At 33.8% G+C, this 122,843-nt stretch overlaps 1 protein-coding gene across 2 annotated transcripts; it reads right to left on the minus strand.

Moving 5' to 3' along the window:
- Positions 1-17,710: 17,710 nt before the first annotated feature.
- On the minus strand, positions 17,711-54,190 carry LOC126770314 (ras-related protein Rap-2b). Of its 2 annotated transcripts, XM_050489679.1 has the most exons (4): positions 54,102-54,190; positions 36,557-36,585; positions 28,480-28,892; positions 17,711-18,034 (listed from the first exon to the last, which is right to left on the minus strand). In XM_050489679.1, the coding sequence occupies exons 1-4, from the start codon at positions 54,188-54,190 to the stop codon at positions 17,711-17,713; spliced, it is 855 nt and encodes a 284-aa protein (XP_050345636.1). The 2 variants fall into 2 exon arrangements, with proteins under 2 accessions (XP_050345636.1, XP_050345635.1); XM_050489678.1 differs by lacking the exon at positions 36,557-36,585 and having other exon boundaries at positions 28,480-28,915.
- Positions 54,191-122,843: the final 68,653 nt, after the last annotated feature.

Below are 122,843 nucleotides of genomic sequence, written 5' to 3' on the forward strand. Positions count from 1 at the left end.
ACAAAGGTGTAACGCACAATAGGGAGTTGAGCCTAAGCACCTACCTTCGGCGCCATCAATTACGTAGACTGGGCCCAGTACGTGTCTTCGGGCCTCCTATATATACGTCCTCCGTAGGTTACCAGTTGTCGAAGGAAACAGGGAGTGTCGTTCACACTTATATGTATGATTATAGAACTCACAGACACATAATTCAGTTTTTTATGAGTGCGCGTTAAATATCGACCGGACAGTTCGGTCATCGATATGCTGAGAAGAGAATAGTTCAACGCATGTGGCGCTGTAGTCGCGCGTCTAACCAATAGGAATATTTATACTTCGCTTCTTCTATTATGAATGAAGAAAGTTCAACTCATTCCCAAAAAATGTTAGTGATAAGTCGATGGTGTAACTATTTCCAATAAATAAATAAATAAATAAATAAAAAAAATATACTAGATAAATCTCATTTCTAAAGATACGGTTGACTTATAAATTGAAAAAAATAATAATAATTAAATTTGTAATATAAATTCTGAAAAAAAATTATTTATTAATTATAATTTGGAGTTTATTCCGGTTCAGAACATTAGGTACTGTTGTTATATTTATATTTTGTATACTTTATAAGCTTAATATTGCGACAAATATTTTATTTATACGGAATAGACGAAAGTTGGATGAGAATATCAACCATATATCCACATAGAGGCTTGTAATTTAGAAAAGACCATTTCTTCATGATGTAAAGACGCAATTTTTAAGAATTTCGGAATCGATTTTGAAGGTCTGTTCAACTGATACCAGTTCAAAGTTTTATTATTTACAGCTAAATAAGATAAATAAATACATATATACATTTTTGGGATTCGACAAATCGATTGATTGATTACAGTTTATGATAAAAGGAGGAAAATTAAATTTCTATCATTTGAAAGGTATTCACCGAAACTTATTTCAATTGGTAGTTATTAAAAACTAAAGACTCAGAAGCTCATATTATAAAAAAATACATTTATATATGTCTGTTTAAATGGTACAAAGTATTATTTCATTTGAATGAATGAATGAAATGAATTTCCATTTCAAATGAACTAATACTTTATTGTAAAATCCCATGAGTATCCGACTGTTAGGTGAAGACGTGAAGCAGCAATTTTAAGCTTAATTAGTATGCTGTACTGCTCTTCATAGCAAACTAGCAATACGGCTATATTAAAATTTCTTACAAAAAAAACCACGATATTTCTTCAACGTAGATCTCAAGATGAACTATAAATATATTTTTTATATAATACATTTTTTGTCCGTTTTTAAAGTTCTTTGCCGGCTTCACACTGAAGATCTTTTGGTTAACTGAAGTATCAAGACTCATACAAAGTAAAGAAATAAATCTCAAAGTATATACAATCTTGTGTGACTTTTGTTCAAAATATTAAAGGAACACAAAAATAAAAAAATAAATATTTAATGTCACGGTTTTAATTATCTCGCTAAATGATAGAGTACGATTATCGAAAAGTGGGCTCTTTAATCACTGACCATTTCTGTGTAAGCTCCTTGGTAATATCCTTAATAATAAAAATGCGATTAAAGGTTACGTTAACGGGAAATAACACGGTATTAGCGTGTTATTTTTGTTTGTATAATACAAATAATTATAAATATTAATCATATAAGAAAAAACGTTTAACGTAAAATAAAGGAATTTCCATTTCCAGCCAATATAAGGTATATAATTATAACATATAAACAATAAACTCATGTAATAAGCTTAAATATAATGGTGATAATTTTAGGTATGAAAACAAAAGGCTACTTTTCGTAATACAATTTGCTATTTTATTCGGGTTATTTGAAACAGTAACCCTATTAAGTAAGGTCAAATTGATCATTAATTATACCATTCGTAACGTCAAACCAATCTAATACAAAGCGAACCATGTCCATTGGAGTTTGTTTCATTGTTACTAATATTAATGGGAAGGGATAATTATTCTAAACAACGGTAATATCCAAATAGTTTTATGTAAGTTTACGGAATAGCGAGGAAGCAGAATTGTTTTATTTATAACGCGTTTATTAGATGATTTACTTTAAAAACTTACAGAGTAAAGTACATTTATTGCTTATAGTTTTTTCTTTGAAATTTTAATATATTATATTAGCAGAGATCCGCCCGCGGGCGTGGGGGGCGGTTTTTGGAAATGGTGTATAGATTTGTTGATATATCTTTTTCTACAACAAAATAAAACATCAAAAAAAGCAAATAAAAAAGCCATATTTATAATATTGTTTTTTTTTTTTGTTTAATTTGTTTTTTTTTGTTGCCATTAAACAGTCTGCTATTGAATATATGTATAAAGAAATAAATTATAGAACATTATGCGTTACCTAAAAAAAACGTTGACGCTACTATAGAAAAGGTCAAGGGCGAGTTAGACTCGCGTAAAGAGGGCTTCAGTCCAGCCCCTATTACAATAGAAAATAAGACAAGAAAAAAATAATGTGTCTTAATTAAGATTATTACGTGAGAAAAAAGGTAAACAAATATATTTTTCTTGCACTATAGAAGTTTAATTAACAAAAGAATTATAATCTTTTTAGGGTCATGCCTAAATTTCGCTTATTTTCAGAGATATAGAATAGATAACATATATATCTGAGCCAAGTAACGCTATAAATGGTAACTTCATATAAAATTGACCAAAGCTATAACTTTTCAAAGTGAGTGCTGTCAAGAGATATTTCAAATCAACCGTCAGCAGAACCGGATTAAGCTCAATAAAAAGTTGTATGAAAATGAAATAAAGTAAACAGAGAGCTCTAACAATAGCACATAACAATACTGTTCCGTAGTTCAAATCGAGTTTTCATTTCACTGCAAAAAATCTTTATAGGTTTTTTGGTTACTTGCTTCGTACGATTAGTTTTTCTTATAATTGGTGTATTTTAATAAAAACTTCTCAATTAATTAATGAGAATAAAAATCAAATCAAAATATTTTAATTCAAATTCACTTTTAATTTAAAGTTTTAAATTATTGACAGTAGGTTGTCAATAATTTTATGTAGACATTTTGGAGATCTACAATTCTCTCATATAAAGCTTGTTAATCTGTTTTAGGTGTAGCAGCGTCCTGATTAAAAGTGCTTTAGTCCAGACTGACAATTTTTTCTCTGACTACGGCAGCATATAATAATATATCTATCCACAATATTCAACATAATAACATAATATATCTGACCTGAAACTAAAATAAGATGCTTTTAATAGGAATTTTAGTTTATAGCTCCATATAAATCAAATCAAATATTAATATTACTATAGTAGTAGTTTGACAGGGATGTTTAACAGAGTAATATAATTTAAAAAAAATGACGTAAACAAAATTGACACTAAAATGTATTTAGAATTTGAAGTTTGTACTTTTTTAATTTAATATTTTAGAAAAATAAATCTAAGATATACAATAAGCATATTTTTGGCAAAAATGCTTATATTTTATGTTCCTTGACCGGCAACACAGTATCAGTTACATGTTTTTATTTTTTTTTAATTTTTGGGACAGAGTTTTTAGTAAACTTACTTTTTGATTTACTTGTCAAACAAGCATCACATTGGCACCTACTAATAATTTATATATACAGTTAATCTACGTAGGTGAAACGTCACGAATCACGAAAATTCAACTAAAATAAATAAAATTAAAATCCAGAAATTATGAGAAAAAAATATATGTAATTATAATTAATTTTTAAATATACTTTTGTACGACGAATATTAACTACGAAGTTTTTTTTTAAAAAAAAGGTAGTTGTTTGAACAATCATAGATTTAATTACGTTTGTTTTCAACAAAGCCTGTATATTTTGTGACTTTCGTCTTAGGGCCAATTTAATTAAAATTCGAATGAAATAAGCCGTTAAGTGCAAGTCCGACTAGCAAACGCATACGGTTCCGTAAAAAAAAAAAACACATTTAATCACGAGACAAATTTACTTTTGTTATATGCAGCTGTGTATCCTTAATAAACAAATAAGTGATATTAGTAACGAGTATATATTATATGTATATATGTTTCCATACACGATTAATAATAATCCAATTGTATTTAAATACAATGTAATTAAATTTTCGAAAAAGTGTAACTACTGAATTTCTTGCCAGTTCTCGGTAAGCCTTAGTAAGTAAAGCCCGAAAATATCTCACTGTTGAGTGTAGGCTTCGTCTCCTCTTAAAGAAGTTGTTACCAGCTTATTTCACTATGCTACTCTAGTATACGTATCTCTAACCTCATACAGTTCTTCTATATCGTTAAGCTTTAAATAAAAATTAAGAAAAAAAAGGCAAATAAAACACTCCTAATCTCGATGGTACTATCTTGCGTTTGAACCTACGATATACGGTTAAAACACGTGTTGGATCTACTCATGATGATCTACTGAATCATCTCAGTTTTTATCATAATTATATAATTGCTATTAAGTAAAACAAATAATTATAATAAACAAAGAAGGATTTTATTAATAATATTAATATATGCCTACCGATGATTAACCGATGATCGTGGGTTCAAACCCGTTAAAACTCGTTATTTGTGATTATAATTCATATCGTGTTTTTATCGTGAAGGAAAACATCGTGAGGAAACCTGCATGTATCTAATTTCACTGAAATTCTGCCACATGTGTTTTCCACTATCCCGCATTGGAGCAGCGTGGTGGAATAAGATCCAAGCCATCTCCTCAGAAAGGGAGAGGAGACCTTAGCTCAGCACTGGGACATTCACAGGCTGTTACCAATATTAATATAGTAATAACCTGATGCGATTACTTTACGACGGTACTCTAAAACATAAAAAAGTGGTTTATTTACTTCTTTAGTTACTTAATAAAATATTCTGTTCTATTTAGATTGTATTTTAAATTAGGTTTAGCGTTAGGAAATAATATGCTTATCGTTCTCATTAAGCAGTTTGTATATGAGCATTTAATAAACTCAATATTATGTTCGTTAATAAAGATGCAAAACATGTATGTTGCTGCAATTGAATAAAATTTCTGTGGAAGTGGAATTTGCCGCGAAGCTTTGCGGTGTGCATTCCAATGTGCTTTGCTCGTTTAACCAGCATAATTACGATCATATTACATGAGAAAATATGATTAAAAATTCACAAAGATTAATAAATAGAATATAAAGTCCATTACAACTTTTTTATTCATAGAAAAACCTTATCCTTTCTAAAAACAGTTCCAACACCGTGCATAATATATTATATATAAAAATATTTTAATTTATATTATATCTTAAAGATTATTGTGCCACCGGCCTTTTTTAGTTTATGCAGAAATATTTAAATATTTCAAACAAAAACAAGCTTAGACAAAGTAGGCTTGCACAAATCGCTAGTGCAGTTTTAAAAGATGCGTGTAACCCATTTCGATCACGGGGGCCATTCTTAACGGAGTCTAGGCAATTGCACAGGAAATATTATAATATTACACGAACACATGCGTACTTTTTTCTAACTTTCATTATACAAAGAAAACGGTAATACGACACGACCAGAGAGTTTTCAGGCACAGAATCATCGCCTAAGCGTGTTATCCGAGGCACGGGAATGTAAGCACTGCCAACTTCCTAGCTTCTGAACTTCAGGTTGCTACTGAGAATAAAGTGATGGCAAAAATTACAATTTAACATGCTATAGTTGAACATCGAGATTTCAAATCTATCAAAGGTAATATAATTACTTGAAAACTTACATACGTCGTTTCAGCTTAATCAATCTTTATAAAATAATTTCCTACGTTTCAAGAAACACGTCACAGAATACTTTATAAACTCTCGTGGATAACATAATCTAAGTACGTGATATACAGATAATTCTAGTCAACAACAGTAAATCGCTAAGCTAGGTAGGTTGCCAAGGTTTCCAAGTAGATTATACAGGTTGTTTAAATTTATGCGCAAAACTAGCTTTGGGAACCAATTTCAAGTTGTCATTTCCAGGTTCTTTTTCTTATTACGAACAACTTTAAGTTGATCCCCCGAGCTGAAAGTGAATTGTTCAGTATTAACTTCAAACTTTTAGAAAACATTGCTTGAATAATCATTTTCACTCTATTTATTGATTAATTATTTAAATAATTTATTAACGAAATAAAAATTAGAAATTAAGAAACAGATGTAACATACAATTACATAGGATTTGTATTATTTCCTCTGTTATTGTAATATGTTATGAATATATATAAAGTATTATTTACATTAAGGCCTTAAAATATATACAAATAAGAATTAAAAATTGTTACTGAACAAAATATGACATGTGGTTTGTGGTGGTTCATGTGACAAGAAGGCAGTAAGAATGCTAGCAGCATTTCTCCTTTGAATTGATTTCACTGCTCTCCAACTAGTATTCGCATATGGTTGATTTTCGATTTATCCAGGTTTCCTTTATAACCTTTGAACGGTGTTTATTCTGCGAACATAAATAAAGCGCATAAAAATTCAGTTAGGCCATCTATTTAAAGTTGGGTTATAAATATGCCGTTATAACCCAATTTCAAATAGTTTATTATTTAATGACAGTTTTTTATCATCCGCATTAAGGCTGTCTCAACATTTGAAGGTTATAAAATAAATGAAAGGTTCGGTACATTTGATTGATCCCGCCGGACTATTTCATAGTTCGTTAGGTTGAAATATTCTCGGTCGAATAAAGCCTTTCAAACCGTAGAGCGGCGCCTGGAATCTTTTATCAGAGAATTACACACCCCTGTTTCAACGTCGCGATAACTAAATGCCTACAATTTATATATTTAAAAGAGAATATAATATCATTAGTAAACTCGATTCATTTTATTTCAACTTTTAATCTTTTCCCTTTATATTATTTTATCGCTATTTAAATCAACATGAGTTTCTTTTAAGCTAGTTTTCCGTCCCGACTTCTTGTTTCTATGGGTCAGGATCCTTTGCGGTCGTACGTAGAAAAATTCACCAAAGTTTCATCATAATCGGATGAATGGCTTAGCAAAATATAAATGACAACAACAAATAATTTTATATGACTTTCTCTATTCACTCCGAACTCGTCAAATTGAATTAGGAAATGAATATCGTGTTACAGGCAGCCTCTCTGTCCAAATTTATTACGATCGGTTGAGCGGCTTAGTCGTAAGTTAACAAACAAACAGATAAGAGTTACTTTCGAATTTAAGCTAAGTACTTGAAAAACATATAACATATTAAAACACGCAAGTTTATTTTTCAAATATGATTTATAACTTTCATAAAAAGTTTTCATTCAATACGTTGTTCTGTGACGATAATAAAACGTCCCAGCGAATGAAGCCGAGGTCAAAGTATTGTAAAATAGGAAAATATAATATCAATATTATAGTATTTCCCAGATAGAACATATAATATTATTTTGCCCAGAATATTGGTGATTGCTTATTTGAGGGTTATTATTATTGGGCCGCTTAGTAATTAAAACTTTGCATGTTCAATCATGATGCGACTAAAAACAGTGGAATGTCACCCTAAGAATATCCTATTTCTTCTTATGCTTGAGAAGAACTCTTGGATTTTATTCCACCATCCTCTTCATCTAAAGTACTAGTAGTCTAGCTAATAATCCAATTTATGGTATAAGATGGTTAATAATATATTCTGACGTGCATTTCCTTTGCTTAATGAGGTATCAATAAGATAACATCTTATCATCGCTTCTCGACGGCTTCTGGACTAAATAGTGTTTGTAAGAGAGAGGTGACAAGGCAGGTCCTCTCGACGGGTAGGTATCGATCGGCGCGCTGCGCAACAAGTGACGCCGTTATACACACGGCTTTTGGCGATGACGAATCATGGGAGACAGACCTTTAATTATACAGCTGGAGATGGATACTTTAGCGTTCACACTGAAACTAATTTAATCTTATCTTTTAGGACGCATTCAAAGACTACCAATGCGAATTAATTATATCGTAGCGTATTCAATACTTGAGCGTATTATTTTAATGCACGATAATATAATATTTTTCAGAACTTATTATTTTTACATAGTGTATATAGTTATTAATGATTTCATTATTATTATATATTTGTTTGAACATAAAATTGTTTTCCATAAATTAATGAACTTTTCGTAGGATTATTACCAATATTACAAATATATATCTATGACTATGCTCTTCAGCGCGGTTGCACCCGCGATAAATGACCCTGTGGCTTGTAGCGTGGTATTGTAATTATAGTCCTTGACCTTTACAATCGATAGGCTATCAAACGTTACTAGATTTTCATCAAATTAAATTGGACTTGTAGATCCTGAGATTAGTACGTTGGAACAAACGAATTAATTTAGTTGTAAATTAGTTTTCCGTGATAATTTGATAATAACTAAAAGGAGAATGACCAAAAGTGGTCCAAATATCCACCACTAACGAGACCTATGTTGACTTATAGTCCACTAAACAGAGAGTAAATTTTATTATGAGACAAAAAAATTTGCTGTTAGTAAAAAGTTATGAATATATGAAAAATAATAATAGTTTAGCTTTTTTTGCTTAACTATTTATTGAAATTCATTTTAATTGTGCACAGGTAGCTTACTCTTAATGCAGTACTAATGATGTTTCATCGAAACCCCGCGCAAATTGAATATATTTCTATTTTTATCCCTTTCGTACTTAGCAAATAATGCGCTAAAGCATAGATAAAAACAGATTGCGTTAAAAATCAGTTTTTATCTGAGTACCTAGAGTAGTACCGGGTACTGAAACACGCGTTGTTTTCTTTCTTATGAGTCTTTGATCAAAATCTTTTTTAACGAAAACCTAACACGGGACACCAAGCGGCATGTCTTTTTTTTCGAAATGACTTTTTGGTTGTGACAACAGTCCCAACCGACAGCGTAACCTAATGGTTGGCATGACATAACATGCGTATAAGCGTATATATTAACCACATTTTTCTCATAAAAAGATACAAATACATAACTTTTCATTACATTATAACTGGTTTTTTTTATAGAATAGGTAGGCGGAGCATATGGGCTACTTGATGGTAAGTGCTTACATCGCCAATGCGCAACTAACCTTGGGAACTAAGATTTTATGTCCATTGTGCCTGTAATTACACTGGCTGACTCACCCTTCAAACTGGAACACAACAATACCAAGTACTGCTGTTTTGCGGTAGAATATCTGATCTGAGTGGGTGGTACCTACCCAGACGAGCTTGCATGAAGCTCTACTACCAGTAAACCACCAGAACCACTTTTACACAGCATAATTTTTGTTGCGGTTTGGTTATAATGTCTCAATATTTAGTACCCTATTTTATGATATAGCTCTCGTTGGTGGTGGACATTTAATAATAATAATAATATCCTTGGACTTTATTCACACACGGCCATCTGATCCCAAATTAAGCAGAGCTTGTGTCATGGAAACCAGACAACTGATATATTACATATACTACTTTTCTTTTGTAAATACATACTTATATAGATAATTACACCCAGACTCAGGACAAACAGACATGTTCATGCACACAAATGTCTGTCCTGGGTGGGAATCGAACCCACAACCTTCGGCGTGAAAGGCAGGTTAAACCTACCAACCACGCCAAACGGCTCGTCAGATTTGGTAGAAGGTCCATATATTTTTGATCATTCTCCTTTTCTAAAAACACAAATTTTACATAAAATTCTCTAGCAATGGGCTATTTTCAGCTCAACGTGGGAAACATTGCAAAAGGTTTATTTTTTACCTAAAACAATACACAATGGAAAGTTGGGACGTAACCAAACGACCCAATAGCCGCAATGTACGTTCTAAATATGTACTGAATTGGTAGCACGTTCACCATATGTTGACACGACACGCCGCATCTAGTAAACAACACGAACAATTGAAAGCCTGAACGTTCTACCCTAACGAGGTTCTCTGCTATCATTGCGAGAACAATGAAATTTTCGCTAGTAAAACATTAATTACTTAAAGTAATAAAGTAACACAACCAGGAATGTTCTTTCAAGAATATAAAATTCAGTATTAAAAGTTCAAACGTTACAAAGTCAAACTTAATGTAATTCAACAGATCTCAAGGGATACATCTTGTCCGATATGAAAGTTGGTACAAATTACTTCATTGTGCTAAAATAATCTTATATATTTTTTTTGAAATATTAAAAAAAATTCGAATACATCATAAATTAGATTATATTGAAATGTTTTTATTTAGGTTATCAATAGATATCAAAACAAAACATAGAGTTTATTTATATATATGTAATTTACATACGCATATTAGTTTTTATCGAAAAGAACTACAATACATACATCCTCTTCTATTCTCAATTTTCATTAGCTCTGTAAGTCAACATATTTCTTCTTCCTACCACCTGTATGCCGACTATCTCCAAATTTATGCCCATTCCAAAATTACTGACCTACCACATACTATTCAATTAATTAATTCTGACTTAGACAAAATTTTAAAGTGGAGTCTTTCTTTTGGTCTCAGAGTAAATCCTATTAAAAGCCAGGCTATTATAATTGGCAGTTATAAATTATTACCTCGTGTAGACTATTCTTGTTTGCCACCTGTTGTCTTTAACAATACTGTAATCCCATTAAGCAGCAAAGTTCAAATTTAGGAATATATATAGATCAAAATTTCTCATGGATGTCACAAATAAGTGAAGTGAGCAGGAAAATGTTTCACTCAATTGGGTCCATTCGTAGATTACGCAATTTTCTACCTATTCCTACTAAAATTGCGTTAGCTCAAGCCATCCTCCTGCCCATCCTTGATTACGCTGACACCTGCTATCTTGACCTAAAAGAGGAGCAATTAAATAAACTCGAGCGTATTCAAAATCTCTGTATTCGGTTTATATTCGGACTCCGCAAATTTGACCACATTTCTGAATTTCGCAAAAAACTCGAGTGGCCCCCAATCCGTCTTCGCAGGAATACTCATATTCTTTCTCTTCTTTACTGTATACTTTTTCATCCAAATTCTCCACACTATCTTAAACACCGTTTTGAATTCCTTAAGGACTCGCACGGCCACGCTCTACGATCTGACGATGATCTAATTCTTAAAATTCCTTCTCACTCTTCTTCTTTTTATACCAATTCTTTCTCTGTCTAAGCAGTTCGCCTATGGAATTCTTTATCACTCCACTTAAGACAATCTATCTATAACTATTAACAAATTTAAAATCCGACTCAAGGCATATTATTTATCTTTATAATTATCAGCGAGTGTTGTTTTATTATCTGCCGCACTTTATTGCTATTTATTATTATAATTATCATAACATATTTTTTTAATGTTTTGTTTTATATATTATATATGTATGTTTATGTATATATTATTTATTTATATGTATGTATATTTAGCTATAGTACTGTGTATATATATATTAATATTTATTTAAAAAATAAAAATTGAGATGATTAGTACACCTTTTTGCTTATTTATTTATTTCATGTCCTTCACCCAAAGGTTGTCTGGAAAAGATCGCTCTTTTAGCGATAAGACCGCCTTTTGTACAAAATAGTTTTCGTTTCTTTTATGTTTGTGTTTAAAATGGTTCTGTAACTCTTTTAGTGTACAATAAAGCTTATTCTATTCTATTCTATTCTACATATTAATTACATGAACATGAAATTTACGCTTGTCACATCAATAGTTTAAATTTAAGCTGCGAAACTTAAAGTGCATTTACTTATATAATATTATATGCTCGAAAGTGCACTTACTTATATAATAATGTTACATAATAACCTACTCCGAAAGGCGCTGCATCTTTCGGTATTAGTTTAATTTGTCAATTGGTTTAGTACTTTTTCAGTTTACAAAAAAAAAACGTCTCCTCATTTATTAGTACAGTACAGTACAGTAACCACCTGTTAATGTCTCACTGGTAGGCTAAGGCCTCCTGTCCATCTTGAGGAGAAGGTTTAGAGTTTATTCCACCAAGCTGCTCCAATGCGGGTTGGTGGATTACACACGTGGCAGAATTTCAATGAAATTAGACACATGCAGGTTTTCTTACGATTTTTTCCTTCACCGTAAAGCACGAGATGAATTATAATCTTTTAAGCACATGAAAATTCAGTGGCGCTTGCCCGGGTTTGAACCCACGATCATCGGTTAAGATTCACGCCTTCTAACCACTAGGTCATCTCGGCATTTATTAGTATAGATTTACAATTCAATTTACGAATCTTGCGTGCTAATCAATGAACCCCACGTCAATGCATATGATAGGCTATTAGTGGCAGCAGTGTAGAAACTACCTATACAGTAAACATTGCAATGGCTGATGGTTTACGCCCTAGCTCGTTGTCGACAACGCAAACAAAGGATGACAGTGTAATTTATTTTCAATATCTACACAGGCATGTATACGCTTTAGGTTAAATTAAATTTGTTAAAATAAAGCGTGATACTAAGCTTTATGTAAGCGGTGTAGTGTGAAATTTGCGAAGGCTTTGGCGGTAGTCCTAAATTAATATCGCTTTGTAATTTTCTAAGTATTTAATACTTTGTCGAATGTGATTAATTAATTTATAAACGGGATACTTTAGGTAAAGTTAAAACTTATAAATCTTAATCATTTGATTTTAGTCATTATTTTTTAATTAAGTATTTATTACTTATGTTTTATTCTATGATAAAAATATTTTAGTTATATTTAGTTTAATTTCAATATCAATAAAAGATAAGTCAACATAACATTACTTACAGCCAGTGGAAAATAAAAGGCTAGCAAAATATTTACTATCTGTACTGAACATCGGTTGATGTTTTACATCAATTTATTATCTAAGTTGGAGACTACCGTAATTAATCTCCAGCACCACGTCTACGTGTGTGTGTACAGGCGAACAATATGTCAAAACTTTCTACGTCACTTGGAAATTACTTCGATAATATCATAACATTAAGAGTATTTATTAGCAGCGATAAAAAATCGCCGAGTCATCTATTATAGGAAATCGTTATGTGACAAATGCTTGCATATGTCGTGTGTATTGTGTATTTTACACTTCAACAACTATTCCAAATTTATAATTTATGATATTTATTAATTTTTTAACCATGTGGGCCAAACACTAAATTGAGCCATGGTGATCTTTAATAAATAAAGGTTTTACTATTAAGTAAATCGTATGAGTATAGTAACATGAAAGTAACTTGTGAATGTCCCACTGCTGGGCTGAGTTTATTTCACCACGCTTGAACATGCATAAGATAATTATATATCTGGCAGATGTTATCCGAATGCGATGTTATCCGTTATATATCCGAAACCTGATGTATATAAGAGTATTATTATATAATCCGGTTTCACTAAAGTTATTTAACTGACAACTCTATGTAGACGCGGAGTTCATGACGATGTGGATCAAATGAAGTGAACACCATAATGCTCGAAACATAACGAACATTCCTTTATAAATAGCCTCAGTGAAATCATATTATATTATTAATATGATGGTAGAGATTTCTCAAAATGTATACTTTCAAATAATACGCATGCACGTGACAAGACTAAATCTGACATGAATATTACTCTATAATTATATAAATAATAACATAATTTACTTTACCATACGTATCATCGTGATATCATAAAATTGGTAATTGATTTTTAATATAAACTAATAATTATTTAGTGATTCGACTTTGATTTAAGAAATAATTAACAATAATGAGATATACCAAAATATATATCAATTATACCTGAGTTGTTTTTTCTATGGACATCAGCGTTGTAACCAGGCATAGAATACCCCTTGTAAAACCTGATAGTATCTGTGATTCGTCTTCAAACTCGCATTTCCTCACGCGCACACCTCTCAGACGGTTAAATAACAGCTACTCACCAGTTATTCTACCACCAAAGAATTCTATGTATTGCTGTGTGTAAGTGGCATAGTATCAAAGATCCTGTCTCGTATCGTTCCATCCCATAATGGCATCCCATTTATAGTATCTATAGGTAATGGTATTAGGTGGCCTGTTCAATTGCCATCCTAAAATAAATGATAAAATAAAAATTTGCGGCAGAGATTCAATGATATGACATTCCTTCATTTAATTCATGAGATGTGTTTTTTTTACCTATAATTTTATTGTAGAACAACAATGCTAAACATGATTTCTAGTGTTTAAATATCAGGAGTTACCATGAGTTAAGTGTCTACTGCGTATTTGGATTATATTTTCTGAATACCTACCGTTTTTTTTTTTATGATTTTTAGTACATTTATTTTTTTATATTGACTCATGAATGAACATTAAGGTAATAATAATAATAAAAATCAGAAGTAAATATATTTATTTAAAGTTACAATATTTATATTCGGTACAAATATTAAAATTATAATGTGAAACATACATATTGGATATGGCGATAAGAATCTTATGATTGTATTAATATTTCAATACATTATAGAAATTTACATTAAAAGTTTACAAGTAAACTGTCTACGTTTTCAAATCCATCTGTGCTGACTGCTGAACATAGCAGACCAATAGAACTACGACATGATTAAATAAATATCAGTATAGACATATCGATAAACAACACGCCAGATATCCTACAAGAAACACCAATATATGTGAAAAAGTTTCGAACGAATTGATCTACACCATAAACTCAAAATAAGCAAGATATAGGGCATGTATGATGGAATGTTCGCGAAGGCTTGTGAGCAATGCTTTTCCGCCACAATGCGGGTGAGCCGCGCATCTCCAAACATCAACATCCTGAGAATGACAGCAGCCGGAATAGACAATCCTTACATATCTCACTGTTGCATTTCTATTTTTTAAGACTACTTTAGAATGCATTGTTCTAACAAATTTTGCAGAAGATTAATTTTTTTTAAATAGATAATTATTGTTAGTGATTTGAGCATTTATTACTAGTTAAATATTGTTTACAAGAAAATAATATATAAGTAAAATCAAATAATTTATATTAAACATTCAAAGGTCCGTTACTCATGTTTGATATTAAGTGGCTATTAACATGAGACTTTGAAATATCACCAGTTCGTATTTATGCTCATGGTTCCCATTCTATCACGCTCTATAGCTTGCTTATTTATACTACAAAATCTACGATTCTAGTTTTAGAATAAACATTATGACTAACAGCCGAAGTTATTAATCTATAGAATATGACAATATTATTTATTTAATCTTTTGTTAAAATACCATTGTCTTCTATTTCTTAAGTATAAATTAAATATATTCTTGTCGTCGGCTCTTAACCATAACGCTAGATAAAATTGAATTGAATACGATATTAAATTTCTACTTACAAATACATTTTTATATTTTAAACGAACATATCACATATTTTTAAAGAAAAATATAATGTACATGTCTTGTATTGACTTAATGCAACAAACGAGGATCTATCTCTAGTAAATTGTACAACAGTTCTCGTCAGAAACGCAATATTATTTCTCTTTTACACAAATAAATACTTACATTATAAATATAATTTCATTTTTATTTAGAACTAATACACAGCCATTAAACTGAAATGATGCAAATTAAATAAATATATCAGCGATTGTTTCGAATTAACTGAAAATGCAGAGCTAATTGTAAAAAAGGCACGACCATAAAATATAAATATAATAAAAATAGAAACTGTTATAAGTTAAATGTGTAAATATATATCAAAAAAATAATTAACGTTAAGCTACAAAATAAGTAAATTATGTTTTCGCTTTTATCGATTTTCATTTGTAATCGGTTATCTGATGCGTCTTGAAACACCTATTATTATTATAAGGTATAGGTTCGATTGAAACCTTCACTCAATTGTCAACAACAGCTGCACAGACTTTCAATTTAATTAGATAAATAATATAGAAATGCATAAGAGACAAACAAAGAAGAATTAATTTATTTATACAGAAGATAAATATGTTTTTCTTTAATATATATCAGTCCTACTGTTGCAGGCTTAGCTGCATTCGATTCGAATAGAAACTATTTTTGTCTCCTGTCTTTAATAATTCATAGATCACGTAACAAATTATCAGATGCTTATGTCAATTATATGTATTTTGGTCGCAGGCCATCAAGGGGTTTATTTGAAGTTATAGACACAAGTTTCGCGAGAAACTATATAACTGCTTATGAAAAAATGTTTTTGAATTGAATTTTTAAATCAATAATATAATTATCAATACATTGATAAAATAAAGTATTGATTATAGAAAAATTAAATTAGGAAACACCATCGTATATTCGTAAAAACAAAAAAGCTAGTTCAATATCAGCATTATAATGTTTTAACAACATGTACATACACACATACATAAAAGTCACGTGTATGTATATTTATAAACTTGAAAAATAAATAATTCTAATTTTCAAAAATCCTTGCTTAGTGCTATCCTGCTGTTTAAAAGGAACCCGTATGCAAATTTTCATGGCTCTAAGCCCAGAAGTTTATGCCTTGATATGTCAGTCAGACAGTTATTCCTTATTTTTAAAATAAATATCATTATTATATATATATATATATATATAATAAAATAATGATGTTTAATTTTCAACGGCTCATGTTTATTATGTAAAAATAAAATGGATTTAGTTTTTCCTTGCAAACCAACTTTTGCTAGTAAATTGCTGTGAAAAATGTATTTTTCAAATATTATTATTATCGTGTAGTGTATTATAAAATTAACCAATTGACTATATCCCTGCATCAATAATGGCAATATATCTCTGGCTGCGGCCGTCGGACACGCCCATTTTTATATGTATAATATCAAATAATAATATATATATAATCTATAAACTTTAACATAAATTCTATATATTTTGGTTATGATTATTCGACCCTTTTTTAGATCAGAATTGACTGCAATAGTATAATATTATATTTTAATTTACGATTAAAGTTTTATAACCATAATAAAAATCTGATTATTATAGTAATATTGTTGATTTAATTTGAAACAATACAAGAATATTCGGTCCAATAGATTCTGAGTAGCACAGAGGACGGACAAAAGAAGAGTGAAATATAGACTATTCTAATATTTTCTTATGTTATAAGTGAAATCTAGACATTACCTTAAAACGAACCAGTCATGATACCTGTCAACCTACACTTTATCACTCTTTCCAAAAATTTCACTTTCGAAGATATATTTTATAAATTCTAACTTATATAAACTAATTGCCTACGGCGTTGGCGTTATATTTATTCCTTTGAATTAAAAAAAACTCATCTTATTAATCGTAGATTTCATTAATTTTAAATTTAACCGTAGTTGTTAATTAATAGGAAGATAGATGAGTTTATGTATATTACAGGTATTTAAATGTTAGGAATTTATGAAATGTATACATTTAGATGGTTTATCTTCTAAAAAATCGTTTTATATAGTTTTTAAAAACGGTTGCATGCCATGATAAAAATTTACCGTCTCCCTCGTGACAAAAAGATATTTAAATATTAAAAAGGTTATGCCACATTTAAAGTTCAATTTTAAGTAAATTATGTAGACATAATATTTCTTTGAATGTTTGGTGTTATTTCCAATCGATATCAAATTATAGTTTATGACATAAATGTAAGGAAGACAAAATTATGTTACATCCAACTCAATAAAAATTGCTCAATAAAAATGATTATACTTGATAATGGAAAGGTGATTTAGGAGATAGTGCAAGAATTGCGTTTGCTATTAGCGTGTCTTTCCCTAATCTGTTGTAGGTGTGCGAGTTGCGCTGGCGATGGTACGTGAGGTTGATTGGATGGTGAAGGAGTCGGGGCAGAACCAGGGGGTCCTTGAGGACCTGTCGGCAATGATTGACGTCGCCGTCGCCGAAGAGCTGGAGACAGATTATACTTCACTTTCGCTTGCACCAGCAGTTCCTTGAAGATCTGAGACACGTTAATGTTATCTTTCGCTGATGCCTCCACAAATCCGTTCTCCCAGTCGACCGTTACAACTGATTCGGTTGTATGGAACTCCACCTGTAAAATAAGACATTACAATACATATCACCAGAACAACAATAAGGGAACATCACTCACAAACAACTGAGCCCTTACCTACAGCGACAAGTTAGCGCTAATCGTTTGTAAAGCTTTAGTCAAATAAACCAAGCATACCATTGCTTCACGATGTTGCGGTCTTAATCTTAAAATGAATTACGCGTTGGGATATACCGAAGTAGCTGTTCTATATTAAGGAAGGACGTTCATTAATTTATTTAAAAAATATCGATTCCACCAGTAATCTGACAATAATTTGGCCCTGTATTGTTTATTAGATTATTTACCTCGAAGAGCCCTCATTAAGAACGATGTTTCATTTTACACGCGGGATTCATAAATCCGTTTCATTTGAGATGTAACACGTGTTGCTAGGTTAATACCCTTAATAATTCGTCGCCTTAGAGTCTAAATTACGGTGGAAGTGGCGACGTTCTAGGCTTACTTGTTAAAATTACCTGAGTGAATAGTGTTTTTTTATGTTTGGCCTAGAGAAGCAAAAAGGTTTGTGGGTGGACCACCCGCTCGATGATCAGACGATTTAAGAAAAATGGCGGGTGCTCAATGGAAGCGATCAGCACAGGACCGGGAGAATTGGCGCACCTGTGAGGAGGCCAATGTCCAGCTGTGAATTAATGTGGGCTGAATATGATGATAGTGTTTTATAATTATAATAATTTTTAATTTAGGAGAATATGTAAAATTTGCCAGGCCGTGAGCAACATTTAATCAATACAATAATAGACTGGAAAAATTAAGAAGAAAACATTGAAATTGTAAACATGAAAAAATTAATAGCAATCGATGATATGCATTGTAAATTTATTACATAATAAAATGCAAATATAATAGGAAAAGGCATATCCGGAAAAACTGGGTTTAAATCTCTTTTTAAATCAACAAAATGTTATAAGCCTATTATAAAAATCAGCTTGGTGTTTGGCAGCATACACTTCCTAGTTTCGGAACGCAAGTAAATCCGTTGGACCGGAACCCGAACTCTCTTCGGTCGTGTCAGAAGGCCGTCACATGGGAGTATGAGAGTGAGAAAATTGGGTGTACCTGTGTTTATTTATTTTATTTTCATCTATTTACACCGGCGATACCTTATAAACTAAAATCATAAAAGAAAAGAGACTTTATATATTATAAGAAGATGAAACAACATAAATAAATAATAAAATGTAATAACAATAATATCGTTATAATTTCAAATTAAATTAATTACTACGATCTATACATCAATATTTAAGAGCAACATTATATTGTTATTCAAAATTCTCATAATATCCTAGTAATTCATCAGACGAAGTGGTCCATTTGTTATTGAATGGATCCTGGTGACCATTATTGTTCAAGAGCTCATTGAATGACGTCAGTGAATGCGGTATTGGTGACATATACTTATCTACTGTAACATCCAAGTGCAGTCGGCAAGTCTTCATTGAGAATGGACAGCATAGCTGAAGTTGATCAGATGAAACCACTGACATCATCAAGCAATAGCAAATGTAATGAATCAATATAACATAAAGATTTGGTCTTTGAGTGTGGATATGTATTTATTTCCAACAAGACGTGTTGCCATTTCTAATAGAACGTTCCTTTAGTTTGAGACCTAGCTTAATAAAACTTAGTCTCTGCTTAATACCAGTACGTACCGCTTAGTTTATATAGAACTCGAGTTAATTGCCCATTTATTAGACATCTTGGAATTATTGAATATAATTCAATAAAGAGTATTTATGTTACGTATTATTATCTAAAAACAAGCCTAGTTGAAATAGCTCGGTATGTTTAAGACGAAGGCAAAGAGTTACCTTACTTACGCAGGTAATAACTGGTCACGGTTATTTTGAAGACTTCTGTGTAAGATCGGACGCGAGTTGACGGCAATGTGCCAACACTGTGGCGCAAACTGCCAAGCATACGTTGGAGGCGTGACCCGCGTAGAGCGTGGAGAGGCGAGTCGGGGTCCGCGAAGTCGAACATGACCTCTCCCTGCGAGCAATCGTGTCAGCGATGGTTCGCAAGGAATCGGTGTAAAGGGCCGTAGTCTCCTTCTGTGAGACCGTCATAGTCCAGAAAGAGATGGTGGAACGGGAACGGGAAAGGGCCGATCCTGTTCGGCAGAGACAACGTCGGCGTCGTCTCGGCACACCCACAGCTCCGACACCCGGGGCTTAAAAGATAGGACGTAACCCTAGGGCCATTGATACGTGAGGTGGCGTTCTCACGTGTCTTATTTCAGACGGATATGAGGAGGACGGCAGCAGGGATGGCCTCACGCTGCTATACGCACTAGTGAGGAGTGCGGGGGGACGAGATTATCTTCCCCCCTGAGGAGAGCTCCGCCGAGCCACGAGCGGAGCACAGTACCGGAGAGACGTTATATCAACACGATCCCGCAGCCGTGCCAGGACGGCTATCGCAGTGGTTTTAGTGGATAAAAATCACATATAACCCGTTTCCCCCTATAGGAGCCAGGTATCTTTCTGAAGGTTTACACTACGTGAAAAAAAAGTATAATAGAAAATAAATGTAAAATAATTTTCTTTCTATATTTTTTTATTACTGATTTCGATGTAAAAATGTTGATATGGTTTAAAGTCTTAAAATCAATTTCACTAGTAATTTAAACATGAACTGCTGGATCGAAATATTTATTCCATAACAAGCAAACCGATAATTTTACTGAGAAATTAGAAATAGACAAAATTAAAAACATGCTTTCCATATATTGGCTTCCCTTTATAACTTTAAGAGGGTTGATATAGTTGAATATACTGCGCACATACACGTTTAAGTCCTGTTTGCGAAAAAAAGTGTTACAGATCTGTTTAGCTCAACTTCTCGTCCCACACTGATTTATTTAGCGATTACCGCATATCGATTACATCAAAAATAATTGAATAAAAACTTATTTGTCATAAGGCGAAGGCCCTTTAGTATTGTGTTATTTATAATAAAATAATGTGATGAATATATATGATCGAGTTATATATAGGATAGAAAAAATAATAATTAAAATCAGAAGGTACTTTTAAAAATGTCAATTTATAAATTAATAAAAAAAATTTGTATGTTTTTAATGGCAACATTTATATACTTATATAAATAAATTCAACTTAATATAAAATATTAACAATTATAGCTGCATATTTTGAATATTTTAAAAATTGTAATTATCGACGATTAATGTATTTAAATTAATGTTACACCTATACATATAAAGTTTAACTTAATGATAGTATAAGTGAGGTAATTAGGAGATAAATTATTTCATAGATATTACGTATATAGTTTAATTAACTAATAGACTCATGGATAATTAATCGTAATATGAAACTGATTAAAATAGTGTTATCAAAAACAAAATGCGTTTAAAATATATTCGATATACATACTTAAAATTTAAAGCATATACTAATTTATTTTAAAATATTTAAATTTAAAATTAAAATAAAATAAATATAAAAGATTATAAATATACATGTTATAACAGATGTATTCATTTAAAATTCAGATAATTTAACTTTTGAAACTACCACGAACATCTATATTGTAGACATAGAAGATGAAGTAAAGCCTTTAAAGCTTTCAAAGCTTTAGTTTTAATTAAAATTGTAAAATTCACAAGTGCATATAAGAAGATAGAGATTCATCAATTGATTAAACGTAAAAATAAACGGTTTTTAACTTACAAATTCCAGAAAGAAAATACGTACTGTAATGAAATCACTCGCGTATAAATTCAATGCTATTTATATCTACGGAGACAGAACACGTTCAGCGCCATTCGAATGTGATAAGGTAGAAAATGCGACGCGATATTGTAGAAAGCGCAGCAAAGCGGATATTGGCGGGTCGGCGGATGCTGTAGGCTATTATCCAGTCCATTCCGGTCTTGTCACAAGCCCTCTACGTGCTCGTAACTGCGTTAATCTACGGCCGCTACAGCGCTGTGGCGTATTTACAGAGATAAAAGTTTCATATATTTTGCTGGAATGAATATAATTGTATGTTGTATGTTGATACACACATATAAATTTAATAAACGCGTCTACATTGTATGGTTCTGATATATTGATTTATATTTCTGGTAATAATTGTTGAAATACAAGTACAAATATGTGTTCATTTATATGTGTGTAATGTTTAATTATGGGTATAAATTATTTCAAATAAGACAAAAGCCTAAATTATTGCTTCATCCAACAAGCTGTTTAAATATAATGTATATATTAGACACAATTTTACACGACACGATCACGCATCTGTACTCACGATGTTTTACTTTACTGCCGGGCACGAGATGAAACACAAATTCATCTCATTAAAAAAGGTACGGGATTGAACCCATAATATTATGTTAGGATTCATGAATGCAACAAATAATATAAAGCTAAGCCCACCTCTCCCTTTTTGAGGAGAAGGTTTTAAGCTTATTTCACCATGCTGCTCCAATTCGGGTTGGTGAAATAGACATGTGGCAGAATTTCTGTGAAATTAGATACATGCAGGTTTCCTCACGATGTTTTCCTTCACCGTCAATCACGAGATGAATTATATTCACAAATTAAGCACATAAAAATTCAGTGGTGCTTAACCGGGCTTGAACCCACGATCATCGGTTAAGATTCACGCGTTCTTACCACTAGGCCATCTCGGCTCATTATAATACAATTGTATTAAAATAGAAACATAGCTCATGTTAGCAACTCATACAGTAATTAGGTAAGTCAACGTCTCCGGTTGTCACAGCAAACGTGAGGTAATAATCTTAAACGCTAAGTAGGAAAATTATACTAAAATTTAATTAGCAATTACTTAGGCGTCACAGGATTGACTTATCTAAGCTTTAGTAATACGCCACCTTATAAACAAAATTCTCTGTTTATTTATATATATTATTTCTGTATAATTTGTTGTATAGTACCTAAATCCAAACATGCGGAAATTAACTTTACTCTACGGCATGCATTAAGGTTGTTAGACAAGCAACTCGGGAAATGTCAGCGTCCAACGGGCATCCGACATGGGGGCGCCAACGCCGACGGCCAAGCTATATTTTTACTACACGAAGATCCGGAAATACAATTTATTCTCGGAACTAGCTATAATGTATCACCGAAATTTACAACCTTTACTACATGGAACCGAAAATCAGTAATAATAAATCTAAAAGCAATTATGTGGAAAATTCTAAGTAATGTTCCATTATGTTACATTGTCCCAGAAATAAGTATAGATAAGGAAAATTTCAATACGATGATAGAGATGGTGGGGTTTATGGCATTTTTTTCACATTTTATGAAAAACATTGTCAAAGAATATCTATTAGCCTCTGGAATAGGACGTTTCATTATCTCAAAGAAAGCTTTCCGGTGAGCCTCTTAATAAAAGAATTATAAGATCGCGGAAAAGTAGAATTTTTCTATCATTAAAACAACTCTGTTTCATCATGAATATAAGTAAAAATATTATTATTTTAGTGAAAATAAGTACGTCGTATTTCAATAAAGTTTATTAATAAATAATACAATTTTTAATAAGGTTAAATCAACACGTTGATTATTTTACCCGTAAACATTACTATTTAATTAAGTCAATGTTTGCTTTTTTGATGAAAAAAAAATGTTATAAATAAAATAAATTTTATGTAAATATGAGTTATTTGATTGCCGTTTTGTCAACAAATTGAAGTTAACATTAACAATTTTTTATTTTAATCAACATTGCACCCAGTGGTTTCAAGAGGCTTTCGTAGAAAAATCTAGACAAATTACGGCTTTTAATATCGACTTCGATAATTGATTAGGGTTCCGTACCTTTTAAGGAAAAAAGGAACCCTTATAAAATAACTTCATTCGTCTGTGTGTCTGTCTGTTTGTCCGTCAAGACAAGAAGAAACGTGTTTTTCTAAGAAACACGTAGAGGTATAAAGTTTAAATTAATACCAAATACTGAGGGCCTGCGGTCCCTCGGAGCTGCGAAAAGATCAAACCTCTAATCTTCGTAATCAAAAGATATGGCTGTTTGTGTCGTATTTCCCATACATTCGCAAAGGTAATCAATACCTATAGTATAGGAAAAAATTAGAAAACGGTAAAGTTATTTAAAAAAAATTAGGGAAAAATTTCCCTTTTTTTGAACAAATTAAAAAAAAAATCTATGAAAAGTCAAAAAATTTAAAATAACCTGGTAAATTATTCAGTGATCTTGTGTGGTAGTACGGAAACCTCAGTGCGCGAGTCCGACTCGCTATTGCCCGGTTTTTTTTTATTTCTTATTTATTGCTTGTTGCTTGTTGACAATCGTCAACACTATGTAGAATAATATGCCCACAGATCGTTATAAACATTACTTTAAAAAAAAAACAGACTCGTTACAAAATTTATTATCTATTAACAATTCTATGTATATACAAAGAGTTGCACTGTAGCTCTACGCTAAGCCAACATTGCAATGGGAATATTTACTCAACACACCTGTCTCCAGCCAAAACATACAAAATATTGCATTTGTAATGACTGTCACGAACTGTATACATAAAATTTTAGTTTTATATATAGAAAATGTTAAAAACAAACTTTTGATATTACAAGTATGTACAGTAACAGCCTTTGAATGTCCTACAGCTGGACTAAGGCCTCCTCTCCCTGTTGACGAGTAGGTTTGGAGCTTATTCCACCACGCTGCTCCAATGCGGGTTGGTAGAATACACATGTGGCATAATTTCAATGAAATTAGACACATTATGTTTTCCTTCACCGTCAAGCACGAGATGAATTATAAACACAACCCACGATCATCGGTTAAGATTCACGCGGTTTAACCACTAGGCCATCTCGGCTTACAAATATGTGTAATGTGTAAATCAACTTAAAATTTACCCGTGGCTTACAGAAGCTCGTTATGTTTATATTTATTTGTTTTATTTATGTTTCCGTTCTTTTATAAAACTACTTATTATCTATTTGTTATCATCATAAAAAAACTACAGGACCAATTTTAATAAAACTTTTGTTTTCGAAAGTTTAGTATAAGACTTAAAAACTGCTATGTATATTATACCGCTGTGTTGATGAGTCATGATATAATAACAAATTGCATTTTTCACAATGTATCCATATTAAGCTCTATATTTTTATATAGGAAAATCACAGAAGCGGAAGCGGAAACAGCACCTCGGGGGTAAAGAAGTATATCTTAAGGTATGAACTTGAAATAATATTTAATAGCCCTTTAATTTATTAATATATGTCATAAGTGGTCGCTGCTGAATTTCGAATATTATTTTAAATTTCGAATTTGTTTTCAATCCTATTTTATACCAAATCAAGGAATGACATCCCAAATTCCATACTGTATTTTTGTTCTGTTTTCGGTTAAAACACTATCTAACATTTCCAAAACCTTGGCTTGCTTTTGTCGCTTGTTTTGCTGTCTCCATTCATGACGAAAACGTGGTTGGTTTATTTTTCGTCCAGACTACAGTAGCTAATTATTCTGCTAATTATTATTATATAAATAACTGATGTTTACAAATATTAAAGTAAGTATATGACATAACTTTACACAGGGTAAAAAAATAATAATTAAAAAAGAGATCAAATCAAATAAAATCCTTTGAATTTGCTTGAATTGTGTTTATAATTCATGTCATACTCGGTGGTGAAAAAATGTCTAATTGTATCTGGAGAATAGTGGGACATTTACAGGTTCCAACTTTAAGTTATCAATTTAATCAATAAATTAAACATATATATATAGTTAGACCTGAACAAATCAAGCAGTAACTCCGAATACTAGTCAATCACTAGTCTCCCATCGTACCAAGACGTTCTCAACCCAATAGGATTTCATCGTACTTATCCCACGCAAATTTTCTTAAGTACTCTTTTAAGCCTCTTTTTATTTTTTAATCTTATGACATTATTTGACTTTTTTTTTAAGTTCAAAGGTATTTTTTATCTACGAAATATCTTTCAAATTAGTAAGTAATTTTCAAGCCACTATTAACTTATTCCATTTTTAAAATGAGTAAGGAATGAATATGACAAATTTAAAAAATAAAAAAGCCATTAGTGATGTACTTAAAGTAATTAAGATTTACAAAGTGTTTAAGCTTAAAGTGTGTGTTTAAAACGATATTTAAATATAACTGCAATAGTTTTGACTCAAAAAAATCTGTCACCATATCATTCTATACAATATGATAAAAAAGCTTGGAGTTAGTATTTGTTTATTATTGGAAGATCAATTTAATTGTGCATGGCTAATCGTAGTTCGTGGAAGTTTTCTAGCTCTTCTCAGTAAAATCTACCTTTCGCACCGGACCACGTTTAATTAAATAAAAATGAAAAATTTAAAGTTGGTTGCAAGGCCAAATTAAATAAATCATTTTTTTAAACATACTACAACTACAAGTTTTATGGCATATTCGGAAGTAGAAACTACCGTTTCCTTTCCTTGTAACGGTCTTTTTATTTTAAGCTGAGGTGAATGTTTACGGGGAGTCGATATATCATTAAATTTTGAGGTGATTACATTTCATTTAAACACATTATAAAACGTCACAATGCTTATTTATTATATGTGTTTATTTATTCATAAACATTATTGCACAGAATACATCATCATAGCAAAGGATTTACAGCAGATTAGAAGCATGGAAACGCAGCCTTATCGCCAAAGCCAATTGCTCCAAGCGACCTTTATAAAAGTATTACTTCTTAAATTGATGGATTTATACAGATATGATTTTCAAAGCCGTATTAAACTTTGCGAATCAGGAGATCGTAAGTCGACCCGTGGGAAGAAAAGTTCATCGCCCATATTGTCTAACTTATCTTACACTGCTTCAATAGAAAAATGCATTGTCCATAACTTAAGTGAGAGCTCTTAGTACCGATTTAAAACCCAGATATTAATAGCTGACTACGCTATTTAATATTAAGATGGTTAGATTTAAAACGCTTTAAACTTACTCGTATTTTCCATCTTATTTCAAACCATTCATTATTTATGAATGTTTAGTGATACATACATTTCTCTAGATAATTGTCTAGATCGCCTTGTAAGAAACCGTTGATTATTGTGAATTAGGTTTATTTGTTTCGGTTTATTTTATTAGTTTTTAAAAATATGCAATAATTTCACTGACTACTTTAAATAAGAATCATATAGAATTTTGAGTTTACATATATAAATCTAAGATTTGTCAAAATTACTTAGTTTCTTTTCAGTTTAGATTTCATAGCTAATTCGAAAATATAAAAATAATAAATAAAAAAATCCTGGATTATTATTATTATGCTTAGAAAAAACATAAGCCCGCGTCAAACATATTGGTTTCGCATCAGCTTGCGGATTCCAGTTAAAATTATCCCTCTTTTAATCACAACTGCTTATTTGAGGCTTAGAAAGACATTTTACATTTAAAATAAAATGTAAAAACTGTTCGTATCGGTATCAAGGACTACGTCGAATAATATTTGGGACTCGTACAAGTGACGAAAATTTTTAATAATATGTAATATTTCCGTTAAATAAATTATTTGTAAATTTGATGTCAAGTTACATGTGTTAAAAAATCCAACATGTACACATCAAATGGTAAAAAATCACTTCAAAATATTATATAGGGTTTTGGTATCAATATATATATACAAAGTTCCCCGCCGTCTCTGTCTATATATATTTGTCTGTTTGAACGCGATAAACTGAAAAACTATAGTACGGATTTTCATACATGATTTCACAAATGAACGGACTGATTTATAGGGAAGGTTTAAGTATATAATACTTTACGCTTTTGCGTAAATTAGCTGAAATATGACAATGATTATTGAATATGACAAATAAAGTCATGCCAACTCGGGGTTTTACTGGCGTGTGTAGCGTAAACCAAAAGATTTATATTATTAAGACTATTCATGTGAAGCCTTATATAGTGACTAGCTTATTATAAAAGTAAAGGAATAAAACTTATATTACTCAAACAATGTACAGAATTGTGTAAAAAGAACAAATTAATAAGATTATTGTAATTTAGATACTTTAATAACTATTAAAAGTATTTACCATTACTTTAAGTGGATTTAGTTACTTGTTTTCATTATTAACTTAACAAACGTGTTATTTATTGAATTTATAGAGAATAAGCACAAATCCAGCTATTATACTGCGGAATAGAAACTACTAAAATGCCATCCTTAGGTAAAGTGTAAATTATAATTGTGTTTATTGGTTTCCTTTAAAATCAATATTGACCACATCAAAATTGCCATTAAAATATATAACATTTTTTCGGTGATATTTTGACTAAAAAAATTTCAGCCTCAAGAATAGATACAATATTGAAATCATATTTATTTTAATTAAAAGTAAAAATTTTATTCTAATTTAATTTTACAAACCTGCCTCTCTCCAGACTCAGCCAAATCCACTTTGTTGCCGACAACCACTATTGGAACTGCTGTGCTTTCCTTAGTTTCATGAATTTGATCCCTCAGCGCCCGAACTTCAACGAAACTATTTGCATCTGTTATATCGTAAACTAATATAAATGCGTCTGCCGACTGCATGGACAGCGCTCTCATCGCTGGAAATTCGTAAGCGCCTGATGTATCCAAAATATCTAATGTTAATCTCACGCCGGCCACGTTGAAGTCACCATGATGCATTTCTTCGATAGTTCGCTTGTATTTTGGAGAAAATGTATTGTACAGGAACTGTGATATGAGGGATGATTTTCCAACTTTGGCAGCGCCGAGGACGACTATTTTGTGTCGTACTGCATTATTGGTGAGGTTGCCGCTGCTGGATGTAACTGTGTGCTCGGTTCTGTCAGCCCTGTGAACAAAGACATCGTTAATACAACTTAAATTCACATTATCTGGACGAACATATATATTTTATTTTAAATAAAAGTATTTAAAAAAGGTAGATAGACTGGCAAAAGGGCAACCTGATGGTGAGTGGTCACTACTGCACATATATATTGACAATGTAAGAAGTAATATTTATCTCTTATATAATTATAGCCAATGCGCCATCAACCTTAGAAGATAAGATGTTATGTCCTCTGTACCTGTAGTTACACTGGCTAACTCGCCACTCATAATAGTAAACCAACAATACTAAGTATTGCTGTAAGATGGTAATGTAAGTGATAACTGGGTTTTACCTAACGAGAGGGGCTACTATTAAATAAATAGTTAATCTTTAGGAAAACAAATGATCAGATCTATTAATAATACACACATAAACATTGTGACCGTAAAAAATCTAAGCCACTGCTTCACCATTAATGCGTCGTCTACGATATGGTCGAAAATATGTCTAATAGAATTTTATATATTGACCTCTTCAACTGAGTGGTCAAAACAGAAAACTGCAATATATTATTACTGTATAGTGATAGAAATAATAGTGAATAGGTTTTCTAGGCGTGTAATCTTATATTCCTGCAATATATATATGACACATTAACAATTACTGTCAATATTCATAAGAAGATTACCTAACGATAATGATATCAATCACGGTATGAATGTATTCAACCTCTGAAATGGGGACCACGCTCGCTTTTGTACGGAACATATTTCGTGAAGCGAATATAAATCATGTAAATCGTCCGATATACAGAGGAACCTTGCAAAAATACCCAATTAGGATCATTTATACGTACATATAAATGGCAGATACCAAACCTATATGCAAATATATCTTTGTGAATCTATGACTTTTCAGACTAAAATACTACACGAATCACCTATCTAAAACCTATTTAATTAATAATTTTGTACCTATTTCTTTTTTTTATATATACCGGAATAGAAAATGACTCCACTCCACCTAATGGTAAGCGGTAGTGGAGTTGAAACGCGACAACGCCTAGATCAGTCGGGAAAAATGTTCTGCACTAGCCGCACCCGCCTTGTCGCCGGCAAGACACCTCTTCACGCCTCGCGTGAACCCAGATTGTAAAAGGAGGGGAACACGTGTGCTGCTATAGAATTCCATTTTTTTGTGGTGCGACAAAGACTTGTTGTTGTTGTTGTTTAAGACCTTACATTTGAAGTATAATCTTAAAATAAAAACGTATCTAATGTTCAAATAATATACTTAAATAAGATGTTAGGAATACTTCTTAGACTTTGTTATTGTACTATATACATTTATTTGTGCCTAATTTTAATTTATAGAACCTGGGTGGTTGTTAAACACGAATTGTTAGAATCTGTTTACGCTAATCAACCAAGAACTTTCAAGGCTAACTAACAAACATGTTTATAGATAAGTTATATACTAGAATAAGCACTCCTACCCACCATTTTATTCCTACCGTGATATTTATGATTGAGAAAAAAAAAGATTTGAAATGAAAATAGTTTTTCATTTATGTCAATTCTTATCAATTGATGTCAACTATCAAATTATACCAAAATATGCGAAAAGAATTGGAAAATCTAAATTTAACAATCTTACTTTAATATTTCAGCAAATTATATTGTTATATAAAAAGTATAAAAGTCTTAAGCCCATTGTATTATAGCTTATCACTATCATTTATCGTTTGGACTATTATTTATTTCAAATATTCATTAACTAATTTACAAAAAAGCCTCAGACAATTTCAAAGACACAATGAAATATATTTTTCATTCAAAGTCTATTCGGTATAATTTATAGGGATTTTTTTGTTTCACGCCACCCACACCTTTTTAGGTTAATGTGAAACGCGAAAGGTTGTCAGTATAAATTTGCGCCATGTTTTTATTAAAGAATTCTAATTTTAAAAACAATAAGCAGTAAAATAAAAAACGTGGGAGTCACGGGATGCCAAGCAAATTAAATGACGAAATTGATGATTATTAAAATAATTTATAAGTAAAGAAAACTAATTAAAAAATTTGGCTACTCCATAATATATCAAAATATTTTTACTATTTTTATTGTTTTTTTATGATTATAATGATATTTTTTATTAATTATAATAAATACTAACATCATTACATTGCAAATGGACTTAAAAAAATAAAACACATAAATTTTGTACTTATATACTTTTGCCTTAAAGGAAATAAATAAAATAAAAAATATTATAGTATAGTAACAGCCTGTGAATGTCCCACTGCTGGGCTAAGGCCTCCTCTCCCTTTTTGAGGAGAAGGTTAGGAGCTTATTTCACCACGCTGCTCCAATGCGGGTTGGTGGAATAAACCTAAAAATATTAACCATCAATAAAATATTTGAAAAAGCAATTGCTAATATACATAAGCATTCCATTTTCAAAACCTGTTTAGTGAGAAAATAATACTTGTACCGTTTTAACAAAATTGTCCTCTATCAATGTGAGTATGATACCTATCGTTTCTACGTATCAGTTGTCCGCGTCGTGTCATCGCTTATCGGTCGGCAATCACACCGCGGATCAATACATAACTAAACATCACCTAAAACAATCGCATAACATCATGTTATTCTAAAACGTTTACACTGTTCATAAAAAAATTAGACGATTGTCTTAATCAACTGCGTTTTTATCGTAAAAAGACGAATGATAGATATTGTAAGAAATAGATTTAGAGTCTTTGGACATAAGATATTATATCCCTTGTTGTTTTAATTAAATTGTCTTACTCGGGCTTTCAGCTTAAAATATTTTTGGTACATTTAGATTTACAATTTTAAATATCGAACTGTAACAAATATATTCTATATTATATAAGCTACAATCGGACACGGGTTCGGACATATTATATATTTCATAATATAAATTTGACAGGTACGGACATTCCGTTTCCAGAAGCGTCCCAATAAAAATCCCTTTGAGTAACGACGTCGCATGTACATCAGTACATTAAGGATTCGTTAAATATGAGAGCTGAGCTGAGCCGAGAGTGGTGGAGCAGTTTGAATCTTGGGAGCTGAGATAACATTATGTCTTTTGTGCCTGTACTGGCTTACTCTTTATTCAAGCCTGTTGAATATGCAGCTATCCAAACGAACTTTCACGAAGGCCTCGAATGTATGATGCTAGTTTTCCGATGCGTTATTGATATGTTAAAAATGTATTTATGAATATGATTTATTATTAACGAATATAAAAGTAACAGTGTGTCAACAATTTCTTCAAGTTGTGTCAAATCACTGCCGAGAACTAGATAAGTAACCACATATGTATTAAGCACATGAAAAATCAGTTCTTGCCTGGTTTGAATCTACAATCTTGCGGTTTACATGTGCTTCCAGTCACTGGGCCACATTCGCTGACAAGTACACATATAAAAAGCGTATTATCATATTTTATCTGAATCTTAACCCCACTTACTCAAGTATTATACGAGGTCCCTTCTATTTCATGTAATTTAGTACATCATGTTCCTGATTCATAACTTTGAAGTAGCGAAAAAGTGATAAGGGTCTTGTAAATGCTATTATTCCTACCACCGTTATTTTTTAAAGATATATTATTGGAAAAGTATGAGAAGGATAGCGTTATCTTAATACTTAGAAAAAAGTGAAATATAAGAAGAAGGTCTGTCTATGTTTATCGGCTTCGCAGTATTTTTATATTAGGAACAATATCGTATAAGGACACAAATCAGGGATTTTTTACCACGCTTTTTAAGTTATTTATAATATAATTGCTAATACTAATTTTGTAGTAAGTACAGTAATGTAACATAGGCCTATAGATGTCCCACTGCTGGGCTAAGGCCGTCTCTCCTTCTTATGGGGAAGACTTGGAATTTACATTGCACTGGATACACGTGGTAGTTTAACTGCCACATGCAGGTTCCCTCATGATGATTCCTTCACCGTCGAGCACAAGATGAATTATAATTGTAATTGTTATAAATTAAGTACATGAAAATTCAGTGGTGCTGGAACTCGGAATCATTGGTTAAAATTTTGGTCAATTTTTTTGAAAATTATAATCTTTAAAGGAATAATTGCTATGATTAACCTGACTCCAAAAATACAAGCTCGACTATTTTTGGCCTCAGCAGAACCATATGTTTTTATTTATACATTTTTTTGTTAGTTCATGTAGTCCAGATTCCGACGAAATATTCGAAATTTTGCCCGCAAATTTCAAGGTATATACGGTTATGCTAACTCGATCAGTCTATCAATTATGTTCGACCGCTAACTCGGTAAGCACTAGATAACTAGATGTACGGAACCGAGCGTATTTACCATGCCACCGTTATTTAGTGTACTTTGAAATGCTGTCATTTCATTACGGTACATTAAAGGTTAAATACATACTATGTATGACTGCTTAATGTAGACTGGTATTACATTACTTTTATTAAAAATACTCATCTTTTACTTTATAAGGTTATTTCGGATATTTTATAACGAGTTTATATTTTCTTTTTTTTATTGTAAAAAATGATTTAGAATAAATTTTACTAAGACAGAATCCCTTCCATAAACTAAACTAAACAATATCTTAAATCAATAAAGTATTATTAAAAGGAGCTCCTCAATACAATTGTAACGACACAATTTTACTTACCAAAAACTTAAATGTATCTGTTGTGGTATAATTGTTAGTAGGTATTTTAAATAAATTGTAAATTTACTATTTACAGATAATTTTGTGTATATCTGTATATTATATGTATAGATTTTATAAACAGCTTAATTGTAATTTTACTGGACGTATTCAAGGAAGGAGTAAGTTATAAATAGCAAGCGGTTATATTATCGGTAATTACAAGAATTATATCACTTATTGCCACTTTCAGATATTATGGCTGAAGTCAAAATAACTTATCCAGCTCTATACTAAATATCAAATGACCAATATTTGGTTAATGTTAAAGTCAATTTAGTTGCTATCTTTGATAAATTATGTAGGGTTATTTAAAATATCGATGAAGTTACACATCATTGAAAATTGTTTTTCTAATTTATGATATTGAACATATTGACTGCAATTGAACAAATTGACAAAATAACACTGATATAATATGTTTCTAAATACCTGTTTTAATTTTGCATTATTTTTATATATTTACGTTCGCATCCAACAACAGACCATTAAAATTAAATTTAATGTTTAGAAACAAATTATTTTTACAATTAAAACACGAAGAAGAAAATAAATAAATGATAAAACAAAATTAAAATAATTTTATAATGAGCACATTCTCGAATAATTACATCTGAACCGATTTATTGCATTATCTAGATCAATTTAAATAACGAAATATATCAATTTAACTTAGCTTTAAATAATAAATTAACCTTCACATACATTCAAAAGTGATGTTTCCGTACTTACACGAAAAGTAAAATCATACTTTATATGTCCCACTGCTGGACTAAGGCCTCCTCTCCTTTTAAGGAGAATTCTGGAGCTTAGACTACCACGCTGCTTTAATGCGGGTTGGTTGATAAATGTGTTGTAGTTTTTTTCACTATTGTTTCCTACCAACATGCAGGTTTCTTTACGATCTTTTTCTTCACCGCCGAGAATGAGATGAATTATAAACACAAATTAAGCACATGAAAACTCAGTTTGACCACGTGATCTTCGGTTAAGATTTGTCCTAACCACTGTGCCATCTCGGCTTAGGTACACAATTACTTGAAAAAATATATATTTTCCATGGAATAACCCAAAATAATTTAAATTGTTTTGTTTTATCAAATTGGGCCTATAAGTTAATGCTTTGTTATTCTCTTTCTGAAATAGCGACAAAGTTTCGAGTACGTTCGGTTTTGTTCATTAACTGCCTTCATTGTAATTCAGTTGTTTTAAGTTATATTATAGGTAGGCGGACCCATAAACATTGGCAATGTAAGAAATGTTAAGCATCACTTATATCGCCAATGCGTCACCAACCTTGAGAAATAAGATCTTATGTCCTTTCGCTTGTAATGACACTGGCTCACTCACCCTTCTAATCGGAATACAAAAATACCAAGTACTGCTCTTTTGCGGTAGAGTATCTGATGAAATAGAAGTGTATATACGATATATTTTTAAGCTTGATCTTTTAAATACAGTCTGGCATTATAACTGCAACCTTAGAAATAATCTCTGCTATTGAATATTGGGTTTTGCGACCGCCATATTTCGAAGTCGGATAATACGTTCCGTCTGTAGATAATATATTGATTTAATCACTGTGCATTGGTACAACAATAAAATTCTTAGTACTAGTACTTACATATAATATATTAGATTTTCTGATTTTAACCACGGTCATATTTCTGTTATGTTTGAATAATTAGAGCACAGGAAAAATATGTAGTTGGAATATAAAATAAAATGGAGACTGATTTGCTTTTGTGTGAAATAAATTTCCTTACGAAGCAGAAAAATGAGTGTTTGAGCTATCTTTTAACGCGTAGAGAACAAAGAGTACAAAGAAATACTGCAGAAGTCAAAAGTTGGCTTTTTCCCGAAAGATTTAGGAGACGTACTTAAAATTTACATACTGTTGTTTTTTTTTCAAATCTAGAAAAATATATCTATTTCAGTTTCAGTAAATATTTACTGTATTGTATTTAGGTATAGATTATTTAAGAACGATGTTTTTACAAATATCGAAGCGAATTGATACTAAAGATAAAATTAAATGAATCATGAAGTAAGTTAAATTTGACAAGATTCAGACACAACTAATTAAGAAGATTGTTCAAGATAGGAGAGCAACTACTATGATTTAATCTAATTTATTTAGTTTTGACGTATTGAATTATATAGAAAAGATTTAATTTTAGATGCATTATTTTTTTGGTTAACATCACGATACGAATCCCTGTTTACAAATAAATATTTATATAATACAACAATGTAACCTTTGATATAAGCTGAGTATCGAAAAGTCAAACTGGACAGGAAGGTTCAAGGATCTCGTCGTCATTCTAATAGTTAGTATAGACCTATTATTGCCTTAGATACAACTATTTTGATTAAGTATCCGATTGTTCTGTAAATTATAAGGCAATATTAAGCGTTTTGATTACCATATAATATTTATTATACTTTGCGTAATATGTTAGAAATTAAGTTAATCGAAAAAAATAAAATAACACTGTTAATGAAACGGGTAAAAAATATTTTTTTGTAAAAAATTACGTAACACAAAATAATTGCTACAAAAGTAATGCCTATGACAACATGTATTTATTGTAATGAATATTATAGGAGCGACGGTGTCAGTGTGCTATTACTCGAGTGTTACAATCAAGGCAAGGACATTAAACTGACAATATCACGGATTTGCGATTAGAGTGGCTCTAAAACAGCTCAAAACAGCAATGCACTAAGCTATGATGGTACGTAAAATGCATCAAAAGATTTCATTTCGTCGACAATATAGCGATCTTGGTGAAATCACTGAATCAGTGCCAAGTTGAGTATTGAATGTAAGTAATATTTGAATTTGTTCTAAAACAACATTGGAAAACCAGTGCCTCATAACGGGTCGGTCAGGAGTGACACTAGAAATTATTAGCAACTGTTAGAAAGCTTGAAATCATTCCGTAAACTCCGCAGAGCCTGATGAACTACGGTCATCTTCAATAGCCATATCGTTGGCCGAAGACTTTAACGGAATAAATAGAGTGCTTATGTTTGTGTACATACATATTTGTGCACTGTAATATTGTGATATCAGCCATAGCCTATCACAAGAACTTTGTTTATTCTAAGCTCCTACGATTTATTTAAAAAAATATCAAACCATTATACTGATATTCAACAGCTTTTGTATTTATTATTAGCAACATATTCAAACGATTTAATAAAAATAAACTCATAATACCAGGCTAAGTTTATATTGTTTAAAATTTTCCTTTCTTATAATAATATTTTTTATCATTTTCTTATGTCTACTTAGCACACATTATCGTTTTGAAAAGTATTGGAGCATACTAATTCTTAAGTCGTTTTATGACATTAAAGAACTTAACATATTTATAGCATTGGTTTATTAATAAATAAAAGTAAAACTTATGATTTACGAAGAAAAAAATAGGGTATTAGATTATTAGCTTAAAGTACAATTTAGTTATTGCTTGTCACATAGTTTTTAACGTTTCCATTATAATTAACATTACATTTCTTAAATAGTCGCTTTAGTTACTTTTTCTTAATAAACTATCATATTTGCTGTCTTTGTTTTGTTGAAATACTCTGCTTAGTTTTAGGTTTGACAATATTACATGTATTAGATCATAATTAAGCCTTAAATAAAAAAAAAACAGTTGTGCAACAATCGCGTGTATTGAACCTAAATATTATTAACATATATATATATATATATAATATTATACACATTTCTATGATATTACGACGTTTTTGATAATAAAGTGAATTATAATATTCCTTAAGAAATTCGAAAATCTTTTATTATCTTTTCATGAAAGATAGAATAAAATCATGACATATATAGATAGAATAAAAACATAATGACGATTTCATATACAATTCGCATACAAAAGTAAATGCTGATTTCTGTCCGTTCTACTAATGTATTTATTTTATATAATATTCCGAGTCAACTATAAATTTATATGATTTAGATGTCTTATTTTAAACGTGTAATAAACAAATGCACAATTTTGATAGATTACGATAATTTAAGACATTAAGTAAGGTAACAGCCTGTATATGTCCCACTGCTGGGCTAAGGCCTCCACTCTTTTTGAGGAGAAGGTTACTCCACCACGCTGCTCGAATGGTTGTTTTTGAATACATTTAGCTGATTTTCATCTACAACTTGTAGGTTTCATCACGGTGTTTTTCTTAATAACCAAGCTCGAGATTATACGCACAAATCAGGCACATGAAAATTCAATGGTGCTTGCACGGGTTTGACCTTGGAATCATCGGTTAGAATTTAAATTAAAGTTTAATTTTAATTAAAAACGAATAATTAAATAAATCATAAATAAAAAGATTTATCTATCTCAGAATAATAGTAAGCCAAATTATATGTTATCGATATATAACATCAGTCTATATGTGTATTTAATCGACTTGTATCTACAAGTAGCTCAGTGTAACTGGCTCAGTGTTTGCAAGAAACAATTGAACGAGGTGGAATATGCCCCTAACTTTTTCCTCAAACGGAAAAAGTCTGGTTGTGGGAGACTAACTGCCTGCTACTTTGACATTGTAAAGTAGAAAACTCTGGATGGATACATGGACATGGATTTACATATATATAAAAGACTGTTTCTTATATATATGTATAAGTAAGTAAAAAGTAAGTAACGGCCTGTAAATGTCCCACTGCTGGGCTAAGGCTTCCTCTCCCTTTTTTTTGGGGAGGTTGTTTATATATATATATATATATATATATATACATATATATATATATATATATATATATATATATATATATATCAGAGAAAATAAATTTAAGGACGTCATTTATTAGAATAGCAACACCACACAACGTGATGTATGAAAATTTTCAATAGCGATAGATAAATAAAATTGTGGGTTGAAAAAAATTCACAACTGGAAAAAAATGCGTTATTTTAAAATATTTTTTAGGACTAGCATATCAAACATCACAAAGATTACTATTACTGTACAATAGTCAAATCTACTCCTCCTAATTTAAGTTCGTTCTAGTTTTAAAGCTGTCCAGTAATGCTTTTCTAGAGATTTTTTTTAGAAATTCTTCTCTCTTCGTCGTAGTACTATGTGCAATAGTGTGTGTGGAACTTTCTCCTTTTCAAATCAAGTCGTTCACATATTTTTGTTTTTTTAAATACTAAAATACCAATTATAATTTCTCGATTGTCGAATGCTCTACCACTGCTTAATTTCATACGTATTATTCAAATACGACATTATATATTAATATATGTTTTAACGTATCTTTTAGAAAATGTGATTATATAATTAAGTATTGTATCAAGATTTTTATAGTACAGAATAAAGAACGTTGACAAAATATTTATTGTACGTAAAAATTTTGAATACATACAATGAGATAATAGCAATTTAGAATATATGGTTTTTCTTTTACAACCGGAAAATAAAAACATTTAGAATTCACAAAGTGCTGAGTATGAAGCTAATAACAATACCGTAAAAATTTTACGACGAAAATAAATAGCTCTCGAGTGCCTGAAAATATTAACTGTAATGATCACTCTATATAAAATTATAGCCCGTTTACAATAAATCGAAACGAGCTTTATAATACCAATCTCAAGTTTATTGACCCGTATATTTTACGATAGTCGAACCAATCTGCAGTAATGTAAACCATTCAAATATTTTACAGATAATATACATCGTAACGTGATCGTGTTAACGGATTCTTTAACAGATTAATTATTCTTAGAAAAGCCACAAAGGAATACGAGCTAAAATATCTTTGTTATCGGGGAGTTTTATTTATCCGTAGGTGGTAAACAAAATAGCTTTATTGAGTAATCATGAGGCAATCGAAGTTCGTAACGTCATAATCTTTATTATCAATTTGAGAATGCTATAAAATATTTACCGTCTAAGCTGTCATCGAGTTAATCGTATTTTTTTATTATCCTGCTTGTGGTGAGTGATTATATAATAATTTTGATTGTGGTTGCGATAGCGTTTCTTGACAAGTATTACTATCTATTCTAAAAAGATCAAACTAAAAATTTGTAGAGGCCCAGGCTAATTACTTAGATAAACATAAATGTGTGAGTATAACCGGGTCGTGTTATGTATGATGTAAACGACAGGACTAAGCATAATCGATATATAAATAGGCAAATACAAAATAGTTCAGTATCTTTTTCTCCTCTACTTGTTGACCAATTTTCTTTTAAATTTGGTAGCATTTGACGAGTATCAGTTTATTTTAATTATTAAGAAAATAAAATTAAATAAAAGAAGAAACCAGAAACCAGAAGTGAAAATGACTTTTTTTTAAAAAGAATGCATTAATAAGTATTTGACTTAATAATAAGAAATATACAAATAACAAAAAAACAACCATTAATTACTTTAAGTGCTAACAAAACCAACTAAAAATGATAATTCAAGTTATTGTATATTCGAAGCACCCAAACTTCGCGCCAAAATTGATATCATCCTCTATGACGGGCGATGACAAACTTTTCTTTTTTTTAAATATATTCCGGCACGAGGATAGGATAATATATTCATATGTACGTATATATATACTCATGTATAATGCCCATAATTATATGATACGACTCGCGCTTCACTATTGTGCGTTGATGTCAGACACCCAAACTTCACTCACATGCCAAGAACATCTGTATAACGTTCAAATAAGCAAGTTTTTATATTCAATATAATTGGACTTATTATTATTCGATCACGTTAAAATTAAAAAAAAAAAACTAAATTTTATAAATTGTGTTTTTCAATTCCTCACTTAAGTAAGAACTCCAGAACTTAAGTAGCTCATGAAATAATTCAAACGTGTTTTTCTCCATCATCATATAACTTAGATTTACTTCCAATTATACATACTAATATAAGCGTGTTAAGTTTGTTGACCTAAAAATATTTTTTTCCTGAATTTTTAATTGATTTTGGCCTAGGCAGGCTGCAGCTTTTACAGGCTTTCACAGCGTCATCGGCTATTAGACTTCACCTTGTAATTTGAACCAACATAGAGTTGGATGTGTTTCTACTCGTAAGATTATTTATTAATCAAATTTTTAAAAATACCCTTTAATTACAATATATAAATGTACCGTATAAGCCGAGATGGCCCTGTGGTAAGAACGCGTGAATCTTAACCGATGATCGTGGGTTCAAACCCGGGCAAGCACCACTGAATTTTCATGTGCTTAATTTGTGATTATAATTTATCTCGTGCTTTACGGTGAAGGAAAACATCGTGAGGAAACCTGCATGTGTCTAATTTCACTGAAATTCTGCCACATGTGAATTCTACCAACCCGCATTGGAGCAGCGTGGTGGAATAAGCTCCAAACCTTCTCCTCAAAAAGAGGAGAGGAGGCCTTTAGCCCAGCAGTGGGACATTCACAGGCTGTTACGGTTACGGTTAAATGTACCGTAACGTAAAAATCATATTTAAATTCAGTTTTTTTTTTTTACAAATAATATGAAGTTCAAATTCAAAACATTATCTATAAGTAAGAGAATGATCAAGTTGTTGTCAATCTTTCTAAAAAACTAAGCGTTTTGCTCTGAAAATATAATCGACGAAACAATATTTAAGTATAACTTGTCCTTTAATTAATGTTATTCTATTTAATATACAAAACGACTACACATTTGGAAAGGATCCCATAAGTGTGGTCTCGCTGGGATTTTCAAATAACTGAATTGAACTTGAACTGAATTGTAAAGTTAATTTATCCATTTGTAAGTAACAGTAAAACAACAAATATAGTATTTTTTTTAATATGTCACTTAACAAGTAATTTATAATTGAAATGAAGATCGTCGAAATAAAATCTCTCTAGAATGTCAAATGAAAATTTCTCTAGAAACGTGTACCTAACCACAATGAAGCATCAACCGCATAATAGAATCGCCCACAAGGTTGTATAACAAATCAAAACTGTATGAAAGTTGAAACCAAGAAATGAAGATAATATTTTCTTTTACATAATGGCCTGTTTGTGTACGTATACTTATGTATTTGTGTGTACGTCAGGTCGGACCAATAGCAACTATTGATTTTTTCTATTAAGAATAAAGTAGCACTCCTGTATCTAAGCACGTTTGTACTACTATACCAATAAATCTACTGGGCAATTGGCTAAGCTTACATTGGACTGTCGTCATAGAAGTTTTAACACATGTTTATTTTCTTTCTATTTAAATTAAAATATTTAAAAAAAAACATTAGTGGCGGAGATTGACCAGGCTATCAGTAGTAGGATTCCAAGAAGTAACCACGTCAGTAAACGTGCCACCTCAAGTAAGATAACTAATTTATACTAAGAAAACTGCATATAAGGTAGATATTGTGTCGAGAAACGAAAGTACATAGCGTGCGCAGATGAGATCGTATCAGAATCAATTTTTCTTCATGTTGACAACAACACCTGGAAAGAATATTAATAATATCGTAAGTAAGAACAGATGGTATAAATTGTTCATTAGAAGAATCACCTGTAATAAAATTCTAATAACATATGTTTCAACCCCTCATTTTACTGTAAACACTTAAAAATATACGATAATTTTCAATGTTTATTTATTAATATAGAAATATGATATATCATTATATTTATTTCCGCAATTTTTTGATCCATGTGGAGATGCTCATACATGCATTATTATTAGTACATGCATTATTTATTAGACAATGCCTAAATAACAACATTCAACAGAGTTACTGGTGGTATTGTTGTGTTCCGGTTTGAAGGGTGAGTGAGCCAGTGTAATTACAGGCACAAGGGACATAAAATCTTAGTTCCCAAGGTTGGTGGCGCATTGGCTATAAGCGATGGTTGACATTTCTTACAATGTCAATGTCTAAGGGCGTTTGGTGACCACTTACCATCAGGTGGCCCATATACTCGTCCACCTTCCTATTCTATAAAAAAAAAAATTGTTTTTTTTTAAAAACCAGTCTTATCAACTATTTTTTATTTCCGTCAGACTAAGTATTAATCGAGCCTGGAAATTCGTGACATCGAAACCACACCGATGCCACCAGCATTCGTCGCTTATAAGAATTTATTATAAACCTCCCGCTTTAAATGTAATATGTTTACCGAATGTAATACAGACTTTAAAATGACACATTCAAATTTGCTCGGTTATCCCGAGTGAATCAACATTGTATACAAATTTTCATTATATTAGTATTGCAATAGTATTGCGTTTTGAGTGCATTTGAATATTGAATTAAAGATGGCGAATTATATTATACTATAAGACCGCCTTTTGTACATAAATAGTTTTAGTTTTTTTATGTTTGTGTTTAAAATGGTTCTGATTTGTGAGTGAGCCAGTGTAATTACAGGCACAAGGGACATAAAATCTTAGTTCCCAAGGTTGGTGGCGCATTGGCTATAAGCGATGGTTGACATTTCTTACAATGCCAATGTCTAAGGGCGTTTGGTGACCACTTACCATCAGGTGGTAATATACTCGTCCACCTTCCTATTCTATAAAAAAAAAAAGTTGTTATTTCAAAAACCAGTCTTATCAACTATTTTCATGAATATTTCTGTACGATATTTATTATATTTAAACAGTATCATATCCGTATTTATAAATAATTTTACATTGAATAATAATTTATTGAACGTAGAAAGTGCATGCAAAAGAGAACTTAAAATTCGAAATATAAATTAAATATATTATCGCACAAATTAAAATCCAGTCGAGTGCCGTCACTGTTAACAGTTACACTACAAAACATACTTAATTGTTTTTTGTGTTTTCGTTTTATTAGATAAATAAATTATTTTATTGTTGCTATAAACATACCCGCTTACTGAAAAACAAAAAATCAAATCAATACACAAAAACACACATACATGTTAATAAAAAGTCGATCAACCCCGAAGTTAGGTCTGTTTTTTAAATGTATGTATGTAGAATTTATGGAATGTATGAAAGTATGTATTTTGACATGGATATAAGGTGTCGATAGATTCACTAGTGTAAAGGGACATAAGGGGTAATATTTCTTACAGTGTCAATTTTTATGGGCGGCTGTAACCACTTACCATCAAGTGGTCCATTTGCCCGTCCACTAGTTATTTAAAAAAAAAGACCCTTATGTCTCTAACTGCACCTTATATTTCTTAATTAAGAATCTAAAACTTTTCTTCTATTTTCAGTAATAACCGCATTAATGCTGTTACCTACAATCTCGTTGTTGTGGAACAAAAAACGACACCGACGGAGAATGTTGCGAAGCGCGAACGTTAAACCGCGAAACCGTCTACGCTTTCATTCCACGTCTTTTCGCAGGCTTTTGTACAGCGAATGAAGAGCTGGCCAGCGAGTGGTGTCATGTTTGTGCTCACTCCAAAAATACGCCTTAGTGTTTATGACTATTATAGTCTACGTCAAGACACAAAATCACCGGACATCAGATTTGACATCGGACGCAGATTGCCGTAGGTTACATGAAACATTACTTGATTTTACAGTATCGAACATTAAACTTCATGCCCAATCACTGGTTGGACAGCTTATTAGATCACATATAAGATCTTCAAATAAATATGTCGATTCATATTAGGCTTAATTTTTGAAGAGACTACTTCTTTAGGCGCGTTACATGCTAATGTTTACATACATATATCTATTATAAACATATTATAAGCTGCGGCACTAGACTGGCATATGCGTAGCGGTCTATCTATATGCGTACACTAATAGACTGTGTAGTATGAGTATATTTTATGCATATTATTTTTTACAATAGATAAGCGGACGAGCAAATGGGCCGACTGATGATAAGTGTTCACCAACTCCCATAGACATAGCATTGTAAGAAATGTTAACCATCACTTACATCGCCAATGCGCTACCAACCTTCGGAACCTAGATTTTATGTCCCTTGGGCCTGTAATTACACAGGCTCATTCGCCCTTCAAACCGAAACACAACAATACAAGTACTGCTGTTTTGAATATCTGATGATTGGGTGGTACCTACGCAGACGAGCTTGCAAAAAGCCTTACCACCAGTCATTAATTAATTGAATTAAGTTTTATTAATATTATGTACCGTGTTTGCGACATATTGTGTATTTTGATTAATAAAGAGGAATATAATATAGATGTGGAAATTGGACTAATATACTTAACAATTTCAAGTTTTCACTTCTATTGGTAATCCCTATTTATTTAAATTACGTTTTATATAATTATGTTGTATTTTTCTTGTTTTCTTATATATAAAGATTTTAAATAACTATATAAATTATATATAAATTTTTTTACATGTATGATTTTAATAATATGTTGAAAATTAACAAAATTAGAAATAAAAGTTTTTATATCTCTCAATCAATCAATCAACAGCCAATAATTGTCCACTGCTGAACATAGGCCTCTCCCAAGGTACGCCAAAGCTCCCTGTCCTCCGCCTTTCGCATCCAGTTGGTGCCCGCCACCTTTTTAAGGTCATCGGTCCACCTGGCTGGAGGGCGCCCTAAGCTGCGCTTGCCGATTCGCGGTCTCCACTCTAGGACTCGTCTGCTCCAACGGCCATCGGTCCTACGACATACGTGACCAGCCCACTGCCACTTCAGCCTGCTAATTTTGCAAGCTATGTCGGTGACTCCGGTTCTTTTCCGGATAATCTCATTTCTGATCTTATCCTTCAAAGATACTCCGAGCATAGCTCGCTCCATAGCACGCTGAGCGACTTTGAATTTGTGGACTAGTCCTGCAGTTAGTGTCCACGTTTCGGCACCGTAGTACGGCAGACGCATTGGTTGAAGACTTTCGTCTTCAAACATTGCGGTATAGATGACTTGAGGACTTGACGAAGGTTGCCAAATGCTGCCCATCCCAAGCGAATTCTTCGATCGGCTTCCTTCTCGAAGTTGTTCCTACCGACTTGTATTATCTGTCCTAGGTAGGTAGGTCCTAGATATTCACTAACAACTTCGAGAGGTTTCCCCTCGACGTATATCGGTCCCGGCACGACATGCCTATTGAACATGACCTTGGTCTTGTCCAAGTTTATACCGAGACCGACACACCGGGAAGACTCGCCTAGGCTACGCAGCATTTCGGTGAGTTGTTCCAGCAACTCTGATATCGTCGGCAAATCGAAGGTGTGAGATGTACTCGCCGTTTACATAGACTCCATACCCAGTCCAATCCAGCGTCTTGAAAACGTCTTCCAACGCGTTGGTGAACAGTTTCGGGGATATTACATCCCCCTGTCTCACCCCTCTGCGCAGTTGGATCGCCTTCGTCTTACAGTCCTGGATGTGGACAGTCATTGTAGCGGCGTTGTACAGACATCTCAGTACCTCGATATATCTCCAGTCGATATGACATCTCTGCAATGAGTCGAGCACTGCCCAGGTTTCGATGGAGTCGAAGGCTTTCTCGTAGTCCACAAATGCCATACACAGCGGCTGATTGTACTCTTCGGTCTTCTGCACAATCTGCCGAACAGTATGGATGTGGTCCACGGTGCTGTAGCCTGATCGAAAGCCGGCTTGCTCTGGGGTCTGGAACTCGTCAAGTCGTCTGGCGAGACGGTTCGTGACGACTCTTGAGAACAGCTTATACACGTGACTCAGGAGGGAGATTGGTCTGTAGTTTTTCAAGAGGGTTTTATCACCTTTCTTGAAAAACAGTACCACCTCACTCCCGCTCCTCGTTTCCGGGGTCTTGCCGTGTTGGATGACGGAATTAAAGAGGCTTGCTAGCTCTTTCATGATCGGAGTCCCGCCTTCCCTTAAGCAACTTTGTTGTGATTCTCTTCTCTGTGGCGGAAAACACTTGCGGGATGTGTTTTGCAGTATTTTGACCAGCGTGTCGGTTCTCTCATCAATGCTGCTTACGGTTTAACTCTCATCAATGTTGCTTAGGTTTACGGTTTAAACGCGGTGAATTGATTTTTATAATCTTATATCTCTAGCTTATGACTTTTTCCTTAATGTGTAAAACGTTTTATTTTTTATGTTTGCGACATATAAAAAAAAATCTCATTTTCTAATTAATTTCAATAATCAAATAGGGGTGATTTATCTTCTAATATAACATTCGACCTTAGGTAACCCTTTAGTGGGAAAGGACAAATGTCGAAACTGTATCTAAAAGTTGGCAGTAGATCATTAGAAACACGACACTAACATGGTTTCAGATTAATAATTACCGAATTTAAGTATTTACCTCCGGTTTATTTTCTTGTTCTACTTTCAAATACTCATTTATATATTTTCTTTACTAGTTTTTTTTCATCAAACGCCAAAGTTCAATGAGACCCTGATATTAATAAATTAGAGAGTAGTTAGCGGTTGGGCAACATTCGCGGTCTAGTAAATAAGGCTTAACTGACTTAACTGGCTTAGGTGATGTGGGTAAGGCTCATCTGGTGTATTTATGTTACTTTCACTTTATTATATCCTATGAAATTCTATTCAGGCGAAGTGGAGCCGATATCAGTGCGACCATTTTTAATAGAAAAAGATTCCTTAAAGCGCACATATAAACTCTTCTGAATATAAAGTAGCTTATCATACTTCATTTTAAAACAAAAAAAAAAAGTAAAGGTAAAGTTTATATTAACGCACGTGTTAATACCACAGTTTGCAATTAAAAATATATTTATTATATTAATCGTATACTTATACGTTAGAAAAAGAAATTCCACTCGGTTTTTCACACCGTTTTCTCTAGGTTTTGATCTATGCCTTTCCCTATGAGTGAAATATTATTCAATAAATAAATATGAATCATCTATCTATATTACTTAAAGATTTTGACTTGCTTGAAATAAATGTGAACTAAGTTGAAATAAGTCTCGTACAATAAATGCTGATAATATGAATAAATATAATAAGAAATAAGCAAATGTCTATTTTATCTACACTATGACACATACGCCAAATACCACTTTATTATTCTTCATATATAAAGCAGATACAAATTTAGTTTTCGTAAAGTAAACTCGAACTCATTGTATTTATAACTAAAGTGACCCAGGGGATAGAGGATGAAATGGTGAGAGATATGCTTATTATATCCCGTGTTCGGTGAGGAGAAAAAACACCAACAGGAAAGCTGTATGTATGTATCTAACCGATAAACACTAGCGTAGCATGGTGAAATAGGCTTCCAAATTTCATCCCAACAGGATACTTATAGCTCATATATTAAACATTCAATGTTTTGTAAATTGTAATGTTTTTATAATGATTTATTCGTTTTAACTGAAGTATAACGTCTGAACTTTCCAATACAGTTTATCGATACTTTCATTTAAAAAAAACATCATTAATATCGGATGAATGGACAATAATAATGTTACAGTTAGAAAGAGGGTGCGACGTCGTCAGAGCTTTTATTCGAACATAATAGGATAGTTTCATAAAAGAGCTGACGCCGTGCGATTCTTTGTAACCAGTGTAAAAATGTTCGGATGCGTTGTTGAACGCGTGAACGGTCATTTAAAACTTTTCTTTACAACTCGTAGCATATTTTTTATTCAATCATATTTTTTTTAATTATTTAAAATTATTTGCGATGTGGGAAGTATTTAATTTTGTAGCTACACATAAAAATATGATATATGAAAATTCTTTTGACTCTGCCCGGTTAGATGGAATGTCTATTTAGGCGGAGAGACACCACATCCAGGATGGAGGACCGTACGTGCTTTACGAGGCACGGGTCTGTAATACTGCTGACATCGTACGTACACTGTTATTTAGACTCTGATGATAATTAATTCAGTCTTTAGATATAGATTACTTAAATGTTAGCATTTGACGGCAAGATTAAAGTCCCATTAGTAACAAACTATGTCTGGTACAAAAGTTATTTCATAGTTTACGTTCTCGCAATAGCTTTTGTTCCCTGTAAAAGGGAAGGCCACGAAAGCTCGTGATTTTAGATCTTATGTTTTGTTGTCTTCTTAGAAGCGCTCCCTTAGTCTTCACCTACTTGGAAAGTACATAGTGGTTACACTTATGAATATATATGTATTTATATTAATAGCCAGCAACGTTATTCATTGTTCACTTTGTTGTCTCTTATTCCAGTATTTTCTATTTATAATCTAAATGACCAATAGAACACTGTATTTTAAATTCGGATTTTAATAAAACGAACTTGCAGGCATAGAGATTCCCACATATAAAAACGTTATATGAGGCGGATAATTCCAATTAAAATATGAGGGATGTTCGTCATCACTTATGTTTATCATATATATTTCTTCGCACTGCTATAAACCTGGGAGAAATAGCATTCGAGAGGTTTTTATTGCTAGTCGCGTGCCTGACGTCAACTTTTCTTTAAAATTATTTAGGTCATGTGTTATATTCCTGTTGTCATACAGGTTGTTGTTACGTTGGGGTGATAGGATCCATGTGTGTGCTTTGCACAAATATATCTTTTAGACAGCTCTTACGACACCCACAGGTTAATTTGAAGTGGTTCCATTTTACTCTATCGTTCAGTTAATATATAAATAAAATATAATATAAATCTAATTGCCTCCACTGGTTAGGTCTGGTTCATTTTTCGCCCAGAGGATCAGAATTATGATTCAAAGGTGAAATTCTGCTAGCATTCTTGCCACCATTCTATACGGTCATGATTTGTACAGTAACTTTTTTTTATTTTTAAATTATATATATTTAATGCTTTGTATATTTTATTAAGTTGCAATTATTATATCATTTATTTGATTGTATACTGAAATATTACATTCATATAAAATCAGGTCATTCAACCCGCTGACATGACAAATGTTAATTGGGTACGGTTTGATACAAATTTATGGGGTAGGATAATAAAACGGTATTTTAAAATATATACAACAATAATAACATTTTGAAAAACAAGCCTTATTTTGTATGTACATGCTTTCGTGCCTATTCTGTTAACTGTTAAGGAGTTCCTTCGTCTGGACCCAATCCTGGATGTACAATCAAGTCATGCCTACCATAAAAATACATTGTCATCGGAACTGAACCAAAATAAAAATTAACTACGTAGGATGACGTCAAGTGATTCTAATTCAGATTCTAAGATTTGATCTAAACTAACAAACATTGCAAGCTTAATAAATGCTTGGAAAAAGCGATAATTATAAGACGATTACTAATATTTCATTTGAGAAAAAGAGAAACTACTGAATTTGTTGCCGATTCTCTTTCCGAATCGACGGTAGCTTTACAATAAATTTTATCATGCCGATTCAAAAACTGAAGCTTCAGTCAATGGTAACCGACACGGCTGAAGAGCAAATTGCTTTACGTGATTTTCGATGCACGAGAGAGTAAGACTGATAAAATCTTAAGTTTGTGTTACTCTCAGCATTTGAATGATGAAAATTCTCTGTTTATCTACCAGGGATTTAAACATAGGACCATATCAGCTTCCTAAGCTATTCAGTTGACTGCCAAAGCAGTTATTGAAAAGTAAATTAATATCCACATAAATATAAATAATATTACAATATATATTATATTCAATTTATCATGCGTTTTATTGGTTGCGATTTTCAGTTTTAAAATCTAATCGACTTGTATTGAACAAATATTTATTCCGACCTGGTACTAAAATAAAAACACATATATATAGTTTCCCATTTCGTAAAGCCATTAGAAAACAATTTCATATGAAAGCTTTTGCCTGTAGCTTCTCTTTTATAGAATTTCCATAACTCTTATCTAGGATACGACCATACTATTTCGCTTCAATTTCGTTGTCATAGTACTTTATTTTTAAAATTGTATTGAAATGACGATTCTTACTCTACAGAAATAACCTTAAACATTAAATATATATACAAAACAATAAAAAATCATGCCTTCATTTTATACAGAGAAACTTGAAATTAAAAATGTTCTCATGTCATTCAATCCGTTGCACAAGCTCGGTGAATTATTGCATTCATTTATTCAAAACCGTATGATACACTGACTTAATTTATTCAACATGTCATCATTATATGTACTCACACATAAAAACAGTGATATATTTACGTGTGTAGCGTCTAATATTATTTCACACACATATAACAAATTGCAGAGTATTCGGGGACACGTTTGAGCGTGTAGGGAATACTTTTGCTCATATAGGCTATCTGTTAAGCAAATGTTTTGCTTATATGTTTGACGAAATGAACTTCATACTCGTCCAAATAAACGAGACATGTTATGTGATATAAACGTACATATGTATACGCAGTATGCACATATATAATTATTATTAAGTATTGAAACGATCAAGTCATTCAAACGAAACATGTATGATGTTACTTATTAAGTAAACAGAGAATGATTTTAGAATCAGAATTAATACATATTTTAAAATAACATTTAATTATATAAATATATGTATATATAAATATATATATATAAATTTACATAAATTTGCAGAATTCAACAACATAAATAATATGAGTGGTATAATTAATTTATTATGCAGATAAAATAGAATAGTCTGCTTAATGCAAAGCTGATTCAGTTACAAGATTAGTCCATATTCAAACACTCCCTGTGTTCTAAAGCTAAAGTAAATCCAGGTTGAAGAGGGACAGTAAATTGTATTAAGTCTGTATCAAATCCCGACGGAAGACAAGCTTTGCGATCTCTATTAATAGTTAGCCAACAAACTTGAAAAAATTTGCTAGCAATTTTACATGACTTTTAAATATTCTTTATAGTTACTTAATTATTTATTCATATTATAATATATTTACTTGGTAGTAGGTTTTTATACAAGTCCATCTGGGTAGGTACCACCCACTCATTATCTATCGCTAAGCAGCTATGCTAAGTAAATTGTGGTTTAAAAGGTGAGTGAGCCAGTATAACTACAGTTACAAGGGAAATATCATCTTAGTTTCCAATGATGGTTAATATTTCTTACAGTGTCAATCATTATGGGCTGTGGTATCCACTTAACTTCGGGTACCCCATTTGCCAATCTATATTTTATTGTATGATCAATATTTAGATCGATAATAATATAACTCACTTTTACACTAAGAATATATGTTGAATAGTTAAGTGATCAAAAGAATGAAAAATAAATTCTTAATTAAAAAAAAAATTTAAACCTTCTCCTGCTAAAATTTACAATAAAGCTTTTTAGTTGCTAACAATTTTTTAGATGGTAACACACCTTGACAATAAAATAGAGTGATCACCTCAACTTCAAATAACAATAATTCAGCTAATTCCCTGTCGCCTGTTTTTCCAGCTCTGAAGTATTTCTATCCGAAATGGTGGCAGGTTTTACAATAAATAAGTATTCTTCTATATTAATAAAGATTTTTATTTGAAATTTTAGTGTTAATTGATAAGTATGAAGCAGACGAATGAAGATTTTTATCTATAAATGTATGTTATTACTTTTTTTATCAATGTTGTTGATTTTAGTAAAAATATATCAAAAGTAACATTTAAATAATATAGTAGTCATATATCGAAATAAAATTAGAATAATTACGTGTCTATATGAATAGATTGCCTTTTAAGTATGTGACTTAAAAGGCAATCTATTCTTCTAGTGTATATGTAGGTTAAGGGATATAGATGGTAGTCTAAGCGTGCTTAAGTTGCAGCTTTAAGCGAAAACTTAAGTGAGATCTTTCTCTAAATCTAACACCATCCTTCCCGATCCACCCACGGGTTCCTTCGCATAATTTGACTTTAAACATTTCGAATTTCTCAAAGTTTTCAAATAAACCAAAGAGTATATAAATAATACAAATACTTTTTAAAGCACATTAATTCTACAATTGACAAAAAGGTCACGATATTCTTATTCGTCGCAAAACGATAACGAAACAATACGCACGATCGTCTTTTATCAACTAGCAATATTTTTTACAATAAATTGAATAAAAAACATAAGTGTCCGTATTTGTGAAATAAATAAAAGAAACATTGATGAAATTATCAATTATGAATTATTCCAATTCGTATATAATATACTATCAATTATAGACATTGTTCCCCTTATAATATAAACATTTTCAATCAATTAAGTTCAATATATAAATAAATGAATTAAACTTAAAATGCAAAATACACCAAAAAAGTAAAACATTTAATTTTTTTTAAAGTAAGTAATAAATATTCTATAATATTGTTTTGTAGCCTAATTAACGAAATTGATTAAATAATATAATATTAAATGTACTAAAGGTTGTTCAGAGATTAAACCATTTCTTTTATCTTTCTAGACTGTAATAGTCCAGGCTAAAATACATTAAAGATAAATCCTAATTTATTAGTGATCGTTAAAACAAACACAATACAGACAAAGGTTTTTAATTTTTAATGTTCGATAAATGCATTATTTATTTATATATTAATGACTGTTAAGTCAAAGTTCCAATGTTAAGTGTGTAGGAAAGTTTACTTAATATTGGAACTTCAGGTTATTTATTTATTTATTTTATTAAGGACAATCGGCAGTCACTACACTTACACATGTTTATAGTAAAATCACATTCAAACTTAATATAAAATGTGCGACTCTTCAAGGCGGCCACAACGTGCATTTTTAAGGTACAATATACATTTCTTTTTTGTATTACTTATAACAGATTATACAGTTGTAAATGTCTCTTCAAAATTTGATATTTATAATTGGTGGTAAGGATTATTAATGTGTGAAGGTACCATTATACTCATCACATATTCTACCGCCAAACATCAATACTTAGTATTGTTGTGTTCCGGTTTAAAGGCTACGAGTCAGTGGAACTGCAAGCATACAGGGAGATTACATCTTTGTTTCCATGTTTGGTAGTATATTGGCGATAATATGGATGGTTTAAATTTCTTAAACTAATACTTTCTATGGTGGTGATCATTTACCACCAAGACCTCTGTCTACCTTTTACAAATTAAAAAAAAAATTATATGATGCAGTTCAGAAAAAAATGTAGCTAAAAGATTTGTCAAATTTCTTTTTTTTTAATTCAATATATATATTATTCCTTCATGATATGTTACCATAATTCAAAATTCACCTGAAAATATAACAGCTTAAAATACTTAATATAAATTGAATTAATATTATGAACTCATTTTGAGTAATATTTAAATTATTATATAGCAGAATATATATTCATTTGAATCTCTAAATGATAAGATTATTAAAGTAAATACCTCGCCCCTGAACCAGTATAGTAATTAAGTGTAATAAATACTCCCACTGAAAAGGTGTAATACGAAATAAGATCCGTTCATGGATCGAGCAATTTAGCTCCAATTATGTTAATTGCCCAAACTTTCCTTCGACCCGACAAGCTACGAAAAGCTACGTGAACCTACAGGCCTCTGCAAACATACCTTCCTGAGATACACTAACAATAATATTGACATTATTAATATTTATCGAAATATATTTGGAATGCACATACCTCGGTGGTCTTTTATCTTCTTCGGGTTCTTCTTTCAAAAAAGAAGGCTGTAAACTAAATCGGCGACGGAACTGATGTCTGCCTTTCATATTGCTCAATTTAATAACCACTTAACACATGCTACCACGATTGTGTATCGGGACACGTAAATTCCGACAGGGTAATTATACTTTGGAGACGTGCGTAACGCGGGACGCTCGGGCGGCGAGTGGTGGCCGGGACGCTACGGAGTACGGAGTATAAATCTACGCAGCTTCAGGCTACCGCTTAAATAAGCCACTATGACAATGATATCTAACTTTTATTAAGTAATGAATAACAAAAATATTATTTTTTCTTAATAAATAATAAAGAAGGATTATCTTTCTAGGAATCAAAAGGGTTTCCCTTTGATAATTATAATTAATTCAGAATAAGCTTCACATTTTTCGTTTTGTCGCAATCGATTTTCACTTTGTTTTATCGCGAAACTTATCGAATCCGGTCCTAGATTATGTCTGCTTTATTTTGTGAATAAAAAAACACACTTCGGGCACTTTTGATGTAATAAAAAATGAGAAATTCTCAATCATATAAGCGCGCATTTGTAATTAAAGATATATTTTTATAAAGAAACGTAATTTTTTTAACTTTTATGAATGCATTTTATACACGAACACGACAGAAACATGGCATCTTAATAAAATCATAGAGGATATCCGTTAAGTAAAATTCTGACAGAGTATACCAAAGCGTAAGTACATGACGTGGATCCTGCCTGTTGCTTCGGTGTCTCACCGTACACCTATTACGAGGTATAAAATAATCAAGCGATCGGCGTTTTCACGAACTTTTGCTGAAACGGGCTTTGTGAAGATTTTAATTGAATAGAAAATATATTTTAATTTTGCCTCTAAAGTTTTGATCGTATTTTTATTATTACTACTACTACTAACCTGTATAATGTTCGTAACAATTAAACTATTTAGCGGGGATATATAAATATCCCTACCACCAACCACTATAAAATGGTTCCCTTCGCTTGTTCTTGCCCGTACAATATTTTAATTTTTCATTTATCTCGCAAACATTTTAAGCGTTTAAATCCTCTTTATTTTTGTATTTCTAAAAAGATGTATGAAGTTACATTATGAAGTAATGTATGAAGATAGATATATAAAGAATATTCTTTTAAGTTCAAGAAAACTGAAGAAGTCAATTTAGGAAGGTATGCCGCTGTTAAATATTTACTTTCACAACGAGGTCGGGTCGTCTGCAAAATAAATATCATATCTACGGCTTAATTAAACATTTTTAGACGTTTTAAAGGATAACCATTCATACTTCGCTATTGAACATTGTTATGACCGATTTCAAATTATATAGATCTGTAATGTTTTTTTATTTAAAAATATTTTTATATTTACTTGATGATGGCTGCAACTATTGTTAGTTATTGTAATCCGTACCTTTTTCGGTTCCATTTCATTGTGCTATTATACTCACTTGATTTAAAAATTAGACTATGTTACGACTAATTGATATATGTACACTATGACATCATCATATAATTATCATACTCGTAGATATGTATTAATTATATTAATATTTGTTTTTTCACATTTACATTTGCGGCTATGTGAGACTGCCCTGAACATTGGTGCAGGTTCGAGGTTTTCTTCACCGCGTAGCACGAGATGAATTATAAACACAAATAAATGAAATTAGATAAACGGTAAACACTTCATATAAACATTCAGTGCTTGTCTAGGTTTCACCATCAATGATTAAGAATCACGGCTCACCACCTCGGCTCTTCCAATTCGACAATTTGACAATTAGGATTCTCAATAATTGTGTGATTTATAGAAACGAAACGATAATAAAGTTTTGAACTTCACCATGACCTTATTGAAATCGGGTTCTGTAAACGATAAATGGGACAAGCGTCTCATTTATCGACACACAGGAGAACGTGACGTCAATATACAAGAATAGCTTATGAAATTATCACAAACTTATTAAAGTTTATTATTGGAAAATGAAATGGAATGGAATTGCAAATAACTTCAGCAAAGTGGAACAGCAGATCAAGTACACGTTTTGGTGGTTTACTTTCAAGGATTATCTTTTTTATATTTGGTGGTAGGGCACTCATCAGATATTCTGCAGGTAAACAGCAATACTTAGTATTGTTGCGTTCCGGTTTGAAAGGTGAGTGAGCCAGTGTAATTACAGACACAAGGGACATAACATTTCAGTTTGCAAGGTTGGTGCCGCATTGGCGATGTATGTAATGGTTATTATTTCTTACATCGCCAATGTTTACGGGCATTGATTATTATTAGGTGTCCCATTTGCTCGTCCATCTTCCTATAATATAAAAAACACATATTACCAGCAGCCACCTTTAATAATGTTAACTGAGATACCTACTTAACTGTGGAATGCTTTGCCAGAGTCCGTATTTCCTGATAGGTACAATGTTGGTGTCTTCAAATCCAGAGTAAACAGGTTTCTTATAGGCAAGCGTGCTATATCCTAGACAGTGTCGATGCTTAACATCAGGCAAGTCAACGGTTAAACGCTGGCCTATTAATTGTAAAAAAAAACCTACCTTAAAATTTCAACTGATAGAGATGACTGGAACTCGTGGGTAAATATATTGTATATACTTCAAAATTTAATATATTTTTAATAATTCAAATCTTAATATATTTTTAATAATCAGACTTTAGTATCTAGTGTTTGTGCTCGAGTTTTAACCTGCAGTCCTCAGTTATGATTCACTTGCATTAACCACTGGGCCATGACTGTTGAATCTAACCATGTCTTTTAACTAATTTAAATTACACTTGACCAAAAAACCATTTAAAAAATTAGAAAGAGAACTGTATTTTCTTTCTTTTTTATATTTCAAGTCTAATTTGCTTTTGAGGAACAATAAGAGGGTATAAATAATACGAACGCTTTCAAGCTATAAACTGAAGTAAGATAAGATAGTAGCAATGAAACATTCCAATACATCTAGAATTGGCTTTTATCGTGATTTTACAGTTATTTTCTTTAGTACGATGTATTTAAATATGTATATATATATTTTTTTAATTAAAACCATATATTGATCTAATATTTACATATTTTATGAAAACGATATTATATTGTTAAAATGTTCTACTAACCGAGTTCTTTCACTTCACCAGGTATCAATTCACAAGTTTTAATTATGCAAAAAATGCTTTTTAATTTTAATTAAGTTTTAATTATTAAAATTTTTAATATTCAAAACACACCTGGGCCTTGATAATATGGAAGGTTTAACCGCAAAACTGACCGTGGCTCACGCACGACACTTTATCCTGAATCATTATATCGTTTTTTTTTTATAACAGGAATGAAAGTACTCGAGTGTCATAAAACATTATCGGCCTTACTTATAAAAGTTGTTTAGCAGGAGTTTAAATAAACACTCTTTCGGTAATCATTGATTTTATTTTTATTATAAAATTATTATATATAATATAATATAAATAAAACATACATGTTCATGTAAAGATTATGAAGATGAAAAAATATTGATGCAACTAGATGCATCAAAGTAGAACATTGAAATAATTTTTAATTCCAAAATGACACTCATAACTTTATTTCTCAGAAAGATATTAGCATTTATTTTCATCATGTTTCATTATTTTTCAAACATTTTCCTCGGAATGTAGATGGAATGTGTCATTATACTTGTGTCTCGTTTAGTGACATTTTGTACAAAGTTGAAGTTATATATATAACACATAAGAGCGCACGTATATATTTGTGTTGGTGTGTACGCACACATATCTTGATATAAAATATATTCGTATGTCTAATATGTTTAAAGTTAAGCTGTATCGTTGACTCTGTGGCTAAAAAATTGATCTTTCTTGAGAGGGGCTGTTGTGACCAGAATGCGTGGTGAGGAGGACATTATCATCATCATATTTTATTATGAATATCTCGTTCATGTCGAGTTCGAAAACGTCGTTATAATGTATCGACAACTCCAAAATCTAAATCTAAATCTTTACCAATCTACATAAAAGGCGATCTCTCTCCTTACAAACTAGCCTACCAACGCTATCGAAATAAACTTGAAATTAGGAGGAAACCTGTTTTGTGACGCAAAACCACACTAAGAGTTTTAGCTGTACGTTATCATTGTCATAAGCAGTCTGAACAAATGATTTTATAATTGTAGGATGGATATGTCTCGCGATTCAACGGGGAAATGCTGCTAGAATTTTTGCTTTTATTTATACAGTAGTCATTTTTTTATATACTTTTTAAAACCTTGACGAAAATATTTCTGAGTAAATAAATAGTATCTTTTGAGTAAACTTGTAGTACTAGAATTGCATTAAAATATTAATATGATAGCATGGAGTCGATCATTACATATTCAAGGTGTGACGTGATTTATAAATTAATTCAAAAAAACAAGATAAAAAGTGTCCCATACTTATGATCTAAACATATAACATTCACTCTCATTTATCGCGTCGCAAACGTGACTAATAGACATAACTAAACTTATATATAATTGCATTATATATTTTTTGACCAAAGAATATATAAGTAATATATAAGAATATATAAGAATATAAAAGTAATATACAGATACAGACACATACTTTCGCTTTTGAAAAATATTTTATATAAAGAATATATGTGAAGAAACTCATATTAAAATATTGTCCCATCTCTAAATTATTAAGTGAGGGTGACAAGACTGACGGATGCTGTGGATGTCGTAGAGATGATCATGTTTGCGATAATGTTGCAGTGAAAAGCAAAATTTTCTGAATTGCTCAAAGGAGAAAACTCAAATATTTGGGATGTATATTATACAAGGGAAGATAAAAAGCAACGAAGCCTGACCGTAGATAAACTTCCTTGCTTGAAAAATGAAATAAAGGAGAAGATACTAGAAACTAATGAATGCAATTATATTTTGATTTCAGAAGATCCTAACATATGTTGTTAAAGATGTAAGTTGTTCATTTTATAAGCCTTATAATCTCGACAGCATAACTTTATGAAAGACGTAAATTAAAGACATTAAAAAGTTATGGGTCCCTACCGCCTTGATAGTTGTCGTATATTTACCGAAAGTAATCAACTTGAACTCTTCGTAAACTTTCATTATACTTAAGTTTAATATGAACCTTAATTGCGTAGTTGATCATTGGTCTAGTGGCTATGTTGCAAAGTTACGCATGGGATCGAATAGAAGTTTGCAGTATTTTTTTTAAGTAATTAGTATTGCCCATGATCTCTGTCTCTCATTTCATGAGAGTAGGAGAGTAGAGAATGGGGAATTTGGGGGAAGGGTGTCTGTACACTAGAAACTCCCAGGATAGACACCCCGCAAAAGCGTGCCAACCGTTGAGGTGACCCATAAAGAGATAGCCCTCTCTATCTCTTCGTGGTACCACTGGTTTTATTGGGTAATAGAAGTGCACTCGAGGCATCATGTAGGGGACACGCATAAATGCGTTTTTCAGGCGAGATTAAAAGAAAATGCAATAGGCGATCTGATGAACGCAGGTTCATGGTTGGGCTCTATAATAAATTCACCACAATTGACTAGTGCATCTTGGAAATTATATTATTATGCAGTTTTAATCTATTCAGAGATGGCAATTCAAAACACAATAAAAACAAAAGTATTAAATGCTTCTGAAATTGAGAATCGAACACTGTGCACATCAATTCATAAATAATAATAAATAACTTCATTCACCAAAAAAGAAACAAAGACAAAAAAAAAATTAAGGTAAAAAACCATATAAAAAGAGTTAACAATATGATATTTGATAATTTGGTGAAAAGGTCGTAGCTAGGCTGCTTTTCAGTCTACACCTTGTATATATGCTGCCAACACAAACGCTACATTCAGTGCAGTAAAAGGTAAAAGACGATAAAATTACTTAAATAATAAAAGTTAATACAATTTTATAACACCCCAATAGGCTAAAATAAAAAAAAAAACAATGCAAGCATAAAAGAAAACCTCACTGTTTTAGTAATAAACAGTAAGGTTTTATTTTTGTTAAATCTAGAAAAAGGAAAATATTTCATATTTCATAAATAATAATATTTAAAATGTTTAAGCAAATAGAGATATGTTTTAATAAATTACAATCAAAATAACAATTAAGTATTGAAGTTTAGTTACACACATTTGTCCAGACACATTGCGTCTTTTGCATAGCGTCCATTGCTTGCATTGTGCCTTAAACTTATTTTGAGACTTATAGAAACTTATATCGTTCCAACACTTAGAAGCAACGAAACGAAAGTTTCCTCTAAATGCTTGCAAATGTGGTCTAGGCAACACTAGTGCCGGAACTCGGCTCAATCTACAATTGGATTCATTTGTTTCAGACCATTTAAGTTTATCCGCCAAATAATTGGGAGTTTTACGATATTTTAAGGTGAAAGTGATATTATTTAATTTATGTGTACGGCGATTTTTCATATTTAATATATTTTTTGAATTTAAATAAGGTGTTATATGCGAATATCGAGGTATATTGTAACAAAATCTTAGACAAGAATTTTGTATCCTCTGTATTTTCTTTTCAGTCTTTTTTAAAGGCAGGGGCCATAAAGGACATCACATTAGTCCAACTGAGATAGAACCAAGGATTCAACAAGTTTTGATCGCGCTGATTCACTCAAAAATGGTCTAAACTTATAAATCATTTTGAGTAAAGCGTAACACTTCGAAGTAACGGATGATATGTGTTCTTCAAAACGTAATGACCCATCCAACTTCACCCCAAGATTCTTCGCTAGCTTAGACTCAACTAAGGAATGACCATCTATAAAAATCCTATGACACATTTGACCAAGCGATACCATTTGTTGCCTAGTACCAAAAATTATGTAAGTACATTTTTGTGGATTTAATGACAGGTCATGATTTTTCGACCAACTAAAAATTTGAGAAAGATCATCATTAACATTTTGGATAGTTTTATCATTATTTATAAATGGATTGATATTCAATAATAACTGTGTATCATCTGCGTACATGAGGACTAAACTAGTTTTGAGACATTCGTAAAGATCAGCCGTATTTTTTTTTTTTATAAAATAGGAAGGTGGACGAGCGTATGGGCCACCTGATGGTAAGTGGTCACCAAACGCCCTTAGACATTGGCATTGTAAGAAATGTCAACCATCGCTTATAGCCAATGCGACACCAACCTTAGGAACTAAGATTTTATGTCCCTTGTGCCTGTAATTACACTGGCTCACTCACCCTTCAAACCGAAACACAACAATATCAAGTATTGCTGTTTTGCGGTAGAATATCTGATGAGTGGGTGTTACTTACCTAGACGAGCTTGCACAAAGCCCTACCACCAGTAAAATATAAATTGAGTACAAAATTGGTCCAAGTATAGAACCTTGGATAACACCTCTATTAACTTTTATAGCGCTAGACCTTGTAGGCCTTTCATTCATGCCAGAAACTTCTACTATTTGTAATCTATCTTTGAAATAACTAGAAAACCACTTACATATGAGATCAGAACAACCATAAAATTTCAATTTGTCAAGAAGTAAATCTATATTGAGACAGTCAAATGCTCTATTGTAGCCTAATAGTATCAAAATTGAAGCCATATTATTATTAGATGCAGACAGAATTTCATTAACAATATGTAATAACGCTGTAGTGGAACTGTGTGACTTTTTAAAACCGGATTGACATTTCGGAATAACGCTATGTTTTTCAAAATAGGAAGCAATTTGTTGATTTACAGCCTTTTCCAAAACCTTTGATAAAACAGGCAATATTCGAATTGGTCGTAAGTCTTTCACTGAGTCTACATTTTCTTTTTTGGAAGAGGTTTAATAATTGTAGTTTTCCACGATGTTGGAAAGTATCCCGTGCGTAATGAAGTCTTTATTATATGTGTAATAGCAACTAACGAGTATGGGAGGGTAAGTTTTACCATTTTGATAGAAATGTCATCAATACCTACGTCATTAGAGACTATAGAATTAATTATTTTTAAGATGCTCTCGGCGGAAAGTTCTGTAAAATCGCACCCAGAATAAATCGGTTGGTTATACTTATTTATAATGCTATTATTATGTGAAACACTAGGTACCGAGTCAAGGAATGCTTTAGTTATTATATTTGGATCACATAGATAACCTGGAATTATGTTATTGTGAGTGCCTAAAAACTTTTTAAGTTTACCGTGCATTTTTTTCGGATAATTAATGAATTTATTAATTTTATTTGTGAAATAAAAAGATTTTTCTTTTTGAGTTACCTCAAATACAGTGTTTCTCAATTGTTTGTATGAATTTATATCACGATCAGAGTTAGTTTTTTTAGCAATATTACAAGCCTCATGATGATAGACAGAGGTCTATCATCACTGCTTTATTTTTTGGGGATATTTGAAACGCTTAGTTTTCAAAAGAATAAAATGATCGAAAATGCCCAGAATTAAAAAATTAAAATACTCTACCATAGCATTGACATGGTCAAACTGTAATATCATATCCCAAGGTGTAATAGATGAAGCGAACTGGTATGTATCAAGATCAAAATTATTAAATGGTCTGTACTGAATATCTCTTGGAATTGGTTTATTTACTTCCACAGGTATAATTGCCGTAATAAAAGCATGATCACTCAAAACATCGTTATATTTAACATTAATTTCACTTATATTTAAGCTATCATTACAACAGATAACATCTATTAGAGAGCTAGATGTATTCGTGACTCGAGTAGATTTGTTAACTATTTGATTCAATTTATATTCCGCTATTAACGTTAAAAATTCATTTTGAGAAATACCATGCGAATTTAAATCAATGTTTATGTCAGTAACAGTAACAGTAACAGCCTGTTAATGTCCCACTGCTGAGCTCAGGCCTCCTCTCCCTTTTGAGGAGAAGGTTTGGAGCTTATTCCACCACGCTGCTCCAATGCGGATTGGTGGAATACACATGTGGCAGAATTTCAATGAAATTAGACACATGCAGGTTTCCTCGCGATGTTTTTCTTCACCGTCAAGCACGAGATGAATTATAAACACAAATTAAGCACATAAACATTCAGCGGTGCTTGCCCGGGTTTGAACCCACGATCATCGGTTAAGTTTCACGCGTTCTCACCACTAGGCCATCTCGGCTTGTTTATGTCACCAATTACAAATACGTATTCATAAAGGGTTAGAAAAAATGAACTTTTAAAAATCGAGCCCACTTTTATTAAGAAAATTAATAAAAGGTTAATAAAAAGTAAATTTTATGGCCCTTACGCAAATATTTAAGATATTGCAATGATTTGAAATAAAACGTTGAAATATTTGAATATTCGCTTTTATCTATCAAATGTATTTCAAAGAACAGCATGATAAAATTAAATATAGAATAAAAAACTTATAAGGATAAAGAATAATTTACAGTTTCAACAATATTGCAATATTATTTATTGTTATTACTTACTTGTACTTACTAAGGTGTCATAAGTTTTCGGTACAGAAATGACACAAATGTAAGAACACGTAAATAGCCAAAATTAATAAGTATATTTATCGTATTACATAGGCAGACTGGCCATCTGATATTAAATCATCACCACTCTTAGACATAGGCATTGTAAGGAATAATTATCGTCCCTTACATCGCAAATGCGCCACCAACTAAGGAACTAAGATGTTACGTCCTTTGTGCCTCTCGTTAGACTGATTCACTCGCTCTTCGAACCGCAACACAACAATACTAAGTATTGCTGCTTGGCGGTAAAATATATGAAGAGCGGGTACCAACCGGTAGGTCTCTGTTTGCACAAATCCCTGCCTTCAAATAAAAGTTTATTTTACAACTATTGCGATTCTATTCGAAGACTTTTTTCTTTGACTTTTTCTTTATATCACGAATAATTTTATCGAAACGTCACAGAGAAAACCTACAGGCGGTAATGAACTCAGCCAGGGGGCGACGCGAGAAAGCGCTCCGATTTCTCTCGTTGCTAAAATGGCTTTCCATGTATTAAAGTTTCACTGAAAACATACAACACTTGTACTTGAAATATACTTTTGCACTATATACTTTAGGTACTAAAATTGCTTTTGATTTATTTATTTATTTATTTATATACTCTTTATTGCACACCAATATAGACAAAAATAATAGGAGTAAAACAAAAACAAAGAAAAGAAAAATGTACAATAGGCGGCCTTATCGCTAAAACAGCGATCTCTTCCAGGCAACCTTTGGTAGAGGAGAGAGATAGGATGGTAGGGGTGTACAAATTATTTAATACATTAAAAAAAAATAGATACAATATATATATGTATATATACGATACATAAATAAATATTCCATAAATATATAATTTTATAATAATATAATATACATACACATTATAAATATATACATTTACATACTATAGATACTTACATAATAAATAAAATATTTAATTGCAGTATTTCTTTATGAAGCAAGATAGTGCTCTTTTATCATTTTTTTAAAAGAAGTAATAGTTGGTGCACGTCTTGCTTCTAGTGGAAGAGAGTTCCAAAGACGAATTGAATGGACTGTAAATGAGTCACTATAAAAATATGTTGTATGAGGTAGTATTTTTAAAATCAAATTCTCTTCAGAACGAAGATTATGGCTATGTGAAGAACTAAGAAATTGAAAACGTTCTTTTAGATATGAAGGAGAAGACGGATTGAACAGAATACAGTACAGAAGTTGAAGGATGTGAGTATTCCTGCGAAGCCGGATTGGGAGCCACTTGAGCTTTTTACGAAATTCAGAAATGTGATCATATTTACGAAGACCAAATATGAATCGGATGCAAAGATTTTGGAGACGCTCAAGTTTATTAAGTTGCTCCTCTTTTAGATCAAGATAACATGCGTCAGCATAATCGAGAATTGGTAGTAGGAGTGACTGTGCTAACATAATTTTGGTAGGGATAGGTAGAAAGTTGCGTAACCTTCGAAGGGAGCCAAAGGCTGCAAAAATTTTTTTACTAACCTCACTTATCTGTGGTTCCCAAGACAGGTGCTGGTCAAAGGAAATTCCCAAATTCCTAGCTGTAGCACTGAACGGTATGTTAACACCGTTAAAGTGTACAACCGGGAGATCCGAAAAAGATATACGAGAAATTAATTTTGAACTACCAATAATCAGCACCTGTGTTTTATTTGGGTTTACTCGTAATCCAAATGCAGTAGACCACTTAGAAATATTTAATAAAATATTATTAACTAAATGTATAGTTTCAGGAAGGTTCGCAATTTTACTTTGTGAATAGATCTGAAGATCATCTGCATACAGGTGATAGAGAGAAGATATATGAGAAGTGATGGTACTTATAAAGACCGAAAACAAGAGGGGAGACAACACGCCACCTTGTGGAACGCCAGCAGTTATAGGAGCCCATTCTGAGAAAGAATCTTGAACTCTTATCCGTTGCCGGCGCCCATACAAGTAAGAATGAAACCAGTCAATTACTTTAGCAGATATGTTAAGAGAACACAAAATAGCAAGAAGAATATCAAAGTCTACAGTGTTGAAAGCATTACTAAAATCTAATAATGTCAACACAGTAACCTGTTGATTATCCATTCCTAATCTAATGTCATCAGTTATTTTGATCAGAGCCGTAGTCGTACTATGACCAGGACGAAAGCCAGATTGTAAAGGATTCAATAGGACATTTTTTGAAAGGTATTGGTTTAATTGATTGTGAATAAGGCGCTCAAGTACTTTAGACAGGAAAGGGAGAATGGATATAGGACGATAATCAGTGTAAGATGAAGGATTTGTTTTTTTGGGGAGGGGGATGACTTGTGCGTCTTTCCAGGATTCAGGGAATTCACAAAGGATAATGGATTGGTTTAAAATATGTGATATTAAAATGTGTGATTTATCTTTACTTATAAGATCAATTTATTTCTATAGTCAAAGGATGGCTGGATACGTGCACTTATTTACACTTATGTACACTTTATTGCACTTTTAATACGAAATCAATAATAACTAGCAACCTGTTTTAAAGAAGACACTGTTTTCAGGATTCACGTTTTCTCACGACGTTTCCTTCAGCTTTAGTTTGTGACTTGTATTTTGTTTGCTTCTATTTTAGGAATATAACAAATATAATTTACAAAGAAAATATATATGTCCAAACACTAAGCACAAAACAATACGCATACCACTCGCGTCTTTCATAATTAATTATAATATTTGTAATGTATGTATATTTAATTAAAAAGTAAACATAATATCTTAATCTTTATATTTAATTGTAATGTTAAAAATAAAACATTACTACGGAATTATTACCAATATAATTTGCAAAATAGATTCAAATTACGGACATACTCTTTAATGTAATTTTTTAATTTAACTAATTATAATGTAAGTCATTTTACTTTAAATTATATTTAAGACAGTAGTAAAGGTAAGTTCACTTTAACGTGGTCGGTAAGTGCTGAATTATTTTTAATAGCGGAAGACGCTTTTAAGCGAAAGTGATAATGTTTTTTTTTTCATACGACAATGGTATAATAGTTTCGTATTTAACTTGGAACAAAAACCTGTATTCATTATTGATAACATTATGATAAATTACACTACAAGTCACTGTTATAGAACATGTTTCCTAGAACACGGGAACTTGACCGATAAATAACATTAATCCACACACGAACCTCTACTTCGAACTAATGACGTTAATAAAACACTATTCTTCTTTGTTACTGGCATACTGTGACTTCAGATATATATTGTATAAAGATATGTACTGCAGTAGTTTCCATTTTACCTGCTAAACTATTGATACCTGTATTCGGAATTCATTTAATTACTACCAAATATAAAAAGTAAATGCTATGTTTAAATGCAAACATCATTCATCGTGTTCGTCGCGATTTCAAATCCGAGTAGAACCAACTAACTTGAAGTACAAGCTTTTATCGTAAGAGTGTAAAACAAAATATTGAAACTTGTTCGAGATTAAAATTCGACACAAGACATTATATTCTCTTTAATAAAATAACAGATCTTTGGTAATTACAGGGTCATTTAAGATTTGTATTTATACATATAGGTAACAAGGTTGCGGGACCCGACTGGTTGCGGATAGCGATGCTGTTAGTTTTGTTGTACTTCAGATTGGCTGTTGATGATGATTTTATGATTTTACACTTTCTTATATTATGATTAATTTATTTCATTTTAAAAGTATGTTTTGTATTATTTATAATTTACTAAATCTCTCGTTAAATATTCCATTATTTTTATTAAAATATTTCATCTTTCCTGATCAATAACATAAGAATAATTATTTAGAGCTTAGAATTAATTCAAGTAAAATAATTCTTACCTAACTTTTGGCTCATTCCTGACATACGTAGCGCAAATGAGCTCCTGTTTTCACAGTTATCGTTTAAAGTCAAGTTATATCAATATTTTCAGGTATTTAATTAGAAAACACACTTTAATGTCATGGAAAGAGATGAAATGAAAATTGAGTAGTTTGAATAAACTTATAACTATAACGATAATAAAGAAAACCGCTTAAATATGCAAACATTTCTAGTTATAATGATCCTTTTCTTAAATACATGTTTACGTAAAAATGTAAGAGATTAAATTCCTCGCTTTATATCTAAACTACACTGAAATAAATCCCTAGTATCTCAGAACATTTGGGATCTTATTATTGGGGTTACTCTGATAAATTGCGCTGTATTTTATTACTCTCCTATCTATGTGAGATCAGCTTGCATCAGTTAACTTTTATTTATTATTATGGAATTTGTGATATTATTTTGTGTAATAAAATAAAAATTAATAATGTATGAACAAACAAATTAAATTATATAATAGATAATGTCCTGACTAACTGTTTATTAGCATCTGTCAACGCACAGACTACGCGATGTGTGAAATATTTCGTATTATTTATTAATAGAAATACTTCGTTTTGTTAGGAAAAAGACGCATAAGCATTAAGGAAATATATATAGGAAATAAAATGATTTTAAAGTTGCACTCCTTCTCAATCTTTCAATTCATCCTGCAATCGACTCGCTCAATCATCGAACATCGAATCGAATAGTACAAATCCTATATAACATATAACATCCATATGTGGAGCTCACCGGTGTCCAAGACGCCGAGTGCGCCCCGAACATCGGACCCACCAAAAACCAGCGATAGCCTTTCCGTCTTAACGAGGAGCGTCACGGGATGCGGTTCTCTAAATACGCTATAACCTTGGCAAATAAGTTCCTTGTACCTGTAGGTACACTAGCTTCCTCACCCTTCAAACCGGAACACAACAATGATGTTTAGCGGTCGAATTTCTGATGAGTACCTAACCGAGACGGGCTTACACAAACCCTTACCACCAAGTAAGTCGCGCTATAAATGCACACACTGAGTTGTAATGACCGGGTGGTTGTAACACGTGAATTTTAATTGCGATGCCGGGGCCAAGCTGTTTATAATTCATAACTTGCTCAGTGCTAAGGGATTTTTTCTTAGAAATAGACGAGATTTTTGTCGAGCCCTGGGATATTTAAATATTATTATTTTAATTTTTTCTGTTCGCAAAATAACCCGTAGTTCCGGGTAGTGCAATTCTCTATTATACGATACAAACTTATCTTTTACAATACAAAATAATAAAATCGTATTTAAAGAAAGAAATTAAGAATAACAGAACAAAATGTTAATCTCTTGCAATAGAAATTTATAATACCAGACGTCAGTAAAATAGATTACTCCAATGACGTTCTTTTTGACACACTTCAATAAATTAAAATAAAGAAATTTAATTATTTAAGCGTTTCAAAATCAAATAGAAAAGCAGTTACTATAAAAATTTTATTCCACATCATGTAGAATTATGTTACTAGAAACACAGTGTTTCTTTTAAATTTAAAAATAATTGAAATCTCGTTATAATAAAAAATATCGTGCACTACCGACTCTCGAAGATATGTAAACAGCAATGTCATCATATTTTTTGGTCTTTTTTTTGGCCATATGTTAGAAAAATTAAAAGTTACTTATATGTTTAATGTTATTTTTAAAACACATTTAATTTAACATATACATCCGCTTATCATTCACGACGTCCTTCTGACATTTTATTTCTGCTGATTTAAATTATTGTATGTATGATATGATGATAAATTAAGCTAACTCTTCGCTGGAACGACATAAGGGTCAAATTCCAAAATATATTTTCCTGTTAGACCACTAATTTATATCTATCCTTATTGAGGTTCCAGGCTACCTCGATGTGAAATATTATAACGATCAGTTTCGTCGACGATCAGGTTACGTCATAATGCGAAACAGAATTACTTTCGCATTTATAGCATATTAGTTTCCGACCGCAACTTTGCCCATGTGAGAGGGCGTTTATAATATAAGTAAGGAAGTCTAATTACTAAATGCGTGTACTATAAATTATTGTGGTTTTCGTTATTGACAAGAAATTTATTTCAATATTTATTTTAATTTATGTTTTACGATAGACAACTCCTCCAAATTCGAATTTAAAAAAAAAAAACTTCATTAGTTTACAAAATATATAAAAATTTGCACAACTTGAAACCTTTGTTATTACAATGAAATAAAACATAAGTTCATTATGACATGTAAAGCACGTCCTTTGTGAGTGCAACGCATACAAAGTGAAAAACATAATTGTTTTTTTTTTTGTGTCAAGCTAATAAATATACGCGCTAAGTAATTGATTTCTTATACATTATGATGTTAAAAAACATTGTATTATACCACTTTGCATAAAATATTAAATATAATCTGATTATTTCACGATTCTTCACAACAAAAAGTTTTGATTAATGACTTTTTAATGTTTGCGTGCTATTCCGTTGCACAAGTTAAAATCTCGCTGTTGTACACTCGAGAACTTTCTAGAATATGCACAGCACTATAAATTATATAAATTCTTAGCTAGGAACAGCTGAGACTCCCCATCATCGATATTGTAATAAATTATGTAATATTTCATTCGTCCTCTGCATTAGGGCTATATCCCTATTTTTGCGATTGCTGCCTTTCTTATGAACGTTAAACTTGTTACACGATACTATGAGGTAATATTCATTTAAAAGCAATAAATGTGTTATATTACATACAATTTTAAATTAAACGGGATATTTTTTATTACATTTTCAATTTCTTTGTCTATTCGCCCGCTCGCTACAAGCTATATAGAAATTGCAATAATTTATATTCTTTTTTCTAGAAGGACTGCTGAGCTATTCCAAGAAACGACTGTAAAATACAAAGTACTAAATTAAAATATTGGATGATTTATTATATGCAATAATATATTATTATTGTAATCCTCAAACGTAAAAGAATGAATGTTATTTTATATATATTTGTCGGGAAGGCAAATGACTACTCGATCTGATGGTAAGTGGTAGTAGAATTCAAGCGCGACGACGGCCAGTACAGTCGGGAAGAATGTTCTGCACTAGTCGCCCGGGTCTTGCCAGCCCGCAACATGCCTCTTCACGCCTCAATGGTGAAGTAATTATCAGTAAATAATATAAAACAAATTACTTCCGCCGTGTCTGTTTTTCTGTCTGTCTGAAGACGATAAATTTGAACACTGCTGAACGGTTTTTTATACGGTTTTTATCAATGAACGTTTCATGATGTAGGTGTATAATGCATTAATATTTTATGTAAATTGGCTTAAATATATATATATATATATATATATATATATATAATATAAAAATATATATAATATATATATATATATATATATATATATATATATATATATATATATATATATAATATATATATTACTTTACTGGTGGTAGGGCTTTGTGCAAGCTCGTCTGGGTAGGTACCACCCACTCATCAGATATTCTACCGCAAAACAGCAATACTTGATATTGTTGTGTTCCGGTTTGAAGGGTGAGTGAGCCAGTGTAATTACAGGCACAAGGGTCATTTTTTTTTTTTTATAGAATAGGAAGGCGGACGAGCATATGGGCCACCTGATGGGAAGTGATCACCAAACGCCCTTAGACATTGGCATTGTAAGAAATGTCAACCATCGCTTATAGCCAATGCGCCACCAACCTTGGGAACTAAGATTTTATGGGGACATACATATGCTCGTCCACCTTCCTATTCTATAAAAAAAAAATATCGATTATTGTTGAAGATGTCATACCGACTGGGAGTTTAATGGTGTGCACCGCGTTACCATATGTATTACGATATAAAAGTTTTCTAGATATACTTATTCAACCTGTGCGAACGTGTAGGTAGATGAAAAATTAATGACAAAATCAATAATTTTATATCTTAATAATTTTTATCCACGACTTTAAATGACATAGATATCATCACTGTACAATTTGCGGCACGAGCTCATATAATTTTTGCTCCCCGCTAATGATGGGTATCGTGATTATTTTTTATAAAATAATGGCAATGCAATTTCCTCCGAGGCATTAATGAAGTTTTAATTCCCTTTAACGTAACCATTAAATTGTGCCAGGCTTTCTCAAGATATTCCACTAGATCAGCTTGGTAACTACAATTTTCACGTCAATAAACTTAATTATTTCACTTTGTGCAAGCTCGTCTGGGTAGGTACCACCAACTCATCAGATACTACCGCAAAACAGCAGTATTTGGTATTGTTGTGTTCCGGTTTGAATGGTGAGTGAGCCAGTGTACAGGCCCAAGGAACATAACATCGTAGTTCCCAAGGTTGGTGGCGCATTGACATTTCTTACAATGCCAATGTCTATGGATGTTGGTGACCACTAACCATCATAACTTTTTTTTATATATTTTTCATTATTAAGTTGTCTTGTAGTCTCTACAGGTGTATTTTGGTGCCATTAGGGTATATTTCTATCTTTATAGTTTGTGCTTTCGCATTCATGCGCGACCCCGCTGGCGGTTGTTCATTTGTAATGAATTGAAATTTTGTCTACATCTAATTGAACTATATCTAACTTAATTAATATAAAACACAGCAACTTCCTTTATGTATTTAAGGAGAAATAATTACTACAATTATTTGTTGCTACTTAAGATTTACAAATACTTACAAATATAATTATAACGAATAACAAAGCAAAAATAAACAGCCATATTTTAAAATAATTCTTCATCGTTATAAAAGAAATTCATCTCTTAGAGTCATTTCGAAATGGCCGGTATGTAAAAAGGTTTTATCGTAATTATATGCAATGCGACACAGAAAACCTTTTTATCCGGATTGCGAATAATTCGATTCTAAGAGGGCAATAATAATAAATTATTCAAGGGGAACGCTTAATGTTGCCACGTGCAGTGTAGTGGATAAGCGAATACATACGTATATATACATAGTAGACCGCTATAAATTTGTTATTTCAGGTATTTAGATTATTTTTATCATCTTAGCAACATCTCCAGGACCGGATTTCTTATCATATTTGTACTTTATCCTCAGAATTTAGGTAAATGTATTTAAATTACCAAAAAGGTTCATGTTTATATACGTACTACATACATATCTAGAGTAGCTATAGTATTTTAAGTATTAATATTAAGTTTTTTTTTCTGAATATAAAGTTGTGTAAAACGTCATTAATAATAACTGTAATGTTCACCCTTTAACCGTGCTTTACCTCAAATCGTAATATCGGTATTACAAATTAAATAAAAAATATTATTTTTTAATATAACAGCTCGCTATGTATACACACCGTCTTCACTTCGCGCCAATACCAATATATATATTCTATTTTCCCGCGCTCCGCGGTATGTGACATTCGAGATGACAGATGGATAGATACACAGATAATATATATTCATATTATAAAATACTCATTAATACATATTAAGATGTGTGCACACTACAATAACTATATGTACTAGTAACAGCCTGTTAATATCCCACTGCTAGGCTAAGGCCTCCTCTCTCCCTTTTGAGGAGAAGGTTTGGAGCTTATTCCACCACGCTACTCCAATGCGGGTTGGTAGAATACACATGTGACATAATTTCAATGAAATTAGACACATGCAGGTTTCCTCACGATGTTTTCCTTCACCGTCAAGCACGAGATGAATTATAATCACAAATTAAGCACATGAAAATTCAGTGGTGCTTGCCCGGGTTTGAACCCACGATCGTCGGTTAAGATTCACGTGTTCTAACCACTAGGCCATCTCGGCAACTATATTTATTATTGTAATATTATGTGTAAGTTGCATGTATTTTAAAATATAACAAATTAAACCTTTAGTTTCGCTACAAAATAATATTTTCCATTAAACAGTTTACAAATACATGGATATATTTTATATCTATGAACTAATAGTAGTTATATAATTACATGAAATAGAACTTGAGTAAATGAATATAATATGAATAAAAAATATTCAACGATAAATTTTCACAATTTACCTATAAAGTTCGTTACCAAATTGTCACATCATTATTCATATGAAAATTACACAATTATAATATAAACAGGGTGAGACTAATTTTCGATGCCATGCATAATAATGAGTCGTGATACAAATTAGCAATTTGTTGTTTTATTTATCTTAACAGCACATGCGAGTGACATGCGTGTCGAAATATTAAAGGTCACGTATAGCTTTATTAGGTCAATGATTTTATCATTAATCATAAAGTTAAAGCATACATACGCAATAATTAAGGTAATTAATTATACTCCACGTTGTAAGTAATAATAATCCAAATGAAATTAAGCATGGACCGGATTTCAACTAGTTCGTACCGCTTAAAATAGTACATATTATATATTTCCATATATGTATATATTTCATGATGACTGACTGACTATTTATTTAATACTTATTGCACAACATAAAATAACAAATGGTGCATCAAGTCGGTCTTATCGCTTATACCGATCTCTCACAGACAACCTTTGGTGAAAGAAGTTTTGTAAGAGAACAGGTAAGTGCATATAAATATCAAAACGAGATACTAAATATTACTTGAGAACAATCAGAGTATAAAAATAAAATACACATATCTACACCCCAATAAAGCACTTATATATATATATATATATATATATATTATATAATTATAGAGTATAAATAATATATAGATAATTATAAACTACATACTATTTCATACATACATACTATTTAGATATTAACAAATAATAGCTTTTCAAGCGATATTTAAAAATGCTCAATGAATTCGCCTGCTGAATATCTGTGGGTAGTGCATTTCATAGTTTAATGGTTTTTGCAGTAAAAGAGTTACTGTAGGTTTGTGTCCGGCTGCAGGGAATAACAAGCTTATTATCCTCCGAAGAACGCAGGTTGTGTATGCTGTCATCCAAGAAACTTAAAGTGTAATTTAAAGAAAGTGCTTTTCGTACGACTTTTTACAAGTCTTTATAACGTGAGATAAAATGTCACTGAATATTATAGATAAAAGAATTAACTAGATAACAATTAATATCGTTAGTAGCACGCAACACGTTGATAGTCGTGATATATCGTGAGGATGATTAAATTGAACACTTTTTATTTCATTAATCTTACTAACGTTTCGTTAATTCACGTATTTAGTTTCGCCATGTACAACGACGCGTTAGAACGATTTATTTTACGATTAGAACGACGAGATTAGAGAGAGACGCAAAAGCATAAGAGATATGACGACCTAAGAAGGCATCAGGCATACCATCACGAAATAAGAGTCGGTCTATCCCCAAAGCACGCCTATAGATTTAATATCAACTTAACTTGCTGGTATTTAACTTAACTTTAATATCATTTAACGTACCATGTTGAGATTCATGAGTTTGGAAGCATAGAAATTACTAGTCATTTTTAAATTCGGCAATTACTAAGGCGCCGACGATACCCCGCGCGAATGATCGCGTGTTAAGTGTAACAAAATAAACGTTATTTAAATGATTGTTTGTTGAATATTGAAGATATTTTTGTCTCCCTTTGAAATTTGTCCTGTTGTTTTCTATAATCTTTAAATCAGAAGCCCATGGTTTTTTTGAAACCATAAAAATATTCTAATATCAATAGCTTTCGGTTCATCCAATATATATTTTATTTTTCTCCTACATCCCGTAACAGCCTGTGAATGTCCCACTGCTGGGCTAAAGGCCTCCTCTCCTTTTTTTGAGGAGAAGGTTTGGAGCTTATTCCACCACGCTGCTCCAATGTGGATTGGTGGAATACACATGCGGCAGAATTTCAGTGAAGTTAGACAGATGCAGGTTTCCTCACGATGTTTTCCTTCACCGTAAAGTACGAGATGATTTATAATCACAAATTAAGCACATGAAAATTCAGTGGTGCTTGCCCGGGTTTGAACCCACGATCATCGGTTAAAATTCATGCGTTCTTACCACTGGGCCATCTTGGCTCACATTTTCTCCTACATGCTACATCACATTAAGTATTATACTCGTGGCACGTTTCAGCGCGGTGACTTAGCGATTGTTCGACGTAGCGTCTAGTCCCTGAGGCTTTGATCTCTAGCTTTACCTAACTTTAGTTTGTAAGGAATGAGAACAATTAAATACACATAATGAATCCAGAAATTTCATTAATAAAGTAAATGTATTTTAACTTTAACGAGTATTTTATCATATATGTATCTTCATTTATATAAATCTTAGTAGAAACAAAAGTACATATTGAAGACTCGGCCGGAAGGATATCATTATATTTTTAAGTATGATGATCCTTCTAGTAAATATCGACCAAGACATTGTCATCGCTCATCGATCGCGATGAGTGTAGCAATCATAGGAGCACTCTTCATTTTATCTTTCTCTCTCTCTCTCTCATAGTCCGATGAGACGATATCGGAGACGACCGGAGAGAGATCAACAACTTTGCGTACACACCGGGAAAGTGAATATTAGCAACTTCACAAGTAGCAACTCCCTAAGTCCAAACTACTATTGAAAATGCTTCGACTAATTACAAACTCACAACTCTGAGTACAAATTTTGTAGACGACAGGGTTCATAACTTAAGTTATTTAAAAAGATATATATGCGATAATTATCTATATAAGATGACTTGATATACAATAAAATTTAACAATTTTCGTAGTAGCCTGGCGAAATAATATCGGTTGATTATTTTTATCTAACTCTAATGTGTTACACACTTATACACATGTAGCAATATATATATATAAAGTATACACTTACAATAGAAACTTACTTTCCCTGCGGCCGTGGATGCGTGAGGTCGGGGCCTCGAGTGTCCTATTTATGTGTATTCACTAGCGAGGAGTGCGAGGGGGCGAGATTACCTTCGCCTCCTGAGGAGTGCTCCGCTGAGCCACGAGCGGAGCACAGCACGCGAGAGGCCGCGGATGCGTTATATCAACACGATCCCGCAGCCTCTCCGATCCGTGCTAAGGACGGACATCGCAATGGTTTTAGTGGTTAAGTATCCCATATAACACCCCCCCCCCCCCATGGAAGCTGGGTCTGAAGTTTCCACTGCGTGAAAAAAAAATACTTACATTAATATTTTTATAAAAAGAGTAGTTTCCGCACGCGGCTTCGGCAGCATGCGCAGGGAGGAGCTGTTACATTATGTTGTTATATTAGTAACAATTACTTACACTAGCGAATTAATTAAAACTAAAGAGTTCTCTTTACGTAACAGTTTTTTAATATTATTTTTCAAATTAATATTATTTCGCAAACCAAAAGATTACGAGATGTAAGAAGTCGAAAAATGATAAATTTCAGGCTCAGCTAAAGCTGATATAATTTTCTCGTCTTCGTTTGCTCTTGAAAGTAATTAATTAATATGATTTATTACGACGTTGATTTTTGTCATATCTTTTGAGATACAGATTTTTAAATATACAAAGTTAATTGAATATTTTAATAAATCATTGTTAACGATATAATTTTATATTTTATTTAAATATAATTAAAAATTTTATGCTTAAAATTACACTGATTATCTTACTTTTAAATCGACTTAAGTCGATATAATAATAATACCCTGGGACATTATTCACACATGGCCATTTGATCCCAAATTAAGCAGAACTTGTACTATGGAAACCAGGCAACTGATATACTACGTGTATTATTTTTCTTTTGTAAATACACACTTATATAGATAATTACACCCAGACTCAGGACAAACAGACATGTTCATGCACACAAATGTTTGTCCTGAGTGGAAATCGAACCCACAACCTTCGGCGTGAAAGGTAAGTATCTACCAACCACGCCGAACCGGCTCTCATAATATATAAAATATTGTCGTTTGGTAGCAGAATAACTGATGTGTGGGTGGTACCCAAACAATTTAACACAACCCCCCTACAAATGAGAAATTTCAACCAATAATTAAATTAGTTGAATTTGAACACAATGAATATTAATAACCTTGTACAATTCTTGAGTAACGAAGTTTATTTAATACTCGCAACGTATTTGAACAAACTGAATGCAAGGACTCAATTAAAAGTTTATAACTACGCTTTGGGCTTAGGAGATTAACAAGCGATGAAACAAGATATTGATAAAAAACGAATATGCAACACATTACAATTGACAATTTTATATGAATAATAATAGGAAAAATGCAATTTACTCGAACTTAACGTTACATTTACGGTGTAATGCATATTTTATACTTCTTACAGTACTAACGTAGGACTGATTGGATCCAAGGTTTGCGTTATTTAAAAGGGGATATAAAAAAATTGCTACACTTTTATTTGATTTTGCATCGGTAAAAACAGTTCAAAGTTAAAAATAAAATACTGTGCGTAGAATTTTATTTTAATGAAGGTTGTGTCAGATCAAGGTTGTGTCAAAAATGAAAAAAAACATGAAATGTCCTCTAATATTTATTTCTTTGATTTATATTCATAATAATTAGGTAATACTATAGGTTACTAAAGATTTAGAGAGAAATGAGATTTCGTGTCGAAGAGGGTCGTTAGTCGTAGATAGTTTAGCAGTGGTCACTACCGCCCATAGATATTGTCGCCGTTATAAATATTAACCATACAACCATGATTGAGGTGATTGGTTAAATCACCCATTCTTACATCAAAGGCGCAACTAACCTTGGGAATTAAGTGTTATGTCCCTTGTGCCTGCAATTACACTGGCTCACACTGTTTGGCGGTAGAATATGCAATAAGAGGGTAGTACCAACCCAGACGCGATTTCACAAAGCCCTACCAAGTAAGCAATTACATTAGATAGCCAGTTTGTCGATTTACTTTCCTATATATATAATTAAATATAAACTAGAATAAATAAATAAATAGGCATTAAGTCATAACGTTCGGTGCACATATCAGTTATTCTGCCATTTTCAATAGCTCCTTACGTACGCTCATACATATGTATTTAGAAACAGAAATTCGAATATGAGGAAATATTACCTAACGAAAAACATGCTATTAAAACCGCTCTGTCATGATCTTCTAATAGAAGTTTTACTAACATAGCTTGAATGGGAATATAGTGCTAGAATCATAAGTGTAAATGAAATAACCAAGAAGTTTTAAATATTAACTACATCAATCAGGTAAACGAAATAAAAATAACTTTTGAATAAGTATTCTAAAAATAAATACAATTCACAAAAGATGTGAATATTATAGCGTACAAGTCTGTGCCTAAACACTTTATTCACTCAGTCTCTGGATATGCGGTCTTATATCTAGCCACTGAAGCAACGAGGCAGTCAAATTCTTCTAACTACACAAATAAAGCAGACATCGATTCATCTTAGGTTGTTGATCTTATTGCAATAATCTTTCAGGTTAGTCTTTATTGCACGTGTTATTAATAACCTCTGTAAATATGTTTGAGAGCCCGGTAAAGGTGCATTTTATAATAAATTATCTGTAAGACATGCTTTGGCGTAGCCGTTGTGTAAGAAAAAAAAAAATATATATATATTTTCTTATTTCATATTCATATGTACAGTGTAGGTAGGCCTGCCTGCCTGTTATATGAATGTAAAAAAAAAATTTTTCATATACATATAATTTCACGCAATGTTGCTCTTATTATAAAATTTTACTATTACAATTATTTGCGTCTTTGAATTTGATAGCCGTGGACTCCGTGCCGCTGATTAATATTCAATTACGAGAGTGCCTAAATCTAGCAAAACTTCAGCTTTCATCTGCGCGTTCCTTAAACAACCCTCTTCAACTCAAAAAATTTACTAGTAAGCTTTATTTAAACGTAGTGTGGGACGCCCTGTGACAAGATGGGCCGACGATTTAAAAAAGGTGGCAGGTTCGGGATGGATGCGGACTGCCCAAGATCGGGATGGTTGGCGTTCTATGGGGGAGGCTTTCGTCCAGCAGTGGACGGCAAAAGGCTGAAAAAAAAGCTTTATTTGAGTCTGTATCTTTTTCTAATATCAGGATATAATAATAATACTGTCCAGACCGATTTCGGTCACGGCGGCCAATCTCAAGAGAGATTAGCCAACTGCGCAAGAGATATTACAGGGCACAAGTGTGTGCGCAAACACAGGTGCACTCTCTATTCCCTAACTCTCATAATCCGATGGGATGGCAATCCGACATGACCGGAAAGAGTTCAGGTGCAGGACCAACGGCTTTACGTACTTTCCGAGATACGGAAGTGTACACACTTCCAACTTCCAGACTCCGGGCTGCTACTGAGAATTTGCTGTCAGAAAAACCCAGTAACTTTTTATTGACCCGACCTGGGAATTAAACCCAAGACCTCCGGGTCTGCGGCCTTACATGAAGCCACTAGACCAACGAGGCAGGCAAAATAAATCAAGATCTATAAATGTGATGAATGGCATAAAAATGTGGTTTACCTATAATAGTATTTTTTTCAGCATATTATGATATTTTTTGTATGAAAATTAAAAAAGAAATCCTATGTATTTCGTTACCATGTAAGTATATTGAGCATAATGGTATTCGAAGGTTTTTTAAAGGTGAAGGGAGCGAATCGCATAAATCTTTACAGATGAGACAAACGACGTTGTGGCTGACGACGACGCATTGACTGTGACGAAAATAAGGGAATTCAATTTATATATACCACTAAGAATGTGGGATAAAAACCTGTATTCGAGACGTTATTTACATATATGAATTTTCTCACCATATTTTACTTGACTATTTTGCTGATAACAATAAACGTTGATAAAATATATAAGGCAAAAGAATCATTGGATGCCACCGGACTAGGTGAACTGACAACCGGAGACAGCGGATAAACGCTGGGCTAAGATCAGGTAATTTTTAAGTGTTAGACCTTGTAATTCAAAAAAATAAAATACTTTTTATATTATTACTTATAGGCTTTTGACACATTTTTTCATAGAAACATTGAGGAAGGTACCAGAGGCCTCTGGGGGTCCTTCCTTACTGTTCTCCGTTTGTGATTCGACGGAGCTCTACTCAGGAGGCGAAAATGATCTTCCCCGCCAATGCACTTCTCGCTGGTCCGTGCGCGACATAACGTGGCCATCTCGGTTACTTATTCCTCAGGGCCATCTGAAATAGGACACGTAAGACCGAGACCGAGATCTCACTTATCCACGGCCCCAGGCCCCCTAATTTCTAATGTAATTTTTAAAATCGAAACTATTTAGTGTAAACAAAACCTTGCTTGTTCTATGAGAAAATTCCATTGATATAATTCGACATCGGCGTCGCATCTTGCTTACTTTTCAGAGTCGCAAATCTATTTGTTGTTGTTGTTCTACGTTGTTGTTTTAAGAGGTCTCGACTACAGCTAAGTGCAACGAACATGAAGCTGACAAGCTTGAATTCTCTCATACATACGTGATATGCGTGTGTGTGTGTGTGTGTAACACGAGCATTATTTTTCGTCTCATCTATTAGGTAGTATTTATAAAAAAGAAATATTGTTATATTTTAATATTTATTTTCTGCTTAATTATTATGTTTTAGTAACCATATAATAATGTATTCGTTTACTAAGTTACCCAGTTATTCTTTTTTATGTTAAATATTATTAACATGATTTTAATGTTTGAATTTAAATATTATAATGATTAGTTTTTTCCTTTAATACGTATTTTTTCTAGAATTTTTTTTGTATTAAATATAAATGTTGTATATACCTGCAAAAGCTAAAGGTGATTAATCGATAGTGTATCTAATCTAAAATGATTAAACATTGTTTAGAATTTAACGGCCTTACTTATAAAAGTTAAACAATGCTGTGTCTGTGTCTTTCAAATGTCAAAATAATGACAGAAAAAGCGAAATCTGTGTTTAACTAAATACTAAACAGTCGTTTATACTCATTTTAATAGCTAGTGCCCGGCATACCTGTTTAAATTTTTCGAAAACAAAATCCGATACAAGTCGCTTTTGTAATGTTGTACTTGACAACCAACAATAAATACAAATCCACAACCACAATAAATACAAATCCACAAATTTTGGGGGATTTTAATGCTCACCATGAATCATGGTTGAAATCCCTCAAAACTGACCATGCTGGAAGAACTGCTCATGCTTTTGCTCTCACACACGACTTGACCCAACTGGTTGATCAGCCCACCAGGATCCCAGACATTGATGGGCAAGCGCCTTCTCTACTGGATCTTCTGCTGACTTCTCACCCGGTGGAATATCAGGTCGTGGTTCAAGCTCCACTTGGTTCTTCGGATCACGGCCTTATATCCACCAAAGTGCCACAGGCCAAGCTACCGCCTTCAGCGGTATGCAAACGTCGCGTTTGGCACTATAAGTCGGCAGATAGGGACGGTATACGCGATTACTATGCGTCAGTCCCTTGGAAGGAACGTTGCTTCAGTGGGAATGACCCGACAGATAGTGCCGCTGCTGTTGCTGATGAGATCATGTTAGGAATGGAATACGACATTCCTAGCTTAGATCTCATCAATAGGGGTACGCGTAACCGTTGGTTCACTCGTGAATGTGCCGACGCTGTATCATCTAAGCAGGCGGCATATTGCGCGTGGATCAACGGCTGCATTAGTGGGGCTTCTAACATTGACTCACTGAAAGCAAACTACAATAAAAATTCCAAGTCCTGTAGGAAGGCATACACGAGAGCGGATGCACAGCGCATTGTACAGATTGGTCATGACCTTATTTCGCATCCTAGGGCTCCCGTAGCTTCTGGCGTCTGACCAAGTCTGTGCAAAACAATTTCTGCCAACCTTCGCTGCCACCGCTCAGAAATCCGGACGGATCGCTAGCTCACAGTCCGCAGGAGAAAGCCGACCTCCTGGCTAAACTCTTTGCCGACAACTCTGTGATCGATGATTGTAGTGCGCAGCCACCAACAATACCTTCATGTGGCCACACGATGCCTGACATCAAAATCAGGCAACGTGATGTGCGTGCGGAGCTGCAATCACTTGATATACGGAAAGCTAGCGGTCCTGATGGAATACCAGCCATTGTGCTGAAGAAGTGCGCGGCGGAGCTGTCTCCTGTGTTAACGCGCCTGTTCCAACTTTCTCTCTCTTCGGGATATGTGCCGGAGGCTTGGAGAAGAGCTAATGTGCAAGCGGTTCCCAAAAAAGGGGATCGGTCTGACCCGGCAAATTATCGACCAATAGCTATCACCACCAATAGCTACTTTGTAAGGTGATGGAACGGATTCTAAACAACCAACTGATCCATTACCTAGAAGATCACTGTCTAATTAATGATCGTCAGTACGGGTTTCGACCAAAACGGTCCACAGGTGATCTTCTAGCGTACGTAACACACCTCTGGGGTGAAGCTATCGACAAGCATGGAGAATCGTTGGATGTCAGCCTCGATATCTCCAAGGCTTTCGACAGGGTCTGGCACAGAAGTCTTCTCTCCAAGCTACCGGCATATGGTCTGCCTGCTCAGCTATGCACCTGGATTGCCAGCTTCCTACACAAGCGTAGCCTTCGTGTTTTAGTAGATAGTTGCGCTTCACAATTCTATGTAGTGAATGCTGGGGTCCCCCAAGGATCTGTGCTATTTCCCACACTCTTTCTTTTGCATATCAATGATATGCTCTCCCTTGGGAACACACATTGCTATGCAGATGATAGTACAGTGCATGGTGGATACCACGGATGCGCAGTGGCTGGGCGGGCGGAAACTGAGGAGAGGCGGGAGAATCTTGTCATTGAACTCGATAGGACGTTAGAGCTCATCGCCAAATGGGGTTCTGATAATCTTGTTGAGTTTAATGCCAAGAAAACACAGGTATGCGCTCTCACAGCGAAAAAGTCACCATTTTACCCTCATCCCTCCCTCTGTGGCACACCGCTGATGATACAAAGCAAAATCACCATGCTGGGGATGGACGTTCGCTGCGACCTTAGTCCAAGGGATTACATCGAGGCTATTATAAAAACAGCTTCACGGAAACTCGGAGTTCTGAACAAGGTGCGGCGTTTTTTCACGCCACAACAACTGTGCCTGTTATACAAAACACAGGTACGGTCTTGCCTTGAATATTGCTCGCACCTTTGGGATGGCTCCGCTAAGTACCTACTGGAGGCCTTGGACCGGTTGCAGCGACGTGCAGTACGCATTATTGGCGACGTAAAGGTCACAAACACCCTTGAACCTTTACAATTGCGTCGCGAGATAGCAGCACTGAGCGCTTTCTATCGACTGTATCACGGCGAGTGCTTTGAGGAATTATTCTCTCTAATTCCTGCTTCCCCCTTCCTTCTTAAGTCCACGCGAGCTGGTTCTCGATGTCACCGCCTAACTGTGACATCAATTCCATCGCGCACAAAGAAATTTGGCAACTCCTTTCTTTGTCGCACTACCAAAAAATGGAATTCCTTACCAGCTCACGTGTTCCCCTCCTCTTACAACCCGGGTTCCTTCAAACGAGGCGTGAAGAGGCATCTTGCGGGCCAGCAAGGCGGTGACGGCTAGTACAGAACATTCTTCCCGACTGTACTGGCCGTCGTCGCGTTTGGACTCTACTACCACTTACCATCAGGTGGAGTAGAGTCATTTGCCATCCCGGACATATAAAAAAAATAAAATAAAAAAAACAGCACAATCGGATGATTGGAATAGGAGAGCATAAGAGAACGACAAAGAAACATTCATATATCGGTTGTATTGTCCGTAACAGCCTGTGAATGTCCCACTGCTGGGCTAAAGGCCTCCTCTTCTCTTTTTGAGGAGAAGGTTTGGAGCTTATTCCACCACGCTGCTCCAATGCGGGATAGTGGAATACACATGTGGCAGAATTTCAGTGAAATTAGACACATGCAGGCTTCCTCACGATGTTTTCCTTCACCGTAAAGCACGAGATGAATTATAATCACAAATTAAGCACATGAAAATTCAGTGGTGCTTGCCCGGGCTTGAACCCACGATCATCGGTTAATATTCATGCGCTCTTACCACTGGGCCATCTCGTCTCTTCAATTGTTGTATTCATTGTAATGAGATTAATTTGATTAACAAAAAAAAAATTAGTATCATTAGAAATCAAGATAGAAATAGGTTTTTAAAAGAGATAAATCAAAATATCTATACAACAATAAAGTAAACGTAAATCGACACGTACAATACACACAAATAGAACATCTGAATCAAAATTGAGCAACTGAAATACTATTTATGAGATATCCGCCACAACCGAGTCCAAGCAGTTCGGCAGGGCCAGTCCCCACTATGATGATCATCACGTGATCAAGTCACGCCGCTAGGCCACGCCCCGTCGGAAGACATTCTTAACAGTATATTATTTATTCTAGTACATTTTTCCGTTTTCAAGATTATTTGGTGCAATAATCACTGATACAAGTCGTTTTGTTGACAGCTACAGGTTTCGAACCTGATAGGCTGAAAATAATAAATATTTTTATCATACGATTCCCTATAATGTCTTAAATATATATATATATATATATATATGTATATTCTGGTCATGCCTTGATAAAATTCGTTTTTATAATTATTTATTGTTTCAAAATCCTGAACATATGTAAAGCTATTCTTCGTGCATGCATCATATTACAGTCCGCTATTATATTTATATAGCATGATTATTCTTAAGCTTTTGTTTTTCTTTTTCTTTTTTTACTTGTAATTGTCTTTTTTTCTTTGTAAGTGTGCAATAAAGTTATTTAATAATAAAAATACACATAATTAAAATATGTACTTAACAATTCACATCAATAACACTAATATTCCCAATAAGAAAAAACTAGTACACATTTAACATATTCTCTTATAACGTAAAATATTGTAGATTATTATTATTATAATACAACTCGGATTTCATACAAATTTATATTTTTATATTGTGATTTATATTGGGACATGTATTTGAAAATTGGTTCCTATATATGATAAACCGATCTAGATTTATAATAGTCATATCTGGGACAACGGTAACAAGATAAACCAAGTCCTGACCTTGGTTAACAGCTGCGTTTTGTTAACGTTAATTGCAAGTTAAGATTGTAACTGCATAAGGCAAACATTTATACGGCCTAATTGCTTCATTTCTATCAACATACCATAGGACAAATGTTTAACGAAATTATATTTAACGAAGCGATTTCAGAGTAACACATCATATTTTCTAGAACATTATCTTTCTTAATCGAAAAAATACTACAATAAATTTAAGAAAAAAGAAGAGATGAGATCAACGGACCTCTATTAACGAATCTTGCCGGATATTTAGTGGGACGAATCCAAATTTGTATTAAATTTTATATATGCTTTTGTATCTTAAATAAATCAATTACCGTACAGTATACAGTATTGATGTATTTTATGAAAGCAAAGAGCGTTGTCATCGAATACAACCCCTATTTATAAAACTGGCACATATATTTTGTGAAACCTTCTGTCCTGGGTTCTTCTAATAGACGAGATGACGAGCTTTATTTCAATATATTTTTGTTTTTTATTCGTTGAAATATATTACACAGTTCTACAACATTTAACACAATATAAGAAAATATATTGTTACAAGGAGTTGTGACATACGAATACATTCTTCATTCAAGATTAACTTAACGTTAAGCTTGCAATAAAAAAAAATACGGTTCAAGGAGTGACTTGAATGTATGATGTCCTCCTGATATCTCTTAAGCAAGACTCCGCATGACATATTATAATGCACAAGTGTGTGTGCAAACACAAATGCATTATCTATTCCGTCCTCTCATAATTCGATGGGCAGGCAAATCTGATCCGAGCGAAAAGAGTTCAGGTACAAGACCATCGAGCTTTCCGAGGCACGGAAACTTGGACTTTGAAATGTGCGGCCTCATAAGTCGGCTATCAGAACGACGAGGCGCTCTCTATATAACAATTACAAATATGCAGTAAAAGATAACCTCCAAATATTCCATTTTAACGAGAACAAGCTTAATCGGATTTATTTAAACATTTGTTTTATTTTATTCGTTTCCGCATTATAAATTTCAAGAAGAACAAACATTGCTTACCTCTATGGACGTAACATAAATATTTTTCTTAAATTCTTAAAATAAACTTATTGTTATTCTGTGAATGCTTACCTTTGTATCCCTTGTTGGTCCTAAAATATATTTTAAACATAGAGATTTATATATGAATAACCTCTTGAATAAAAATCTATTTCCAGCTCAACAAGTGTTTAGTTACGAAGTAGATTTATAGAAGAAAATATTTCTAGCACTAAAGATGATATTTAAAGACTTGAATATTCCTAAAGTATTTTTTGCATATCCTTACTAATATTATAAATGCAAAAGTGAGTTTGAAAATTTGTTTTTTTTTTTGTTTCACGTCTTAACTACTGAATTGAAAATCATGACACACGTCTTCTCACACACGGCCGAAGTCATAGGCGGAATCTAATATTTAATACTTTTGAAATTATAATCAAGAAAATATTTTTTCAAACGAATATTAATATTTTATAGTGCCCAAATGTGTGCGCCAATTCCCTCTATGTACTTTTACTGTCATAAAATGACGAGGTGGAAAGCCAAAAAAAACCAATCGCAGGACCAATTGTTTTTCTCACTTTTCGGCGCTGGTGTGTAACACAGCCAACAACTTTTTGACATAAAACAAAAATCCCAAGAAATTTTGCTGCCCTAAACCAGGATAGCTGCAACATTAGAAACTAGATCGATCGTTATTGTTTATATACACGTAAGATGAATCTTTCTATTAAGCAAAGGTATTGAATACTTCCAAGCTTCAACTATAAAATAAGTTTCGACGTATAAGGTAATGTGATACACATCTCTTCGACTCCCTATAAACGTGACTTCTGTTCATGCATAAAGCATGAATCTGAAAACACGAGGCTTTTCAACTTCAAAATAATGTTCTTGATCAAAATACATACTTTTATATACTGAATAGTAAGAACTTTTCGGCTAAATATAAAGTCCTGACTTCACACGAATAAAATTAAAGTTTTGTCTTGTTATATTTTCCCAACAATATACAATTATGTATATCAATAATCATTTATCTATATACAGCGCTTATTGTAAATAACGCGCCTCAAAAATTTTTTTTACATTCATATAACAGGCAGTGGCAATTGCGAAATATTTCGTAGCGTTACTAGTTATTCCAGGAAAGAATAGTGTAAGCGCGATGTATCTACGTACAGCGCCATCTAGTGTCGGATAATATATTGATATATTTTCTGAATAATGATACCTCAGGGCATATTATATAAGACGTTATACTCGTACTGCACATTATATATTTAAATATTTCTAAAACTACTAGGATTTTTTTGTAAAACACTTTTTTTTAACAATAATATTTTTTACGTTACCAGCGCCGCAGCGACTGATTTAAGAAAGAAATATATGCTTAAAGTTTAGGTCACATGGAACAGATGTTATTTATCGCTAAAAGAAAATGTAGTAAGAGACAAAAGTTTTATATCGTTATAAAAATAAAACGAAAGGTTTTTCCAAATAATCCCCAGATGACTTTAGAACATTTGGAAATTTAAATAATTATCCAATTTGCCTCATTAACCTATAGTATTGCGAGTATAAATAAAAAAAAATCACATATCGTGATTTTTTTTAATGAGAAAATTTTATTCCTTTATAATTCTGATCAACGCTCAATAATATAATGTAGTTAAATAAATAGTTAATATAAAATAGTTAGTTTTAGTTCTGGACTAGATTTACCATGAAAAATAATAATAATATAATAAATAATATCCTAGGACATTATTCACACACGGCCATCAGATCCCAAAATAAGCAGAGCTTGTACTATGGAAACCTGACAACTGTTATACTACATATACTACTTTTCTTTTGTAAATACATACTTATATAGATAATTACACCCAGCCTCAGGATAAAACAGACATGTTCATGCACACAAATGTTTGTCCTGGGTGGGAATCGAAGCCACAATCTTCGACGTTAAAGGCAAATATCTACCAACCACGCCAATCGGCCCGTCAAATCAAATAAAAGCCTGGAAGAGATCAGTGTAAGTGATAAGGCCGCCTTTGCATACTATATGTACTACTTGTTCCTTTATATGTTTGTAAATTGTGTGCAATAAAGAATAAATAAATAAATAAAATAAAATATTATGTAACAATTTTATTTTACAACCCATATAAACAAGCATCATAAATAAAATTAAATTTTTAAATTTGAATTAAATATTCAAATATCTCACCTGTGTCCGTCCTAAAACTATAAGGTTTGAAAGTTACATACTAATCGGATTTTTTTTCGTGAATGTGTAACCTTTAATAATATACACAAATATATATATATATATTTTTTTTTATATAGAATAGGAAGGCGGACGAGCATATGGGCCACCTGATGGTAAGTGGTCACCAACGCTCTTAGACATTAGCATTGTAAGAAATGTCAACCATCGCTTACATATCCAATGCGCCACCAACCTTGGGAACTAAGATTTTATGTCCCTTGTGCCTGTAATTACACTGGCTCACTCACCCTTCAAACCGGAACACAACAATATCAAGTATTGCTGTTTTGCGGTAGAATATCTGATGAGTGGGTGGTACCTACCCAGACGAGCTTGCACAAAGCCCTACCACCAGTATACATTTCACTGCCCCTCTCTTTCCCATGGGTGTCGTAAGAGGCGACTAAGGGATATCTGAGCGACCATCTGATCATCTGGTGGTAGGATGCTAACATCCGCCTGGCTTGTTACCACCGTACGCATGGTGAAAAACTCGTGAAGTGGCTTGCAGCCGCGTTTCGAGGTCAGCCAGCGTACAGCCAGAGCCCGAGCGAGTATTGCCGCGATGGGTGTTGGTCCAATTGGAGATGGCTGTTGAACCAATGCCGGGGGAAACTGTATTGACCTGCCGGACAGGGAGACCCGAAGAAACGGCTGTTCCGCTGGCCGCCCGTGGCATAGTACAGGGGCCCGAGCGTGCCTAACCAGCTCGTGAGGCTGCCCCACCAGGCCACGCATAATCTCGGGGTGGCCCGTCGTGCCGGTTGGTGACCGGTAGGTGGGGTCCCGGCGGCCACTTCCGGGGGGGTTCGGGGGCCCTTCCGTCCGGCGGGTCAGTGTATTTTCCCTTTTGGCAACCACTTGGGGAAACACGCCTCCACGCTTTGCCCATCCCTATCGTGGCAATACATCGCTCGCTTCACGTCTCTTTTCCATTCTATTTTTCCAGCTACCTTAATTATCCCGGCTACACGCTTGAAGAATCCTTCAAAGCGAAAGCCGGAGTATGCTTGTTCGTCAGGACGGATGTTTGCTGTCACCGACTGCGCTGCTTGGAGGACCCCTCCTTCTCCATGTTGGTGGTACGTGTGGACCTGGTTCGTCAGAGCCGAGTCTACGTGTGCCTCTACAGATCCCACAATGGTGACTTGGAGACAAGCCGATTATTTGACCATCTTAGTCGGGTGGCAGATGCTGCGCAAGAGCAATTTCCTAACGCGGAATTGGTGTTTTTGGGGGATTTTAATGCTCACCACGAATCCTGGTTGAAATCCCTCAAAACTGACCATGCTGGAAGGACTGCTCATGCTTTTGCTCTCACACATGACTTGACCCAACTGGTTGATCAGCCCACCAGGATCCCAGACATTGATGGGCAAGCACCTTCTCTACTGGACCTTCTGCTGACTTCTCACCCGGTGGAATATCAGGTTGTGGTTCAGGCTCCTCTTGGCTCTTCGGATCACAGCCTTATTTCTACCAGAGTGCCACAGGCCAAGCTGCCGCCACTAGCGGTATGCAAACGTCGCGTTTGGCACTATAAGTCGGCGGATTGGGACGGTATGCGCGATTACTATGCGTCGGTCCCTTGGAAGGAACGTTGCTTCAGTGGGAATGACCCGACAGCTAGTGCCACTGCTGTTGCTGGCGGGATCATGCTGGGAATGGAATACTACATTCCTAGCTCAGATCTCGTCAGTAGGAGTACGCGTAACCGTTGGTTCACTCGTGAATGTGCCGATGCTGTATCAGCTAAGCAGGCGGCATATCGCAAGTGGATCAACGGCTGCATTAGCGGGGCATCTAACATTGACTCACTGAAAGCAAACTATAATAAAAATTCCAAGTCCTGTAGAAAGGCATACACGAGAGCGGATGCACAGCGCATTGTACAGATTGGTAATGACCTTGTTTTGCATCCTAGGGGCTCCCGTAGCTTCTGGCGTCTGACCAAGTCTGTGCAAAACAATTTCTGCCAACCTTCGCTGCCACCGCTCAGAAATCCGGACGGATCGCTAGCTCACAGTCCGCAAGAGCAAGCTGATCTCCTGGCTAAACTCTTTGCCGACAATTCCGTCATCGATGATTGTAGTGCACTGCCACCTACAATACCTGCATGTGGCCATACGATGCCTGACATTAAAATCAGGCAACGTGATGTGCGTGCGGAGCTGCAATCACTTGATGTACGGAAAGCTAGCGGTCCCGATGGAATACCAGCCATAGTGCTGAAGAAGTGCGCAGCGGAGCTGTCTCCTGTGTTAACGCGCCTGTTCCAACTTTCTCTCTCTTCGGGAAGTGTGCCGGAGGCTTGGAGAAGAGCTAATGTGCAAGCGGTTCCCAAAAAAGGGGATCGGTCTGACCCGGCAAATTATCGGCCAATAGCTATCACCTCAGTACTTTGTAAGGTGATGGAACGGATTTTAAACAACCAACTGATCCATTACCTAGAAGATCACTATTTAATTAATGATCGTCAATACGGGTTTCGACCAAAACGGTCCACAGGTGATCTTCTAGCGTACGTAACGCACCTCTGGGGTGAAGCTATCGACAAGCATGGAGAATCGTTGGTTGTCAGCCTCGATATCTCCAAGGCTTTCGACAGGGTCTGGCACAGAAGTCTTCTCTCCAAGCTGCCGGCATATGGTCTGCCTGCTCAGCTATGCACCTGGATTGCCAGCTTCCTACACAAGCGTAGCCTTCGTGTTTTAGTTGATGGTTGTGCTTCACAATTCTATGTAGTGAATGCTGGGGTCCCCCAGGGATCTTTGCTATCTCCCGCACTCTTTCTTTTGCATATCAATGATATGCTCTCTCTTGGGAACATACATTGCTATGCAGACGATAGTACAGTGCATGGTGGATACCACGGACGCGCAGTGGCTGGGCGAGCGGAAATTGAGGAGAGGCGGAAGAATCTTGTCATTGAACTCGATAGGACGTTAGAGCTCATCGCCAAATGGGGCTCTGATAATCTTGTTGAGTTTAATGCCAAGAAAACACAGGTATGCGCTCTCACGGCGAAAAAGTCAACATTTTCCCCTCTTCCCTCCCTCTGTGGTACTCCGCTGGTGATGCAAAGCAAAATCGCCATGCTGGGGATTGACGTTCGCTGCGACCTTAGTCCAAGGGATTACATCGAGGCTGTTATAAAAACAGCTTCACGGAAACTCGGAGTTCTGAACAAGGTGCGGCGCTTTTTCACGCCACAACAATTGTGCCTGCTGTACAAAACACAGGTACGGTCTTGCGTGGAATATTGCTCGCACCTTTGGGATGGCTCCGCTAAGTACCTACTTGAGGCCTTGGACCGGTTGCAGCGACGTGCCGTACGCATTATTGGCGACGTAAAGGTCACAAACACCCTTGAACCTTTACAATTGCGTCGCGAGATAGCAGCACTGAGCGCTTTCTATCGACTGTATCACGGCGAGTGCTTTGAGGAATTATTCTCTCTAATTCCTGCTTCCCCCTTCCTTCTTAAGTCCACGCGAGCTGGTTCTCGATGTCACCGCCTAACTGTGACATCAATTCCATCGCGAACAAAGAAATTTGGCAACTCCTTTCTTTGTCGCACTTCCAAAAAATGGAATTCCTTACCAGCTCACGTGTTCCCCTCCTCTTACAACCCGGGTTCCTTCAAACGAGGCGTGAAGAGGCATCTTGCGGGCCGGCAAGGCGAAGGCGGCTAGTGCAGAACGTTTTTCCCGTCTGTACTGGCCGTCGTCGCGTTTGGACTCTACTACCACTTACCAACAGGTGGAGTAGAGTCATTTGCCCTCCCGGCGAATATAAAAAAAAAAAAAAAAATTGTAAGATGTGGAAGCCCATCTTTTTTCTTCTACAAGTTTTTTGCAAGTAATTTATTTAATTTAAAATTAATACTGTGCAGTGCGTGTTTACATAGTTAGGTATCTATATGGTTGTACTATTGACGCATTAATAATAATTTTATAATAAAGATTTATCCGTACAACCTTCTACCGACCTTTGATACCATAACGGAGGACTTGTCGTCATTAATATGTGTTTTTTTACATCTCCTAAACAATAAAATATATGTAATATCGGTTACATTCACAGTTCAAAAATAATTTATTATTGTCCTACTTTTTGATCAAAGTCACCGATCTAATCGGATCCCGTTTGCAATTCAATGGCTTCAAAGTAAAAAAAAAATACTTTGAAAAAAAAATCTTGGCGAGATTATTAATCTACAAATTTAAATAATTTCCGGGACTCGTAACAACTTCTGGTTAGTGAATCTGGAGCGAAACATTAAATCTGTTTGAATTTAATCTAGCTCTGAAACTTATTACGGCAAATCTACTGTCAAATGAAATGTTTACAATTCCACTATCATTATTTTTCGGTTTCATTTTAAATTTCATTTATAATTTACGTTTTTTTTTTCAAACGAATACTTTAAGGGCAATCAATTGTATCGATTGGAAAACTAATTTACCGTTACGGAAATCCAACTAATAAATATATATATTTTTTGTTGACAGGAAGGTAGACTGACAAACGGTGGTGATGCAGTGATCACCTCCGTCCATATAGACTGGCTTTATTAGAAGTATTAACTATCCCTTACATCGCCTATGCGCTACTAACCTTAGGAACTAAGATGTTATGTCCCTTGTGCCTGTAATTACACTGACTCTTAACACAAATATTTAATTCTATATTGCTGTTTGGCGGTAGAATATCTTATGAGTGGGTACCCAGACGGGCTTGTATAAAGTCGGTAGGACTTCGTAGAATATGTAATATACGAACATAGCCCAACAGACATTATCCTGCTCGTGTATACCACTTTGATGTGCTTTTGACTACCTCGTTGGTAATATGGATACCTAATTAAGTCACTGATCCTGAGGTCCTGAGTTCAAACCCCGGGTTTAACTAATACAAGTTATTGAGGTTTTCTATCCTGAGACTGGTAGTTAGAAGTGTGTGAAGTCATGAAAGCACATAACGCCTGTGCCTGAACTTTTTTAGGTCATGTCGAATTTGTCGTTTCAAGATTATGAGTTTGTACTTGTGTTTACCCACACACTTTTGCATAACGTCTTCATTAAGTGTGGCCTAAAATCGGTCAAGGGGTTATCATCATATATACCAATTTTCATAACCATCAGTTGAATGTAGTAAAAGTTGTCATGAAGATTATTTGATACTCGACGCGTTACAAGAAAATTATGGTCCATCATATGTCCATCACCATATTATTATAAGGAGTTACGATGAATTGAGTTGTAACATCTGGAGTATTGTTGGTAATATTTAATTTTACCGGCAGTTGCAAGTCCTTCCTTGGCTCTGAAATTGATTATCACGGTAACGATTTACTCAAAATCCAATTGCTCGACGACTCCCGTTAGTGCCAACTCAACGAAGATTAAATTTTATTTCCAAGTCGATAGCTCTCGGCTTTAAGAGATGTCATATAATAAATTGTTCGATTACATCTGAGACGGAGTACTAGAGAATAAGTGATTATTATTTTTTCCTTAAATAATATAAATTCCATCATTCTTTTATTTAATTTTTAATTAAGACGAGATGGCCTAGTGGTAAGAACGCGTGAATCTTAACCGATGATCGTGGGTTCAAACCCGGGCAAGCACCACTGAATTTTCATGTGCTTAATTTGTGTTTATAATTCATCTCGTGCTTAACGGTGAAGGAAAACATCGTGAGGAAACCTGCATGTGTCTTATTTCATTGAAATTCTGCCACATGTGTATTCTACCAACCCGCATTGGAGCAGCGTGGTGGAATAAGCTCCAAACCTTCTCCTCAAAAGGGAAAGGAGGCTTTAGCCCAGCAGTGGGACATTAACAGGCTGTTACTGTTACTATATTCTTTTGTTTTGTATTATCAAAAATCTCGAAATTCATTAAAATTACATATCTTTTAGTTACAATAACAGCCTATAAATGTTCCAAAGTCTAAAAGCTAGCTAGTAAGTCTGGAGCTTATTGCAGCACGCTACTCCAATGCGGGTTGGTTAACATACATTTGCCAGAATTTCATCCAACATATTCAGAATTCCTTAGTACGTTTTCCTTGATTGCCAAACACGAAATGACTGTACACACAACTTTAACGTATGATAATTCATTGCTTGAAATTCTTGAACATGATATACTTATTTAGTTATACTCGCACAGCGAAGTTTGAAGTAACTAGAATATACTAATATAACAAGTTAATACAAGAGTACTAAAGTTAAGACATTCTATTTTCAAACATTCCTCCAACAAAATATAAATTTAAAGTGAAATAACTTTACAGTAAAGGAGTCGCGGGTAATTGTATTTCTATTACCTTTTAACCTATAGGCTGTTAGAACTTGTTGCTTTTTATTGAGCACCTAATTTATTTTCTTGAGATCCTAACGTCAAGTTTTCGATTACCTACGTTTCCATGTCAATATTTTTGTAACGATCCGTCATAGTATATCCGTAATAGCTCTTGCCGTGCGAAATGCATAATAAGGCTTCGTGAATATGTCGCGACAACCACACCATTGTTGATTTATTTGTTTACCGTTGCTTGTATGTAATGAATAACATTATGTATGTTGTAAGGAGTTAATAATTAATCAAATGTTTGTCTAAAAGAAGAAAAAGTTTAATAAAAATCTTACCTATTAAAAGAAAAAAGGTTATAATTTTCGATAGGAGGTACTCATGCATAGAAGGCTTAAGTGGTTCATCACTCAAAAAGCTTAACACGACTCATAACTGAACAATAAACAGCCTCGTAAAAGTGTTTTTAAAGTAATATTATATTTGTCCTTTTGAGTAGCTATATTCGTTTATTTATCAACAAAATAATTTTCCAATATTCGCACCCACATTCGCATGAAAAAGACGACGAATTGTAAAGATAAACACGTCCTGAATACACAAAAACCCTGGTCGTTACAAACAAAAGCTCATCTAATTATTTTCCTTTTCATTAATTAAGCTCGAACGGAGATAATATATTTTCTGTTCCTTTTCAATTTACCGTATAAATGCTTAATTACGGCCACTTTACTACATAGCCAAGACCCGTATTAAAATGAGTGTAATAATCAATTATTTATTATTGTGTCTATAATTAATACTAATTTATCAATCGGGCAGCTTGAAGCTAATTAGTGTCACCCGACTTACTGAATGATTTCATTTTGTCTCGCTTATTTTGAATAAGAGCTTATAATATTCTGAAGTAGTGGAATCTTTCATAATATTTTTGATTGTTTCTATTAATATCTCATTTAGGTATTTGTTTACTGTTAAAACTAAAATTATTTTGTAATTATTTCTATTTTGTATTTGATACACAATTTCCATTTAAAACTTTAACTATTTTTGATATGTTTGTACTAAGCAGAATGTAAAACAAAGTTTGAATAGGAGTGTGGGCGAGAATTTATCATCCAACCCCAAACGACGCAACCCACATTGTTGAAAAATAGTTATAAAAACGATATTGTAATTAACTTATATATTCAGAAGGTTTTGAATATTTTTTTCAACAAACAAGTAGTAGTAGTAGTATATATATATATATATATATATATAGCTTGTAAACATAACAAGTAGTAAATAATAAGTAAATAACAAGTAGTAGTAGTAGTATATATATATATATATATATATAGCTTGTAAACATAACAAGTAGTAAATAATAAGTAAATAACAAGTAGTAGTAGTAGTATATATATATATATATACAGCTGTGGCAAGTTGTTAGTCTTTAAAAAAATATATTATACTATATTAATGCGTACGATTGGTAAATGTAAACTGTTGGCGGGATATATTCCTATTTCGATCCATCGAATTTCTTCTCAAAAAAGGATGTATTGACATCGCTGAATTGGAAAGTTCCTGTTTAAAAAAATTCATCATTATATCATGAACAAGGTTATAATTGATTTAGTTGATTTTCATGCAGGATGTTACATTCAATTGTTATAATCAGTATATATACCATTGGAAAATTTATATATATATATATATATATATATATATAAACAAGTAGTTTGATATCAAACTACTCGTTTATTTCCAATGGTATATATACTGATTATAACAATTAACGCATTAATATAGTATAATATATTTTTTTAAAGACTAACAACTTGCCACAGCTGTGCCACAAAATTGTACTATTTTGTAGGAAATCACTTCGTATTTCAAGCTTAAAATGTTGGAAAAATGACTAATGGTGATACACAAATTTGATGCATGTATATAATGTTTTAATTATAAGTGTCAATTTCTGATATCACTTGTTGACAATACACGACCGTGTTCTGCTGAGGGATTCCAGTTTGTTATTGTAGATTAGCGCTACAGGAAAGATACATTGACAGTGTTATTATTACGAATTCAAATATAAATGCAAATTTAACACATCGTATTGTTATTGTCACATTATAACTATGTATTCTCCACAGCATGGTTGAATATTTCAGAGATAAATAATAATAATGCACTAAAAAGTGGAAAATATTTTAATTGGGTTTTTAATGTGAAACAGTTATTTTCGCTTTGAGGGTTACTCGTACGCCGTGAAGGCATCGCTTTCTACTTCCCTGTGTGTGCGGCGGGTATAGTAAGATAAATATATTTAATTTATTAATGATTTTATTTATTTGACTCCATACAATCTTATTTATACGTAAATTATTTCAATGAACATCAATTTCGACGTTACACATTTGCCAAGCGTCCCGTGGCGGTCATATATCTATTAAAACGTTTATATATGTGCTAAGAGTAAATAATAAGTATTTTCCTTAACAATATAAACAACTTTATTTATTAATAACGAATACAATATTAAATACGTAACTATAATCTTTATTATTAAATAATAACGATTATAGCTTCAGAGTGGCAGGCTATATATATATATATTTATATACATAAATAAAGTATAAAAACCTTACCAATCGTAAGGATTTGGATCCGACCTTTATAAACGAGTACCAGCGTAGGCTGAGAAAACTAGTTCACCCGTAACATAATCGAAGTTCGGTATTATCATAGCAATTTCGTACTTGTTTATATAATTATATATTTTTTAAGTTAATATTCCTGCCAAGTGTATAGTGTATGTAATAAACATCGTGTAATATATCCAAGTCTAGTATTTCCTAGACTATTCTTTTTTTCTGTGCAAACAGTCACATAACACACGTGGCCACGGTTCAGCGACTTTAAACTCAAAGAGTGGTTCGACTTTCTAAAGTCAGACGAGCTCTCCGCTCGGATGAGAATCTAATTTTTTCCATTCCTTCCCACTCTCCTACTTCCTAGTCAAAGTCCTTTGAAGCTTGACGTCTTTAGAATTCACAACTTTTATTTGTGAATTTCATTCTAGTTTTATGTACGTACTTATTTATACAGGAAGTTATGTTGCACTAAAATGAAGCAACTCTCCTGTCGCCAGTGGAGGCAAATGGTTTTATAATATGTTTTAGAAATGTCATTAATTAAAATTAACTAGTTTTCGTTTATTGCCCGGAATTCGATCATAATCAGTTTTGAAAATAAAAACATATATGAATTGGCATTTTTCTAACATTGTTACTTTAACTATTTCCATAAAGGTACAGAAACGTTTTGTTTTTGCATATTCATATGTATATGGATACTAACTACCAGCCACAACTTCGTACGGGTAAACTTATATATAAAACCTTATGTTTAAAATTTCAGATGATGAAAAATTTCATTAGGATAGGATTTGCGTAAAACCGCTCTTAGTGACAGCGTCGCGTAATGCTCTAAATTGCAAGTCAATCAGACCTACAGTTTTGAAGAACTCGTAATAATTTATTCAGTGAGTGACATTTTGTTTATATATGTAAACAAAATACAATTTACTCAGTTCATCGTAACAACAAAATTAATGATGATGTAGAATACGATTAAATAAACATGCTCATAAGATGCTGGTTAGAACATTTCCCTCAGATGTTCAGCCTGACATGATATACGAGTTTGTATGTAGCTTCATTTACCCAAGACGAAAATGTCACCGGTGTGTTACAACTGAATTCGTGTATCCTACGCCGGAAACGAGTATCATACAATATAAAGACTTGTCGCATATCGCAGAATTAATTTCGCTATGTTCAAGAATGAAATGTCTATTCATTTATATTTATGATGATGTTGAAAGTAAATATAAGTCTTAATTAAAATGAATTCTTTAATTGATATGAATTAATCATTGCTGTTAAAAAACGTATAATTTGAGTTTCTTGTAATAAAAATATTTCTATTTTATCTTCTCTTTAATCTAGTGGCTAGTTCATTAGGTTGCTTATCCCGAGTTTCTGGATTCAAATCCCAGATGGGTTCAGATTGACCGTCATGGCCGAATCTCGTCACTATGTATTAATTTGTGTCATATAAACTTTTACAAAAGCTTAATTGATGAAGCCGATTTTTTTTCACAATTTAAAAGATTTATCCTGAAATGATTACTACTAAATAAAAATTACTAAAAATTAATTAACACAAATATTATCGGGTAAATACAATATTAAAACATTCCAGGAGTAAAGCGTCATGAATGAAGCAAGGTAACAGTAGATATCGAACCCTTTAAATCGCCGGCCGATTCGATCTACAATGTAACCCTTTTTAAAGCTAGAACACTAAGACTCCGCTACCACGTAAGCGGAGAGGATATGTAGGGTATTGGATTCAGTTATCCACTTATAACAGCGTAATCCTTCAAAGCTACAAGACCCACGTGATCGCTTGCAAATCCCACAGTTATGCTGAATGTGACAACGTTAGCTAACAAGCTATCAGACGATTTCAGGAGCTCAGGTTCTATATTTGTACAATTTTCAATTAAGACACATACACCGCACGCTTATTGCACATGAATAATCGCATAAATCGCAAAACATTTACTAATATAGTACGGGAGACAGCGTTGCATATTTGGTTGTAATTTCATGATATTTATTTATTACATAGCCGAGATGGCCCAGTGGTAAGAACGCGTGAATCTTAACCGATGATCGTGGGTTCAAACTCGGGCAAGCACCACTAAATTCTCACGTGCTTAATTTGTAATTATAATTCATCTCGTGTTTTACGGTGAAGTACATCGTAAGGAAACCTGCATGTGTCTTATTTCACTGAAATTCTGTCAAATGTGTATTCCACCAACCCGCACTGAAGCAGCGTGGTAGAATAAGCTCCAAACCTTCTCCTCAAAATTACAAGGAGGCCTTTAACCCAGCAGTGAGGTATTCACCGGCTGTTACGGTTACGGTCATGATATTTCCATGAATAGGAAAGACTCCTAAGTAAAACAAGTATTAAAAAGTAATCAAAATCATTCTATTAATACTAATTATAATAAAAGTAATACGGCAGTTTCTTGTCTAATTAATCTTTATTATAATATAATATATAATAATATTCAATAAATTTTTTATCTTAACTGGTTAATAATCATCAAATTATGTGGTTAAATATTAATTTAACATTTATCAAGTACATTTTGAAGGAATTCTAAGATCAGTTTAACAATAATGAATTTGTAAACTATCTACGTAGTCCGATTCCTGTTGCGTGTATAAAACAGTGTAAAAAACAGTATTATCTTTATTATTATACACATTTTTGTCGCTTTCTTAGCAGTCTTCAAAATAGATTTTTAAAAGCCACGTAATTGGTGAATGTTAAATTATAATGCGTTCAGTCATTTTAGTGTGAAAAGGAATTGCGCATTTTTCCAAGCCTACAAAATCAGTTATAATGTTTAAAGCTGTTTATGTTTAACTAAAAACAACCTCCATACAACTGCACTGAAGCGCTACTTTTTTTTGTTTTGTTGTGGACTGAGAAATATCTGCTCAAACTTTAGTAGCAACTTGCGTCAAGCTCTCAAAGGTGTCATAAACATGGTAAACATAAATAAGGAACATTGTATTAAATACTATGTTGTGTGTTCGACTTTGTTAAGGAAATGTTGAGTATTTTCATAGATTACAGCTGTAATATGAAGCGCGGTAACTGCTACTAAATATATGTTTGTAATTTATTTTAGACATATAATATAAAATTAAAAATAACTATAAATTCAAACCAGAAATTTCTAAACCGAATTTAATGATTGCACGTTTAGTTACAAAGGGTATTAATTACAATACATAATATCAAAGCTATCGCCAGAAAGATTTTCTTCATACCACGCGAAAATGTTTTAGCGCAATTACGTAACGAGAAAAAGAAGCCGTGGAGATTAATTCAAAATCAAACATTACTTTTTTTTATATCAAAGCATCTGGTTCAGCAACATTATTCAAAGAAAGAAAAAATAAGGTTTTTTTGTATTTATTTTAATGTTACAAGATTTTTATTTCGTTAGTTGAGTGCGTTAGTCTTTATCTATCTAAAGAACAACATAATACAACTTGTTAATTCGAAATTTCCAATTTTAAAATAAACTGATGACTCCACCTGCCTGTTTGTTTTGGCTTTCTCATGAAATAGGTCACGTAACAGTAACAGTAAAGTAACAGTAACAGCCTGTAAATGTCCCACTGCTGAGCTAAGGCCTCCTCTCCCTTTTGAAGAGAGGGTCACGTAGCCGGATTTATTAAAATAAATCATTATTATGGAATCATAGATATGTTTACTTCATTTAATTTGAAATTAAGCCTTTTTTTTATTGAATAGGTAGGCGTATGACAACATGGGCCACCTGATGGTAAGTGGTCACCAACGCCCATAGACATTGGCATTGTAAGAAATGTTAACCGTCGCTTACATCGCCAATGCGCCACCAACCATGGGAACTACGACGTTATGTTTCTTGTGCCTGTAATTACACTGGCTCACTCACGCTTCAAACCGGAACACAACAACACCAAGTACTGCTGTTTTGCGTAGAATATCTGATAAGTGGGTGGTACCTACCCAAACGAGCTTGGACAATGCCCTACCACCAGTGAAACTTTTGTACTTGTGGCCAGTATAATTATAATACACTATAATCATCTTAGCAGAAAACTTTGATTGTGCTAAGAAGTAATAATTTTGAGTTGGATGATAACTTTTGAATTAATTTTTTTTTTTTGTATATTTTGTTCTGGTATTTGTACCAAGACCCAGAACTACTGGAGCAGCAGACGCTTACATCTATAACTGAATACCCGAAAACTTGTTTGATATAAAAAAGGTCAAATTAAATGAATTTGAAATTTTTAGTGCTATCTCCTGGACCATAGATCTGACATTTGAAATATTTGAGCTAAATGTAACATGTCAACTATCTCTAATTAACTGTCATTTGCATGACCGGTCCCATTATGCGAGTTTACTAGGCTTTTACACGTTCGCCAAATCAACGGCTTGGGGTTCTCCTGTGGCCGATGCCCGGGGTGAGGTGCTCGAGGAGTGGGCGGTCTCGTTGGGGCTGGCGGTCCTCAACAGTGGGTCGGAGAGCACGTGCGTGCGGCGGCAGGGCGAATCGATCGTGGACATTACGTTCGCGTCCAACGCCCTGGCCCGCCGTGCTCAAAACTGGAGGGTCGAGACTGGCGTGGAGACACTGTCGGATCACCGATATATTCGGTTCGATGTCTCTGCGTCGGCTCGTTGGGATGTTCGGCCCACTGTTGTCGGAGGAACGGAAGGTCGTCCGCGTTGGTGCCTGGGCCGCCTCGACGGACAGTTGGCGAAGGAGGCGGCCATCGTCGAAGCTTGGGGGGCCGGTTCCGACCCGGTCCTCCGGATCGACCAGGAGGCCGACCGGATCGACGGCGCCCTGTCCCGAGTGTGCGACGCGGCGATGCCGAGGGCTAAGCCGCACCCGCAACGTCGGCGGGTGTACTGGTGGCGTCCGGAGCTCCGTCGGCTGCGCAAGGCGTGCGTGGCGGCACGGCGCCGTTACGTTCGGTGTAGGAGACGAAGGGTTCGTGATGACGACGCGGAGGGGGTTTTCTACACCGGATATAGGACCGCCTGCCAGGCCCTACAGAAGGCCATAGCACAGGCCAAAGAGGCGGCGTGGGAGGAATGGCTGGAGACGCTCAACGGCGACCCGTGGGGGCGTCCGTATCGGGTCGTGAGACAAAAGCTCCGACCCTGGGCTCCTCCGCTGACCAGCAGTCTCCAGCCGCAGCTCTTGGCGAGGGTTGTGGACACGCTCTTCCCCGAGCGGGGAGAGTTCGTGCCACCGGCCATGGTGCCGCCCGCGAGCAGGCCCCAAGAGGAGGACGACGGGTCACCGGTGACTCCGATCACCGAGGCGGAATTGCAGGCGGCTGTCATCAGACTAGGGTCGAAAAAGACAGCCCCTGGGCCCGACGGAATCCCCGGTCGAGCCCTGAAGATCGCGTCGGAGGAACTCGGCGAGAGCATGCGGCGCCTCTTCACCGCATGCCTGTCTCAGGGTAGGTTCCCGCGACGGTGGAAAACGGGCACGCTCGTTCTGATCCGCAAGGACGGGCGTCCGTCCGATCAGCCGTCAGCCTACCGCCCGATCGTGTTGCTCGACGAGGTGAGCAAGCTCTTCGAGCGGGTGCTCGCTGCCCGTCTCGTCGGCAGTATGGAGCCGGGACTCGACGAGCGGCAATACGGGTTCCGTCCCGGCCGCTCGACGCTCGACGCGATCGTCAGGGTGAAGGGCCTGGCCGAGGAGGAGGTGTCTCGGGGCGGGGTGGTGTTGGCAGTGTCGCTGGATATTTCCAATGCCTTCAACACGCTGCCCTGGGAAACGGTGATGGAGGCCCTGCGGTTCCACGGTGTGCCGGGCTACCTGCGGCGTACCGTGGCCGATTACTTCTCGGGCAGGGCGGTGGCCTTCCCGACTGCGGACGGATGGGCCGTCAGGTCGTTGTCGTGCGGTGTTCCGCAGGGGTCGGTACTAGGACCGCTCCTGTGGTGCATCGGCTACGACTGGGTGCTGCGCGGGGCCACGTTGCGGGGGGTCAGCGTCACGTGCTACGCTGACGACACCCTCGTGTCGGCCCGCGGCAGTTCATACCGGGAGGCGGCCTATCGCGCCACGGCTGGGGTGGCGCACGTAGTCCACCGAATCCGCGCGTTGGGCCTCGAGGTGGCCCTACACAAATCCGAGGCCCTCGTCTTTCACGGGCCTCGGAACGCGCCACCTCCGGGGGCGGCGATAACGGTGGGCGGAACTTCCATCGCCGTCGGGTCGACGATGAAGTACCTGGGACTCGTGCTCGACGGCAGGTGGAAGTTCGAAGAGCACTTCCGGCGCTTGGCCCCAAAGTTGGTGGCTGCAGCCGGGGCGCTAGGGAGGATCCTCCCGAACGTGGGTGGGCCAGGAGGTGCCTGCAGGCGCTTGTACACCGGCGTCGTGCGCTCGATGGCGCTCTACGGGGCGCCGATATGGGCGGACGCTCTGAGCGCCCGTAACGTCGCCTCGCTGCGACGTCCGCAGCGAGCGATGGCGCTCAGAGCGGCTCGGGCGTACCGCACGGTGTCGTACACCGCGGCGTGCCTGCTCGCCGGAAGCCCGCCATGGGACCTCGAGGCCGAGGCTAACTCGAGGGTCTATTGGCGGATCAAGGCGGCAGTGAGAGCGGAGGAGAACCGGCCCCACCCACGTGAGGTTCGGACGTGGCGAGAGGAGGCCCGCGAGAGGGTATTCGCCGAGTGGTCGGAGAGACTGGGTGTCCCGGGTGCTAGCCGGGACCTCGTTGCGGCCATTCGGCCGGTGCTGAGGAAGTGGGTCGAGCGCAAGCACGGCCCACCCACGTATCACCTCACACAGCTTTTGACCGGCCACGGTTGTTTCGGCCGGTACCTGTGTGAGGTGGTCGGTAGGGAGCCGACGGTGGAGTGCCACCATTGTGGCGGAGGAGCCGTGGATACGGCGGAACACACGCGCGTAGAGTGCCCGGCTTGGGCGGAGCCTCGCGCGGTCCTATCCACGGCTGTAGGTGGGGACCTGTCGCTTCCGGCCGTCGTCGAGAAGATGGCCGGAAGCGAAGAGATCTGGGCGGCAGTGTCACGGTTCAGCGCATGTGTCATGTCGCAAAAGGAGGAGGCAGAGCGGGAGCGGGAGGACGACGTGGACTCGCTCCCGCAACGAAGAAGGAGACCTCTTCGACGGCGACGTGCCTTCGCAGGCCGGACGCTGCCGCAGAGTTAAGGTGTGGTTGGCGGCGGAGCCAGTCTGTTGATCCGCCGCGGGGCTTCAAGCCCTGACGCCCAGCCTCCAGTGGCGGACTCGGGGGAGTCCGTCACGTAACAGGACGGAGGCACAGAGAGGAGGGAGGCGCGCCCTAACATCCTGGCGCGCTCTCGAGATGGGTCGCCTTATGGCGACGACCGCTGGCGGGGTTGCGGTTGTAAGTCACAACGTTCCCGTGACCCCGCCGCCTTGCGGAGAGGCGGAAATCCGGGGAGGTTTTAGTGGGTAGGACGGTGGCCCTCTGCCCCGTGAGTCCCACATACCCGTCCCGGTCCCCCCGGACCGGGCGGCAGGCGTAAATGCCTTTCCTCCCCGAAAAAAAAAAAAAAAAAAAAAAGGCTTTTACACGTTACAGTCAATTTGTACAGTATGCTAATCGCATAATTTAAGCAACTGTATTTTCGATGTTTTGAATGTACTGTTTTTAAGAAACTGTTTTTAAGCTGTAGAAGGTAACTAACTAATTATAATATATTTTGCGATAGTTGAAAAAATTCACCTTTAATGTATTATCTTATGAAAAGAGATATTAGTACTTTTTGCGGCTCTCAATTTTCAATACACGGGGTATTTCTTGACCAAACCTCTAAACGATGTCTTGTCGTATGTATGTATGTTTGCTTTGTTTCGAAAAATGCATTTGCATGTAGGCTTTGCATAAAAAAGACAATCTACCAAACCGACTTTCACATTTATTGTACTCGTATTAATTTCTTTATGGTAGGTTTTTACCCATTTATCAGTAACAGCCTGTTAATGTCCCACTGCTGGGCTAAGGCCTCCTCTCCCTTTTTGGGGAGATGGTTTGGAGCTTATTCCACCACGCTGCTCCAATGCGGGTTGGTAGAATACACATGTGGCAGAATTTCAATGAAATTAGACACATGCAGGTTTCCTCACGATGTTTTCCTTCACCGTCAAGCACAGGATGAATTATAAACACAAATTAAGCACATGAAAATTCAGTGGTGCTTGCCCGGGTTTGAACCAACAATCATCGGATAAGATTCACGCGTTCTAACCACTAGACCATCTCGGCTTTTTACCCATTTATTTCCTTAAAATATTTATACTATTTACTATATATTTAAAATAGTATAAATCGATTTATATATTTAATTATATAGACCAAATTTGAGAAATCGGGCGACAGAAATCCAGAGACAATTATAACAACAGCTATACCCTTACAATAATAATTTGTTTCTATTATTTTTGAATTCACAGCTAGAATATTTATTTTATTCAATAAAGAAAATAAACAGTACTGTTTCAATAAAAAAACAGAGAGAAATAAATGAAAAAACGAGGATTTCTTATTGGATAATCCCAACGACGGATGACTGTGTTAACCGCTGAAAGGTTTGGGCTTCACAAAATAAAATACCGTTATGTCTACAATTTTCTTCACCCCAACCACATATTGGGAGTTTAAGGCTTATTATTAATTATTTTACTACGTAAAAACTTCTCAAGTTTTGATTGGAGAAAATGTGTTCATTGTCTTTTTTGTGGGGCATAAAAAAAGGCCGATTAGATATAAAATAAAAAAGATTATGGACGTTAAAAAACGATTCCATGTTTTTTAACTTTCATAATCTTTTATTTTTATTTTAAATAGAAAGGCGGATGAGTACATGGGCCACCAGATGGTAAGTGGTCACCAACGCCCATAGACATTGGCAATGTAAGAAATGTTAACCATTGCTTACATCGCCAATGCGCCACCAACCTTGGGAACTAAAATGTTTGGTCTCTTGTGCCTGTAATTACATTAGCTCACTCATCCTTCAAACCGGAACACAACAATACCAAGTACTGCTGTTTTACGGTAGAATATCTGATGAATGGGTGCTACCTACCCAGACGAGCTTGCACAAAGCTCTACCACCAGTGAAGTCACTATATATTTAATTTTTTTATACTTAATATAAATAACACACATATAACTAACTAGGTTTTACCCGCGGCTTCGCCCGCGTTTTATAATATAGGTATGAAAAGTTTCCTACGTCCTTTCTTGGGATTGAAGCTAGCTTCATGCCAAATTTCGTCAAAATTTTTTTTGTCAAAAACATGTAATTGTAACAAACAGAGTTACTTTCGCATTTCTAATATTATTATTGATAATAATTTACAAAGATTAGTAAAAAGCTTACAAATAATCAACGACCATTTTATTACTGGACCCAAAAGTCGTTCATTAGCGAAATCGTAATATTTTTTCGCACTGTTAATTCAAAATTCGACTAATTGTGAGAAATATAAAACAGAAAATTATAATTAATACAAAAGAACTGACTAACGGCTAATTTAAAAAGGCCTTATAGGTTAATAACGCGGTTCCCGAGAACGCAGCCTTAAAGTGAAATAAGACGAAATTACTTTTCTACACCGATATTCTAAGGAAGAAAGATTTGTTTGTTTGTAAACGATAAACTCTGAAACTTCTGAACTGATTTTAATACTCTACTGATTTTAATGATGATGATTGGCGTGCTTGGTGGAAGCTTGCCTTTCACGCCGAAGGTTGTGGATTCGATTCTGACAGATATTTGTGTGTTGTGTGATGATTGTGTGTTTGTCCTGAGTCTGGGTGTAATTATCTATATAAGTATGTATTTACAAAAAGAAAAATAGTATATGTAGTATATCAGTTGTCTGGTTTCAATAGCACAAGCTCTGTACAAGCTTAATTTGGGATCAGATGGCCGTGTGTGAAAAATGTCCCAGGTTATTATTATTATTATTCTTTCACCATTAGAAAGCTACTTTGTCTGCTTGCGTGTATGTATCTACGTACAGTTATCTTTAACTTAGTCTATTATTTTAAGGTGCGGATATAGCTAGTACATCTTGTTCAAATAAATAATCTTGTAAGCTACGTGGCCAACTGTGTTTTTTATTTGTAGATATTTTAGCAAAAATTTTATTTAACGTATTTCAATACCATGTTTACACGAATTAGCGGTTTTCTCACTGCGTCATGTCTGCATTTGCGACTCAATTCAGCACAAAGTGTATGTGCTTGGGTACGTATAAGTATGTTCGCCAAGAATAATTTTCAGTTTGTTTCGGTGTATTTTAGTTATAACTTATTATGAAAATGAGTTTGTGTTCTCGGAAAAAATAAATTATGATCTGCTCTTAAGCTAGGTAGTTTTGTGTTATTCTCAGCATAAATTCTTGAGCATTTGCTTTATTTATAAATTTTATAATTTCATCTTCCACTTACTTAAGCTAAATTGTATTAAACTTAAGCTAAATTGAAATTATATTGCTATTCTTTTCAGAATCTGTAAAACAGCAAACCATTGAGCTCTAAGTCTTCATTACTATCGACTATCATCCAATTGGCAAAAATACACATAGAAGGATGATTCACGATATAATGGTCAAATCCCATCTCCTAAAAAAAGAGATGACGCAAGCCCAGTAGTGAAACGTTTACAGATGTTACTGTACTTGACTTTTTTACTTTTACCTTTTACTTAATGTATTCAATAAAATAGAAGGTTCTAGTTTCAACAACTCTTCATAGAAATTTCAAATTAAACTTTTTCAAATTAATCTCTTTGTATGCTACAAATGAATAATATGAATATACAATAAAAAATACAATAAAGATGAATTTGAAAAAGTTTGATTTCTATCTCGCCATCATTCTTAAGTTTAACGACAGCAGTTTGTTTTCCCAGTGAATATAAATACAAAATGTAATAGCAATTTGTGTCCTGTGGTGCTATTTTGTAATAACATACTAAGTATCTCACTCGTGAAATGTAACAAACGGTCTTGATAAGGCTATCCTTTATGGTTAGAGAGCTGGCCAGCATTTCATATAATTAGCTCGTGTTTTATGTCCGTTCTTGCAGTTAATAAAGGTCCTTCATCACTTCGTTTTTGAATTATCGGCGCTTAATATTTGTAAAATAATAATGGAAGCACTAAATTATTTGTTTATGTCGCAGACATCCAAGGCTGTGCATTATCGCGAATCTTAGGTACTTGTGAAAATTAACAAAACAATTCTAGTAAGTCTAGACTAGGTGCATCCATTCGATTCGTTACGACTCCTTGAAAACGAAATAAAATTACACCTACTGCTCTTGAGCTGTACAGGCTTAGATTCGAATATTTGAAGGATGTTTTGACATCGCTCCTATCGATCGCTTTTATGTATATAACATGAATTTTATAACCATTGATATTTTATAGACGAAGAATTTTTTACTTCATGTTACGAGAAAAAAGAAATTCGAATTGTGAGCCTTTTTAGTATCAGAGGCCTGGATGTCTATCTTATCAATATTTATTTATAAGGTAGGTATTTTTTATATAATTTATAATAAACAAAACACGAGGAAATACTACCAAAACATATTTATTAAAAATTTTGCTGCTCATACGATTTAATTGACAACACAGAGGCAACATTTATTTTTTCATTGTATTACCAGTTCCCTAAGTGTTAAATGGTTATATTATAATCAATTTCGTATATAATAATAATATTTGACATTGCACGGTCATTTTCTGCGGTGAGTTTTGATCCTAACTATGAAAACAAACTTTACTGAATACAGCTCATGAGTTGATTAAGTACAATCTATAAAATATACCATGTTATAATATTATGTCAATTATGTTTAAGGTACAAAAGGGGAATACTAATAAGAATAATGACTAGAGGATTATATTTAGATAAGCCCTGAAACAGCGAAAACAAACGTGGAACTAAGATAACCGAGTAATACAGAGTATTATTAGTAGTATTTCATGAATTTACTAGGATTATATAAATAATGAAAAGAAAAGTTTATATACATATTCCTAAGCTATATTTAATTGGATGAATATGTTCATATTTATTACAATATTTTTATTTTATTTATATGTTATAATAACAAGTACGTAATAACTAGTGACTTTTAATGTCACTAATATTTCTGTTCCTAATTTATATTAATAATGTACATGAAATTGGACTAAAAGGGGACCTTACCTTGTATGTTGATGATACTAGTCTGTTCTACTACTGTAATTCGATAGATGCTGTATTTAATCAAGCTCAACAAGATCTAGATACTTTGTATGCTTGGCTCCAATCCAACTTACTGCCTATCATAGCGTCTAAAACAACCTACACAATTGCTGCAAAAAACAAAGAGATAGGCAACTTCAAACCCCTGTCAATTAACGGGGAATTCATAAAAAAGGTCAATACACAGAAATATCCCGGCTTAGTCCTGGATAATCAGCTTACGTGGAAGCCTCATATTGACAAAACACGTAAAAAACATCTCTCAATAATCGGTTCTGTGCGAGCTATAATACGATGCCTTTCGAAAAGCGTATGGTATACTATTTATAATTCGTTAGCTAAACCACATTTGGACTATCTAATTGAAGTTTGGGGTTCTGCAGCCAAAACCTGTCTACAAAAATTACAAACAACACAAAATAAACTCATAAAGACTATTTCAATACAAATACTTAACATCTACTATAAAATTTTAAGGATGCAAAACTAATGAACCTAACTCAAATCTATCAATATAACACCTGAATTCATATTAGAAAGATCCTTACAAAAGACACACTCAAATTACTTTCACGAAAAAAATCATAGGCGAATGATTATAAATGATAATAACATATGTTTAGGCCTATCAACGGCAAGAAACGGCAAGAAAAGTATTTTGTTTGAAGGAGCTCGCAACTACATTAATTTACCGAAGGATATCAAAGACATAAAATCGCTTCATAATTTTAAAAAGTCTTTTAAAAGCCTCATTTTAAGGCAGTCTTCTTAAAATTCAATTTAATATTATATAAAATTAATATAAATAAATAAAGTTGTAACTAATTTAATGCAATACCTAATAACACTCCTAACTTAAAATAATATTACTTATATATACTAAAACTACTACTCAACTATGTATGTATACTAAGATACACATCAGATAAATCTAATGTGTCACCTCCCTTAGTTATCATTACTTTGTATACGCACTATATTTTTTACTAGACTACCCTACTTCACATCACAGAATATTCATACTTGTTTGCACTTATTAGGTTATTGTAACATTCGTCATATTACTTAATTTTTTATTATCTACTTATTGTTTTGTTAGTTTCTCTGTAAGTGATTTAAATGTAAATCTTTTGATATATTAAATGTCTCTAACCGTAATAATATGAAGTTTTGTGTGTATACATTCTGGGCTGCTATTTTTCGATAAAACAAAATACATAGACTTGTTTTTATTATTTGATATAATATAAAGCTATACATAAAACTGATGTCAAGTTCCTAGAAACAGTTTGGTATAATATATTTTATAATTCTTATAATTACTTTAACCGCTAGTTTCCAAAGGTATGAACTGTGACAGATACTGACCCCCATTACGTCAATGTCTGTCAACGACCAATTACAATTCAGATAAAGTAAAACTACTTACTTAATCATTTATCAGTATTCCAATAAAAGTACATTAGTATTTATAATAGTATATAAATTGTTCAATATAATGTATGCGTGAAAGAGATTAAAATTCAACGTTCACGAGCGGAAAGCTTTGTCGCCGCGTGCACGTGACGTGAGCTCCAGTCGGGCTGTTTTTGTAATATTTTGTTTGAACACAAAAGCGGTGTGCTGCTTTTAATAAAGTTACATAAAGCAATGTTTTTCTCATGAATTAGAATGTTAGTGAGAATAATAAGATGCTTAGTACAAATACAACATAACAGTTTTCTGTAATTATTCAGCTTCTAATTTACACAACGGAATGGGATTGCTTATTTTAAAATTAGAATAACAAATCTCTTATAACTTTTATTTTTCTAATTTTTTAATTTAATATTAATCTCGTTAATACAAAGAACATTCCGAAGAAAACGGATTATGTTCGGAGTAAATTCAATTTAGTAAGCGACTGTACTATAATCAGCAGAAACTGATTGTGACATCAGGTGGTATAACACTAGTAAATTAACACAAGAAACAATTTGTTTTCGTTAATAGTAATAGTACTTAAGAGTTTTGTTTTTCTTATATATATAAATATTTACTGGTGGTAGGGCTTTGTGCAAGCTCTTCTGGGTAAGTACCACCCAATCATCAGTTGTTCTACCACAAAACAGCAGTACTTGGTATTGTTGTTTTCCGGTTTGAAGGATGAGTGAGCCAATGTAATTACAGGCACAAGGGACAAAACATCTTAGTTCCCAGGGTTGATGGCGCATTGGCAATGGTTAACATTTCTTACATTGCCAATGTCAATGGGCAATGGTGACTTCTTATCATCAGGTGGCCCATTTGCTCGTCCATCTATCTATTATATAAATAATTATATATACAAGCTACCGGATATAATTGATGTCTTACTGACAAACTTCGAATTTGGTTGAATGTTTTTTCTGCGCATGAAATATTATAGTGTTCATGTTCGAGTAGGCGCGCAAACACTGGCGCACTGTCATAATGTTCCTTCAAGTCTAGAGTGAATAGGTATCTTCTAGGCTAGCGCGCTCCATCTTAGACTGTATCTCACTTTCCATCAGGTGTGATAACAGTCAAGCGCTAGCATATACATTTAAAAAAAAATGATAGGTCAACAATCCGACATGACTGTAGAGTTCAGGCTCAGGAACGAGAATTTTGCAAAACAAAGGATTATAATGTTCCACCTTCTAAGCTCCGGGCTTCTAGTGAGATTTCGTTAAAAAATAAAAACAATAACTTTTGTGTTTTAATAATCCAAACTTTGATGGAGTGTGCCGCTTGCTCAGCGCTTCGCCATGATAATGCTATGTTTGGTAGCGAAAAGTGGTTGGAGATGGTCTCCTTCTGCGAGTCAAGTCACAAAAAGCGAGATAAAAAAGAAAGGATTTGAATCCAGATCAGTAGCTTAATAAGCCTTATATCCTTAACACTAGACCAGCAAGGCATTCTGGTATCATATAATTATCTATAATTTAAACGTAGTTCGCTATTTACCAACAAGTTTAATAAATTACGAAATTACTGACACCGATTATCTAATGTCAATAAATCTTTATTAGGGTAATTTATTCAATTTTTAATAAAAGTCGCAAATATTTTTCACTTAGCCACTTAAAAGTTATAATCTTTCTAAAAATATTGATTAATAAGTTATATCAATACACATATATATAAAACAATATAGACCATAAAAAGGCGCGAAATTTCTATTTGTTCATTCTCAGACAGCATCTTTAATTGTATTTTATTTACATACTATGTTATTTAATTGGTTAAAGTACTACTCACTTTCTTCGAATTCTTCTCAGTGGTTACATTCAGTACCGGTGGTATGTGGTAGCTTTACATAGAATATAATATTATTAAAATAACCGAATGATCGATTTAAACGCTTGTGGTTTTTTGATCATTACAATTTAGTTATATTCTAACTGAAAAAATAACATTAGGAATTGTACAAAAATTAAGCGTACATCGAATGCAGTCATCAATTATCCGCAAGCGTTAACGTTAGTCACAGCTTGTATGTACACAGCGGTGTGGCAAAGCTGCAATTATTTACAGCGTTCGCTTTCCGTCAGACTACGTATTAATCGAGCCTGGAAATTCGTGACATCGAAACCACACCGACGCCACCAGCATTCCTCGCTTATATGAATTTATTATAAACCTCACGCTTTAAATGTAATATGTTTACCGAATGTAATACAGAATTTAAAATGACACATTCAAATTCGCTCGGTTATCCCGAGTGAATCAACATTGTATACAAATTTTCATTAGATTAGTATTGCAATAGTAATGCGTTTTGAGTGCATTTGAATATGCATAATATGAGTTAAAGATGGCGAATTATATTATACTATAAGACCGCCTTTTGTACATGAATAGTTTTCGTTTTTTTTATGTTTGTGTTTAAAATGGTTCTGTTTTGGTGTACAAGAAAGCATATTCTATTCTATTCTATTCTATATTTATTTATTTTAACATTTTACGTATGTAACTGGTGGTAGGGCTTTGTGCAAGCTCGTCTGGGTAGGTACCACCCACTCATCAGATATTCTACCGCAAAACAGCAGTACTTGTTATTGTTGTGTTCCGGTTTGAAGGGTGAGTGAGCCAGTGTAATTACAGGCACAAGGGACATAAAATCTTAGTTCAAAAGGTTGGTGGCGCATTGGCTATGTAAGCGATGGTTGACATTTCTTACAATACCAATGTCTAAGGGCGTTTGGTGACCACTTACCATCAGGCCCATATGCTCGTCCGCCTCCCTATTCTATATAAAAAAAAATGTACCAATCAAGTTCTTAGATATTAACATAAACAAACATAATGTTATAAATTAAATCTTATCCTTATAAGAGATTTCTTCCAGACAGAATAGTATGAGTATCTATGTAGATATGAAATATATATGATTTTGGAGCAGCAGTGCTATTCTCTAAGAACTCACTTCATTATTCACCCGTGAAATATTGACAACTTACTTACGGTGATATATTATTTTGATGCGTGTATTCTTGAAATGTTTGGTATAATATATTTTTATAATTCTTAATATAATTCAATGTCGCACATCACTTTCTGAAAATTCACGAACATTTTCTGCAGTGAGTTTTGAGTTTGTTCTTACAGAATAGCCTCACTGTTATCTGTGGGTAGGATAGAAGGGTTACCTTAGCTGGTTCTTTACGACAATTTCTACGCTTGTGGGTTAAACCTGACCACCGACGCACTTGCACCATACAGCGGGCTCTATCATTTAATCACTCAAATCACTTTGTGACGATTTTCACCATTTCCAAAAGTTAACTGTCAATATAGCACTCCAAATACGGTATGCGGCTCGGACATCAACCGACCGTGGACGCAGCGAGGTAGAACTTACTTTATGGCACGTTAATGTTGTATTACCCGCATATTCAGGATTTTAAGAATTTTTCAATAACGTAGTACCTATTTAAAAGCAAAATACCAGCAAAGGCAAATGAAATATAAGTAAAATACATATAAGCAAAGCACCTTAAAAGAAAAAAGACAAATGGGCTTCTCTTGTCTTAAGGTAAAGGGTTTTTTGAAATTCAACCTTGCTTTTAGCAGAATATAACCCGACACGTGAAAGTTATTAATTTATTCTGTAATCACTCGTGCGTCACGTCGCCTCTTTAAAAGTATCACATTATATTTATTTTGAAGAAAAATAAATTTTCGTGGTAGGCAGTGATCCGTTATAAATCTACAAAAGACCAAGACGCGGTGATGCGGGAAGTATTCAAATAAGTTCGAATATATGAGATGCTACATGCGCTAAGAGGTTGTTTGAAAAGTATCTTTGATATACATTTCTGTTTATTTTATTTGAAGACATAAAAAAATATTTTAAATTTTACTCGAAAAAACATGAAGAAAAACGCTTTAGCATTATTTTAAAGGAACCTCTATAGTTTTATCGAGTGTTTGTTAATTAAGTTATCAAATCAAAAAGGTTTGATCGTTTTCATTTTTAATAATTTCCTTGTATCCAACAAGGAAATTATTAAAAATTAATTCCTTTATTAGATTTGTTGAGAGTTGGCAGCTCTTACACTATACAATATTGTCAAATAAAGTAAAAGCAAATAAATATCCGAATATTGATTTGTTAAATCTTACACGCAAATATCGTCTAAAAACCTCTTATACTTCGTCTCTGCTGAATGTGTTTATTATTGTTTATAAAACACATAAAAAAACTGTTTATAAATTTCAATTCGATGAATACATTATGTAGGTATGCTAAAAACGCATCTTGTTTATTTTTATTCATAAAAGGAGGACAGACTTTTACTGGCGGTAGAGCTTTGTGCAAGCCCGTCTGGGTAGGTACCACCCATTCATCAGATATTCTACCGTAAAACAGCAGTACTTGGTATTGTTGTATTCCGGTTTGAAGGGTGAGTGAGCCAGTGTAATTACAGGCACAAGGGACATAATCCCAAGGTTGGTGGCGCATTGGCTATGTAAGCGATGGTTGACATTTCTTACAATGCCAATGTCTAAGGGCATTGGTGACCACTTACCATCAGGTGGCCCATATGCTCGTCCGCCTTCCTCTTCTATAAAAAAGACGAAAAAAGTCGATATATTTATTTTGTAAGAAATAGTACATTTATCGTACGTATATGTGAAGATTGCGGGCATAGCCAATACTGAGTTTTTTTAATGGTTATTTAGGGTAGAATCTTGTAAAATTTTTATTCGAAACCTTGTAAGCGATCGCATAACATACGATACGCAATCTTGTTACTAATTTGAATAAAATATATTTTTATTTTCTTGATTTTGATTTGCGATTAGTAGGTGAAGCGCAAATGTAATAACGAGCTATTGTCTACAAAAATAAAGAGTCCTCATAAGCTTCATGTAATAGAAACGCGTAAATGCTTTTTTCTAGCATTTTTAAAAGAGAAATAGATAGATAATACTAGATCCACTGTACCATCAAACAATTAATCATTGAAACATGATAATTTTCTGTCAATAAAACACATTTTACTTAAAGTGATTTAATACAATTAAAAAGTTTATTAATTATGACGAGACGGTTGGCGTAGTTGGTGTATGCTCGCCTTTCACACCGAAGGTTGAGGGTTCTATTCCCACCCAGGACAGACATTTGTGTGCATGAACATGTCTGTTTGTTCTGATTCTGAGTGTAATTATCTTATGTATTTACAAAAGAAAAATAGTCATCACCAGCCGAAAGACGTCCACTGCTGGACAAAGGCCTCCCCCAAGGATTTCCACGTTGGCCGATCTTGCGCTGCCCGCATCCAACGGCTTCCCGCGACTCGTTCTAAGTCGTCGGTCCACCTTGTAGGGGGCCTGCCCACGCTGCGTCTTCCGGTTCGTGGTCGCCACTCGAGAACCTTTCTGCCCCAGCGGCCGTCGGTTCTGCGAGCAATGTGCCCCGCCCACTGCCACTTCAATTTAGCAATTCTTCGGGCTATGTCGGTTACTTTGGTTCGTCTGCGGATTTCATCATTTCTGATTCGATCTCGCAGAGAAACTCCGAGCATAGCCCTCTCCATTGCCCTTTGAGTGACCTTGAGCCTTCTTATGAGGCCCATTGTGAGCGACCACGTCTCTGATCCATAAGTCATCACTGGCAACACACACTGGTCGAAGACTTTCGACTTGAGACACTGCGGTATTTGGGATGAGAAGATATCGTGTAGCTTCCCGAACGCTGCTCAGCCGAGTTGAATTCGACGATTGACCTCTTTCTCGAAGTTGGACCTACCTAGTTGGATGGTCTGACCTAGGTAGACATAGTTGTCTACAACTTCGAGTGCAGAATTTCCAACCTTGACTTGAGTGGATGCAACATGGATGTTCGACATGATTTTCGTCTTGTCCATGTTCATTTTTAGACCCACTTGTTGGGAAACCCTGCTGAGGTCATCGAGCATAGTGCCGAGGTCTTCCAAGGTCTCGGCCATAATTACGATGTCATCGGCAAATCGAAGATGAGTGATGTACTCGCCGTTGATATTGGTGCCAAGTCCGTTCCAGTCCAGAAGCTTGAAAACATCTTCCAATGCAGCGATTAACAGTTTCGGAGATATCATGTCTCCCTGTCTTACACCTCTCTGCAGTTGGATAGGTTTTGAGTTCCGATCCTGGAGTCGGATCGACATGGTGGCGTTCTCGTAGCAACAAGCACTTTAACACCCTGATATACCGATAATCAATTTGGCACCTTTGAAGAGACGGCAGCACGGCCCAGGTTTCGATCGAATCAAAGGCTTTCTCATAGTCCACAAACGCTAAGCAAAGTGGCTGGTTATACTCCTCAGTCTTCTGTATAACTTGCCGCAGCGTATGTATGTGATCTATGGTGCTAAAGCCTTTCCGGAATCCGGCTTGTTCGGGGAAAAAGAATATAAGAAAAATAGTATATGTATTATATCAGTTGCCTGGTTTCCATAGCACAAGCTTTGTACAAGCTTAATTTGGGATCAGATGGCCGTGTGTGAAAAATGTCCCAGGATATTACTATAATTAATTATGGTTATTAACTAGTAATTGTTCACTATCCTAATAACTGACTAAATAGACATTCAACTAAACAGCAATTTAAACTACAAAATTAGTATGAACGTGCACAATACGTTTCAAAGTGTAATTAGCGATTGAAAACAACAAGTCGTCTCACAGCACCGCACCTACGGGCAGAATCTAGTGCTATTGTCATTAATTTTTACGGAGCTGAAAAGGTTGGTAATAATAAACATTTTAATACAAGTATTGTAACTTTGACCCAGTCATCTATCTATTTTAATATTATTAATAATAATAACAATGTCCTTCTGACCTAATTTCAACAATTTTGGAAAGACTCTTGGAGGCTATCCACACTACAACTAACTATACGATAGTTCATCGATGAACAGTTTATTTATTAAAATACTGTGACATCAAATCCAGCGCTAACAAAGAAATTTGGCAACTCCTTTCTTTGTCGCACTTCCAAAAAATGGAATTCCTTACCAGCTCACGTGTTCCCCTCCACTTACAACCCGGGTTCCTTCAAACGAGGCGTGAAGAGGCATCTTCCGGGCCGGCAAGGTGGGGACGGCTAGTGCAGAACATTCTTCCCGACTGTACGGGCCGTCGTCGCGTTTGAACTCAAGTACCACTTACCATCAGGTGGAGTAGAGTCATTTGCCCTCCCGGAAAAAAAAATTGTAATTAAGTAAGCAAGTGAGTGAAAATGAAAAATAGCTGCCATATAAATCATGACTGCGTGAAATGATAATAAGAATGCTAGCAGTTTTTCCGTTGAATCGTAATTCCAATCCTCGGGGCGACAAATGATATAGCCCTCCCGTCTGTATTTATTATATAAATCATCGATAATTTGTAGCAATAGTGACAGGGCTAAGATTATTTTAAGCGAAATAACTTATTTACGGTTCTCATGAAAGATATTTTTCAAAAATATCTTAATTTTGACATCTTAATTTAAGATATATACATATATATACCACCATATACATCTAGAATAACCGATTTTTTTTAATTAAAGCTTGAGATTTTGCTTACTCTATTTTCCTTTGTCTTGCCACTAAAGAAAAAATTAATGAGATAGGGTACAGGAAACAGCAGTTTTTAATATTAATAAAAATGTGGTTGACCAAGGCTTTATTTTTGAGAAGGTTTAATAATCAACAACAAGCGTAGGCAAGTAATTATATTGTACACTTCAATAACGCTGATGATAGAACTAAGGGTCCAACGATCTGTTGCTTTGAGGGCCTGTTATCTGCTCGAATGGTTTTATCCTCACTTTAACCACATATTTATAAACATCAAGACTAACACGAAATTAATATGAAATTTATATTAACACGTCACTATAATGCTTCCATTTTTAACTAACATTTACTTTAAAAAATATATGTAAAGTTTTAAGAAAGAGAAATAGTTATAAAAGTAAATCATTACAATAATTAACAACGTAAATCTATTTATTATATAATAAATAGAAAGGACATGTCGACAATCTCTGCGTAGTAATTTTGCAAAAAAACGTTTCGGTTTTGAGAATAGTACAAGAAATATAATATGTATTTTATTAATTACAAATTGATATACCTGCTGTAGAAGTTTGTATGTAAAAATTTTCAGGAATGGCAACCATGCTCTAAAGAATTGGTTGTGACACTGTTAGTCAGAGAAGTATAAGGCAACGCGTTCCACAACAGTTGCGACAGTCATTTACCATAGCCGACAAGCAATCCGAAGACAACCTACTGATACATTATAGGTTGCATCACGATGAAGTGCTTAACCAACACTAAAACAAGTAATTATTAGATACATTATTTTAAAAGTAACATTTACAAGTTTCTCCAAGGGATTGTTTTACACGCGAAATCGTATTAAATTATTCTTTTATATTTATTAATTCCCATTGTAAAGTGAAGCAACTATTGCATGGGAATTTAACACCTTTGATTAATGTCGAAATAAACATTTTATATTGATGTGATTTTTACTGACTACTTCATAATTGCTCTTTCTATTTAATTTATAGATTTTAAGAATTCAATTCAATTTATGTGTAAAATAAGATATAGTTAGTATAGTATACAAAAATGTACAACTTGTAGGCTGGTTAGATTACTTCCATAAATTTATGTTTTTTTATATAGTTCTATTTATTCTTACATATTATTTTCATAAATTGCCCGCGGATTCGTTCGCGCTTAAGTATAAGAAAAGAATAAAATCTCGAATTTGGATTGATGTGTGATTTTAAAGTAAGAAGAATGAAATGTCATTCGGGTTAGATATAAGTATATTTCGGTTTTTATTTTTTTTATTTTAGATCGATGATCGTTCGTTAAATAATCATCAGTGAACTTACTGTGAATTCCAGTAGTTTGATTTAATATATTTAATAGTAATTTTTTATTTTAATTTATCTCTCCAACAAGGAATACACATGACAAGCTTTAATATAATATGCGAGTTATAAATCTATGTGCTCCCTCAGTTACAAGAAGCCACAGCATCCATCACATATAACTAAGTAACAGCTAATATAAATAGTACAATTGAAATTAAGAACTTAACAAATTTAAAGTGATATGACTTAAAGAAATAAAACAAAGAACAGAATTTATGTTAAATGACTAAAATTTACGAATAAAATTTGAAAAGCTAAAAAATAAAAGTGATACAAATTAAAAATACTAAAGATACTAAAAAAAATCTAAAAATACAAATAGAATGAATGAATTAACGTATGAACTTTATTTTAAATATTGCTTAAGATTTTTTTAAGCCATATATAAGCGCATATGCTTAGATTAATGACAATATCCAAGTTGTCGCTTTTTACTAGTTCGTTGTATTGTCTACATATTCGAGGTATACTAGAATAGTGATTTAAATGTGATAAAGAAAAATTGATTTTACATCTGTCTTCTGATCTACAATGTTGTTGCTTAAATACCCCGATCATCTCATCATCATCATCATCATCATCCACGCCGTTCGATAAAGTTAACAGTGTAAGTGAGCAAGCGTACAATTATATTTTTTTATTCTATCAAACTCAGATTAAACAAAACTATTTAACTCAATGAAACCTTTATTAATAATGAACCTCCTCCACCTCCTAGTAAACGGTGGTAGGGTAGGTACCACCCATTCATCCGATATTCTACCGCAAAATAGCAGTACTCGGTATTGTTGTATTCCGGTTTGAAGGGTGAGTGAGCCAGTGTAATTATAGGCACAAGGGACATAACATCTTAGTTCCCAAGGTTGGTGGCGCATTGGCGAAGTAAGCGATGGTTAACGTTTCTTACAATGCCAATGTCTATGGGCTTTGGTGACCACTTACCATCAAAAGGTCAGGTATGCTCGTCCGCCTACCTATACTATAAAAAAAATGTTTATCATGTGTGTTTCATGATAAAAAAATTTTTTAATAAAATAGTAAATTTCAAGCAGATCAGACAATACGACAAAATACGTATGCATTTATTTTTCTCAAAGGTATTAATATTAAGTTTTCTCAAAGGTATTATTATTAAGGTATAAATATTATTTTTACATCATAAATGACGGGAGTCTACATACAAACTTTTAACCCTTATTTATTTTTATTATTACGCTGTTATAAGGTTGTTTAAAAAAAACGCTAAAATACACATTTATTTATTTCTAATAAGAAGCTTGTGTATAAACTTATGTGTAATTTCATGCCTCTAACTTTAAAAATGACGAGTTCCCATACAACCGTTCATTCATCTTTAGGGCGAAATTTTCAGAAATCCTTCAAGGGTTTAAGTTTCACAAATAGCCTTTTAAGCTTTAAGAGAGATTATTCTGAAATCACAGACAGACACTTCAATTTTATTGATATGTATAGATGTATAGATTATTATGCTTTTTCCGATACACAGTATAGTGTATCGGAAAAAGCTCTAACGATATGACTCAAATTTAGTATTTAAATAAGGCGTCTTTCCATCCATTATATATCCATATTTCCATCTCCGTTATAATAAAGCCGGCTCAAAGCAATTCTTTGCGAGCGACGATCAAACGTGATGCCAACAATTAAGATTTTACCGATAAAAGCTTGTCACTACCAAGAGAAGCAATTACTGAATAGACAGGCTTTCCATAAATTAACAAGACGTTTCAGTTATCATATAAATATTCTTGGTAATTGTTATAAATATTTATTTAAAGTTAATTAGATTTATTTCAAATATATAAACATTTCATATTCGATTAAAATTAACTATTACGACTGTCTAAGGCAACAAGACGATAGAAAAGATTAGGTTATATCCTTTTATATTTTATATATTATAATATATAAATATTACTTCATATTCACTTATTGGTCTTCTTTACTTATATATTCTTTCAATAACCATCAATTTCTATGACTCACATCTGCCGGGCGCATGTGGAGATAGATTTTAAACAAAATTAAATGAGAAATATTTTAAAAAGTTTTTCTTTTATTAAATTAATATTAAAATTTTATACAAATAATACAATTAATTTCTTATAGCTTTATAATTCTAATTCAATTGTCTTTATAACTCGCTTTATTCGATAGTCTTAATGTGACTTAGAAATTATTTTATTTCTAATATATAAAAGCATCGATGAACATATTATATTTTTATAAAATTTATTTTTTCGAAAGGAATTC

This window comes from Nymphalis io, chromosome 8, assembly GCF_905147045.1.
Source record: "Nymphalis io chromosome 8, ilAglIoxx1.1, whole genome shotgun sequence".
Lineage (NCBI taxonomy): Eukaryota > Metazoa > Arthropoda > Insecta > Lepidoptera > Nymphalidae > Nymphalis > Nymphalis io.

What these genes read in the sequence shown, in the direction of transcription:
- LOC126770314 (XM_050489679.1), bottom strand. Translation starts at nt 54,190, where the DNA reads ATGAAAGGCAGACATCAGTTCCGTCGCCGATTTAGTTTACAGCCTTCT. An exon ending in GAAGATAAAAGACCACCGAG is followed by an intron (nt 36,586 to 54,101) that starts GTATGTGCATTC and finishes GGCTCTGCGGAG; the next exon opens with TTTACGGAATGATTTCAAGC. An exon ending in CTGAGTCTGGAGAGAGGCAG is followed by an intron (nt 18,035 to 28,479) that starts GTTTGTAAAATT and finishes CTTATTTTACAG; the next exon opens with GTGGAGTTCCATACAACCGA.